Source organism: Pituophis catenifer, unplaced genomic scaffold (assembly GCF_029215685.1).
Source record: "Pituophis catenifer annectens isolate HBS135680 unplaced genomic scaffold, rPitCat1.0.hap2 SCAF_3, whole genome shotgun sequence".
Taxonomy (NCBI): Eukaryota; Metazoa; Chordata; class Lepidosauria; order Squamata; family Colubridae; genus Pituophis; species Pituophis catenifer.
Window position 1 is genome coordinate 195,464,596 of NW_027256883.1, and position 144,179 is coordinate 195,608,774.

At 39.0% G+C, this 144,179-nt stretch overlaps 4 protein-coding genes across 8 annotated transcripts; 2 read left to right on the forward strand and 2 right to left on the reverse strand.

Moving 5' to 3' along the window:
- The first annotated feature begins 12,272 nt into the window (after positions 1-12,272).
- Positions 12,273-58,131, forward strand: BCAS4 (breast carcinoma amplified sequence 4). 3 transcript variants are annotated; one of them, XM_070941756.1, is made up of 6 exons: positions 12,273-12,514; positions 21,879-21,950; positions 26,192-26,293; positions 28,073-28,207; positions 43,625-43,672; positions 57,979-58,131. In XM_070941756.1, exons 1-5 carry the CDS (start codon positions 12,287-12,289, stop codon positions 43,637-43,639), a joined length of 552 nt encoding a protein of 183 aa, XP_070797857.1. In that variant the 5' UTR covers positions 12,273-12,286; the 3' UTR covers positions 43,640-43,672; positions 57,979-58,131. The 3 variants fall into 3 exon arrangements, with proteins under 3 accessions (XP_070797857.1, XP_070797854.1, XP_070797856.1); XM_070941753.1 differs by lacking the exon at positions 43,625-43,672; XM_070941755.1 differs by lacking the exons at positions 21,879-21,950; positions 43,625-43,672.
- A 2,127-nt stretch (positions 58,132-60,258) lies between these two features.
- ADNP (activity dependent neuroprotector homeobox) lies at positions 60,259-107,494 on the reverse strand. 3 transcript variants are annotated; one of them, XM_070941750.1, is made up of 5 exons: positions 107,371-107,494; positions 75,916-76,025; positions 69,046-69,158; positions 66,471-66,563; positions 60,259-64,441 (listed from the first exon to the last, which is right to left on the reverse strand). In XM_070941750.1, exons 2-5 carry the CDS (start codon positions 75,962-75,964, stop codon positions 61,310-61,312), a joined length of 3,387 nt encoding a protein of 1,128 aa, XP_070797851.1. In that variant the 5' UTR covers positions 75,965-76,025; positions 107,371-107,494; the 3' UTR covers positions 60,259-61,309. The 3 variants fall into 3 exon arrangements, with proteins under 3 accessions (XP_070797851.1, XP_070797853.1, XP_070797852.1); XM_070941752.1 differs by lacking the exon at positions 107,371-107,494 and adding an exon at positions 75,573-75,639 and having other exon boundaries at positions 75,916-75,969; XM_070941751.1 differs by lacking the exon at positions 107,371-107,494 and having other exon boundaries at positions 75,916-76,106.
- A 17,430-nt stretch (positions 107,495-124,924) lies between these two features.
- DPM1 (dolichyl-phosphate mannosyltransferase subunit 1, catalytic) lies at positions 124,925-134,402 on the reverse strand. The gene is made up of 9 exons (XM_070941758.1): positions 134,265-134,402; positions 133,094-133,193; positions 132,298-132,331; positions 131,069-131,145; positions 130,350-130,375; positions 129,177-129,272; positions 128,572-128,640; positions 128,207-128,321; positions 124,925-125,712 (listed from the first exon to the last, which is right to left on the reverse strand). Exons 1-9 carry the CDS (start codon positions 134,366-134,368, stop codon positions 125,608-125,610), a joined length of 726 nt encoding a protein of 241 aa, XP_070797859.1. The 5' UTR covers positions 134,369-134,402; the 3' UTR covers positions 124,925-125,607.
- Positions 134,403-134,455: 53 nt separating this feature from the next.
- Positions 134,456-136,804, forward strand: MOCS3 (molybdenum cofactor synthesis 3). The gene has a single exon (XM_070941757.1). The coding sequence runs from the start codon at positions 134,538-134,540 to the stop codon at positions 135,846-135,848; it is 1,311 nt and encodes a 436-aa protein (XP_070797858.1). The 5' UTR covers positions 134,456-134,537; the 3' UTR covers positions 135,849-136,804.
- The last annotated feature ends 7,375 nt before the right edge of the window (positions 136,805-144,179 follow it).

Here is a 144,179-nt window from a genome sequence, read left to right on the forward strand (position 1 = left end):
AAGATACCTCCACACCACTCAAACCTCTAGTTTTCTTGCAGATGTTTCATTACCAAACTACGTAACATCATCAGTGTTAAAAGGGAGTGGGGTCTGTTCTCAGTTTATATGCTAGTGGCTTGCCCTATCACTATTTCTGGGAGTGGTCTTGGTGGTTCCTTGAGTGGACTGTTGTTTACTTGTTTGGTAATGAAACATCTACCAGAAAACCACCAAGCTCACAGAGCGCCAATGACCCCATAAGATTAAGCTTCCTGAACTCTTACTTTCCTTTGAAATTCTTTCAGCTGTTTTGCCATATTTAGTAGGTCCACTGAAGCACTTCAGATTCATTCTCCAGCACAATTCCAGGAAAAATTGTAACTGCTTTAAAGTTTTGCAAGTTCTACACTAATGCATGTTCCCAAACTTCATTTGGAGACTGGTTATTCCAAAGCACCATATAGCTCTAACCTCAGCAATTCCATTATTTAAATAATGAAATATCTCCGCTTATAAACACAAGTTCATTATTTAAATCACTGATACCTGTTTCAAACATGGTTAAAATGAAGAGTTAAAACAAATTAGTTTCAACTCGTGTGGAATAGGAGAGATGGAAAATTGAAATGCTAGAATTGTATAATGTTGAAGATAATAGTTTAGGTCCCAATTTTCATAAACAGCACACACTATAAAACTTTATAATATAATTAGAAAGTTCTGATTTAAGTCCCAGAATAGGTGTAGAGTAAGTGAACTGTCAATATGGTGAAATTTATTTCTTTTAGACTCCGTTATCAGTTTATAAATACTACAGACTGGTCTGTGTGCAGATGAAAGTTGCCATTTTTATTACTGAGAAATGATTGCGTGGAAAGTCCACGGCTGTGATCCACAAATCCAATTAGTCCACAGAATTTTGCCATTTAAATTTCATTCTTGAATATGGGTAAAAACTGATGAATTCATTAATGAAAAAGTATCTGAGGTTCTTATTTTAAAAGTAGGAGTGCAAAAGTATATGAGATCAGAGAAAGCTGAGAGAAAATGAGTTTTGGGAGACAAGATACTTTAAGCTCCTTTAAGCAGGATGAAATTTTGGTAGTTTTATTAGCAATGTTTTTTTTCCTGCTACTGCTAAATGTTTGTTGACTTGACACTGTCCAGTACAGGTCATGGTTACTGACATTATAAAGAAGAAGTAGACTACGTGCCACTGCCAAAATATTGGAACTATGAGGTTCTTCTGGAGAACAGAAATACCATAAATAAAAATAAGGCATTTTGTTTTACAGCATGCCAACATCCCATTCTTTTTTTTAATAAATATATTTTGTTTAAAACAAAAATACAGATAAGCATTGGCAGCCTGACTAATGTCACTGTAGGTCAGTGAGGGTGAACCAATGACATACATGTCAAAGATGACATGCATGTCAAAGGTGACATGCAGTGTTTTGCGTAACACACCAGTGTTCATCTAACACCAAAAAACAACTATTCTCGAAAGTATGTCTTGTTCTTGTGCAATTTTTGGAGGCTGTGAAGGGGTGCATGAGAATGGGGTGCCCTCCCATTACGCCTCTGGATCCTTTGAATGTCATGGAAGAGGACTGCATTCTCACGCAGCCACCGGAGCCTTCGAAAATTGCATGAGAACGGGGCCTGCTTTCAGAGGATTTCAGAGTCTACAAAAGAATATTCTCTGAAGCACTTCAAGAATGAAGGTCTTGTGTGACCCACAGCAGCCTCGGGTATGAAAAGAACGAAAAGAGCAGGTAAGTGTCATCCAGCAGATCCTGAGGAGCACTAGGCCATGGAGCAGGGGCGGGGGGGAGGAATCTTGCTATTGGGAATATGCAATGGCACTAGGACTGAGGTTGGCTAAGGCCCTACTTCAGGTTCAGCTTTGGTGCTGCCACTAAGTGCCACTGTTCAGGATGGCCTAGAAGAGAGATAAATAAATGTTTCTCTTCTGTAGAATGTGTGTGTGTGTTTGACAAGCCAGCAAAATCAGATTAGGAATTTTCAAAATTTTTGACAGGCCCAGTAATTCCCCATTACTGGTGTACTTTGTTCAACATATTGAACACCTTTGAAAAGCTTGACGAGGAAACTGCAAGACAAATCTCTTTCAGGATTTTGCACGGTATATAAGATAACACTGGAGGGGCCTGAAGATACCACAACAGAGAAAATGTAGGTTGTGGAGGGGTGTGTGTGATACATTTCAGAAGATGAAGAAGCACGAAACAGTCAAAATTAAATTCATTTGTAATTCCATTCAGTTATAAATGAAATAAATTCAAATGTAAACTTTTTTCCCTCTAGCACTGCTTTTTTGAGGGGGAGTATCTCCCTGGGTTTATTATTCGGATCACTTAAATCCTTTTACGGGTTGACGCATGTGTTTGATCTTTGAATAAGAAAGTTTTCAGAGGCTTTGAGTAAAAGCACAGCACGGAGGCATGAAAGAGAAAATGTTACTCCAGACGGCCTAGTGTAACTGGGTCAAAACAATTGTATAACTAGAGCTACACCAACACTGTTACCTTGGATGCCTAAAACCATATAGAAACTGCTTTGTGTTTATGTGTTCTGTGATTAAGGTCTAGAACAGGTTCTGTTGGACAAATACTTGTAGGTATCTCTTGTGTAACCATGGGTGTGTACCTTGCTCTCACCGCTTATTTTTTATAGGTTGGCTTTTACCTGCACTGCACCATGCCTTGATTCTTGAGCTGTCTTTTTGTACTCAAACTATTTTCTGCAATCTGAACTCTCCTGTTCTTTGTATTTACTCTGAAAATTCTTCAGGCGTTGAAAAGGGAGGGTACAAGGTGGAGATGAGCAAGAAAAGGAGGAAATTGTCAAACTGAAAACCCCACAATGTGAAATAGGAGCAGGAGTTACGAGGATACAGAATAAAAATGCAAGCAGAAATCACATTCCTTTCCAATTTTACACCAGTTTCAAATTTCCAGTACATGCAGTGTTACTGAATAACATACTATATATATTTTACTTCAGAGTAATAGAATTTTTTCAAGGACAATTACAGTAAGAAATAACTAATCATATATGCCAACATGATAGATTTGAATTCAAAAAACATACTAAAAAAATAACAAGAATTGCTTAAGGGAGGTAGGGAGGAATAGAGGGGATCTACCAAAAAGCCCTTTTTAATAATATTTTTATCTATCATTTTGAAAATGCTTTTCTCTTTTATAATCCTTTATATATGTATTGTGTGTGTATATATATATATATATATATATATATATATATATATATATGTATGCATTCTTTTCCTTTTTCTCTGTTTTTGCTTCATTTTATATATAATATAGTAATATGTTTAAAAATAAACTTCAATAGAGTGCATCATATTTATAATTTTATTAAGGATTTTAATTACAATAGGCAACTTTAATACAAACTGGAGGAAGAGTAGAAAAAAGTGCAAAGGAGACCTTTGTCACAACAAGTTTAAACAATTTTTGTAACTCTCCAATCCCTCTTAATTTACAATCAATGATCTCTTCATCAAATATCCCCCCCTTTTATCTCTAGACAAATCCATGAAAAAGCATCTTCCTGTTCTAATGTCACAGAAAGTCCGTTGCAGATTACCAGAAATAATAACATATTTTAACCTTGATCAAATAAACAAAGTTTGTATTCCTTCCTTATAATATATTATTTTCAAAAGAAAAACATTTCAGATTTATTGAACCCCATTTATATAGAATCTGTTATGTTGTTGGAGGTGCAATGAAATTAATGCTTCATTTAAATATACATTTCTACAGTGTCTAATACAGTATTCATTAATCCAGTTTTGAGAGTCAATATCAGCTGTTCATATTCTTTTATTCCTGTAATATAGACACTCACATTTGACTAAAGGTAAAATACTTATTGGAAAGATAAACATAGGGTGTCAATTATGCAGTGAACTGTAGAATTGATGTTACCTGTACAATTTACAAACCAATAAGTTATCAATTATGATTATAATTAATAATGACTTCCATTCATTGAAATGTTTATTATATGTTTTATGCATCTATCTGTGTCTCTGAATATGTGCCTTGTATGTTTTTGCTTCTTTTTTTTAGCCTTTTCCTCCTTTCTTTATATTTTTTTTTCTTTTTGTATTCAATGAATGCAAAAAGATGTGTAGGAAAAAAGAGAGAATAACGATATTATTCTACTGTCCTGTCCAGCTGGTGATGGCTTTAAAGGGCTTTGAAATGAGAGTTTACCTTTATCTCTTGGATAGATTAAATAGATATTTTCATTTAGCAAAACAAATGAGATGCCCACCGGTAGGGAAAAAGAAGGAATTTATTTGCAAGTGATTAGTGAAAAATGGATCATAGGAACCATTAGAAATGGTACTAGCACCAAATCTCCCCCCTAAATTTTCTAAACAGGCTTCATTTTAGTAGTCTGGGTGTCTTCATACATCACCATTCCTTAAACCTAGAAACATCCCAAGATATGTGTGTGGGAAGGATAATGAGAAAGAGAGTTGCAATGATGATGACAGAAAATATTGTTTGGCCTCAGAAACTAAGCAGGTGTAGACCCGGCTGATACTTGGATAGAAGACGATGATGAAATAACACTAATGACAGGGTGAGTTGATGGAAATACAGTCATTAGAAATTAGACACAACTCAGTGGCGCCTAACTAAGGACCATGACAAAGTAAAGGTTGTGACATAAGACATTGTGCTTATTCTATATGTGTACATGTAGAACTATATGTGTAAAAGAAGAACATGATTACCTAGCAGGAAATGGTTTGAAAATGTAATGTTTTAAGACAGAATTGTCCTTCAGTGTTTCCTATCCCCTCTCAGCTGGAAGGAAGAAACATGACATTCCCAAACTGAGGCTGGAAATAGAAACCAAACAGAACAGAATAAGAGAGTTGGAAGGGAATTTGGAGGTCATCTAGTCTAGTCCAAATCCCTGCAGCAGGAGGAAACCTCATAGCATTTCAAACACGTATCTGTCCAGTCTCTTCTTGAAAGCCTCCATTGAGGGAACATCCACAACTTCTGAAGGCAAACCATTCCACTGGTTGATTGTTCTCACAGTTAGGAAATTTCTCCTTAATTCTAGGTTGCTTCTCTCCTTTATTAGTTTCCATCCAAATATAGATAGCAGCCACATCCCCTGCATTAAAAATTCTTTCTAGTCAACCCATCTGAACCTGGGGCTGGTGAACAGTGTTGCTCTATGACATATGTGGTTTCCATATTCCATATAGCTACAAATAAATTTTATATTTTTAAGTCCAAGATGCCATTTTAAGCAGATCGACAACTAACAGTTCAGTGAAAAAGGAAAAAACGATTGAGACAATATTTTTTCTTTTTTTTTTCTTTTTTTTTTTACAAAAACCTTCCATTTAAATTGCATTTAAATTGTCACTACTTGTGGTGACAGTTTAATAACACAGCACTTAAATGTTTGTAAAGTATTAAACAGTCTGTACTAGATAAATCTGGTGGGAGAACAGAGATAATTTTCCTTGTCATAAAAATGGTGGCAGGGTTGCCATCTAGTGATGGAAAAAGTAATTGCTTGAATAATACATGTGGAGATAGAAGAGAGTATGTTCAATAACCTGTTGGAATTATTAAAAATTCTGTAACTGTAATTGTTCTGTAATTGTTTTGCTTCAGCTGTCACAAGCAAAGACTTTGCAAATGAGCATGTTTCTCTATAAGCAAATGTATTAAAGAATGTAGATGATACAACACTATTGTATATAACACTGAAAATATGGAGACCTGGAAAAAATGATTTGGAAAATCAAGGATGAAAGTGAAAAGTAGGACTGAGTCTTAACATCAGGAAAACAAAGATAATGACAACAGCTGCAGATGGACATAAAATGTTTATTAATCAACAAGGAGGAAATTGAATTTGTTCGAGAATTTATCTTCCTTGGATCCAAAATTGTTCATGATGGCAGTTCTACTCCTGAAGTCAAACATAGGATAACCTTAGGCCACACTGTTAACAGTTAACATGAATAATATCTGGAAAAGCAGACATATTGATATAAATACAAAAAAACAGGCTAGTTAGTGCAATAGTCTCCATACTGATGATCAAAGAATTGATGCCTTTGAAGTGTAAAGCTGGCGTAAATTATTGCACATAACATGGACAGCCAGAGTAACCTAGAGAAAAGTGCTGAAAGAGAGAAGTGCTGAATCATATAAAACCAGACACATCACTAGAAGCCAAAATGACAAGACTACTTCTAATTTACTTTGGCCATGTCATGGATGCAAATTCATTGAAGAAGTCAATGAAAAAAGCTGTTGTGACCAAGGCCCAAGTAGTGATTACCAAACACAATTCAGTCCTCAACAAACTTATTTTATTAAAACAGCTGCGAATTAATTCATTCTCAGCTTAGTCCAAAACAAAATTCTTAATAACCAGTCCATTGGCCTTATCACCAACCTTCAATGTCTTTGGCAACCTGCCAAAGGCTTTTCTTGACAAAACCCCCACAAAGTTCAAGAGACGCTGACAAGAAGCACAGGAATCAATGTTGTTTTTCTACAAAGAACTCAACAGCTCGTTGCTGCTATTTTAAGCCTTGTGGAAGTGGCCAATCATCATCTGGCCTTTGAAGTTGTCCTTTTTTCTTCAGCTGCTCTTGCCTTCTGGCAGCTCTTCGCATGTGTGTACTAGGAACAGGCTCCTCCTGTTCCACTGCCTCTCTGCTGTCCGCCTCTGGAGGCTCCAGAGTCCACACATCACTCCCAGATAGCCCTGGCCCCATCTCTGCCTCCAACGCAGATCCCTTGTCCGGGACTTCCCCTGACTCCAGGACTGGCCCATTGTCCTCCCCAGCCTCCTCACTGTCTGACTCTGCTGCCAGGTCTGCAAGCTGCTAGTAGACCACAACAGCTGTGCTGGACAGGATAGCATTGGAGACCACTTGCCTATAAAGTCGCCAAGAGTCAGACACAACTGAATGGTTAAAACAACAACTAGAGAATAAATCAGGACTTCAATATCAATACTCATATCGAATTTTCAACATTGAAAGTTCAATATTGAAATACACTTCTTGAGCCACCTAAGAAACAATTGAGACCATGGTTAGGTAACCATGTTACCTAACCCACCCTACAGTCTAGAGTTTGGTGCCATGTGATTTCCACCTTTTCCCAAAACAGGAGAATAAGCATAAGCGCACCAGCGTGCCTACTGTCCCTGTCTTAATGTTTTCTTTTATTCGTATCCTTTTCATATATTTATAATTAAATTTACACTTGTATCTGTCATAAAATACATGTTTGACAAAAATAATAAATAAATAAATAATAAAAAATAAAAGATAAAAAAATAAAATTTTTGTGGGTATTTGACTCAAATGAAGAGGTAGAAAAGGTATCAGGGTCTCCTTAAAGAGGGAATGTAGGGAAGTTAATTTATGACAGCATTAAGAAGCTTGTCTAGGCAGTAATTGACAGTGATGATGTGGAGAAGTAAATGCAAGTAATGAAAAAAAATCATTTCCAGGATTACTTTCTGCTTTCTTTTATTTAAATAACCCTATTTAATTTAAAATTATGGAGATGGAGGCCAACCTTTTTATTGATTGCTTATAGTTTGGTCATATAAATAGTCTTCAAATTACAATTGGTTGTTAATGACCATCCAAAGTAATGATGGACCCCCTAAATCTATTTATCATCCACTTTCGTAGTTATGACGTCCCTCCCCCCTCCACATACACACTATTCTCACATAATTGAATTTTGGCCACTTGGCAACCAGCTCACCTTTATGGGTGTTTGCAATGTCCTGTGGTCATCTGACTACAATTTTTGATGATTTATTTTTTGCTGGTTTCTAGCATTTACTTCTGGTTCCTGGCAAAAAACACCCATTGAGCAAAATGAGTTCATTTATAGACTGTGGCATTCACTTAATGACCATCATAAAAATGGCAAAATCAGGTCTGTTCGGTGACCCATTTAACAACTGCAATGACATGGCTGTCATTCTGGGCTCATTAAGTAGAGTGCTTAATATACACTACCTGTACAATACCATTAAGTACAATATCTGTATACAGACAATTATGGACTGAACCAAAAAAACAAATATATAAAGAAATTTGAGTAGGTTTTAAGGGCAAGGTACAGTCAGAATCTGAATGGAACAGTTTATGTGAAATTGTGGGTGTTTCATTGGAGGTTTTTAAAAAGAGACTGGACAGTCACTTGTCTGAAATGGTATAGGGTCTCCTGCTGGAGCAAGGAGCTGGACTACAAGACCCCCAAATTCCCTTCCAGCTCTACTCTGATTGATTGATTCAGGTCCCGAAAGAGAGCGAAATGGAGATGAAAACAGGGGTGGGCTGCTGGGGGTTCGCAGGGGTTCAGGAGAACCTCTAGCTAAGATTCTGTGCAGTTTGGAGAACCCCCAAATCCCACTCCTGGCTGGCCCTGCCCACCCGGCCCCGCCCCACCCAGGATTCCCCACACGGCCCGTTTTGGATGCAGGTAAGTGCAAGGCGCGCGCAGAGGCTTGGGGAGGATGAAAAATGGGCCTACCGGAAGTTCAGGAAGGCCAGAAATGGACCCGTTTCCAGCCTGCAGAGGGCCTCCAGAGCCTGGGGAGGCTGTTTTCACCTCCCAGAGGCTCAAGGAAAGCCTCCAGAGTCCAGGGAGGGCAAAAACGCCCCCCCACACCCCGCTGTGGTGCAAGAGGCCGACTAGGCCATGCCCACCATGGCCATGCCCACCCAGCAAGTGGACAGAGAATCCCTTGCTAAAATTTTTGAAGCCCACTCCTGGATGAGAAGTTTAAAGAAGAAAAACAATTATAGGGCATGATACAGATGTTGTGAAGGCAGAGTTAGTTTGCAAGGAATAGGACAGTATAGTGAATCGATACAAACTAGATTTAGTTAGATTGCCTTTTTCTTTGTTGTTACCTCATTGATTCCCAATTTCTTTGCTTCTTACTTCTTACTCTTTTCTTTGCACAGCAATTACTCTCAAAAGGAATAACATGACAAATATGTAAGCCTATGTGGAGTATTCCACTGAGACAAGAATAACTCTTGCAACATTATAAGAACTGTATTTGTAAAATCTGCTTTGAAAAAATCTTCCTACTCTTTCAGCTCATAGTTTCTACTGTCTTGAAATGACATTTTCAAGTTTGGTAAATCAATTCCTGTTATTACAAATGCTCATCTCTCAAAAGATATGATTAACAAAGGGAAGGAAAGAAGGGAGGGAGGAAGGGAGGGAGGGAGGGAAGGAAAGAAGGAAGGAAGGAAGGAAGGAAGGAAGGAAGGAAGGAAAGAAAGAAAGAAAGAAAGAAAGAAAGAAAGAAAGAAAGAAAGAAAGAAAGAAAGAAAGAAAGAAAGAAAGAAAGATTTCCAATGCTCCCTGCCAGCTTCCCACTAGGAAACTCCATGAGTAGGCTGAGAGGAAGTCAAAAATCTCTCCTGCTCTCACTGCTTTTTTTGCCTACTCATGAACATTCTGGTTCTCTGTTCAGGTAAGAAAATATCTCTGAAACGATGACCCAGCTCCTCAATTGCAATCTTATCACCTCTGAATTAGTTATGGCTTGTTTCTGAATCAGCATTCAAAAATTGTGCTGAACAGTCTGGCTGCAATATGATGCCTTTAACACTTACACAACAGGCAACAGTTGAAGGTGTCCCATCATTCTATGAAGGACAACAGGAAGTAAGTGTTATATTTCTGCTTGCTCTCTCTGTGTGTGTGCGCGCACGCATGCGTTTCATAAATTCAATTTGACTGCTTATAAAGCAAACATGATTGTGCACACATACACACTCACACACAACCCAGTTTGATATAGTGGTTAAGACATAAGGCTAAAAACTGGGAGATTGACTTAGCCTTCCATCCTTCTGAGGTAGGTAAAATGAGGACCCAGTTTGTGGGGGCAATAAGTTGACTTTGTATAAAATAGAACACCACTTAGGGGGGGCCAAAAAGCCCTACTAAGCAGGTATATACAAAAGTATGAAGGCTATTGCTTAATGCATTGTAAGCCGCCTTGAGTCTCCGGAGAAGAGCGGCATATAAATCGAACTAATAAATAAATAAATAAATAGATTCTGAGTTCTAGTCCCATCTTATCCACAAAGTTAGAGACCTTGGACCAGTCACTTTCTCTTAGCCCTGGGAAGGAGACAAGGGCAGAATACTTCTGAAAAAATTTGCCAAGAAACTTGGCAGGGGCTTCTCTGGGCAGTCTCTGAGAATCAAACATGATTGAACGAAAATATATGTGTACGCAGACAGAGATACACAGCAGAGAGAGCCAGGATCAAACTAAATTTGATTTGATTTGTTGTTTTACTGTCTGTTCTGCACTTAGTTGGAACTGCATAATAAAAGTACTGCTATTATGAATCTATAGAGGATGCCTTGGTTTCAATTGCAACCTTTCCAATGTGTTTCTTTAAAACGTCTCACAAGTGAAGGCAAATATACATGTCCCAGGATATATACATGTCCCAGGATAATGTTGCAGGATCCAATCTGGGTCACCAGGACCAGAGGTTTAGTCTTCTGAGCTTTCAGACTCGTGCTGGAACCCATCTTCAGGGAACTTCTCTGTGGGCTTTGGGCTGTTCTGTGTGGTGTTTATATGGTGCCTGGTTGTGTGTGGCTTTTTAGCTGTTGAGAAGTTTTAAACCTTCTTCATAGTCTTTTCCCACAGAGTATCCCAAAGCAATTCAAATTTTAAGAGAATAGTTAAAACTGTTAAAGCAAAACCATTTTGCAACAGGAGAAAGAAAAGAGATTTTGAAAAAAAAAGAAACCCGACACTATTATTAGCCACAAAGCAGCTTGGGTGAAAATTCAGGTTTTCAAATGTCCATGGAGATTCTCAATCATTATGGTTGTCCCAAAGGTGCTTTTTTCAAGAGGCAACTGGACTTTCTGGTTTTTCTTTGAAGACGTTTCACTTCTCATCCAAGAAGCTTCTTCAGCTCTGACTGGATGGTGGGGAATGGAAGAATTTATACTCCTTGCAGACAGCTGGTCATTTGCATTCTTTTAGAAGCCACTTGGAGATGTTATCTGTGTCCTCAGGGTCACCTGAGTGGTGCAAATGGGATTGGAATTGTTGAAAGGACTGTGTTGTAGACTGGAGAAAGATGATGTCCTATCCCTCCCCTCTGTTGAGAAGGGGATGTTCAATTTTGACACAGATGGCCTCTTTGACCCCTCTTTCAAACCAGTGGTCCTCTCTGTCAGACAGATTAACAGAGTTGGAAGGGACCTTGTAGGTCATCTAGTCCAACTCCCCGCTCAAGCAGGAGACCCTATGCCATTTCTGACAAATGGCAGTCCAATTTTTTCTTGAGTCTCAAGTGATGAGGCTCCCACAACTTCCGAAGGCAAGCTGTTCCATTGGTTGATTGTTCTCACTGTCAGAAAGGATGAATCTCTCCTTGGTCAGTTTCCATCCATTATTCCTTGTTTGGCCTTCAGGTGCTTTGGAAAACAGCTTGACCCCTTCCTCTCTGTGGCAGCCCCTCAAATATTGGAAGACTGCTATCATGTCTCCCCTGGTCCTTCTCTTCACTAGACTAGCCATGCCCAGTTCATGTAACCGTTCGTCATATGTTTTAGTCTCCAGTCCAGTGGTGGGTTGCATCCGGTTTACACCGGTTCTATAGAACCGGTAGTAAAACCGGCGGGAGGCTCCGCCACTGAACCTGACGTCATCAAAATGCTTCTGCACATGTGCAGAAGAGCACACGCACGTGCCCCATTGCAAACCGGTAGTAAAGGTAAGTAGAACCCATCCCTGCTCCAGTCCCCTAATCATCCTGGTTACTCTCCTCTGCACTTTTTCTAGAGTCTCAACTTTGCTGTCTTCAAAAGGGTGGCCTTTGCCTTTTAAATGCAGATGCTTGAATCTTGTCCTGATGGGTTTGTCCTCCTATGTTGTGCCATGCGGGTTTTCAGCCAGTTCTCCTCCCGAGTAAACCTTTCCCCCACCCCCGGCTCCCCATGTGATATCCACGTCCTTCCAAGACCCACAGCTTCCGAAAGCGAGCAATTCCGGTCCCTGCTCGCTAGGAGGCGCCCTGACTCCGGCCGCGCGGAAAACCAGGCTCCCAGAAGAGCCGCTGCAAAGCCCGGCGCTGCGCTTTTGCAAAGCTGCGGCAGCTGGAGCGGGAGCGGCGCCGGTTGGCTGTCGGCTGTGCCGCGGCCCCCAGCCCGAGAGAAGGCGCGCGGCTGACATGAGCCAGGCGGCCGCCGAAGGGGGAGCCGCAGCCTCCGGAGGCCGCCCCTCGCCGCCCGCCTCCTCCTCCTCCTCCGCCTTCCCAGCAATCGACGGCTGGGCGGCGGAGCTGATCGCGGACGCCGCCGAGGACGGAGAGCCGCGGCGGAAGGCGGCAGCGGAGGAGAGGGAGGCCGGCGGGGCTCGGCCGCTCGCTTACTGTCTGCCCCCTGAGACCGGGAAGGAGGTACGGTGGGAGGCTGCTGGGGTGGCCATGTAGAGCGGAGCATTGTAAGAGGTGGGGGAGACCCTAGGCATCCTTAGGGGTTTGTGCACCTGGGGGGAATCCTCGGGAAGGGAAGGAGATGCTTGGAGAGGGCCGCTGGATTCCCACGACCTACCGAATCCCAGGTTAGCCTACCGCGTTTTAGTTGAGCGTGTTGTCCGAACTTTAAGCCCCTGTGCCTTATTCCGTGGATTGTGCAAATCCACGACGCTGAGTTCCTTGGGGTTCGTGGGTCGTATGGACGCAGCTCAGAGCCAGGAACTGGCACCGAGGATGTGGAATAATGAGGCAATCTGCAGAGTGGCAGGCAAGGCAGCTAAAGGATGTGAAAGGCATCCTTTACACCCGTGCCACTCTTGTGGGTTTTTGCCTCCTTAGGGGCGTGCCTTCTGCTTTTTCTTGATTTTGTTAAGGGATCACTTTACCTCTGGAAGCAGTTACTCCACAGTGCAATGAAGGCATCCGTATATAACAATATAAATGATCCAATACTTTAAAAAACAAACAAACAGTGATTAACTGTTGGGTGAGAACATTACCTGTTGGTCTTCCTCGATCTTTCATTAGTATTTTGATCCACTGTATCCTTGGGAGTCTTTGAGCTGGAATTGCTTGCATGCTTTTTTTCTTAAGCTGTCTCCAATCTTTTGAGGTCAGTCAGCCTGTAGATTCATATTAAGTATCATAAGTTTCTCTTCTGCTTCAGTTCAATATGTAAATAAAATGGAGAAAGGGGAGACAAGGGCAAAGGTCCCATCAATATTGTGAGGCCACTGCTTGGCCTGTAAATATTTAATTGGGAAATGTAATTTTAGATGGGATTGACTTATTCCCTGGATATTACAAGGTTAGGTTATATCTATATTCCACTTAATGTTCAAACTCTGTTTAAAATATTGATATTAGTATCCAAAGAGTTAAATTACTGAACATCATTTGCATCTGTGGGCTCATTTGGCTGTTAGCAACAACAGGCACAAGGAATAGGCCTTTCTTATAGAGTTCACTTTCTGCCCGGTTTTAGCTAAGGTTGAAAACTTTTTTCCAAGCTCTTTTTAAAGGCTGTTTAGTTTGTTGTGCTAAATTTATTTTTAATGGGCTGACTTTCTGAATATCTGAGCTGTGAATACTGTACTATTAGCATCCAAAAGTATTTTCAGTTGACAGAATTTCTTGATAATGCGAATTGCAAAAATTTGCATTGTTAGCATCCAGTTTTATACGTTAAAAAAAAAAAAACGGAAGAGTGTCATATAAGAGAATAGTGGGTTTAAAAACTTAATACCCAAAGTAAAGAACAGGCCCATTAATAAAGTACTGTACTTGAATTATATTTCTTACCTCTCTCACACACACAAATAGGAATGTCTTATAACATTTCAACGTAGTTAAGGATTTTCAGGGCACATAGTTTTATTGCAGTATATTGGAAGTGATCTCTTTTGAACAAAGCACAACTTTTTTTTATGTTGGTGTCTCTTGGGGAGAGTTGAATAGATTGTTGAGATTTGTATGAATCAGCAGCAAAATGCTGAAATTGGATTATTGAGAGTAATTTTGTAAAGATTTATTGTGTGTGTGCATAGAACAAATATAAGCAAATATATGCAAATTTTCCAGTTTTAAATTTTGTAACATAATAGAGAAAATCTGTGTGGCCACTAACAGTTAACACTAACTTGATGGTAAATAATCCAAGTCAAATGTATATAAGATTTAATTTAATTCAGATTGAATTGAATTTTTAAAGATCTTCAATGTAGTATTTAAAGTAACAGTGTTAATAAAAGGAAAAGTATGAGAAAAAATAATAGACACACATGATTAATGAAATGAAAACAGTACTTTTGCCATACATTTAAGAGTTGTTGTATGTCTATACATATGAAGGTTATCCAGAACAAACGATGTAAGGAACAATAGAGAGAATTTATACTGTTTAACATTTAATACCTGAATTCTGACATTGTTGATATTTTAAAGTATAGTTTTTCCAAGTGTGGTCTGGGCAAATAAATCTTTGCTCTCCAAACTGTTTTAATTCCAACAGGTTAAATTACTATGAACTGTAGGTTCAGCTAAACAAGTGATGGCAGAATCATTTGTTTGATTGTGAATTTTATCCCACTTTAGCCATGAAAGCCAGCTGGGTGACTTTGGGCTAGTCATTCTCTCTCAGCTCAAACCACCTCACAGGGTTATTGTGAGGAAAATGGGAGGAGAGGGTATTAGGTATGTTCACCAGCCTGAGTTATTTATAAAATAATAAAGGTGGGATAAAAAGAATCTAATAAATATATTAATTTTAAGTGATAAAATAGGTGCCTTATTTGCAGGAACCTCATCTTAAAAAAATCCAAACCGTCAGTTTGGCTCACCTGGTCGTGGCCTCATCCATTTTGGGAAGTATGATGGTTGTCATGCTTCACAAAGCCCAATGCAGTGCTTGGAATTTCATGCTGCTGGTTAAATCAAAGTCTTCTGTAGTCTGATACTACCGTAGTAGATGTGAACAGTTTGACTTGGGGCTGGGAAGGCTGAACTGAACAGAGCAACTGAATGAGGTTATTCTACACTTTGCCTCAGTCTACATTTTGTCCCTGTGACTTGGTTCACAAAGCAGACTTATTATTTGCTACTTCATAAATAATAATTTTCCCAGAATAAATTCAATGAACTTCAACTGACACCTCATGAAGAGACTTATTCAGATGTTTAAATGTGTGTGTGTGTTTAGAGTCAATAAATTATCTCCCTCAAGACTGTTAAGAGCAAGATAAATACCTGAATTAGAGCATCAGTTTTCTCCTACTTTGTTTTTTATAATAGCATCAATACTGTTTTATGTGCTCAGATTAGCCCAAGGGAAGAAAATGTCAGGTTTGGTTTTGCTAATCCTTAAGAGTCTATGCTATCTACTGCTGCGTGATGACTGACACTCTTAACTTTTGTCATGTTTGTTTATGATTGTGGAATAATGGCTACTAAACTTCCATGCCTCCGTTAATAAAAACAATCTAGCATAATTGCTTTTTTTTTTTTAATTTGATTTATATGCCGCCCTTCTCCGGAGACTCAGGGCGGCTTACAATGCATTAAGCAATAGCCTTCATACTTTTGTATATTTATACAAAGTCAGCTTATTGCCCCCACAAACTGGGTCCTCATTTCACCTACCTTAGAAAGGATGGAAGGCTGAGTCAACCTTGAGCCTTGGAGAGATTCGAACCAGCAGTAAATTGCAGGCAGCTGTGTTAATAACAGGGTGCGTAGACCACTGTACTATCAAGGCTCTTTTGAACATGTCTGTTATGCCCCATTCAAAGCAAAATACAAGATGTCATAAACTTAACTAGCTTGGGTTGGTTTAGATATTCTATAATTAACTACATGAATTTAGCCACATTTATGCCAAAGTAAACCATCTTTAAATAGGATTTTCCCCTAGTAATTAGGTTAAGTCAGTGGTGAAATCCAAATTTTTTTACTACCGGTTCTGTGGGCGTGGCTTGGTGGGCATGGTGTGGTGTGGTGTGGCGTGGCAGGGGAAGGATACTGCCAAATCTCCATTCCCACCCCACTCCAGGAGAAGGATACTGCAAAATCCCCATTCCCTCCCCACTCCTGGGGGAAGGATATTCCAAAGTCTCCATTCCCACTCCACTCTGGGGCCAGCCAGAGATGGTTGGTTCTCTGAACTGCTCAAAATTTCTGCTATCGGTTCTCCAGAACCTGCTGGATTTCACCCCTGGATTAAGTGGACATGTTTGTGAGGCTACTTTTAAATACAAATTTATAAGGTAGAGGTAAAGGTTCCCCTTGCACATATGTGCTAGTCGTTCCCGACTCCAGGGGGCAGTGCTCATCTCCGTTTCTAAGATGAAGGGCCAGCTTTCTGATGATGATTCCGTGATCGTGTGGCTAAATGCCAAGGGCACACAGAACACTGTTACCTTCCCACCAAGGTGGTCCCTATTTTTCTACTTGCATTTTTACATGCTTCCAAACTGCTAGGTTGGCAGAAACTGGGGCAAGTAATGGGAGCTCACTCTGTTACGTGGCTCTAGGGATTCGAACCACCGAACTGCTGACCTTTCTGATCAACAAACTCACCATCTTAACCACTGAGCCACCGCATCCCCAAATTTATATGAATAGATTTATTGGGCTTGTTGCCTGGGAATGACTTGTTGGTTGTTCAAGATTGTGTAACTTCTCACTTTCCCTTCTAATCTACAATCTAGAGCAGTGGTGTTAAACTCACGGCATCACGTTGTCATGTGACGTATCACGACTTTTTTCCCCTTCGCTAAACCGGGGCTGGGCGTGGCCAGCACGTGATGCATCCAGCCCGTGGGCTGTGACTTTGACACCCCTGATGTAGGGAATTTCTGGTAATATTTAATCAAAGCTAACCAGTTCCAGTACTGCTTAATCAAGTGAAAGAAAAATGAACATATAAAGCTTTAGGCACAAAGTTTATTTCCTGTTTATTTTACAGATGATGGGTGAACCCAAAATGAATATTTCAATTAGGGATGTAAAATAATTTTGCTGTGGGTTACACTGAATTTGTGGGTTCTGGAGAATTTGTGTGTGTTTTTTTTTTTTTTTTTAATTTGATTTATATGCCGCCCTTCTCCGGAGACTCAGGGCGGCTTACAGTGCGTTAAGCAATAGCCTTCATCCTTTTGTATATTTATACAAAGTCAGCTTATTGCCCCCACAAACTGGGTCCTCATTTAACCTACCTTAGAAAGGATGGAAGGCTGAGTCAACCTTGAGCCTTGGAGAGATTCGAACCAGCAGTAAATTGCAGGCAGCTGTGTTAATAACAGGGTGCTTTAAACCACTGTAGTACCAAGGCTCTGCTTCTGCCAGACTTCATAATACCAGTATTTGTTTTTCAGCAAAAATAAGCAGAAAATCTGTATATGAAAAGAAGGTACAGTATATTATGGAAAGTAGTATACAAATAGTAGTAAGTAGTCAAAAATTACACTGAAGAAATGTGTATAGAAGAAGCCTGCACTGGAAAATTGTTAAAGACCAGGTCCTAACCATGGCTTAGGACCTGATTACTTACGGGACCGCCTACTACCACCAATAGCCACCCACCAGCTGGTACACTCTCATAGAGAGGGGCTCCTCCAGGTGCCATCGGCCAAACAATATCAACTGGCGGCCCCCAGGGGGAGAGCCTTCTCTGTGGGGGCACCTACTATCTGGAATGAGCTTCCCCCGGAGATACAGATGATCCCAGATCTGCGCACCGTCGGCCGCGCTCTCAAGACCTTTTTATTCCACCAGGCGGGCCTGGCCTAATCTTTTTCCCCTTTTTCTCTTTTAATACGTAAATTTTAATCTGTTTTTAAATGATTGGGGTGTTTTAAATCTGTCTGGGCCAAATTTGTTTAATTCGGTTTTATTCTGTTTTTTAAATTTTGTATTTATGTATTTTATTGTTTGGCTGTTCACCGCCCTGAGTCCTTCGGGAGTAGGGCGGTATATAAATCAAATAAAGACTAAAGAACAAAAACAAGATAAATTATATTGTCCAAAAATTAATTAGTACTTATATCAGAGAAAGAATATGTTAGGAAATGTTGTGAATGTAAGTAACAATGAATTTTTTCTGGATTTTTTTGAGTTCTGCCATATTAACCTGAATAGCAAAGTAAATGGAATTTTTAGTGATCTCCTTAGTTAGAACATTGAACATAAAACATAGAAGCATAGAGCTGAAAGGACCTCAAAGTTCTTCTAGTCCAACCCTCTGCTCAAGGCAGCAGACCTTATATTATCCCACTCATATGGTTGTCCAGTCTGTTTTTGAAAACCTCCAGTGATGGATGTGCTTGAGTAAGATCTAAGTGAGAATAATCTCCTGAAGAAGTATGTTCTTAATTCCTTCTTGAAAAAAACAGTCTGTGCTCCCCCACCCCCCAGGGTGGATTTGATTTAAATCGAGTTGATTTAAATCACAATTTAAATCATGATTTAAATCACTAGTAAAAAGGCTTGATTTAAATCAACTCGATTTAAATCATAATTTTTAAAGAGCAACTGTCATCTCTGCTACTCCTTTGACCCACTGTTGACTCATGGATAGTCCCAGTGTTGCAGAATATACAGCCTCATGCTACATAACTAAGCTCCATTCCATGCTGAATAAACTAAATTATTTATGTATCTAAAAAAGAAAATTATCTTACGATAGATTTTTACCCCAAAAGTTTTTTATTAAAATAAATTAGATAAAAATCAAAAAAGTCTGATTTAAATCAAAAAATCCGATTTAAATAAAAAAAATATGATCTTTTTGGTTTTTTTAAAAAAAATCATTGATTTTTATCCACCCTGCCCCCCCAAGTTTATTATCAATGTAACAAACTATTAATAAATATAATCAATAAACTGCAAACTTAATACATTTGTGCCTGTTACAGTAACTGTTTAATTTGAATTCATGTCACACGGGGTGAGGACAAATGTCAGTTTTGAATTCCAAATTTGCAACTGACCCAAATTACATAATATGGATCATTTGCTTGATAGTGTCCTTAACAATGAGCAATATTTTCTGCCTTTAGTTTTTCTTGTTTGGTGTAAATTAGTTCCTCATGGTGGCATGGCAATAATCAGTTTCATTTTAACAGAAGAAAGTGATAATTGAAATCCCATGGAGTTGAAAATGAAATGCTGGCTTAGCATTTACATTTCTGCAATAACATTTCTGAACATATTTTAGAATGCTCTTTTCTATCAGAAAGGCATTGCCAAATATTATAGCACTATATTGGGCTACCTGGAAACATAATTTTATTTCTGGTTTTAGGAAAACACTGCAGAATTTAAGGGTCTTCCTTGAAGAAGTAGTGTTTCAATCCATTTTCTCGAACACTGCCATTCAGAAGGCCTATCGCTTCAGAGATTAGTAGAGATAATGCCCAAATATGTTTATGTAGTATATTCTGTAAATTTAGCCCACTGTCTATCTGAAATCTCAGTAGGAGTATCAATTTAAATGTTTTTAAAATAAACAAGATGAATTATTGAAAAGACTTTGCTCATGTCTTTATGTATGTCCTTCTTTGTGTTTTGAACCAATACAGAAATATCAAAAGACAATTCTTGACTAATAGATATTGAGCTACATCATAGATTTGTCTCAATCCTTCACAGACTCATAATTTAAATTCTAAAAGGAGTTTATTTAAATGTCACAGATTTTTGCAAGGCTGTTATTGACAAGAACTTAAGGCGTATATTTATGCCATTTGTTATCATGTTCATTTTCTAAATTGTATGCAGTTATAAGCACAATATAATAGCTTGGCGGTTGCAGGGCTACCAATAGGCAATGGGTGTGGGTGAACAATTGTCATATGTAAAGTGTTCCTAAACATCCTGCCTGCCTGTGGAAAGGCCACCAGAGGAAATAAGGAGAATATGATGTAATGTTTATGTAAGGCCTGTTCCTTGAAATATTAGAAGAGATGATTTCAAGTGATAGTCTGTGACCTAAAAAGTGAAATATAACTCTGATAATAGGGATTATTTAAGGCTTTTAAAGGTGGTGTTGAACTTTACAGAAATTCAGATAGATAGATAGATAGATAGATAGATAGATAGATAGATAGATAGATAGATAGATAGGAATATGTATGTATGTGTGTGTGTGTATGTATGTAAAAATGAATATGTCCTGAAATACAGAAGAAAGCAAAAATATTTAATTTTGTAATCTTAACTTTTAATAGAGTAGAAATACTATAACAGAGGTAGTCCTTGACTTACTTTATGGTGATTAGCAACTGTTTGAGGTTATGAAGGAACAAAAAAAAGTTCAAGTTCTGACAGCCACCCAGCATCCACCCGAAGTCACATCGTATTTTGAGGGTACTTGGCAACCATCCCATATTTATGGCTGTTTGCTGTGTCCCACTGTCCCATAACCATAATATATGATTTTTTTGCCACAAGTTGGCATGTATTTCCAGTTTCTGCAGACAGTGGGTTCACTTGACTATGGCATTCAATTAATGACAGCAGATTCCCTTAGATTGCTGCAAAAAGATGTCATAAAATCAGGTCAGTCAGAGGATGACCCTCTTAATGACTGGCACGTCTTATGACCGCAATGGCAGCCTTGCTTCCGGTCATAATTCAAGGTTTACCTGTAGTGATCAAGTAGGGGAAGAAAACAGTTTTAGAACAAATAGTGATGATGGCATAGGAATCAGGAATCCATCATGAGTGTTTCCACTCATAATTCTCACCAAGATTTTCTAAAACATGGTTTGTTGGATAAATGATAGTGATCTGGCTTGTACATAAGCCATAATGGATGATACCACACATCGTGTTAAGCTTAAAATACACGAACTGTTTTAAAGGCGCTGTTTGCTTTAAAAAAAGATAACACTTGATAGAGTACCTAGTTATACTAGGAGTATCTATTTTAATTCACTTCAGATACGTCGTATTTTCACCTTTTAATAATGCTTCAACAATCATTTTGAATAATCTTTCTTAACCTCATCCAAAATTGAAAGGCACCAGGTTGCAGAAGATCACCAAAAGATAATAGATTCTATTTTATTTCAAGTAGAATTCTCACCATCAGATTTAAAGAAAATGTTTCTGTTCTATAAACATTCCAAATTTATTCTAGGCCGAAGGAAAGTAGTTTGAAATTTGCAGCAGTTAGCTTTTTCTGTCACTTTCCTTTCCAAAACATGAAGTAATTGGAAAAGTATGTGAAATTACTGCAGATTATGTTACATGTTTCTTTGAAATGGTATTATGAGAGAAAGGACAATTGTTAAAAATTTAACCATGTATTATTTCAGATTCGCTCAAAGACCAACAACAACAACAATTTATTATTACAGTCTTAGACCAGAGACGCTCAAAGACCATTTTATTCAAATTCCAATAATCACTGTAAATTGGGGAAGTTGTTTCAAACAGATTCTTAGATGGTGAACTCCATCACCTTAAATGGGCTTTCACCAACAAAATGCTTTCTGCAAAGAGACTGGGTTGCTGTGATGTTGGAAAGGATCCAAGCAAGAAAAATTTTGCATGCTTGTCATCGAGAAAAAACATGGAGAATCAAGTTTGTCAAGCATGGCATTTTTTTTAAAAAAAAATGCATTCTGTATGTAGGTTCACATAATTTAATCTGAAATAGAAAAAAATTGTGTTCAACTGTCAGAATTTAATTTTGTTAAATAAGTCAAGTCATTCAAATTTTGGGATGCAGAGGATGTTCTCACTTTGCAGGGGCAGTAATTTTAAATTATCTCTTTATTTTCAGATGAAAGCAGTAGAAGAATGTATAGAAGAGATGTTAATAAGGCTGGATGAGTTCTGTGGTATGACTGATATGGTATGTTTAGCTTCTGAAGACCTTGGAGAATCTAAATACTTCCTCTTTATGTTATCTCCTCTGGAGGCCATCTTGAGAGTGATTTAGAAACAGCAGCTCAGCTGCAGTGAGCTGTGTGGGAAGAGGGAGCTACAGGACTTTCTCTCTTCTCTCACACACACTCCAGCGAGCGAGCCCGCACACACATACACATGCTCACATTCTTCCTGAGGCAGCCATCTTGATAACAACCTTCTCTGAAATGGCTTTTATTACTGAGAACAGTGATGGTTAAGCCACAAGGTGGCACCATGGTGCACAAATACTTACGGGCCTAGACAAGTGCTCTTTACTTGTAAATTTTATGTGCACCATTCTTACCTGCATGCATAGATACAATAAGGAGCTCTGCTCACAGATGTCTCCTTGTGGATGCTTGAATACCATATGAAAGGTTCCCCGTATTAGTTCTAGAGAGAATTTTTGCATACACTACCCAAGATTTCCCCTCTATGTTTCAGTGGAGAAGATAACCTAATGCCATGAAGTTGATCGTTGTCCAAAGGTCATCTTGGAAAGTGGCTGTGGACTTTTTACTTAGGACCAAAAAAAACCCGCCAAAATTCTCAAGAGGCCCACTGATCTTGTGTCATGAAAATTGACTACAGTACTTTGCAACTGGTGATTTTAAATGAAGGTAGAGTCCTGTTCATATCACCTGTGCAAATAACAGCATAACTTCACCTGGTGGTTCTCTGCAGTGTCTTTAATCAGTGCTTTGCATTGCAATGATTTGTGGTGCCCTTTTTAATCATTGCATTCTAATTCATGATAAGTAAGGTGTGACACACATCAGCTTAGTTTACAAACAATAATGCTTAAAAGGCTGATGTAACACTAACAGAGTTGGAAGGGACCTTGGAGGTCATCTAGTCCACCCCCTGCTCACGCAGAAGACCTGTACTAGGGATTCGAACCGCCACACTGCTGACCTTTCTGATTGACAAACCTCAGTGAGTTAGCCACTTGAGCCACCTAATCCCATTCCAAAGAGCATGATATATTTATCAAGTATGTAGTACATTGTCAAAGGGTAACTTGCCTAAGTATATATAAATTGTTTTCATAAGTATTCAGATTCTGCCGTTTCAGATTTCTCTCCTCCAGTTGTAATCAACAAAATATTTAAGGTTACTTTCCTGGGAATTATCGATTTCAAGGACATATGTTTCTGCATAGATAATGGTAGAATTACAGTATGTCTGTTAGTGTCTCGCCGTGTAACTTTGTCATCTTCTTGTTGTTTTCTTTGCTTGTATCCAAGAAACAGGCAATTACTTTTATTATGTTTTTATTGATTTTAAAAATTTTACAGTCTGCAGTTCAATATATTGTAGTACATTAGAATAATAATGGTTAAACAGAACAAAAGCGTGAAATACAGCTTTTTTCAGCAATACTGAAAAAAGAAATATTAAAAGCTTAGAACTCAGAAATAATATGATTTCCTGATGAGTCTTCTCTGCATGGACAATGTCTTTGAGACTTTACCTATATTACGTTTTTTGAATAAGTTACATTTTGTTCTAATGAGATTTTTTGACTGGTTAACAATCCAAAATCATTTCAATAGATTCAATAAATATTCAGATTTCCCAGAAAACTTTTTATCTAGCCTCTTCTAGAAAAAGAGGATCAACTAATTTCATTTGATCCTCATTAATTGGAAGATTTAAAAGATAAAGTAGAGCCAGTGAGAGCTTTGAACAGGGTAACAAATAATGTTCATGACTTGAAAGAACAGGAGTTAATAAATTCAAAACAAAAGTATAATTCAATGGCAGGAGAAGCTCATGGGAAAATTCCTCCAACATGTAATGTTATAAACATAATTTCAAACAATTCCAATGGTGGAAAGAAGTAGAAGGTATCAGAAGAAGCCACCGAATCTACAATACAGAAAAAAAAATAGCAACATAACAAAAAAATGGTTTAATATGTTATTACATTACTATAGTTATCATTACCTTATCCTGCCTTTTTAATTTTTTGAGTAAATTCAAGGAAGCAAGCACTACTCCTGCCTCTTATTCTCCCCACACCAACTCTTCCTTGTGGTAATTTACTTTTTATTATTTATTACATTTCTACACTACCCATTTCACCTAAGTGATTCTGGGTGGTTTGCAGAGGAATTACAGAAGAATTGAGTTTGGAAATCATCTATTGGCTGCTACATTTTCTTTTGCATAGATCTACGAAAAGATTGCAATTTTCCACAAGAAACTATAGTGAGTCCACATGTTGTATGTGGTTTGACCTTTAATGTGGCACCAAGGGGATTTCTGCAAGGACTTAACCTGTGTTTTTTTTTTTAAAGGATCCTATTTCGGCAAAGGTGTGCATAAAAAAGAAAAGTATTTGCTGCACATTTCTTTCCTTACAAAATTCCTTTCTCTAGGAGAGGGAAAACTAAGCATAATTGATAGTTAATATTGAATGAAAATTTCCCAGGAAAAGCCAGGGCTGTAGGCTGGATTGACACATTGATTTAGCATTCTGAGAGAAGACAGTGGTAAACTATTTACCTATTGTTGACCAAAACCCAATATTGAGATGTCTGTGAAGTCACCAGAAATTGGGCTTTATCTAAAGATGCTGTACCTTTTATGGTAAGATGATGTAGACTCTGGATTGGAAGGACAGCAGTTCTTTAGCTTCAGAAAACTTCACATTTTTGTTACATGCATTGTGTTTACTTTGTTTAGCATGTTTACAACAATCAGCTTTTTCTATTGATTCTCCTGTACCCAAATACTAATTATGTTTGTTGTGTGGACAGTTTCTGATTGTATGTTTCCAGAACATACTAATTATTATTTGTTCAATGTACATATTGCTGTCCTCTGCCCCCAAAAAGGGTGCATTACTTTCCTGAACCAATTTTGTTTTTGTTTTATTGTCAAAGAAGAATGACTGCTCCTATAATACTGTAGGGTTTCCCTTCATCCTTCTTCAGGTGATAAATATCCCTTTCCTTTCCTTTCCTTTCCTTTCCTTTCCTTTCCTTTCCTTTCCTTTCCTTTCCTTTCCTTTCCTTTCCTTTCCTTTCCTTTCCTTTCCTTTCCTTTCCTTTCCTTTCCTTTCCTTTCCTTTCCTTTCCCTTTCCTTCCCTTCCCTTCCCTTCCCTTCCCTTCCCTTCCCTTCCTTTGCCCCCTCTATCCTACCTTACCCTACCTTGTCATTTGTCACAAATGATGTCCTGCTTGAGCAGGAGGGTTAGATTAGAAGACCACCAAAGTCCCTTTCAATCCTATTAGTCTATGTTCTATGAGTCCCTATCAACCTTTGTTTGCTGCAGTGCCAGGGTGTCTCAGAATTGTGCACACAATACTATAGAATTATATTGCTCAGCTGGCAATACTGTAGGTATCATAACTGCCTATCGCTGGATTTAATGCAAGTCTGGAAAAGCAAAACAGTAAATAATGGGTACAACTCTTCCCACCAGTCACTCCTAAATAGAATAGAGCAACCTGGAAGCTGATCTGTGTTGTCCTGAAAAAAAAAAAAAGGGGGGGGGGGGAAGAAAAATCCAAAGTAGAAGCATTGCTTCTGAACATCCTTTGTGATTTCAATCTGGGTTTGGTCTTTTTTTTAGCGTTCTTCAACTACAATAATAACAGAGCAGAGTGTAGAGGAAGAGCACAGAAAGGAATCTAACCCAGAAGATGTAGCCAGAATCCTGGAGCCAGACCCACCCCAGTCCTGCTCCGGTTGTACAGTTGTAGGATGCATTGTCAGCTAATTAGTGATAGGCAGAAGAGGGTGGATAGCAAAGCCAGAATAGATATCAAAGAATTGGTTTTCTCATAACATGCTGCACACAAAAAATCAGAATGGCACTATTGGCAGGGAATCAACAGATGTAATGGAAGCATGCTAAGAATCAGCTGTGGACGGAGAAAATGTATATATTCTTGCAACCTTAAGCTAAAATATGAAACATTTTGTGGCTTACATAGTATGGAGACCTAATAGCTGGTAAAGGAACAAGCTATCAGTGTAGCATAATGGAAGGTAGCTACAGAACATAAAATTCCTAGGAAGGAATTTACTGGTATGTTCATCTATACTGAATTTTCTAAAGGAAAATGTTTGGCACCATATAATACATAAAATGATATTGCTTACAGTATACTAAATATGTTTTTGTATTTATTGACAATGCTTTGTGATAGTGTCTCTTTTCCCTCATGCAGATTAGGAGTGATACATCCATTCTCTTGGAAGAGATGATTCCACTTATTAAGGCCAAAGTTTCAGAAATGAACAATGTCTACACAAAAGTGGATAAACTAGAGGTTTGTTGCTTACATTATAAAGTAAAGTTGGAACAGAAACCTATGTTTTCAAGTAGGTTCTGTTCTGTTGAAGTATTTAAAAAGATTGTTACCATTAAGGATCATCAAACTGTTATCAGAAAACAGGTGAAAAAAAAGTGGTGGATAGATTTTTTAAAATTAGAATTCACTAAAAGCACATGTAAATAATGTAACGTATACCAATCAGAACAATTTTGGATAAATGACACTGTGCATCAGATTACACAACACTACACAGACATGGGAAGAAATTAGGTATGAATTAAAAAAAGGAAATGTAGCTAACTCCAGTTTCAGTATTTACTATATCTCTTTGTAGCTTTTTACCCTTGTAAACCATTTTTGGTTCCACCACATCTTACTACTGTCTTGTGCCTTTTAATGTACTCACATCTTCCTTTTTGAGGATCCCGGCTCAATTCAATGGGACTTTCTCAGTATCCCATTTTCTATCAGGCACTCACTATTCACATGTTTGTTTTATAATTCAGTCCTCATTTATTGTCCCAAAGGTGCTTTTTCAAGAGGCAACTGGACTTTCTGCGTTTTCTTTGAAGACATTTCGCTTCTTATCCAAGAAGCTTCTTCAGCTAAAGAAGCTTCTTGGATGAGAAGCGAAACGTCTTCAAAGAAAAACCAGAAAGTCCAGTTGCCTCTTGAAAAAGCACCTTTGGAACAACCATGACCTGGATGTCTGAGAATCTCCATAGACATTCCTCATTTATTCTTTCTATATGTTCAAGACACATCAATGTATGAATTTCTCTTGAACATTTTCTCTTTAAGTACTAATATAATATTTGTTTCTATTCTACTCTTAGAAGTCACTGTAATTCCCATACAGGTAATCCTTGACTTATGACCACAACTGAGTCCAAATTTCTGTTGTTAAATGAGACATATGTTAAGTGAGCTTTGCCCCATTTTACAACTTTTCACAGCCACAGTTCTTAAGTGAATCACTGCAGTTGATAAGTTAGTATCTCAGTTGTTAAGTGAATCTGGCTTCCCCATTGACTTTGCTTGTCAAAAGATTGCAAAAGATGATCAAGTGACCTTGTAACATAGCAACAGTCATAAATATGAACCAGTTGTCAAGCATCTGAATTTTGATCACATGATCATGAGGATGCTGCAAAGGTCATACGTGTGAAAAACAGTCATAAGTCACATTTTTCAGTATCATCGTAACTTTGGTCATGAACTAATTATAGCTGAATTATAAAGCCATGTTGCAAATTTTATATAAGATGTCAATATTTTTTTTCACTATGATTTTATATTTTGTTTTCAGATAGAAGGAAATAATGATAAATTTTATTTAAAAAATACTTTAAAAAAATTACTCTCCTCACTTTCTCTTTTATATGTATCCAATATACTAAGTGAATCTGTTTAGACCTGAAAATTATTAGTTGGTAACAAAGGAAAATGACCCAAAGTCTGTCCTTCATAAATGTGGATTTCTCTTTTTTTTAAAAAAAATCATATTTAAGATATACCTACCTTGAGAAAAAGAGAATAGTACAAACTATAGTTTACCTCATGAATTATTCTTTTTTTAAAAGTTACTAACAGCAAACAAGAGAGATCAATATTGCTTCAGTCAATTTAGTACATCAGACATAATTTCAGTACGATCATTGATCACTCACACACACAGACAAATATTCCAGTTGCTGAAAAGTAACTTTGGAAAATCTTTTCAAAATTAAGACCAATTCTTTTGATGACTTAATCTCTGTTTCTGTCTCTTAGGCATTTGTGAAAATGGCTGGCCATCATGTTTCTTTCCTAGAAGAACAAATTCTCCAAGCAGAGAAGACCCATGCTGGATGTCCTTCTTCTATTCAAAAGCTGCTTGGGTCACTAGATTTCCCTTTATTTAAAAAAGTAAGTATGAAAAAAGTTCAGTGGGAAAAAGCCCCTTTGAACAATACTTCCTCTGCCATTTTTCTAAAAAGGATTCCTTTTCAGCTATAGACAATTATTTTCTTTTGGGGGAGGGGCATTTCACAGATTATTCAAAACCTCAGAATTTCTGGGCCTCAAAATACCCAGCCATGAAATCCTCTGACAGTTTCTTTGAACAAGTTCAGTTCAGCTGCATATGCACTACAGAGAAAGCTTATCTATTCCTTAAATCACCATTCCGATTTAAGTTCACAGCAGTTCTGAAGGAGGATCTTGGATTATCCTGATTGTTTTCAACCTGGAAAACAAAATCTTTTGAAGGCTTAAGTAAACACACTGTGTGAATGTGGGTATTTATGTGTTGGATGTATATCCTGGCCTTCCACTGGGAGCATAAGACAGCATAAACTGTAGTGCGCCTTCATTTATTTCATCAGAACAAGGCTGTGGTCTGTGAACAACTGTCTGGCTCTCCCACAACCTTCATGTGATGGTGAATTTAAATCCTGGTCCTAATTCAGTACTTTTTCCATTACACTATATATATCATCCTACTCTGTATCCTATCCAGGGGTGGGTTCTACTTACCTTTACTACCGGTTCACAACAGGAGCATGCGCGCATGCACAAAAGCTTCTGCGCATGTGCAGATCGTCAATTATGACATCTGGGTGGGTGGGCGGAGCCTCCTGCCGCTTTTACTACCGGTTCTATAGAACCGGACAGAACCGGGAGCAACCCACCACTGATCCTATCCTATTTGACTGGGCAAATATTTCAGTGAGCAAGGAGACAGGCAGTGAGGAGGGAACCCTGTGTATTGTTTGTTATTTAAATTATTTGAATTCTATCTTTTAGATAAAGTCTTCAAATGAGAAAAAAAGCATTAAAAACTTAATAGATTACTCAAGTGTCCCAAAATCTGTCAAATAACGCAGTGGACAAAGCTCAAAAACAATATTAGACGAACAGGAGAACAAGGTGTGTCAGTGGTTCTTAACCTGTGGTCTGTGCACCCATGGGGGGGGCGGGGGGGTTCTACTTTTACTACTGGTTCGCAACGGGATCGCGCGCATGCGCCTTGCTTCTGCGCATGCGCAGATCGCTGATGACAACATCCGGGGCAGTGGACGGGGCCTCCCACCGGTTTTACTACCGGTTCTTGCGAACCGGTCCAAACTGGGGGCAACCAACCATTGGGGGGAGCATGCAATGTCATCACAGGGGGTCCACGAAGGCTTGAAGAAATGTTATGATTTAAATCTTAAGTCTTGGGGGTCCGTGGCAGGGGTGAAATGCTACCGGTTCGCACTGGTTCGAACGCACTGGTAGTAATAAAAGCTACCAGTTCAGGCAAACCAGTAGTTTAAAAAATGGTGGTGCGCACTGTGCATGTGCGCGTGCAGCATGCATTTGGTTTTACCGCACATGCACGCACAGCGAACCAATGGCAAACCTCGAAGGATTTCACCACTGGTCCGTGGCCATGGTCCATGACCACAAAAGGGGGTCCATAGTGGAAAAAAAGATTGAGAACCATTGGGATATATGCTTTCCTGGCTCCCAAAAGAAAGGAAATGCATGAGGTGAACGTATTTAGAGGTGAGTCCCATGTTTGGGATGCCTTCCAGAAGAGACTTTATTTCTGGTAGGCATCTGTTTTGTATCTGAAATACTGTGAAGAGCCTCCTTAGATTTTGCTTATCAGCCAGATTTGTATGGAGAAGTTGATCTTTAAATCCTGCAATTCAAACTCTTTAGTATTTTAAAGTTCAAAACCAACCTCTTGGCTTGTTAATCAGAATAAACCAGCTACTAGCACTGGATTAATATGTTCTCAACAGTCACTGTTGCTTAATACTTTTTTATAGAGAAAAATCTCAGATATAATGAATTGCAATGATCTGGTTTGAATTTTACCAGGGTATAGATATAGATATTGCTGGATTAGATCTATGACTGAATAAATTTCTGTTTAATTGCTTCTATAAGCAAATTTGATTTGCTTGCCTTTTTAAAACAAATGGAACTTCTTGGTGTAGAAAAGCTTGAATATAAATCTCTTGTAGCAATTATATATGAAAGGTATTTTCCCACAATTGTAGCAGTTCTTAAAGACATGAACGTATGTGTTTTTTTCCTATTTGAATTTTAAAACACATTGTCTGACAAGCAAAATATTTCAGAATTAAAACGCTAGAAATTAAAACTTTCTGGAGTGCCATTCTTGTAATGTCACTGTTGGTATATGAACATTTAAAAGTGTCTTACAGTTTTAGTTTTATTATACGACTTATATTCAAACAACAATTTCATATACTTTGAGAACAATACCTAACAATAGAAGTTGAAAATAGAGTTGCATCTAAAAAATAAAAATAAAATCCCTGTCCTAGGATGTTGTAATGCAAAACTTACTTAACCACTGTCTTGCTTAGCAATATAAATTTTGGGCTCAGTTGTGGTTCGCAAGTTGAGGACTACCTGTATTTAGAAATCCCAAAATATTTTAACCTGCCTGTTTTTGACTACTTTTTCAATTGTATATTCTCGCCAATTTTTTATTACTGGCTATTGATAATTTTTACCGATGTTCCCAGTGAATCACTTCGGTAAATGTATTATGTTGCTGTTTTAATCATTTTGTGCGATCTTCCTGCACAAGCTGATGTATGATCAACTTTGGATGGATAATTATTATTTAATTATTTAATAAATTATTTTCCTGTGCGCTGCTACCACTATCCAGGAATAGGAATGGGTTAATGCTTCAGCCTTTGGCAAACAACTGAGTGTTAAAATTATAAAAAAAAAAACAAAGGACTTCCCTTTCCCCTCTGCCTAGCCACACCCCCACTCCCATGATACCCCAGTCTTCGCTCAGTTGCTTGGCAAACGCTGACGTGTTTCTCAGGAGCTCCTGGATTTTTTAAGGTATTTGTCTCCTGCTTTTCCTCTTTCTTTCCCTGCCATTCAGGGACGCATAGGACTTTACTTTATTTTTGATTATCTCTTTCCCCGGTGTTGTTTTTGGTTTCTGCCTTCCTTTTTCTTTTTATTCCTCATTTTTCTATCGCCGCTTGAAGCGGCAGCGCTGATCAGCTGGGCGTCGGGATCGGAAACCCGAGCCGCCCACACAGCGCTTCCCCCTCGCTCTCCGCGGCGGCGCCACTTTCAAAAGTGCTTCAAACCCCGGATTCTGTAACAGCGGCCGCGTGGGGCGAAGAGGAGAGCGATCGGCTCGGATTCACGCCGATCGCTCCGGAGAGCAGCGAGCAGCCGCGGTTCGCCCGGCTTGCCCTGCCAGCCGCCGCCACGCTACAGGAACTCTCACGGGCCAACGAGGGACCCGCGGCAAGCGGAATCAAGGCACGGCAGCTGGCTGGACCCTCGGGCCTCCAGCATAAGCCCGTCGCCTCCAACAGGCACCAGCCCCGCACCACGTGGCGCCCGCCATCTTGAAGCCACGCGGGCCGCCATCTTGTGGCCAAAATTTGCATCGCCGCTGAGAAGCCCAGCCCAGCAATCTCCTAAGAGCGGTGCCTGTTGCCATAAGGGTTAGCTGGTGAGACCTCCGGGCTCTCAGCTACCCTTATTCCTCCTTGCGGGGCGGATTGATTGGAGCACCTTCAGAGCAGCGCTCCATCACAAGGCAAGAGAGGAAAGGGGGTGGCCCGGTGCCCTTCAGTCATCATGTCTGACTCCCCCTTCTCATCAGACCCTGATCTGGAGCTGAGCCCACCTCGCAAGGGGGCCAAATCATCCAAAAAGAGTACTCGGAAACGGGCTGAGGCGTCCAACCACAGGTCAGAATCAGGGACGGGGCTGACCTTCCAAGACAAGGATGCCCAAAGACGCCACCAGGCGCTCGAGAGACAGTGCGCCAAGGCTCAAAAAGCGCTGGCTATGTCTCCTAACAGGGGGCTAAGACCACCAAGCACTGCTCCGCCCACACCTAGGGAGTCAGACTCAGCGAGGGCCACCTGGACGGACTTAATACAGACCCCGGTGACCCCGGTAATGACAGAGAAGGGGCCCCAGAGGGACGGAACTCCAGCTCCTGCCCGGAGTGAGACAACACCTATCTCACCTGCAGCCTCATCACGCAGCCCAGCACCGGGCGCTGAAACACGGGGGGCCCCACCACCACATATGGACTTTCAAGCCATGTTCTCCACAGCCCTCTCATCATTTTTAGCCGCCAGCTGGCAGCAGGCGATGCCTCCAGCACAGGCCCAGGGGTCTCATCATCATCGGGTTCAAAATAAATCATCTGCCCACCCAGCACGCGAGTCCTCTTCCGACGAATCAGACCAAGCAGATGACGCCCCAGAGGATATCGAGTTCTCTGAGGATGAAGGCCTAAACCCAGACACCCCCGCTTTCACCGGGCTTTTCCGACCGGCACTGTTTCGGTCACTCCTGCACAAGGCACGCCTTACGACTAACCTGGGGGTGCCAGGGGATGTGAACCCAGCTCCACCTCCTGCTGCGGGGCCCCACGATGCCCTCTTCAAGTCATCCAAACAGGAAAAGGACAGCATCCCCTGTCCACAGCTGTTCTCTGATGTCATCCAAAACGCCTGGGGGCAACCGGCTTCTCAGACTACTCCGAGCAGCCTGGACAAGAAACTCTACTGCTCAGCCCCGGAGCTAGAGGATCTGTTACTTCTTCCGACGGTGGACCAGCCGGTCGCAGCGCTCTCATCCCCATCACCAGTTTCCACTGAGGCACTGGACGGGCTCAAAGCGGAGGAGAAGAGGACGGAGTGGGCATTTCGTAAAACACACCAGGCAGTGGCCTGGGCGATTAGAACAGCCACAGCCACCTCCTTTTTCAATAGAGCGGCCCTCATCTGGTTACGCCAGATGCAAGAAAGGCTTCCTCCAGAAGACACCAGGCTGCAACAGGATATCAGCAAGATCATTGCGGCCACAGAGTACGCCTCCGATGCCTCCCTGAACTCGGCGAAGTTCGCGTCAAGAGCCCTAGCGTCTACCGTCACGACTAGGAGACTATTCTGGCTCAGGCCCTGGAAAGCGGACCTTAAAGCTAAATGGAAGCTGGCCTCAGCTCCCTACAAAGCACCGAATCTTTTTGGAGCGGCCCTGGATCCTGTCCTCGTGGAAGACAAGGACAAGAGGAAGGTACTGCCGTCGGCTTACCGCCGCCAGGAGCGGAGGTACTCCCCGTACCCAGTCCAACAGCCCTTTCGGCCTGGCCCAGGGCCCAGGGGGTCCTTCCCGCACCGCTCCAATTACATGGGAGGCGACAGATCACACGACAGACAGCAGTTCCGAGACCGGGGCAGGAACCAACAGTCCAGAAGACCTTTCCGGGGGGCAGGCTTCAAACCCGCTAGAAGGGGGAAGTGACTCCAAGACCGAGGGGCCCATAGGGGGAAGACTACATCTCTTTCACCAACAATGGGCCCGGTCGACGTCGGACTCGTGGGTAAGGCGCACCATCTCATTGGGATTATCAATAGAATTTGCAGGGCTGCCGCCGCAGCGCTTCGTGCGGTGCCCGGTCCCACAGTCCTCCGAGCTACAAGCGCTAATGTCCCAAGAATTAAAGCATCTGCGAGAGATCAGAGCCATAGAGACTGTACCACCAGCCCACCAAGGCTCCGGGTTCTACTCAAGCCTGTTCTTAGTCCCCAAGAACTCGGGGGGATGGAGGGCCATTCTGAACCTAAAGAAGCTGAACCTGTCTGTGCTCTATCACAGGTTCAAAATGCACTCGCTCCAGTCTATCCTAACGGGGGTGAGACGGGGGGACCTTCTCCAGTCTGTCGACCTTCGAGAAGCCTACCTGCATGTCCCTATTCACCCGGACCACAGACAGTACCTGAGGTTCGAATACGGAGGCCAACACTTTCAGTACCGGGCCATGCCCTTCGGACTATCGTCGGCTCCCCGAACCTTCACCAAACTGGTGGCGGTAGTGGCAGCCAGGCTTCGAACCATCCCAGTCCGAATTCTCTGTTACTTAGACGACATCTTGATACTCTCATCGAGCCACGACCAAGCGGCCAGGGACTCACGCCTAGTACTCGAGGCCTTTCGAAACCACGGCTTCACAATCAACCTCGAGAAGAGTCACCTGCAACCGTCCACGAGGATCCTCCACCTAGGTGCAGTAATAGACTCCTCCAAGGGCCAGGTCTTCCTATCCCCGGACAGGGTCCAGAGTCTCCAGCATCTGGCCCTTCAGATTCTGTCAGGAAGGAAGGCCTCCCTTCTGCAACTATCGTGCCTACTGGGGAAGATGGTCTCCTGTTTCAGCATAGTTCCGTGGGCACGCAAACACTCGAGGGCCCTCCAGTGGTTTCTCCTCCCCTTCCAACGCTCGGGGAGGTCCAACTCCAAACGCAAGGTTCACCTCCCCCCCAAGGTGCGTCTTTCTCTCAGATGGTGGACATCCACCTCAATCCTCAAGGGCTCAGAGTTCCTAGAACCAGACAGACTGGTCCTCACCACGGACGCAAGTCTTCGGGGGTGGGGAGCTCACCTGCTCAACGGGGTGGCACAAGGTCAGTGGTCCACGAGCGAACAACACAACAGCATCAACCTGCTGGAGCTCCGGGCGATCAGATTAGCCCTGCGCCACTTTCAGGCCACAGTTCAGGACAGGCACGTACTGGTCCGGACAGACAACATCTCGGCCAAAGCGCACGTGAACAGAGAGGGAGGCACGAGATCTCGCAGCCTGATGCTAGAATCCGAGGCCCTATTCCAGTGGGCGGAGAGGCATCTACGCTCGATCAAGGCAGACCACATTTCAGGGTCAGCCAATGCGAGAGCAGATTGGCTAAGCCGAACAACGATAGACCAGGCGGAATGGCAGCTCCACCCCCGCCTCTTCAGGAAGCTCGCCTCCAAGTTCGGAAGACCAGTGGTGGACCTGTTCGCGTCGCCAACCAACGCACAACTCCCTCGGTTTGTGACACGTTACCCGACACCACAAGCAGAGGACCACGACGCCCTCCTCTGCAAGTGGCCGACAGGCCTCCTGTATGCCTTCCCTCCGGTCCCGTTGATCCCTCGCCTGGTTCGAAAGTTACTGGCGGAGAAGGCCGACCTGCTCCTGGTGGCTCCCAACTGGCCTCGAAGACCGTGGTTCGCAGACCTGGTGGCTCTGTCGGTAGAGCAACCGTGGGTGATCCCACCTCATCAGCTCGTACTATCCCAGGGCGAGGTCAACCACCCAGATCCTCAGTGGCTCCAATTAGCCGTCTGGCACTTGAGCGGGTCATCTTAAAGAAGGATAATCTGCCTGATAGTGTTGTCAGCACTATTCAGGCGGCCAGACGCCCGTCAACAACTCGTATCTACGAGACTTCCTGGAGGGCCTTCTGCAGCTGGTGTGCCGGACTCCACGTGGATCCCACTACAGCGACAATTCAAGACATTCTATTGTTCCTGCAGTCAGGGTTAGACAAGGGGCTGGCCCCAGCGACCCTAAGGCGTCAGACCGCAGCCCTATCGACAGTCGTCTCCTGCGCACCATATCGGTCTCTATCACACCATCCACGTATCAGGGAGTTCCTTCACGGGGCAACTAACTTACACCCGCCAACGGTACACCGTTACCCATCTTGGGATCTGTCCCTTGTCTTACAGGCCCTGACAGGTCCTCCTTTCGAACCGCTAGGCGTAGCCACTCTAAAACACCTGACTCTCAAGGTGACTTTCCTCCTAGCGATCACCTCAGCAAGGCGAGTTTCAGAACTAGCAGCACTGTCCGTGCGTAAAGACCTCTGCATTTTCAAAACTTCCTCGGTGGTCCTCAGGCTGGACCCGACCTTCATCCCAAAAGTGAACTCCTGGTTCCACCGAGCCCAGGAACTCATTCTGCCGGACTTCTGCCCGTCACCAAAGGACCACAGGGAGAAACGCTGGCACACCCTTGACGTCCGTCGGGCGATTCAGACGTACATACAAAGAACGGCGTCCTTCCGTCGCACAGAAGCCCTCCTGGTCTCCTTCAACCCGGCCTCCATGGGCCAGAAGATCTCGGCTCCCACGGTCAGCAGATGGATCAGGGCCTGCATCGAGCTAGCTTACAACTTGAATTCCAGGCCACTACCGGGCAACATTCTCCCCCACTCAACTAGGAGCGCGGCCACATCGGCAGCCTGGGCTACCCAGGCCTCAGTGGCCGATATCTGCAGAGCAGCAACCTGGTCTTCCGTGTCACCTTTCGTCCGGCACTACAAGATCGACACTTATGACTCAGCCGAGGCGGCGTTCGGCCGCCGGGTGCTCCAACGGGTCGCGTCTGGAGCAGACTCTACGGGCAGTCAGCCCCCCACCCAGGGGATTTAAGCTTGGGTATATCCCATTCCTGGATAGTGGTAGCAGCGCACAGGAAAATGGACGTTGTCTTACCTGAACGTCCCTTTTCTGGGCGCTGCGTACACTATCCAGTCCCGCCCATACATTTGGGCTTCCTGCCCGGTGAAGTTTTTTTCCCGTTTTACAGTTTGAACATGTTGAACTTATTGTTAATAAAGTTATGGTTATTACTTCATAATGATCTTGTCACTGGTTGTTTTTTCGCCACACCTTCGCTCAGACTGGGGTATCATGGGAGTGGGGGTGTGGCTAGGCAGAGGGGAAAGGGAAGTCCTTTGTTTTTTTTTTTATAATTTTAACACTCAGTTGTTTGCCAAAGGCTGAAGCATTAACCCATTCCTATTCCTGGATAGTGTACGCAGCGCCCAGAAAAGGGACGTTCAGGTAAGACAACGTCCATTTTCAATTATTTTATTATTATTATTGCCATCGCTATAGTGCGGTTTAAATCAGTGTAAGAAAAAATATTCTGGGGAAAAAAAATTGGCAATGAATGAGCTCCCTTCCTAAATATATTGGAACAGACTTGCATGGATTGGAAAACTTTACTTCATCCCTGTGTCCTGATCTGGTTTGTGAGCTGAGTTTCACTTTCCTGTCCGTCCGTCCCCCCCCCCTCCTCCAAGCAAGACTCTGTTTGGGCCTCTGTTAATCTCTTTCTTCATTTTTGTGGTTGAGCGATACAGCTACTTTAGGTCAAATCGGATTATTCATGCTTTTGGATACCATTTTTAAAATAGTATATGCTGTCTTCCGGGAAAAATAAGCAGGACTCTGTTAATTTTTTAAAATATCACAATTTAACTATTTTTTTAGTCTGGGGGAATTTTGAGGGGGTAAATATGTGAATGGGAAAGTCTGTGTGTGGGTACAAAGGAAGTAACAAAGTTACAAAAGAATGAAAACAAGATAAATGAGCATGCAAAGATATATAAAAAAAATCTCTAAATAATTGTTTTATCATATTGGTCTGTTCCTTGAGATGGAGTTTGAGATATATTTTTAAAAAGTAATTATACAATAAAAGAAAGAAAGCACTGAGAAGCTTTTGGAATTATTTAAATATTGATGTAGCTTTTTCCAGTGAGTAAATCTCAAAATCTGCCTTGGAATATTGTAGACTTTAAGGTGTCTTAAAGTTGCCAAGGTTGGGAAGCATTGGGGTGACTGTAATATTGCATGAAGAAGGACATAACTAGTTAGGACAACTTGTAGAGGAGAAAGGATTGTGTTGATAAATGCAAAATCCTAGCAGGGTATAAAGGAATACCCGGCACACTGATCAGCCAGCAGAGTAGCCGCACTGCTGGAGTTTGGAGGCCATTGGGGACCAGTTTTTCAGCTTGAAGATAGCAATGAATTTATTATTTTTGAAAATGGCTAGCCACATGTCGTGCAGACCTGATTTAGAGGCACTAGAATATATACAGTAGGCTGGGCCTGTCTTTAGCTCCGTTTGCTGTTACCTATTTCTGTAACTTTCTTATTTTTATTTATTAATTGTATATGCCACTATCTTGCTTTCCAGTGCAACTCCAGAGGTTTACAATGCAATAGAAATAGAAATATAAACACAATTTATAAATATTACAAATTTAAAATTTAACTTTAAATTATAAACTTAAAGAGTTAAATGCAGACTGAAAACCAGGGGGTCCTTGGTGCTCTCTGAGGTTGGTGTTTTTCTTACAGATGGTTCATTACCAAATCGGGTAACATTGTCAGCACAGAAGATATTACCTAATTTGGTAATGAAATGTCTGTAAGAAAACAGCCAACTTCAAAGACCACCAAGGACCCCACAGTTCAACCCTGAGCTACAACTATTCTCTTCTCTCAGTGAAAACCAGGGCCTCGGGTGGTATGGAGGTACCTTCTCTGTCACTGAACAACCATCTCCAGTCTAGAGTGCCTTCATTAGTGCTCTAAGCCAACTGGCAGAGCCAGGTTTTAAGACTGTTCCGGAAGGCCAGAAGGGTGGAGGCAGATTTTACCTCTAGCAGCAAGCTGTTCCAAAGGGTGGGGGCTATGGCAGAAAAGGCTCTTTTCCTAGATTAGTAATGGCGAACCTTTTCAGCACAGAAAAGGGAGTGCATGAGTGAGGCACCAAGTGCCGAAAAGGGAGCACTTCGCGCATGCTCATCAGGGTCACAACCAGGAAGAGGAGGGGGGCATGCACATGCTGGATAAGGTAGTTCCAGCAAGCAAGTCTTCTGGTTACTGCCGTGCATGCGCACTCACCAATCAGTTGGCAGGCACGCATGCTCATGCTGGAAAACAGAAAACCAGCTCTTCCAGTTTCCGGCACTGCTGCACAAAGCCCAGCTGATTGTTGCGTGCATGTGCACGCGTGTGCCAAAAACCCGGAAGAGGCGACCTGGCTCCGTGTGCCACTTTGGGCACGCGTGCCATAGGTTCACCATCACGGTCCTAGATCCTTCCACTAAAATTCCTTGACTGACAGAGTCCATAGCAGGTCACTTCTTTCAGAACGAGTGGGGCAAGCCAATCCATTCGGTCAAGATGGGTCTTCAGATATTCTGGACCCATGCCATAAAGGGCTTCGAAGGCAATAATTAACACCTTGAATTGGACTCTGAAGCAGATTTGCAAGACTATGGCAGATGAGAAGAATGGCAAGAATGGAAGGAGGTGAAGACTTAACAAGGTTTTCTTGAAGAGAAATTCATTTCATGTTCATTTCTCTCTCTTCACCTCCCCCCTCCCTTTTAGGCACCTGGGAGTTTTTGCTAGGTTTGCATTGTTAAGTGAATTATTCTGATTTATGCTTCCAGTGCTAATCCACAAATCTGGTTTACATTTGTTTTGTTTTTCCTTTGCATTTTGCAATACAAGCCTTAGCTCCAAAAAAACAAAAAAAAAGTATGAGGGTGGCTAGCCTGCAAACAAAAACTGTGGTTTCAGGTGACAGCACTGTTTAATGTTAAAGGCATACAAAACGTGTATTTTGTCTGTTACAAAGGTCAAACTTTCTGGTGTGTTTCTTGTGTGAAGGAGATTCATTGCAGAATGTTTATGTAGGAATGCCTGTGCATTTGACAAAGCAGACTGATCTGTCTGTTCCCACAACATGCCAAGCTCAGGATAGATGTTCACCTCCCCCAAAGCCAAAACACCAAATAATTTTGGCTATTTTTGTCCTTCCTGGCAATTCTGCTTGAAACGGCTTCTTGGAACAATGCCAGAGATCCTGAAGTAAATTAGAGAACCATACTCTAAGAGAATTATATGGTAATTTGGAAAAATTATATGACAACTCTGTTCCCTTCCCCTTTTCTTTCCCCACCCTCAGCCTTCACTTAGCCTTGTGGAAACCTTGACTGCAGTTGGAAAATTATCACTTGTTATTTTGCACAAACTGTGTGCAGGCTACAAGATTCAGAATATGGGTTATAGTTGACATTTTGGCTCTATGCAGGAATGCCTAGTTGGTAGAATATTGTTCCTTCCTTCATTTTCCCACTACTAGTAGCTTGTAGAGTCATCCCACAATCATTATGTCAAAAAACAGTAACAGGCTTTACGTCATTTTAGCAACCTTAGGGACTCTCTTAGTTATGAGTGGAGAAAATAGTCAATATAATATTATAGTCAATATAAATATAGTATTTATTATTATAAATACAATATAGTATTTATTATTTAAACAGAATTTTAAAAACCATTACTTGTTGGAGAAGCTATAAGTTTTATGGAGAGCCAAACAAAAAACCCACTTTCTGGCTTAGGTTTATGAATTAACTAGATTACCAACTGTCGTCTGAGGTCACTTTATGAGACCTTTGTGCCAGTTCTAAAATAGAATTTCTGCAGCCCCATAATACAGGATCTGCTGTATTGGAGCACTTAGAGAATTCTTTTCTGGATGTGCTGCATTATCTTGAAACTGGTTAAAAAAAAAGTTTGTTTTGGAAAAAAAGAAGACTTTGTAGAGCTTATAAATGATGTATTTCCCTATTTAGAGGAACCACAACTTTACCATACCATCTGTTTATCAAATGCAACAAATGGATAAAATACATGTGCCATTCATAAAACCAGAATCTTAATGGGGGAAAAGGAAAACATAAAATGTTTTAGTCTGTTCCTGAAGCAGAGCAAAGAAGGAAGTTATCTGCACTTCAGGGACTCAGGAATAACACAAGATAAATGCCACCCTCCTGTATTGGATGTTTTTCCAAGGGATCATGTGCAATAAATCCTCTGAAGATAATTGGAGTTCTCAGTTCACTATATGAGGAAAATTCCTTTAGGTAAATTGAACCAAATGTATTTAAAGCAGGAGTGAAATCCAGCAGGTTCTGACAGGCTCTGGAGAACCGATAGCGGAAATTTTGAGTAGTTTGGAGAACCAGCAAATACCACCTCTGGTTGGCCCCAGAGTGGGGTGGGAATGGAGATTTTGCAATATCCTTCCCCCTGGAGTGGGATGGGAATGGAGATTTTGCAGTATCCTTCCCCTGCCACACCCACCACACCATGCCCACCAAGCCACGCCCAGAACTGGTAGTAAAAAAAAATTGGATTTCACCATTGATTTAAAGGTATATATGTCAAAATGAGCACTTTGAACAAACCTTTTAATTTTACTGACAAGCAACAGAAGAATCAATAAAGGTTCTAAGCAAGCTAAACCAGCAAATCTGGAGACTGGCACAGTGGACAACTGATTGGAAATAGTCAATCTACATTCCAATACCAAAAAAAGGAGACTTAATAGAGTGTGCAAATTATCGCACAATATTTTTAGTTTCACATGCTAACAAAATAAATACTAAGGATCATCCAATGTAAATTAGAGCTATACCTGGATAAAGAGAAGGCAGATTTCCAAACCAGCTTTAGAAAAGGCTGATGAACGTTAGACATCATAGCTGATGTCCACTGGATAATTGAGAAAGCCAAAGAATGCCAAAAATGTGTGTTTCGTTGATTACAGAAATGTTGTCAATTTGTGTTGAGCACATCAAGCTATAGAATGTGCTCAGAAAAATGGAAATGTCATTGTTCTGATGAGAAAGTTATGTACAGATCAGGAACTTACAGCACAGTCATAACATGGTAAAACAAACTGGCGCCAAGTTAGCAAAGTAGTGTAACAAGGCTGTATCCTCTTCTCTTATTTATTCAGTCTATATACTGCATGCCTATTAAAAGTAGCTGGATTGGAATTAAATGAACAGGGTTTTAAAACTGCTAAAAGAAACATCAGTAACTGATGACACTGTTCTGAAAGCTGAGGATCTACAAGCCTTGGTAACACCAATTAAGAAGAAAATGAAGGAAATCATTATCGACAACATAAATGACATCAGGGGATAAAGATAAAGAAGTGATAGATAGTTTCTGCATACTAGGATCAACTATCAATAATAAAGGAACAAAAGTGAAAAAATATGCTACAAATGAATACTCGGTAGAGGAGCCATGTAAAGCTTGGAAAAGATATTCAGAGGCAGTGATGTCTCTATACCTACAAAGATCAGAATCATGCAAGCAATGGTATTCCCTGTGGTGCGCTATGAAAGCAAAAGTTGGACTTTGAAGAAGCAGAATAGAAGGAGCATTGAATGCTTTTGAACTTTGCTGTTGGAGAAGAATCTTGAGAATATGGACAACCAAGAAAACAAACTGAAAGATCATCAAACAAACGGAGTTCTCACTCAAAGCGCAAATGACCAAATGCAAGTTATCCTACATCATTATGCAAAGACCCAGCTTTCTGGAAAAGGGTCTAAAGTGGAAGGAAAGCCAAGAGGACAATGACCAGCAACAATATGGATGAATTGTTACAGTGATAGTGAGTGCACTTTTGGGAGTTCTGAAAGACCAGGTATGGAACAGGTTGTCATTGAGAAAGTTTATCTATGTGAACTCCAAGAATTGAAAATGACTTCATGGTACATACAGTAAGCCTGCAGTGGCATATTCCTTTGGATTCCCTTCGAATATGAGGAATGTACAAGTTGTGTTGTTGCCTTCCTGCAACCCAAGGAATTAGAGCTGAGCTTTTACATTTTAGATTTAGGGAAAGTAGAGGTTTTTATGGAAAAGAGATTAGAAGTAAAAGAACAATCAGATCAATGCTTACATTTTTTTTTACAAGTGTTATTACCCATCAGATTATGCATTTTCTTAATTTACTGGGCATCAGGGATATTTCATGCTAAATCATTTAATTCTTTAACCACTTTCAAAAGTACACAGTGTGATGCATTGTGGAGAGAAATACATTCTACTATTTAAGGCCAAACCCAAATGGTAGGATGGAGACCTGAAATTGTGCATCTTCTGTTCTTCCGTGTTTTATGAAAAGTAGTTGTTGAGCAGAAATCAGTTCTCTTATACTATATTACTGAAAATTATTTCCATGATGTTGGCAGTCATCTAAATGGATAAAGATACGTATGCCCAGAACTGAATATCCAGGGCTATTCTGCCTTTGAATCTAGAAAATCCATTTATATTTAACAATATAATAAACTTCATTGTTCAGGGGAACAAAGTGGAGGAATTTGGGGTGGATTTAATTATTTAAAGAGAACTCAGGTGAAGTTGTGGCAAAGCAGGTGGGACACCCCCACCCCCCCTTTTTTTTGCACCTATTAGTTATCCCAGGATTATAAACATCTAGAGCATTGATTTCATTGAGGGCCGTGTCAGCGTTGTGATTGACCTTGGGGGGAGGGGGTTGGGAGGGGACGGGGGGGGCATGGCCAGCTCAATGTCTCGAGTACTCTGCCAGCAAAAACGGGCTCCCAAGCTCCATTTTCAGCTATAATGGGCCTCCTGCAACCATCTGCCAATGAAAACAGAGTTCTGGAGGGCCGCACACAGAACCTCCCGAGCTCCATTTCTGGTGGCAGAGGCACCATGGGCTGGTCCTTTGCTGTTTCCAGGGTGTCCCCGCGGGCCAGATCTAAGCACCCCGCGGGCCTTGAGTTTGACACCCTTGATCTAGAGCCATATGATAGTGAAAGGAAAAAAAATCTATTTTTTTCATCCCTTCCCTAGTTCCCTGTCTCATGAAGATATTGAGCATTTCTACAAAATATCAGAAAGGTATGTATTCAAAAAGTGATTCTAATTCAGAGTAATATTGTTCAGCTTGGTTGCAAAACTGTTATTATTCTGCTGTTGCCCTCAGGGACAACTCCATTCTGAAAATCACATCACTGCTGATGTGCTCCGGAATGAAATGACGTTTTGACTGGCAATTTATAGCTGTGATCAAAAAGTGGTCCAGTTAGAGAACTGCTAATATGCCTTGGGATGAAATTAATTAAAGGAGAGGGGAGTCCAAAGTACTTATTCAAGAAGAGAGACTTGTGGCATTTTTGCAGGATTCATTACTCTGCCCTGACTATAAACATCCTGCTGGGCATAGGTAATACTGACTCTGCATGAGGTATGAAACAAAATTAGTTTGTACTGCGATACAGCAATATCCCTGCTCAGAAGATGCCTGTTGAATCTTGATGTATATGGCATGAAGTTGAACATGGGATGATAATATGCTGAATCAGACCATTGCTTTGCACCTTGCTCAATTTTGCATTTACGTTCATTAGAAGTAACTCCCCAAAATCTTAGAATGAATGATTGCCCTGAAATTAGAGGAACAAAATCCAGAATTTTTTACAAACAAAATGCAATATTTCTTTATTCAAATTTATTAGCTGCCCAGTCCCAATGGACATGCTGTACTATTGTTGTATAATCAACAATAATTTTTCAAAATATGTCTACCTCCAAATTCAGGACTTTAAAAAATACAATGCCTTTACATCTGTTACCCAATTTGGATCTTAAAATGTGTTTAAACCTTTAAGAATGTATGTATATAATATTAGTTTTACTATGTTGTCGGTTGCACATGTATTTTAGTTTATATAAATGTCTGGACTGTTTGTTTACACTTTTTAAAAAAGTTTCAAATCAGTTGGTTGAACTCCTAATGTTAATGCACTATAACATTATTATTATTAATTAATAATTAATAAAAAGCTGAAATCTGTCAGAAATATATTTTCTTGCTTCATTAATGAAATCTGATTTAAACTTATCAAGACAGAGATGGAAAAGAAATAGACACTAAAAAGATAAAATTGCTGTGAGAATAACCCCCAAGCTCTGTGTAAATATCAAGAGGCTAAGTTAATAAATATAGTTGGGCTGGTTAACCAAACACACTTCTGATGTTCACATAACACATTATTTTATGGTTTAAGTTATGGCTTGGTTCACATAACATGCTGACCAAATCCATTATAGCCTAGGGAGTTGCCCATCCATATCATTACTATTGTTTTATATTATGAAAGTCCAGAAGGTATTATGCTAACACATCTGTGGGAGCTTGTTTGATAATTCAAGGAGATTGCACTGCTTTTTATTTGCACTGTATTTTCTAGAGCGCTATCTTTCTGCTTAGAGCTTTATAAAGTAATAGAATCAAGAATTAATTTTGTTTACTTATTAAATTTAGAAACTGCCCATTTTATTAAATGATAATAAATTAATGATAAAAGGAAAACCTTCCCCACTGTCTGTTCAGATTTAGTAGCCATATTTTTAAAAGAAAGAGAAAGAATATGCTTAAGTTGGATTGGATCAAGCTGAGAGGCAATTTGATCCTTTCCATAGTAGTAGTTTAGTTACCTTAAACCAAAAATAAAAAACAAACTGCTATTTAATTCTAATTTCTAAATTACTCTTTGGAGTAATTAAGTTTGTGAATGCACTTGATAATACAGATAGTCCTTGACTTATAAACATTTGCTTAGTGACTGTTTAAAATTACAACAGCACTTATTTTTCACACTTACGACCAGCATCTTCATGGTCATGTGATCAAAATTGAAATGCTTGACAACTGGCATGTATTTATGACTGTTGCTGTGTCTCGGGATCATGTGATCACCTTTTGTGACCTGACAAGCAAAGTCAATGGGGGAAGCCAGATTCACTTAACAACCATGTCACTAATTTAACAACTACAATGATTCACTTAAAATCCATGGCAAGAAGGGTCATAAAATGGGCCAAAACTCAATGAACAACTCTCTTGCTTCATAACGGAAACATTGGGCTTAATAGTGGTTGTAAGTCAAGGATTATTTGTAGTCCAAGAAAGTCTGGGGTCATGGGGGGTGAGGTAGGAGTAGGGGTAAAGGTAGGGTATGAGTGTAGGGTAAGTTTTTGCTGGGGAAGATGGCATTTTTTATAGCAGCTCCCAGTTTTGCTTGTGAGGTAATGGTGATTGTAGCAAAGATGCTGTTCTCCATCATAGCCTGCAGGAGTCCAAATGTTGAACTGATCTGTAAACTCCTTGCTCTCCCCTTAGCATGCTGCCCTTCCCCCATCTTCCTCCACAGACCTTCTCCTCAAGGCAAATTTCCGGCTGACGGAGGATCAAATATGCCTAATCACTTTTCTTCCTTCTTCTCTCTGTCCAAGGCATTTCCCAGAGTTGTTCTTACAAAATAAGCAAAATAAACTAACAAGGCACTTCCCTTCCCTCCATTCGGGTTCAGCTTTCCAGTGATGGTGCCTGTCTCCTTTGCTTTTTTCATCTTTGCATATAAAAACGCACAGTAGCTCCCCATTAACTAAAAGTGTGTGTGTGTACTTGTGTCTGTCTGTCTGTCTGTCTGTTTTACAATTCTAATTTATTTCCTGAGGTGAAAATGCAACATGAGCAGATGGCAAGTCTTAGCAGACAAAATATAGCCAGAGCCTTTCGATGCTGATTTTAAGGATGATGTAAATTTCTTTCATGAACTTGCAACTAGTTAAATACTGCTTACGAGTTAATTGATTTGTTGCACTTCAAACGCTTGTTACACTTAGGGGTTCAGCCATTCATGACCCCCTGAGGAATAATCAAGAACTGGATATTCTACTCATGTTAGTGTTAGTGTCAAATTGGTAAAAATATAAAAGCATGTACAAAACAGATTCGTTTTGATTCCATTGGTGGCACTATTTTTCTGTGGAGTGTTTATAGCGTTTATAGTTTATTAGTAATGACTCTGCTCTGTATTAGTATCTTATTATTATCTCATATTAGTAAAAGCCAGTTATTTAACTATGGCTATAAAAGCAATGCTTTTAATAACAAATCAATGAGCTGCTCCAGTCTATTATGCAATATTCATCTAATTATTTTATTTATTATATTTTTTATTCAATGCCAAGTTTTTTTGTAACGTGCAGATTATTATGATTATGTTTGTAACTTGCTTTTGGGCCTAAATAAAATTGATATTGTTTTCCTGTACATTTGCATTGCACATTTAGAGTAATTATTCTTAAAAATTAGAATTTGATTTTACAAAGAAATTTCTCTACCCCTAAAAAAACAGCAGCATAAATTAATACAGGACTGAATCAGGGTTGTATTTTGCACTTGTAATTGATATTCATGCCCATAACTTGTACAATAAAACTAAGGTACTTTTCTTTCCCCTAAATCTGGTAATGATTTGCAAGCCTAATGCTTTTGGGAAAGGTAATACAGTAAGATGATTGTATTTTGTGTCTGTGGGGAGGGGGAAAGTTTGGCTTTCACAAAAAATTCCATATATTCTTGGCATATCAAATTAGTACAAACAAAAACTGTAGAGGTCTGTACAGCATTTACAATGCCCTAAGCTGTTGTAAGATTTGTAGGTATTTGGAATAAGTTCTTAGCAGATGCAATTTGAATATTATTATCATAATTATTTTCCTGATGCTCTCTTCTTAGTAGTTTTTTTCCCTCCATGTACATTAAGGCAGACTTTATTACAGTATGTTGTGAGAAAATTCTTGCAAAAATAATCTGTTGAGGGCTGCATTGTCCACTGATAGTGAGCAGGAGTCAAAATAAGGAGTAGTGATAACACATTTTCTTTCTCATCACATATCTATTCGAGACAGGATAGGTCAGTGATGGCTAACCTTTTTGTTGTTGCGTGCCGAAAGTGTGCATGTGTGCACGCAACAGCTCGCCCACTTGCCTACACCCATAATGCACTGCATGTGCGGCTCCCCCCACGCCCCTCCCTCCCGCACATGTGCATGCAACCCCCACCCCCACCCCGTTTTGGGCCTAGCAGGCCTTCCTGCAGCCTCCTGGGACCAAAAATGGGCCACGAGGGGCGCACCACCCCTGCCACGACCCATTTTGGGCCTAGCAGGCCTCCCTGCAGCCTCCTCGGACCAAAAATGGGCCCCAAGGGACGCGCCACACCCCTCCTCCCACAACCCGTTTTGGGCCTAACAGGCCTCCCTGCAGCCTCCTGGGACCAAAAACAGGCCAGCCCAGGAGGCTTCAGGGTGGCCTGCTAGGCCCAAAATGGGCCGCAAGGGTGTGTGTGTGTGTGTGTGTGTGTGTGTGTGTGTGTGTGTGTGTGTGCATCGCACCCCCTTGCTCTCCCCGCATGTGCACGCATCTCCTGTGCATGCGTGGCAGAGACCCAAAACTCAGCTGACTGGCAGTAGGTGGACACGCATGCGGGGTGGAGCTGAACTGGGCGACAGCTGGCGTGTCTGCAGAGAGGGCTCCACATGCCACCTGTGGCACGTGTGCCATAGGTTCACCATCATGGGGGTAGGTTGTTTATGCCAGCTGTATGAATTTCTTGCTTGCAATGAGCTCTGGAAATTAAAGGTTCTCATACGAGAAGCCTAATAATTATTTATTTATTCAATTTATATCGCTGTCCACCTCACAGCTATGATTTTGTTTATACAATTTATAATCACTGATAGCTAATCAGAAAAAGGGGGATCCTTGATGGTCTCTCAGCTTGGTTGTTTTCTTGCAGACATTTCATTACCCAAACCAGCACTTAATGATGTTACCTAGTTTGGGTAATGAAACATTTGCAAGAAAACAACAAAGCTCAGAGAGCACCAAGGATCCCTCATTTCAATCCTGAGCTACAAATATTCTCCTTTATTGGAGTCTGAAAAGATTTTTTTTCTCTAGCCAGAGGCTGCCTATGAGTTTCAGAACTTGGGAGAAAATTAATCTGAATTATTAGCCACTCCAAGGCAAATCAGTAGGTCAGGGAATCATGGCATGTACTTTGTTTGCATAGCAGTACTGTTAATTATACATAACACAGCTTTTTTCCAAAGAAATCTAATCCAGTCATATAAATGAATCCTATTTGAGATTCTCAGTCATTAATCAAGCATATTATCGATCTTTGTGACATTTTGATCACTGCCTCAAAACTGTCAAGCTTTTGTATTCCTTGTTTTAAATCCAGTAAGTATTTTTTAATTCAAGCATCAAATGTATCTTGTTTCTGCCTTGTAATGTTGTTAGGTTTTCAGCTCAGTTTGATTTGGGATTTGCTGGCCTTCCAAAAGCATGCCTTGTGATCCTTACTTAACATTTTTTCTTACTTATTCCAGTGTCTAATCAATGTTTTCATGATATATACTTTTCTTAAAGCATCTTGCTTGCTAAGTTAGATCGATTTGCCCTTAAAATTTAGTTCCATATAATGATGTGGTATACTCTGTAAACTAGCTGCTATTCTGGTGTCCTGCCAGACACTGCATCCTATATTAGAGGGGGTAACTTTAAGGGTAAAGACTTATGTTCAAAACAAAAATTAAAATTATTTTGAGAAACCACTATCAGAGTCACACTTGCAAGCCAAACTGTTATATGATCTTCTAAAAATATTTTTATATACATTGCAAGAACGTCAGAATCATTGTCTTTATTTGGTCTCCCCATTATTGCTAAGTATCATATGATTTAACCACACTTGGATTTATAATTCCAGGAAGTTTCAATACCGTGTTTCCCCAAAAATAAGACCCTGTCTTATATTTTTTTGAACCCCAAAATAAGCGCTTTTTTTTTTTTTTAATTTGATTTATATGCCGCCCTTCTCCGGAGACTCAGGGCGGCTTACAATGCGCTAAGCAATAGCCTTCATTCTTTTATATATTTATACAAAGTCAGCTTATTGCCCCCACAAACTGGGTCCTCAATTTACCTACCTTAGAAAGGATGGAAGGCTGAGTCAACCTTGAGCCTTGGCGAGATTCGAACCTGCAGTAAGTGCAGGCATCTGGTCTTAATAACCAGCTTAATGACAGGGTGCCTTAGACCACTGTACTACCAAGGCTCTTGGCCTTATTTTCAGGGATGTCTTATTATTTTGGGGCGCATGAAGCAAGACGGGGCTCCTCTTGCTCTCTTACCCAATTTCCAGCTCTGTCTCCCTAACCTTCACCAGAGAAAATGGTGGGGACCGGCTACGCATGCATTTAAATATTTTCGGGGAGGGTTATTTTCGGGGAGGGCTTATTTTAGCACATGAGCTCAAAAGCCCGATTGGGTTTATTATCAGGGGATGTCTTATTTTAGGGGAAACAGGGTAGTTCTGACATGAAAATGGCTTTGTAAAAATGTATGAGTAAAAAGGGATTGGATAAATTCAGGGAGATTCAGTGTTCCCTCTGGCATGTCTCTAAATCAGGGTCTCCAACCTTGGCAACTTTAAGACATGTGGACTTCAACTCCCAGCAAAGCTGGCTGGGGAACTCTGGGAGTTGAAGTCCACATGTCTTAAAGTTGCCAAGGTTGGAGACCCCTGCTCTAAATATTAGTTTCAGGAGAACAGTGGTATGAGAGAGTGAGGTTTATAGCTTCAGATTGTGGCCATCTCAGAGCAGTTTCTCAGTCTTGGCATGAGAAGATGGATGGACTTCAACATTAGAATGTCCCAGCTAGCATACTGTAGAAGACAAAATAACAAGAGATTACAAGGCAGATGAACTATAACAAATTTCATTCCAAATTGTTCAGCCAACCCCAGTGATAAACATAGTGGCTTGATCTGAAAGGCTTAGAAGTCTGTTTATTAGAAAGAATAACTACTATTTATTTTTCATAATCTAGTTAGCCAGCACAATAGGAATCAGTTACTAACCAAGACATGAAATCAAAGTTGTGTGTTTGAATTTAAGGCTATATTTCTTAAAGTCCACGTATCTTCAAGGCACCGTGGTTGAGAAACATTGGTTTAATGAAACCTTGAAGACTTAAAGGGAAGCAGAGACAATCAGGTGCTAGCCTATATAAATGCCATTGCTCTCTGCTGCCTAAGAAATGAAGCCATTTAAAAAAATTATCTTTGCATAAGTGTTGGATTCCATGCAGTTGGAGGGTTAATACATATTTTAGGAAGTAGATGATGATCCTGGCTGATGATGATCCTGGCAACAAAAGCAGTGTAATGTCAAGTGATTCCATTTCCAGGTTGTGTTGCCACTAAATATGAATATGGATCATTTTTGGATATTTTTATTTTATTTAGTTTGTCAAACATGTACGAGATAATAGGTATAAGTATAAACGTGGACATGAGCACATGAAATGAGTACAAATAAATGGGGACAGTAGGACAGGGACAGTAGGCACGCTGGTGCGCTTATGCATGCCCCCTTACAGACCTCTTAGGAATGGGGTGAGATCCACAGTAGACAGTTTAAGGTTAAAGCTATGGGGGTTTGAGGAAGTAACAACGGAGTCAGGTAGAGCATTCCAGGCATGACTACTTTATTGCTGAAGTAGTATTTTCTGCAATCGAGTTTGTAGCAGTTTACCTTGAGTTTGTATCTATTGTTTGCCCATGTATTATTGTGGTTGAAGCTGAACTGGTCATTGACAGGACTTTGTAGCAGACAATTTTGTATACTAAGCTTAGGTCAGATTGTAGGCGGCGTAGTTCAAGGTTGTCCAAGCCCAAAATTTCAGGCCTGGTGGCATAAAGGATTCTATTGTGAGCAGAGGAGAGGAATACTCCTCTCAGTGAAATACCTCTGGACCTGTTCAATCAGAGGTGGGTTTCAGCAGGTTCTGATCAGTTCTGGAGAACCAGCAGCGAACATTTTGAGTAGTTCAGAGAACCGGTAGTAAAAATTCTGACTGGCCCCGCCCACATCTATTCTCTGCCTCCCAACTCCCAGCTGATCGGGAGGAAATGGGGATTTTGCAGTAACCTTCCCCTGGATTGGGGATGGAATGGAGATTTTACAGTATCTTTCCCCTGGAGTGGGGTGGGAATGGAGATTTTACACTATCCTTCCCTTGCCACACCCACCAAGCCATGCCACGCTTACAGAACCGGTAGTAAAAAAATTTGAAACCTACCACTGCGCTCAAATGTATTAATGATGATATACAGTGTGGATTCCAGGCAGAGGAGCTGTATTCAAGGATTGGTCTGGCAAAGGTTTTGTATGCCCTAGTTAGCAGTACAGTGTTACCGGAGAAAAAACTTCGCAAAGTTAGGTTAACAACTCTTAATGCCTTTTTGGCAATGCTGTTACAGTGAGCTCTGTGGCTTAGATATGTGTGTAGGAGTAACAGAGTAACAAAGCTTTCCTAGTCTGCCTGGAAAAGGCTAGCTAGGATTATTATTGTTATTTTGGGGGCAGTTGCTGTGACCAGCAGTTGCTATTACAGTTCTTCAGGTAGTTACTAGCAGGAAGAGCTCAGCCTGCAGAAGTCGCCATGATTTCTGTGGTTTCCGTTCTGAGTGCCCTTCCCCCTCAGTTGCAGTGCCAATTCCACACAGAGAGAGAAAGAGAGAGAGAGAGAGAATGAGAGTCTTCCTGTAGCTGTACACCAACTATTTTTATTTGCTTCTAACCAGCAAAGCTGTCCCAGTGTTGAATGGGGTTGGGGATTTGTTCTGCACTCTTTTATCACTTCCTCCAAAAAGTTTGATGGCTAGTTGCATCTGATGAAGAAAACTGCAGTTCAGGAAAACTCATGCTTTGTAATAAAATTGGCTAGTTAGAAAAGGTACTGCCAGACTCCTGATTTTTGGTCATCAAGGTGGAAGAATCACTTATTGCTTCAGAAGCATGAACCAGATTTGGATGTCTCAAATACCTTTTAAATGTTTTTTATTGAAGCAGCCACATTGTTGTTGTTTTTTAAATTGCTATATAGTTTTCAGCCAACAACCTCACATCTTATTTGGTGTTCCAGCTGCACATTCTATGTAGAAGCAAGAGCCAACTTCTCCTTGTACAAAATCCAGAGTGATAGTAGACATAGTAAGGTTGTCAGGTTAATCACAAATATAGATTTAAAAAAATGAGTCGAGTTTATCATCATATAGGTTTACAACAGCAATCTAGTTCTATGTTTTGTAATGTAATTAAAAAATCAGAGAATATGGTAATAGTATCTTTTGGCCCAGGTGATTTGAGCTTCTTCTGTTTTTTTTAGATTCAAATTTAGCTTTGGGTAGTAGAGAAGAGAGATGTATCATGTGTGCCTCTTGGCAGTATATGGCTCCTAGAAAACCCTAGAATCTTGAAAAAGTTGGAATCAAATTGTGATTTTAATTGGATAGAGGAGAAATTAATAAATACATGACAAGAGACTACTCTTACTAGCTGTTCATATTTCAATTGCCATTCATATAAAACGAAAGCATACTTTGTTTTTGTCCTGGTCACATTAACTGTTTTTGGGAGAATGCCTCCTGGCACATTACTCAGAAACCATCTGCAGCCCAGCATAGAAAAAACTGCACATCCATGCCAAAAGTGATATGCAATAACATTTTGAAGGATGCTTCTTAATGGATACGATAACTGGGATTGTATGATCCAACCATTGTTAGGGTTCTCCGTGGCTCCATATTTCTTTGCATGGCATTTTTTTTCTATCAGTGAAAGTGATGGAGGTTCCTATTGCCTGCTGCTCTCTAAAAAAATATTTGCAGTAATCATTAGGGAAATCCTCATTCCTTAGCAAATGTTAAACATGCTTTCTGTTAGGAAATCTGCTTATCAGTTCTTTTTGCATCTTTTTTTGTACCTATGAATTGGGTTTTGTGAATGCGTATTTAACATTAAAATAAATTCTCTTGCTAAAGTTTTATTTGTGTTTTGTGTTAAGTATTGCCAAGAGAGGGAGTAAGCATGAATTTGAGAGGAGATTTTTCACTTCCCATCCTTAGCTGAAATATCTGGTGTCCTAGACCTACATGCTTAGAAAGCCTGCTCTCATCTACTATCCCTAGCAGATATAAAACTGGTAGTTATTGTTCATTGTATCTGCTATCTGTAAAATGTTATTGGGCCTAGCATGATCAGTGTACATTGTTCAGTAGAGGGCTCACTGCCTGTTTCATATTGTGCTATCTGATTTTAAATCATAGTGCATTAGGCTGTTCAGATATTTTGAGTATTAAGGCTGTTGTTACTGTAGCTGATTACAAGAGGTTGCTTCTAAGTAGATCAGGATTGTCCATGCTAGTTAATAGCTCCCTCGTTACTTAGTTGGAAATCTTGTGCCAAGTTAACTTCTTCTATTTAAGTTGCTTTCAGGAGTTTGAGTATACAAATGCAATGTATTAGAGTAATTTAGCGCCAAGACTGAGCAAAAGCATGTGAATGTATTTCTCTTTTCTTAGCCAGTATTGCTTATCTCTCAGAAAAGGAGAAAGGGTCAGCTGTCTTCGGAAGCAAAAGGCTTAATCCTTAAGACTGCCTATTGATTCTTGCAATATTCCAGTGGGCAGTCTGGTCTCGTAAGGGGAAGTAAAGCATGTGAAGGTAGAGGGTGCTTTCTTTTGGGGGGGGGGAAGGTGTTCTTATCTTGTATTTTTAGTATTTTAACTTGGGCAGTCATTTATCTTTTGTCAATGAAGAAAGAAAGGAGCTAGCTGCTATCTCAGAAGTGGGAGCGTTGACATTCTTCTCTAAAAAGAATTGCAGAAGTCCTAGGGCTGTGATGGTGAACCTATGGCACATGCGCCAGAGGTGGCACACAGCGCCCTCTCTGATGGCACACGAGCCGTCTCCCCAGTTCAGCTCTGCTGCGCATGCATGCACACCTCCCGCTGGCCAGCTAGTCTTCAGGTCTCTGCCATGCATGCGGGGGAGAGCGTACTTGCATGCACGGGGGGCAGGGCACATGCACAGGGCCTGCGTATGCATTCCATTTTGGGGGTTTCGCACATGCGCTTTGGGCATTCAGTCCAGAAAAAGTTAGCCATCATTGTCCTAGGTGGTTTCCAGCCACTTTGTTTTGGTGTGTAGTTACTTGAGCTGCACACAGCAACACAACAGGATATTCCTTTACTCAACCAGGAGGCAGATGGCCCCTCTTCCACACACCATCTGGGGCACATTCTTCACCACACTTAGTAGGCCTCAGAATTTTTCCACACCATCAGCCTGGTGCCAGAGATGAAAGTATGAGAGCCTACCATCCACCCTGTAGCTGCTTATTGTTTCATTGACAGGGAGAGTAAATGCTGAGTGTAGAAAAAGCCAGGAGTAAGGAATGCTTCAGGAGTATTCGCATAGAGCACCACTTGTCAATTGTCACCTACGAGAACTTGCTTCTGCTGCTGCTACTTTATGGTTGCTGAGGAGATGCAGGTTGAAAACTTGAGAGGTGGAATGCTCCTGCATAGCTCCTTGGCAACAGCTTAAAACAGTATCAGTCTGCAGGGAAGTATCATGCAGTGTCATTCCTAGCGCAGGTTGAAGAGGTGAAGGAAGATGCACTGCAGTGCTGCTTCAGTTGCAAAAGAACTACTTAAGTAAAGCATTGGGATTTTGGAACTATTTTGATAAGTACCCAATGTTTTCTATTTTGTTTCTGCTGCCCGGTTCTTCCCACAAGGAAGAACCTCATTTACCTACGTAAATGAAGACAGGAAAGCCCCTTGGAGCAGTATTTCTCAACCTTGTCAACTTTCTAAGATATTTGGACTTCAACTCCCGCTAGCTGGGGAATTCTGGGAATTGAAGTCCACACATCCTAAAACTTGCCAATGTTGAGAAACTGCCTTAGAGGCATAGATTTCTTATTTTCAGAGACACTGCTTCCATTTCATGTTGACAGACGATAGCAGTAGGTTGCTGCTCTCTTTCCCTACTTCTTGTCAAGGTTCCAAGTAGTAACTCCATAGAAAGCAGAACTCCGAGGCAAGCAAGTTCCTCAAAGAACAATTTTGTTGGAGATACCACATTGGCACAAACTGGTGAAAGTTCCCCCTCTCCCCAAACTATCAGTCACATTGTCCAATCAAGGTGCTGGCTGGTCGCACGGTGACCGGACTCCTCCTCCCCCCAGCTACCTGTTGGAATGTCCTTGGTTCCCACAGGAAAGTATTTTGTTTTGGCTACAAACCCCCATCTAACTATGTTCCCCTTCCCTATCCCTTCATCGCACTGTGGCAACCCTGAGGCCTCCAAAATGGGCCCAGTCAGGTTCGCTTCAGAGTTGACACTTATGACATCTCCAGAAACTTCTAGTTCTATGTGTTCAATATGACTAAATAGGCTCATTCTTCAGTAAATCTTCCATAACAAAATGCAAATGTTATGGTTGATCCATAAAGACTCTCTGTGAGTTAGCAGAATTTCTGAAACCCTTTTCCAATATTGAGGCAGACTGAAACAGTGACCTATTTTATTCATTGAAAAGCCCATGCTAATCTAGTTGAGCAGTATGGAGATGCTTTGGTTGCATGCTCCAACTTCTAAGTGAGAGCAGCAGGCATCTGCATGATCTACAATGCAGAAGTAGCCCATCAACATTTTTAATGTTAAGTTCTATTTAATAACCCACAGAGGTACTTTAGAGGGAGAGAATAGCAAAATGCCAAGTTTTGCCTATTTGATACCTCACAAAAATACAAGGCAGCCTGCTTTCTCAAGTGACTTGTTCTTTCAGAGTAAATCAGCAAAATATAGATGCTTTAAGGGCACAGAAGCAAAGCATTAAGAATGGATTGGGTATCACATGAGTGGTATTCCTACCTTTGTACATAAATACACATCTTCCATTTGTCATTCAGATCTTTTACATGTTACAGGAGCGGCAGTTGAGGATTTTCCCTTTTGACATCTTGGTCTGTCAGTATAACTTCATTGTATCAAATTAAAGATGGGATTTTTTTAAAAAATGCATTAAATGTAGTTTCCCAATGTTTTATTGAAAGCATAACTGGAATCATGAAACCTGTGCATTGAACCTAAAGCAGAATATAAGTAGTCCTCAACTTATGACCACAATTGAGCCCAACATTTCTGTTACTAAGGGAGATAGATGTTAAGTGAAATTTGCCCCATTTTACAACCTTGTGACAGTTAAGCGAATCATTGCAATAGTTAGTGACATAGTTAAGTGAATATGACTTCCCCATTAACTTTGCCAGAAAGTTGCAAAAGGGGTGAAAAAGTCATGTCACTTTTTTCAGTGGCATTGTAACTTCAAACAGTTACTAAACAAACTGTTATAAATTGAGGCCTACCTATAAGGTCAAGAATAAGATTTACGCTGGCTGTTATGTCTCCCAAAAGGTCCACGTGTTGAGCGTTTGGAAATGGTTACTGACAAAAGCAATAAATGATGGCAGCAATTATGCTTTAGGAAGATATTTTTGATTATAGAATTTATATAATCCCTCTAGGTCTTACTCATATACATAACAGAGATTAAAAAATCACTGTATAAAGTACTGCTTTTGACACTACACCTGTTGTACTCTGTATAACCATTCCATTTATTCTGTAATGAATTTGCTTGGGTAAATGTGACTGAATATGTCCAGAAATCTATCACATAAGTCACAAATGAGCACAAAGCAAGTGAACTTTACAACAAAATTAAATTTCTGTGCAGGTTCAACTCATCCGATTTCTGGGGTCTAAGACAGAGCTGGGGGAAAAACATGAGGCGATGAACTTTTCACACAGGCATCTGGCACATCATCTCTCTATTGATTAATGAGTCCCTTTACTTCTGTACTGTGCATCAAAAGCTTTGTTTTACACAATTCTCAAGAGCTAATTTTGATCCTTTTTTGGCATTCAGAACCTCTGTATTGCAATCTGCAGTGGAGAAAAGCAAGGATTTTAAACTTAACTTGTTAGAAATAATGAAGAAATCTTTGCCACATAAACAAAACTTAAAATAAAAGGGTCAGCATTGTCTTTGCCCCAAACTACAGTAATAATGAATATGGGGTTTTCTCCCCTTGCATTTTTGGAGAGGGGATTGGTTCAATTTGAAGTTTGTTGGTTCAGTTAAATACGGCCTTAATTTATAACCTTCATTCAGGAAAAGCTCAGTGGAAGTCAAAAGCAAAAAATAGTTTCATTTAAATGTCCTAATACAATTGAATGTGTAACTTCTGAATACAATTTATCTTCACTTGAAATATTTTTAAATACCCTTACTTCCATTTAGGTATTCAAAAACCAATTTTATGTGTGTGTATACACACACACACAGATAAGTTGTTAAAAGCAATTTAATTAAATATTTTAATTCTGTGGTGTCCAACTTAACTTTTTTGTTTTTGTTTCAGACATGTACTCCAGATGCACAGCAGAGTTATAACCTGCCTGAACTTTATAGAACGGAAGATTATTTTCCTATCAAATGTATTGGTAGCAAGTATCAGAGCCATTAGTTTTGTATTTATGCTTATTGCATTATAGTCAAATAAACTATTTGGGTATTCTCCTTCCCACCTTATTTTACATTTGAATTAGGGCAGAATTATCATGGGAAAGATGCACCATTAATATAGTGTGCAGTATGAAAACCAGTTTGGTGTACTAGTTAAGGCAATATATTGTCTAGAAACCAGGAATTCTAATTATGCCTTATGCACAAAATCAGATGGGTAAAATTTGGTCTCTCAGACCTAGGAAGAAGGCAGTGACCAGCTATTTCTGAAAAATGTTGTCCAGAACACCACAAGGACTTCTCCAGGCAGTTACCAGGAATCAACACGGATTTGAAGACAAAACAAAATACAATGAAAATTGTCTATTTACACTTCTCCTTACGATGTCTGCAACTAGAATATATGCAATTGTTATGAACTATTAACTCCAAAATGGTTTGACTTTTGGTCATAGCCCTAAGGACATAACTGTTAGTTGTGTTTAAATTAAAATGTTTCATTGTTTGAAGCTGGACAAACAGGAATTCTAAGGTCACTGCAGTCTATTTAAATCTGCAAGAATTATCAGCAATCTGGTGCTCAGGCATATCAAAAAATATATTTGCTGGAAACAAAATGACTTGGGAATATTTGTGCATAAAGAGAGGAACTATAAATGAAAGGTAGCAGGACCTGCTAAAGGGTAGGCAAGCAATCTAATAGCAAGTAACTATTCAGAAGATGAGGAAATCCTTGTTCAAATCAGAACAGTGGATAGAAAACGAACACAATTTAAACATAACCTAGAGCTGAACTCAACTCCTGGTAACTACAAGGTTGTCTCACTTCCCCATGTATTCTTAGAAAGAAAAATATGGGAGGCTATAAAAGTAAAATCTCCTTCAAGCCAATCTTTAATATACCTTGGAATTTCATGGACAAGCTATGTTGTTTTCTAAGCAACTATACATACATGATTTGCCTTTATCTTCTGCCAATGCTTTCTTTTCAAATTTCTAATCTGTGTTAGAAAACTTCTGCAGCTCTGGAATTCTGCTTAAGCCTTTGTGGGGGAGGGGGGGGGGAGACATTTGAGTAAGTGTTGCTCTATAACCATGGGTGAATAGGTGCAGCTTAACGTGTTTTATAAAGGGCCAGAGCCATCGTGACAGATATTTGGGTAATTATCTGTAACATACTTTCAACATGCCAAACATAAATAGCAGATTGTCAACTTGGATGACAATTGAATTGGATTTTGTGGTCATTTGATATCCAATTTATAATCTCCCAGAAACTGTAAAGTGCAGGTTGCTACTTTACCATTGATGTGTAATTTTTTTTCTGCAATAATTCAAATTGTAAAGTTATAGCATTTGTGGAATTTTTAAGTTTTAACATATTTTTCGTAAGTTATTTTTTTAACTAAAAATTAATGTAAATATTGTCAAGTTTACCCCAGTACAGATTTAGCAATTTTTTTCCTCTGCTAGAACATACAATAAATACATACTTGACTCCAGCAGACTGCATCACAATGCAATAAAGCTAGGCATTTAGATATAAGCAAAATCTTATGAAAAAGGAAAAACGTTTTAAGAACTTAACAAATTATTTTTAAAAACCTTATAAAAATGATCTACAATTAATTCTGCTACAGTAGAAACCTGATTACGGCAAAAATACACATTGACAATACTGTTAAAACTTGTTGATTTGCCCCAACTCCCCACCCTTCAATATTATACATTGATTCTGTGTGAAAACTCAAATAGTGTATCTGTAAACAATGCGTATGAGACACAATTCAATCCATTCATTGATTTACTACAAGGAGCAAATCTTAAGGACTGTCAATTTACAAAAAAAATGACAGTACTTTTAAATATTTCAATAGGAATGTTAAGCACATCTTTAAACTGCCATTGAAAACAACAATGTTAAAATGTTTGGATGTATTATGCTGCATCTGCAAACCCATATACAGTACTGTAATTTTAATACATCTGTTTGGTTCAGTAGATTATTAACACTAGCTTGCACATAGATAGCTTATGTTTGTTAATACAGAACTTCGGTAGATAACTTAATTTTCTCAAGGCATAAACTCTAGCATCTGAATTTTGTTTTCTTTCAACAAAAGCCATCACATTGACTTGGGAAACAGGTAATTCAGAATTTGTAATAAAGCAAATATTTACATTAAGCACAATACAGCAATTTATTTAGATGTTTAAATGAATACAAAGGGGAAATAAAGATCACAAAATTATCCATACTACAACAATGTGTTATATATTAGATGGTATAAATGAATAACACCATGAGGTGTTAACTAAAGATAAAACTAAATATCCAAAAAAATGCAGCACTCATTTCCGTATGCTGCTTTTAACACAGTACAGTTTTATACAGATCTAAAAGGTGTCAAAATTAGTAGCTGCAAACTTGTTTCTTGCATGTGATTTTAGCTTAAAAGATTTCAGAAAATGTCTCTGAAATACATAGTCATCAGTTGTAATGTCAAGGATATTCAAGAACAAGAAAATTCTATAATACAATAAGAGTCCAGATATATTTTATGTTGCTGGCCTCTTTGAGATTGTACAAGGTTATGTGCAAAAACTAAGTCTGTCAAAATTCATACTATAGCAGTTTCAAGCTTTTTGCTAGGTAAACTAGATACAGCATTTATTACACAGCAGGGCAACACTAAAAAAAAGGGAAAAGAACCAAATCTATGATGGATACACAAGAACAATAGCATAAGCATCACTTGAGTAGGTCTAAAAGACTGTACAAATATACATTTCAACTATTCAGAATGATACATGAAAAAACAATTTTCCCAGAGTCTACTATACACATTGAACTGGTAGCTCTTATGTTGGCCCTATAACTACCATGTGGAAAAGGTAATGTTTAAAAAGACATACAGCTGAACATATACAGTGAAATAAATGTTGAAAATGCCGATAAAATAAACCTTTTCTTCAGTGAACTGGGAGCCACCAGCATATCAGTTTTCACATTAAGTTACTGTGCTCATCACAGCACATACTCTCAAGTGAGATTTGCCAACAGCATACTTTGAAATAAGTACTAGAAATTGTGACTTTGTAGCCACTAGCCAGATGACCTTGCACTCAAAAGGCAGTACCAATTATAATGAACATTAGCATTCATTGTAAATGAAAGTAGACGGTTGTCAAGTGGGAGATACTGAGGCCATGGAGTTGACCAACTTTTATGCTTGCTGGCTACTCAGCTCTACCCCCGTTAGGCTGCTATGCATTGATTCTGTAACCCCATCAGTCACGTTGTCAAACTGGTCTCCATCCTCACTGTCAATTGTGCTATTTTGCCACTCCATCTGTGGGTTTGACAACTTCTCATTAATTTCTGTTGCATTTTTCCATTGTGACTGGTCCTTAGACCAAAACTCACCTACTTTTCCATAGGAACTATTCTTCCATTTCGAATGGTCTCCATCACTCTCAGAGACAACACATTTAGTTTCTGCACCTGGTTTACTATTAGCATCTTCACTTTGGGATGATTCATCAGTCCAAGTTTCGGGCTTCACTTCAGATATATTATCTTCAAAGTCAGATGCCTGTTGAGAACCAGGTCCACTTTCAGAGGCTGATGCTGCATCTTTCCATTCAATAACATCATCCTGATCTTCTTGGTCACCTTCACTGTCTGAGCCATTAGCCACTTGCTTTCCTGGTTCCACTGCAGAGCAACTCTCCTGGATTTTTGAATCGCCTCCATTCTCTTTTTGGTCTGTTTTTTCTGGAGGCTCCAACACGGCTTCCAAGGGGGCCTCTTTAGATATGTTTTCATCTGTTTTTTCATTTATACTAATTATAGATGCTTTGTGATCAGAAACAACTTCTACAAAAGGACTATTGCTTTCATTGAACTCATCTTCTATATTTTCGTAACTGTCTGAAGAACTTTCATTATCTTTACCTAAGTTTATTTTTTTATCAACTGTTTTACTAGCATTGACTCTAGAATTCTCTTCATCATGGTTTTCAAACAGCCATTCATCATCAAAATCCATTTCATGTTTCACTTTATTTAATTCTTTCATGTTGAATCCTAGTAAAACACCCATTTTAAACTTTTCACAATCTCTAACACATTTCTTCCTTTTGTTACTAAAGTGTGAAGCAATATCAGATTTCCATAGCCAAAGACTGGCTGCTAACTTTTCAATTTCTCTTCGACCGGGATACGGTTGTTTATTGAAATACTTGGTGAGAAATGTTTTTCGGGCTTCATACGAATCGTCTTCATGACCTTTGGGATCCAAAGCAAGTACTACAGGTTCTTCAGGCTTTTCCTCAAAAACTGAAGGCGAATCATCATCATCTATTTTTCTTTTCTTCAAGAGAGAAAATTCCATGTGTTCATAAGTACGTTTCACAGGTCCTGTACCTGGAGACTGATTTATCCGAGAGGGAATATTAGATTTGTCTTGACCATTTTGTGTCTTCCCCACACCTCTACAGTGGACAAGGTGCAGAGTTATAGTTGAGGCAGTCATGTTACTAGTGTACACTCCAAGGCAATGAATACATTTATATGTGAGCTTTTTCTCTACTGGATGAACTGTTTGAATAACTTGGTGTCTCTCCCTTAAGTGATGCGCCAGTGCATCAGAGATGGGTCCTTTGAGGATGGAAAAACACAAAGGGCAAAGAGTTTTTCCCACATCTTTCTTGTATGGAACTGCTGCTTGAGGCGAACTTTTGACAGGTAAATCTGTCTTTTCTTGAATTTTTGGCTGTGGTTTTTGAGGAACTGGAGGAGTATTTTGAGCGTGATAAGCAACAGATTCAGCAGGGGCATCTCTCAAATTGTAGGTAGTTACAAGTAAGTGTATATTGGTGTGACTACCCTGCTGTAATGTCAAATCAAAGGTTAAAGTGGAATCTGTTTTAGGTCCCATTTCTTCATCGATATGAACCATTCGCATGTGAGCAGCCATCTTTTCAACATCATTAAAAGTCGAGCGACAGTAGGGACAGGACAGGCCATGAATTAACATGTGATTAAGCAATGTATCAGTGGGCAAGTAGCGATTACAGTATAAACATTTGCTAGTAAAATTGTGTATTTTCATTATGTAGTTAGCAACCGCAGGCACCTTTTCAGCTTTGTGTTCTTTCTCAAAATGAACACTGTACACATTTTCTGGAAACAGCTCATTGCAGATTGTACAAATTTTCCATTTCTGCGTTGATGAAGTATTAACAGAAGAAGAAGCTGCAGCCGTAGCATTTGCTCCAAGGGGTTTGGGTGTGGACTGGGCTAATCCTCTGGATGCTGCCTGAGACTGAGCTAATGGTGTTGATTTCAATGCACCGGATGAAAGTGCAGACGAGTTGGCAGCTTGAAGAGAGTACCTTGCAGAGGTCTGTGGTCTTGGTTCTCCTCCAAGAGGGTACGGCCTCCCATTTCCACTCGGAGGATACTGTTTCAGGGATTGCTGGGATAGAGACACTGGGGAGCTACCAGTTAAATTTAGCCGTCCTGTATGACTAACGTAACTTGGCGGTACAGATTTCACTCCATAGTTATTCTGCTGTAAGTGAACACTGGACATCATATTAACTCCTGAATTCAATGTAGGCTTTGGTATATTTAGTCGATTTATCATTTGCTGCGATGGAAGAGAACGAACATTTCCAGGAGACAGGGGTCCCAATCTCTGAGGAAGTCCCATAGGCTTTTTATCCTGGGGTTTTGGAGCAATCAACATCAAAGGTTTGGATCTTGGGACTACCACATTAGTGTGCCCTATCATTGCTGTCACCTGATATCCTATACGCTCATGGTCTTCAATAACATGCTGTACTAAAGCTTCATATGATTTCGGCATAAAAAGGCATCGTTTGCAGTGAATCATACTCTCTTCTCGGGAACCAGAACTCAAGGATACAGCTCCATTGAGTGATTTTTCACTTGCTTTTGCTATATAAGGTGCAGCAACATGCTGAAAATGTTCCCTGTAAATGTGCTTTCTAACTATTTCGTAGAGAGGATCTCGGTAAGTGCACTTCTTACAGTAATAAACAGCTTGTTCTATACTGTCAGCCTGCTTAGGTTTAAGGCTATCATGCTTGTTTTTATCTTTAAAAGTGCTGATGCCTCCACTTGGTGTGTTGGCATTGGGAGCATGAAATATTTTAATGTGCGTTTCCAAAGTCTTTTTGTCTGCATTGAAAGTACAGTAGGGGCAATTGAGAAGAATCCTGTTTTCGAAGTCTTCGCTATGAACATTCCGGAAATGACTTTTGTAAGCAGAAAAGAACTTTGAGGAAAATGGACATGCACTGCAGCAAAATGGTTTTGTCCGATAGTCCTTTTAAAAAAGAAAAAGAAAAAAGTTAGTATCATAAAAATTTCATTTAATATACTTTAAATAACTCCTGCTAAGCATTATTAAATCAGTAGAGTCATCATCCATTTAGAAGTTTTTCCTTATACTGGCAAAATCAGGCTAGGATAATGGTTTGATATTATATGCCTCCCAGTCTTTTGGGATTAGGGCAGATAATAATTACTGTGAGATAAACAAATAAATAATTCACAGTTCTTCATAGCTTCTCATGATATTGCTGAAACAATGTAGCGGACATTATCATTTTTTAAAAAATGAATTCACAGTTCTAGCACTTCATGGAATTACACATCAAAACATATATATAAAAAGCATTTTTAGAAGTTTGGTTCTCTATCCATTAGCAATTCTTTTTTAGTATAATACACAGAGTAAACGGTTATATTTAAGCAAAAGGAGTCTCTTGACAAGCTTATTGACTGCTCAGAAACCGACCAAATTTTGGCTTAACAAGTCCATAACTCAAGGTCTGAACATGTTATGTTTTACTTAGGTTTATGTATATCAGTTCTAAAATCTACTGAATGAAGGAACAATTTACTATACATATATTAATTATATGCATATATTTCAAACTTTAACATGTAAAATATAAAGCATGTGCTTTATATTTTATAATTGAAATAGACTTCAAAATGTTTCAAAACAGTTCTAAGTTCATGATGTTCCAAAAAGGCAAGCAAGTAAACAATCTTCAACCCTCTTATATTGTCCTATATACTCATCAGTTTATTTTATTGACACTGATAATTAAGTTCATTTTTTAAAAATTTAGTATTCATCCTGATAAGTCTACAAAGAAACATATTTATATTTGATTATGTTTGAAGAGAGGTAACAGATTGCTTAGGTAACGAGGTAACTAGATTATCTTAACCATACAAGATCAAGCTACTATTTAACAGAAATCAACAAATCATAGTTCTCCAGAAGAGGCAAGACACATACAAATTCATGATACAAGATAATAGTCTTCAGTGGGAATGCAAACAAATATCAGATTACAAATGGATAAAAGCTTTCAAATCATAGCATTTTTGTATATACACTCAGACTGATCAACTAGCTACCCGCAGGGATACGACTGATCCTGGACCTCTGGACCTTCCGCCGGGCTCTGAAGACTTTTTTATTTCAGCAAGCCGGGCTGGGTTAAAAAATTTTAATTGGTGAATTTTATGGGTAAGGGGTTTTAAATTGGGGGTAGCCAAAGATAAATTTAATTTTGTTATATAGTATTTTAATGTTTATATTGTATGTTTTTTAATTTTGGCTGTTCACCGCCCCGAGTCCTTCGGGAGAGGGGGCGGTATAAAAATTTAAAAAATAAATAAAATAAATAGGACAATTCAAACATTAAAACTTTAAATCATTGTTTGCAGTAACTATAGTTTAGAATGCCAAACTATTGTTTCAGTTTTCATTTTCGGCAGTCAAAACAGGACTAAAGCACTGTTATTAACATCTGCTGCTTGCAATTACTGCAAGTTCGAATCTCACCAGGCTCAAGGTTGACTCAGCCTTCCATCCTTTCAAAGGTAGGTGAAATGAGGACCCAGATTGTGGGGGCAATAAGCTGACTTTGTATAAATATACAAAAGTATGAAGGCTATTGCTTAACACATTGTAAGCCGCCCTGAGTCTCTGGAGAAGGGCAGCATATAAATTAAAGCAAAAAAAAAAAAAAAAAAATCATTTAGAACCACCAGAACCAATTTTTGTTGTGTGTTCAGACTTTCGCATTTTCAGTTGTTTCTATGAAAGGACAACTTCTGGATGGAAAGCAAAGGCTGTAACTACAGTTTGTTAATGCATTCTCAGTTCTTCCACAAAGCAGATTCAAATTATTGAACACTGAGTTTCATGGACTCAAGTTATGGAAGTATAAATTATCTTTAGATTGTAAAGCAACAAACATTCACTGTAAGTTTTTTCTAAAAAAAATTTAATGGATTCAGATCAGGTATCTTTCACCCATTAATGTACTAACCTGACTTTTTGTAAGCGAAGGGTCCCACAATCCAACATCTTCCCATGTAGTGTTTTTCAAATAGAAGTCATTGGGTTCAAACTGCTTAAAATCCTGCAAAGATGGGGAAAATGGCAAAAACCATAAATATAAATAACATACTATTAATATTTGATTGGTTATTAATTTCGTATCTAAGTTCATAATCCAAAAACAAAATAGGGCTCAGGGTCCAAATCGAAGAGAATACAAGATAATGAACTAATTTCATTAAAGAAACGCAGGATTCAATCTTCAATGAAAGAACCACACTTAAAAATCCTTCTGAAATGAATCTTGATTTACTTCAGTTGGTTTATTGCTTCCCCTTTCCAGTAGCCTCTGGAAACTATCCAGGCATGAAAGTTCTTTAACGATAGTCCTTGATTTACAGCCAAAATTAGGATCTAAACTTCTGTAGCTAAGTGATGCGGTTGTTAGGTGAGTTGCACCAGATTTTATGACTTTTGTTGCAGCGATTAAACTAATTGCATAGTCATTAATCTGGCCCCATTGACTTTGCTTGTTGGAAGCAAAGGTTGAAGATGACAATCACAGAACCCCAGGATGCTGCAACTGTCATAAATACATGCTGATATTACCAAGAGCTCTATTTGATCATGTTACTGCAGGATCTCTGCAACAGTCGTAACTGAGTCACTTTGTGCAGTGCTGCCTTAACTTCAATCCGTTGTTCAATTAATAAATCGAGGACTACTGTATTTGCAAAAACAGATTATTTTCTGTACTACAAGATCCTTTATTTTGTTACAACATTAATATCTGAGTTTTTTTTCTCATACCAGAAAGGGAAAACACATTTCTAAATCTAGGCTAAGTAGCAATTGTACAGAAATGCTGTACAGGTAGTCCTCAATTTACAACAGTTCATTTAGTGACCGTTCAAAGTTACAACAGCACTGAAAAAAGTTACTTATGACCGTTTTTCATACCTACTACCTTTGTAGCATCCCTATGATCAAAATTCAGATGCTTGGCCATTTATGACCACACTTATGACTGTTGTTGTGTCTCAAGGTCATGTGATCACCTTTTGCAATCTTTTGACAAGCAAAATCAATGGGGAAGTCAGATTCACTTAACAATCATATTACTGAATTATCAACTTCAATGATTCACTTAACACTTGTGGCAAGAAAGGTCATAAAATAGGGCATAACTCACTTAACAAATGTCTCATTTAACAACAAAAATTTGGGGCTCAATTGTGGTCATAAGTCGAGAACTACCTGTAGTACTAAACCCAAAGGAGTAAAGGGATATGAGCAGGAAAGGTGCTTGTGCTACTCTTTTGGAGCATGCATAGCAGAATAAAGCTTCCATATTGAACAGAGAAAGCTAAGCACCTCCAACATTTGTTTTTCCATTTTGCAACTGAGAAATCCCTGTATCTTGTCTGCATAAAACTAACGAAGCAGAAGAAAAAGTGACTAATATACAGTATATCAAGTGAAAATAATCAGAGGAATGTTTCACATGAAGTTCATTTTCTGTCCAATATACAATCCGCATTAGACTACTATCTCTTTTATATGCTCAGTTTTGGAAAGATATATCCCTTGAAGCTTTTGCTCTGTCATCAATCATACCGCACTCCTGAAACTTGTATAAATACATATTGTCCATATTTATATTTCATTTACTTAAATCTCTGTTGTTAGTTTTATGGAAAAAATCCATTCAGTCATGTAATTGTAATCTTCAACTTATTAGCGTAAATGCAAGGAAAGCATGATTCACATACTTTTGAAAAAGAGAATTCTACAGAGCCACACGCTAGTAGGCAACAAATGGATTTTCAACGCAAGCACAGATGATGTTTAAGGTACGCTCTGACAAGAATAGTGTACACTGCTCTTTTATTATAGTGGTTAATAACTGTCTAAAATGTATACAATATTTACCAAAGATAGTCTGAATTAAGAATATAACACCAAATATTTATATTAAAACTTTGTAGGCCTATTCACATTTATCCCCCCAAAAATTTGAAAGTCCCAAAGGTGCTTTTTTTCCAAGAGGCAACTGGACTTTCTTGTTTTTCTTTCAAGATGTTTCGCTTCTCATCCAAGAAGCTTCTTCATTATGAGTGAATTATTACAGTTGTTAAGCACCCAAATTCTGATCATGTAACTGTAGGGATGGTCTGACTGTGAGGTCCATTATAAGTCACTTTTTTTCAGTGGCACTACAACTTCAAACAGTCACTAAACAAATGATTGTAAGTTGAGGACTACCTGCAAATGACTCTGCATGTCTTTTTAATCAGGAAAAGGAACAGAGGACTCCAAGTTCCTGTTCAATCATAGCATCAAGAAACATCCCTCACAGCCACTCAGAATGCTATAGGTTTTGGTTAGCAATTAAGGTCAAGTAAAAATTATAAATCCTAGTTCAGTGAAATAATGGTGGTGAGGGCTACAATCATTCAGATTCTAACAATAACCTCTCTTCTAAAAAACATCCCCCTACTTTTCAACTGACTATATTACCAACATTAGAGTTTAACTAATCCTCCGTACAAAATCATACTTACTTCTATATGTTCTTTACAGTATTCCAAACCGATGTCGCTTAATATCTTTTTCACAGTTTTCCGGGCTTTTCTTAAACTGCCAAGATTGTTGACAGGAAGCTGGAACATAGTTTCTAAGAGAAGGAAAATGAGAAACTAATTTAATAAAAATGTTTTATTCAAAGTAGTTTAACTCAAAGTAACAAGAAACATTTTATATCACTTTTGATCGTTTATTTATTTTTTATTATACATGTTGCATTCTTCTGGTTTCTAGGTAGTTTCACAAATCAAAAGAAAACAGGTTGCTATTACATTTTGCTTTGTAAATATAAACCTGGAGGCCGATTGCCTTTAAATATAAAAACATGAATACAAAAACAGAGATTATGATGCCTAGATTTGATCTGATATACTTCTGCAATGGGAATGGTCTTTCACACAGAATTTCATAAATCATAAGCCAAACTCATAACGACAGTGGTATTTTACACTTAATTAAAGTATTTACAATGAATATCGGTGATCATTAAATGCTAAGTTAAATTTAAAAACTGAGAACTGTATAATTTACCAAACTTTATCCCAATAGGTTTCTATCTCCTCTACGAAAGCAGAATGCTACCCTGACCTGGTTTAAGAGACCAGTATAGAAATAAAATACATTAGATAAATATTGCTATTGGGAGACACTCAAAAGTGCATGCAACACCCCTAGGTTTCTTCAGAGGAAAATATCAAAGAAAGTCTCCACTGGATATCTATCTTGAGAACACCTTAGAATCATTAAACAACAATACTCTCCTTTTTTAGAAGATATACCTAAGAAATTCTAACTGAGCAGCAACTACTAAAACTTTCAAAATTGAAATCAACTGCAGATTCTTCAGGTCCTATCTTGTCTATGTAATTCACAAATAAATAAATAAATAAAATCATGATTACAAGTTTCAAAGATTCTGCATTTTAACTTCATGTTCTTAATTTATAACTGAAATTTAAAAATCACTCTAAAATGTCTATACCCTCAGACATAGCAACTGCACTATTCTTTTACCATGTTACCCAATTTTACTATTAGAACATGTGATTCTTAATAACTGGTCATATTTCATATCATTCTCTATATAGTCAACACATGGCAGTTTCTAAACATAATATTTGAATTGTAAGCTGCCCAGAGTCATTTCCTGTGATGGGCAGGTATAGGAATTGAATGTATAGGTAAATAAATAAATAATAAATATAAAAATACAGATGAAGCAGAAAAAAAATTGACTGCAAAAGTAAAGAGGGATCTTGGAGTCCTAGTGGATAATCACTTAAATATGAGCTTAAATATGTGCTGCAACTGCCAAAAAAGCCAACACAGTTCTAGGCTGCATTAACAGAATCAAGATCACAACAAGTGTTAATACCATTTTATAATGCCTTGATAAGACCATACTGAATCCAGTTTTGGTCGCCACGATATAAAAAAGATGTTGAGACTCTATAAAGAGTGCAGAGAAGAGCAACAAAGATGATCAGGGGACTGGAGGCTAAAACATATAAAGAATGGTTGCTGGAATTGGGTGTGTGTGGTTTAATGAAGAGAAGGACTAGGGGTGACATGATAGCAGTGTTCCAATATCTCAGGGTTTGCCACAAAGAAGAGGGAGTCAAGCTATTCTCCAAAGCAGCGGTCACCAACCTTAACAAACTGAAGTATTTATTCACAAATCACAGAAAAATAATTTCTTAATCTCTATGATACTGAATTGACCTAACCTAATGTCCAACAATTTTTAATACAGGAATTGTATTAAATAATTCAAGTACAAATCTGACAAACAACATAGCATTCTGAGAGAAAACTGAAAATACATTAAGAATTTTTCACTATGCAAAGAACACGGATTCTTATGATGTACATAATATCGTTCATGCTGCCGTGAAGTCCGACTTTCATAGTTAAGTTACGCACTTAACTGACTGTGAAACAGGCAGCTGCAGTTAGTAACAAAAGCTTCACTTTGTAAAAAAAATAGGCAGAACATCAAGAACAGTAACACAAATGATCTGCAAGGGACGGATTTTTCAAAGTATGTTTGGCCAACAGATTGGGGTAGTCTACAAATCTAATAAAGAAATAAATAACTAAATGCAGAGCATTCATGTATAAGCAGTACAAGCTCTAATAAAGCTGAATCTCAGTCAAAAATGACAAATGTAATTTTAGGTTCCATCAAAAGAAGTCTCATTTATCAACCACAGGAAATGATTTCCCATCTTGAATACTGTAATCACTAACTTTGAAGCAATATTCTGACAAAATTGAAACTGATTTAGACAATACAGGTAGTCCTCAATTTATAACTGGTTTGCTTAGTGACCTAAGTTATGATGGACCTCCCTAAAAAAGTATTTGACTCAAGTTCCGAAGTTCTAATGGCCACTCCCCCGTGGTCACATGACTGCATTTTGTCAACTGACCCACATTTACGGGGGTTTGCAGTCACATGACTGCAATTTATGCCGGGTTTTTGTCACAAACCAGCATTTACTTTTGGTTTTCAGAAAACTGGCCAATAACGAAATGATAGAGAACCACTGGTTAGCTTAAAAACTGTGGTAATTTACCATAAGGGTTGTAAAATTGGGTTGGTCACATGGATAATAATTCAGAACTTCAGTATTAACCATCAGCTTTATGAGCATCAGGACGTAGGACAATATATAACAAAGCACCCTAATCTTCTTGATACATAGTATGCATAATTATCCATGGCACCAACAGAATGAGTTGAAATTAAGACCTGTGTGATTAGTGATGCTTATGTTAGAAATATAACAGTCACTATGCTTAATAATTAAATGGTTTATCTATGAGAAACATGCTGGCTTTCACAAATTTAAATAGTCAAAATACCGTGCTTCCCGGAAAATAAGGCCCGACATATTTTTTTGCCACCAAAAAAGGCACCAGGTCTTATTTTCAGGGGGAGGGTCATCCACTGACTCACTTCACTTGCGCACGTCGCTCCCCGCCTCTTTTTCGCTATCAGAGATCTTCAGGAACATCTTCGTCCGACAAAGCCAGCAAGGTTTTCCTGAAGGCCTCTGTAGCCGATAACAGAGCTCCGGATCAAAACCGGAGCTCTGTTATCGGCTACAGAGGCCTTCAGGAAAGCCAGCTTGCCGGCTGCAGAAGAAATGGGCTGAGGTGTGCGAGGCCTGGCTGCAACTGTCTGAAGGTAAGTTGTAGGGCAGCTCCACACGCCCCCATCCCCACTCTAGGTTAATTTTTACTTGTGCAACCTGGAGTGGGCGGGGTCTTAAGTAGGGCTTATTTTGGGGTGGGTAGGGCTTATATTGGGTGCACGTGTAAAAATCAAGCTAGGACTTACTTTCTGAATAGGGCGTATTTTTGGGGAAACATGGTATAACATAAAAATATACCTGAAGAGCAATTATGGAAAGTCTCAGAAGCATTAAAATGTTCATGCCCTCACCAGTTCCCTTTTTATTCCCTCCTACAACTTGATATTATTATTTTGTTATTGAAATGAACACCGTTTCCATGAAAATAAGCCCTATCCTGAAAATAAGTCCTAGCATATTTTGTACATGTGCACCTAATATAACCCCCACCTCCAAAATAAGCCCTACTTAAGAGCCTGCGCAGCCAGCCACACACCCATTTCGTCTGGTTGCTCTCAGTGCTGTGACCCCAAAACAAGGCGGAGGGGGAGTGGAGCTGTCCAACCCGTCCTACAGTGGCTTACCTCAGTGCCCCTGCAGCCAGGCCATCCACGCCTCAACACTTGCCTCGTGGTGGCAGCACCAGCAGCCATGTGCAGCAGAAGCCCACATGGCTGCCCACTTCTTCTGCTTGCTTATGGCTGCAATGGAGCAGGAGGCCGAACAGTGTGCTGGTGCCATGGCTGCAAGGCGAGTTGTTGGGGCATGGATGGCCTGGCTGCAGGGGCCCTGAAGTAAGCCAGTGCACAGCACAGGGGGCAGATCCACCCACCTCACGTCGTGGCTTCAGCTGTGGCTGCGCGGAGTCTCCTGGATGGGGCTGCTGAATCTGCCACCGCCACAAGGCAAGGCAAGTGTCAGGGCGTGAGTGGCCTGGCTGACATAAGCCAGTGTGGGGCATGTGGGCAGCTCCACCTCCTGCCTCGCGGCGATGGCATTGGCACACCATATGGCCTCCTGCCCTGCCACAAGCAAGCAGAAGTGGGCCTCACATACATGGGGGGGGGACAAGACACCCCCAAAAATAAACCCTAGTGCATATTTTGGGGCCCAAAAGAAAATAAGACCCAGTCTTATTTTGGGGAAAACACTGTACTACCATCTAATGTAAACTAAAATAAAGTAAAATACTAACATAAATGACATTTTTTATTTAAATAAGTCTATAAGTAAATAAATGTAAATGAAATAAATGCCTCAAAAAGTTATTGGAACCATTTTTCTTTAAAGTACCGTATAGTGCTTTTCTGCTTAAAACCCTAAACACTTTAATGTATTAACCTTTATTAGTCTTATTACCTCCCAATATTTTACGTAATACATTTTAATGTAACTTTACAGTTTAACAATATCCTCAGTGGTTAATAATAATATAAAACGTTAGTATCAACCATCAACATTCATCTGATTACTAGACCTGTAATTATACTCAGCATAATCGACTTAATAACAATGAGGTTCATCCAAAATGATGCAAAACCACAATGACTTATTTACATCTACTATGAAAAGCCAGAAGATTTTAATTCACTTCTTTTAATTAACAATTAAATACAAATATTTAGGTAGTAATTTGATACTAAAATATAAACTGTACAAAATTATGTAATAAAAAACTCTCTCTCTCTCTCTCTCTCTCTCTCTCTCTCTCTCTCTATATATATATATATATATATATATATATATATATATATATATAATATATTAATATATATATTAACCGATGTGATTTAGAGAACCAGTTCAAAGCTTCAGAAATAACCCGATCCAGAAATTTCTGGATTGGGACTCCCTGCGCACGGTTACTCATGTCCTCGTCACTTCCCGACTGGACTACTGCAATGCTCTCTACATGGGGCTCCCCTTGAAGAGCATCCGGAGGCTCCAGCTGGTCCAAAATGCAGCCATGCGGATGATTATGGGAGCGGCGGGGTGCTCCCATGTAACTCCTCAACTGCACGAGCTGCATTGGCTCCCAGTGGTCTTCCGGGTTCGATTTAAGGTGTTGATTAACATCTTTAAAGCGCTCCATGGCTTAGGACCGGGGGTACTTACGGGACCGCCTTCTGCTACCGATAGGCTCCCACCGGCCAGTACGCTCCCACAGGCGGGGCTCCTTGGGGTGCCATCGGTCAGACAATGTCGACTGGCGACCCCCTGGGGGAGAGCCTTCTCAGTGGGGTCTCCTGACCTCTGGAACGAGCTGCCCAAAGAGGTACAGAGGATCCTGGACTTGCGCACCTTCCACTGAGCCCTGAAGACTTTGTTATTCCATCAAGCCGGGCTAGCCTAATTTTAACGGTTTTAAATTTTAAATTGGATTTTAATGGGATGTTTTTAATTATGGGCCAAAGTATTTAATCTGGTTTTAAATTGTTTTTAATTTTTATATGTTATGTATTTGATCTTGGCTGTTCACTGCCCTGAGTCCTTCGGGAGAAGGGCGGTATATAAATAAAATAAATAAATAAAACAAACAAACAAACCCACTCTGGTACAGATCATTCTGAAAATATTTCAGAGGCATAAATCAGTACAAATCTACAGTGACAGTGTATATCTTAGTATATATTTCAGATGACTAAATTGTGGATTTCTTTTATTAACTTTTTCTTTTTCATGAACCAGATACCTATCTATTTTCTAGGAATGTTTTTTTCATTACAGAATTTTATTTTTTCTGAAAACTTTTTCCAGCTGTACGTTTCTCTCATTCTTTAATGAAATATAACTAGGACTCAACTGCTCCATGCATTATTATCCTAATAATAGAGTGAGAAGGCCTGCCTCTCCACATCATCTCTTTTGACTAGAATGAATTGATTTCTCCAAGACCATAGCACATAAATATTTTGAATACTGCTCCAAATACAGAAAAACCTCATTTACCAACCATTCATTTCAAAGTGTGATACTGAAAAAAATAACCTTATGGCCATTTATGACCCTTGCAACATCTCTGAGTTATGTGAATATCACTGCAGTCAGTATGTGTTTCTCTCCCCTCCCCCCCTCCCCCGGGTGTTGCAAGCAATTTCTGTAGGCAGTCTTTCCTTTGCCATACTCTTCCCATTGCTGGCATGATTATATTGCTCTCAATGTGCAGAACAACAAAAAACCTTATTCTCTTGAAATCCAATTTCTCTGCTCTGCAAAGGGGTGGAAAGATCAGGCAAAGGAGGGTGTAATTAAATCTAATACACTGTATCCCTAAACAAAAAAATAGTTAAAACTACAAAGCCTCAAATGATTATGGCAGAAAAATTAAAGATGACAAAATGGGAGGAGGAGGTATCACTGTTTACCTTTGTAATGTTGACCACTTTTTCCCTTTAAAAGGGACAGCAAAGGGGATTTTTCTTTTTCACATTTCTGTAAGAAATATTTCAATGGCTCAGTGACCAGTTAATACTGGAAGTGGAGACAGGGATACTGTGAGTAAAATCAATATGTAATTATACTACAAAGATGTTCATTTGATAATGTGCAAAATGTACCAGGTTTCAGTTCATGGATCACAGACTCAAACAATACTCACAATTTTCTTTTGGAAATCCTCCTCCTGGATCACCGATCTCTACCTTATCAAGTATCTATCTCAATAAGAACCTGAATTCAGACCCAGATGTATAAAGAATCAGAACCTACCCCTTTGTAGCTGTTGAAGGCAATGAATTCCTGGAGCCTTTCTATTCATGCAACTTCCTCTTCTGTAGTTTCTTAATCTTATGACTTCTGGTAGGAAGTAGCATTAATGCCTGCAGGAATGAATCAGAATGAAACATTGGTCTGCTATCAAAAGGACTGTGCATAATAATATTGCTTTTGTTAGCAAAAAAGAGAATGATCCAACAGAACGTGGAAACACTAAAAATAAGGTCCATTTTACCGAACGAAAAACTCAGCAGACATATTTTGAAATGAATTATTTTCATTATAGATAAAAAAGCTTAAACAACAGCTAATATGAAGGGGAGAAAACCAAATTATTGGGAAATAATTGGGTAACATTACATTATCACTGTATTTTATTAAGTTATGTTTAATCAGAATTATGAAAATAAAATTTTAAAGTTTTCACTCAAAACGTTGGTCATTTAATTTGGAATATTCTTATCAACAGCAGCTAAAGTAAACAACGTTATGGTAGAATTTTAACAAAGAAAAAAGAAAATATAGAAACAAAAATAAAATAATTGGGTCAGTTGAATTAGATAATAGATAAGTAGAATGGAATAAGAAAGGATGGAAAGAAAGAATAGGGATGAGCAGTATTTTGTGACTGTTACTAAATTTTGCAAACGTTAACATTAAGCAAATAAAATAATTGTGGCAATAGCCTGTGAACAAGTCAACACAAGTGATTAGGTAGATCCAAGAGCATATCTATTTTTTGCATTTGTGTCACTTCTTTATGTATGGTCTGTAGCACAATGTAGTACAACTGGCTTATATTTACGTACCACTTATAGAAAAACCACAGAAAATAATATGAAGTTGAAGTATTATTCTTGAGACAGCAAAATGTTACATAAAGACAAGCTAACTTTTATAAAGTTTCCTAGATCCAAAAATATACAACAAGCAGACAAATATTTTCTCTCAAAACTCTGCTTCACACCTCTCTGCAGCACATAAAAAAACAAGCTCCAGTAACATGATTAGTTTTGATTCATTAAAACAAAACTATATTCACTATCCCTTTCAGGAAAAATGGCAATTTTTCTTTAAGCCATCTGTACTCCCTATGCTCACTGACAGAACATGTATTTTATGAAAAGTTGTACTTTAACCTAGACATCCCTAATTATAGAATCTCTGGTGGTGGTGCCTGGGATAATAAAGAGTCGCTGCCAATCAAAAGGAACAATACTGAACAAGTTTGGAGAAGACAAAGTGTGAATTTCAATCTATGATTTTTTGGCCTCTACATCCCTTTCTCTGAAATCCAGCACAAAATAACAGAATATTGGTACTACAATTTCTTACACCTTCCCAATTGCATAGATGCTAAACCTTCAAAGAATTGAATGTAGACTATTCAACCTCTGCCATAGAATCCACCTTCGCGGCCTTCAAGTAGTAATAAAAATTGAGGACAGCCATTAAGTACAAAATATTTACCATTCTTGACAAATGCACCAGTATGTATCATAATACAAAAAAACCCTTATGGACATTTACTATATGTTTTGTTCATTGATATCGTTTTTTGAAGAAAAAATAATATATTGTATGTATTTTAAAACTACTTTGAATAATTGAAGTGTTTAAACAAATGTTATTTTTACAAAAATGGAAGATGACATCATAGCAGAGCATCATATATTTGGTTTTGTTTTAATTTGTTTTTTAAAATAATTTTTACTTGTGAGTCACCCACAGTCACGTGGCTATATAAATTGAATAAAATACATAAAATGCGATTGTGTGCAAAAATAAAAAATGTTCCTTCAAACTGCAGAAAGTGCCCAAATTCAAAGATGAAATATAAGCTATCTGAAACTTGTGTATAGCTAGTTTTAGTTTCAATGAAGGTGTCTTTAGCCATTAATTCAGTTTCTTAAATTTTATGGGATGCGTTATGAAACACTAGCTGAATATCCGTGCACCGCTACGAAACTATGTGATTGGGCTTGATAAATCAACACCTACAGCTTGAAAATTAATGAGTAGTTATGATCTGCCTTCTCCTCTCCCCTTCTATCCCTCAGCCTTGCTGCACAGAGGCCTCTCCTATCCTATCCCCTTCTCTCTCAGGCCTGCCCCACAGAAAGGACGTTGGTCTTACCTGACACATCTCTTCTCAGTGCACTGCAGAAGCCTACCCTATCCTCTACTCTCCCTCAAGTTTGCCCCACAGAAGCCTCCCCTATCCTATCCCCTTCTCTCCCTCAGCCTTGCCCCACACAGAAGCCTCTCCTATCCTATCCCACTGGCTGCTATTAAAGTAAAACAAACTGAAACTCCTCTCCTCTACTTGTGTTTTGTATTTGGAACAGATTTCTTTTCAGGTTGGGAGGGAGAGAACTCCTCAGCATGAGAGCATGTTAATCATAATATAGGAAATACTAATACTCTGATGGTCATTTCGAAAAATCATTTCTTATTCTTAGTGAGCACCTAGAAGCCAAGAGAACATATGTGGCAAATTTCAAGTTTGTAGGCTTCACAGTTCTGGATATTTTGTGATGATGCGTGAGTGGTATTTCACTTTTATATATATAGATTCCAATTGCTTAAGAGTTTGAAAACACTCAATACATAAGGTACAGGGTGGATTTGATTTAAATCAAGTCAATTTAAATTTGATTTAAATCACTAGTAAAAAGACTTGATTTAAATCAACTCGATTTAAATCATAATTTTTAAAGAGCAATTGTCATCTGTGTTCCGCAGCGGCTCCTCCTCTGATCCTGTTGACTCACCGACAGTCCCATTATTGCAGAATATACAGCCTCATGCTACATACCATATTTTTCGGAGTATAAGACACTCCGGGGTATAAGATGCATCTTAGTTTTTGGGGAGGAAAATAAGAAAAAAAAATCTGCCTCTGCCTACCAGCATCCATCGTTATCCATCTGGCTAGTGTCCTTAGCAAACAGCCTGGTCAACTTCAGCACATTAGCCTGATTCAGCACGAGCAGCTGATTGGCAGGTGGATCAGCCTCCCGGAATACCCCCAATCAGTTGTTCCCAGAGGTGAACTTTAGCAACAGGTTCACTGGTTGTGAGCGCATGGGCCTCGTTGGGGCAGATACACAGCTTCAAAAATGCAGGGTGCACCAGTAAGTACAGCAGGTGAAGCGTGGAACCGGTCCAACAAGGCAGCAGCTGTTCCGGGTTGCCATGTTGGCCTCTGCACCTTGCTTTTTCACCCTCCTAAAGCTCCATTTGAGAGGACGCGCAGATGCTGAAGGGTGGGGGCAGGCAGGTGGGCAGGGCTACAATCGGTGTTATAAGACGCACCCAAATTTTCACCCTCTTTTGGAGGAGAATAAAGTGTGTTTTATACTCTGAAAAATACGGTGCTGAATAAACTAAATGATTAATTATCTTAAATAGAAAACTATCTTTAGATAGTTTTTTACTCCAAAAGCATTTTATTAAAATAAATTTGATAAAAAGAAATCCAATTTAAATTTTAAAAAATCTGATTTTTTTTTCAATCATTGATTTTTATCCAGGTATCCTTACCAATACCTGGTAACATATGAAATAGTACATAATACATCAGGTAGCCCTCAATTTTGCCCCATTTTATTACTTTTTTTTTTTTGGCCATGTGTTAAACGAATTATTATAGTCGTTAAATGAATTATGCAGCTGTTAAGAAAATCTGGCTTCCCCCATTGACTTTGCTTGAAGAATGCTGGCTGGCAAGGTTACAAATGGTGATCACATGACCCCAGGACAGTGCAATTGTCATGCATGACAGCTGCCAAGAACCTGAATTTTAATCACATGACCAAGGAGATGCTACAATGGTCAGTAAATATGAAAAATAAGTCCTTTTTCAGTGCCGTTGTAACTTTGAAGTTTGAACAGTTGAAAACAAATAGTTGTAAATCGAGGACCACTGTAATCCAAAGGGCCACTATCAGTGCTCAAGCAGGCATATTTTGGCCAAGATATTGATATTGCATGCAGTCTAACATATTTATTTGATTATTTATGCCTCACTTTCTCACTCAGTGATTATTTAAGGCAGAGCAACAAATTAAATTGATACTGAAATTGGTATAAAAATTAATTAACAATTAAGGGTCTAACAAAATAGATGTCTATTTTCTAAGAGCTTGCAGACTGTTGAGAAAATACCATTAATGAAGGAGTGTATTCTATACACATGAGAAAATACAGATGCTCTTCTCCTATATGCCAGGCAGACAGGAACAGAAGCCTTAAAAGGACCTCCTGAAGATTTTAATGGCCTATCAGGTTGGCAATGGGGAGATCTCAGGACTTACTATTTAGGACCTTTATACTTTGTAATTAAGATTCCTGTGTCTTACATCAGTTAGTTGCCTAGATGTTACATTTAGCACTACATGTAATGTTCACATGGTCTTCAAGCATAAAGGGTATTCCAATAATCAATGTGGGCATCAATACATGGATAACTATAGTGAAATCTGACTAGTTCGGTAAGAATTGTAGCTGATACAGTGGCCATAATTAAATGAAGATGCTTGTTGCCATAGCAAGCTTACTGCAAATCCTCCATGGCAAAGCATCAAAGAGCACTCCCAGCCTGCTTTGGGAGAGTACAATTCAACTCAAAAGAGGATGAACTGTTCACCACTGTGTTCTAATTTCCTTACTTAACAATAACATCACTATTCTACCTTGATTTAATTTTAAATTAAAGATCTTTGTTCTACTACATCCAGTCCATTATTGAATTTAGGCAACGTTCAAGAGCAGCAATCTCTTCCTCAATATTCTGTGATTAAGAAGCAATATTCTACTCAAAATCGCCAACATTCCAGCAGTTTTCATGTAGATCCTGAATAGCATGAGAAAATTCTGGGGAACATCACATAAAAATACAAACCTGTAAAACAATGGCAAAGTCTAAATCCACAAGGAAATCCAAAAGGTGGGCTACTTAATATTATATTGTTTTTACAGCCACCCACACACACACACATATTCATGATTGTACACATGGCTGATGTACAGAAAGTGGTTGAAAGGCTCAGGAAAATATAAGGGCCACAGTCCACTCTTTCTAGTTCTACAGACAAAGATCATCTATTAAGATAATTGACACCGTTTCAGTAACATTATCTTGCATAAAATCATAGTTGAAATGCATCTAGAAAATCAGCATAATTTAGATGTATTTGGAGGCTACCATTGAGAATGGCCAAAATTAGAGATTTTCTTGCTTACGTTGTCTGTGTCAAGTGAGGTTTTAATATGGCAGGAAGTGCAAGGGTTAAGTAATTAAGTAGTAGCCCTCCATTCTCTAGCCATAAAGAATCCAAAGTAACAAGAAAGCCCAGACCTGACTTAACAACAGAGTTGAGGATGGAGCCGATTAACTCTGCCCACAAATAATGCAATGCTATCCTGCTCTGTGGATGCATTGGAGATGATGACGCATTCTTTGCTGCTTCTGAGTTCAGATGAGCATATCTCCCTTGCTAGTTATTAGTTCAGTGTTCACTCTCCAGCTGTTTTTCATTCCTCGCTCACTATCTCTTAAATAATTAACAAGCAGTCCAAATATTTTTCCTCATCTCCTTTCCTCTCTTAATATCCGTAAAAACACAGAAAATATAAAAGTCACACATTCTTAGCTAAAAGCTTCTCTACAAGTCCTAAACTCAGGCAGTTAGTGTACACCTGGGTAGATAGCCTTTCAAGGCATACAGTCAAACTGCTTGATTATGCAAGGAAGCTGTTTTCCACAGGTATAGGGCAGACAACCAGCCAGCCAGAAGGTCTAGCATTCTTTCCCTCTCTTGTCATTTATCTAGGCCAAGTAACAGCAAACATCTTCATTCTCGCCCTCCAATAAAGGACATTCAGCATTCCCTTAAACTTATGTAAGACAGAAGCACCAGAAGGCAGACATAATAAAGCTTTAGCATTTAGCAAAATGGCTGGCAAGGGGGGGGGGAGTATTTTTTTTTTAAAAAAAGAGGGAAATGGTTTTAGACTGGGGAGATTGAGTAGAAAGAAAATGGTGTCTGAATGTACAGTGCTGTAGCAGATAGTGTGTCATACTAAAGGTAAAAACTGAATGGACACTAAAAAGGTGCTACAAACACATAACATACTTCAGGATCTTCCTTCAGTAGTATGCTGGCCTCTACTTTCTATTATCAAATGGAAATTGTTAATAGATGCTGCTTTTGCTATGTTGTTGTTTTTTTCTTTGTAGCATTTTTGTTATTTATTACTATGGGGCTGTACTGGGGCCCCCCTTTTTCCCACTCACGTAAGCCACCTCATGGTTCTCTAAGGCAGCAGTATCCTCCATCATTTGTTTCTCCTGCTGTATTGGAGACTTTCTGGTCCCCTGCTGGGGAGGTGCCAGGGCATCTGCCACTGAAAAGTGCGCCAAACGTCGGCTCTGTTTGAATGAGCCGGAACATGGCAGGGGCGCTGGGCGGAACAAAGACGCCAGCCACGTTGCTCTATTGGCTATGCCAATTGGAGTTTAGTCATTGCAGCAGCTGTGCCGATCAAACGGGAAACCAGCCGAATCGTTGCAGCAGCTGTGCTGATCAAACAGGAAGCCAGCTGAGTCATTGGGGTAGCTATCGCTGCAGCAGCAGTATCGCTCGCTCGCAAATCGTTCTGTTCATCGAAAAACGGTTGATTGCTCCGGCGGCTGTATTGCTCGCCCGAGAACCTTGTCGTTGCTGAAAAACCACTGAGAATCCAAAGAATTTAACTCTGCCTTTTTGCTCTGAGGAGCTCTTCTTAAAACGTGTCTCTCTTGGGCTCAGACTGAGTCAAAACTGGGACACAGTCAAGAGAGGCGTGGGTGCAAAGTTTAAAAGGATTCAGGTGGAGTTAACCCATTCTTTGGATTCTCTGCTCAGCACACTGGAGAATTGACCAATTAAATCTGCTAAGAATCTATCCTCAAAATTGGAAAGCAGAGAAAATACCTTTGGAAAATGAGGTGATAAAAAAAATTATGGATTGTGCAGAAATGAATAGCTTGACTTTAATGATTAAAGATAGGGAAGAGATAGAGTATTATAGAATATGGAACTGTTTCTATTATTGGCTGGAAAAGAGATATAAAAGATAAAAGCTTTATGATTATATTTAAAAATTTGATAGGCAGAATTTTGTCTTAGTAAGGAGATATTAAAATGGTTTGTATAAAGATCAAAATAGAGGAAAGTTCCTTTTTTGGAAGAAGAACGACCGAAGATAACACCAAGATGTCACAGGGAGGAGGCAACAGATGTACTAAATGTTTGTTTGTTTTTATACAAAATAATAAAAAGCTATATTAAAAAAAAATTAAATCTGATAAGAATCTATGACCCTCCAGGCTGATGAACTGCAATTTCCATCAGCCAAGATTGGGGACACACCCAGTTAGAACTAGCATCAGTGGAAATTAAGATTACTGGGAAAGTCAATGGCAGCTTATCCATCTTAAATGTATTTGTATTTCACTAACTATTGTATCAGAATGAGACATACAAGCTGAACAACATCCTCTATGAAGCACCACAACCCAGCCATATTATAGCTGGCAATAATGAACATCTTATTTTTAGGAACTATTAATAATTTAAAGAGAAAAAAGGTTTAAAAACGTAAAGTTTTTGCTATAGCATACAGGTGCACACATTTTTTTGTAAAAAAAATAATAATAACCCACATGTGGATTATATATTTGGGCGATTACTTATGAGGACGACAAGAGAAAAGTGTGTGTTCAAAATAGAAAATGGCTGTATCCAGAGTAAAAGACTAATTTTCTTAAACCTCAACTTTTTAAAAAAATACATTTAGGTCCTCCCAGCCACCCTCCTCTCCCACCTTATTGATTCTGAAAACTATTTAAGTCAAACTTTTACTTACTTACCGAACATTGGCAGCAACTGAGGACTGAGGAGAGATCTCATGGCTGCTCAAAAAGCCTTGAGGGCCCTCATGTGGCCCCTGGGCCACAGATTGTGCACCCATGCTATAGCAGAACGAATATAAAAAAAATGGGAATCAAAGTTCATTCATAAGCTTCAATTAAAAAAGCCCTTGCATGAACTGGTGATGAGTGATTTATGCTGATTTATGCCATATCACATACCATATCACATATTACTTAGGAATAGGTATTCTACAAACATAAGTGGCTGAAAGAAGAAAAAGTTCTGTTTTGAATGATGTTCTTCCTGCTTTTTTCTGACAAAGCAAATGGGCTAATTCAGACCTAATATTCCTAGTTAAGTGAACTACAAAATAATAAATAGCTAATATACAAATCAACTTTATTTCATAGTGTAAGATATAAAAAGAAGGATAAATTGGATCTAATTATTTTAATCTGTAATGTTGAAAACCAAGTATTCCAATTTAAACAATTAATTGAACCAGGCTGTTTTATCTGGTTTTGAATTTTAAGCTTTGCCAGGTCCTTTAAGTTTCAAAACTGATGCACAGTATTTTACTGGATCTCAGCAATTACTGATTGGTTAAAGAATTGCAATACCCTCTTATTTATAGTATGAACAAAATTTCTTTATACCTGAATCAATTGATATAGCCCAAGCAACACACAAACGTTACTGCAGAAGAAAAATGTGTTAGTCAACCATCAAAATCCATTTAGCTTTTAACTCAGAAACTAAACATAAACTTACACTTTCAAACATAAATTTAAAATTTTCAATTATCAAATGACAGATAGTATCCCAAACAACAATTTAAACAGTGTAGCATGAAAACTGTTTTCTGCATCACCTCTGAATAGGTTTACTAATGAAGCAGTGCTCTAAAAGTGAAAAATAGAGTATTGATCTTTTTTTTTCAATAAAGCATAAGAACTAATGGAAACTAATGCAATAGTTTCACAAAGATTAAAATTTCCCTTACAAAAATTGTCATACCTCATCTACATGGACCCAAGTCCAGTGAGCCCCCAATAATAAGAGCTATAAACCCCAAGGGCTAATTAGATTTGCAACAGTATGTGTAGAACAAATTCTGTAACAAATCATATTTACTATGTTATTATATAAATGGTTTCAAAGTTCATGAGATGTTTTATTTTTGCAAACAGAGCTTTGAATTTAAGAGTTTAACTTTTAAGATACTAGCTCATATTCTACTACTGCAAATAAAAAATTAACTAAGGATATTAAGAAAAACTATCTCTACTTCATTTATTCATGTTTCAAGGGCCACCATATGGCTGTGGCAACTATTTAAATTAAGTGTACCAAACTTTAGCCCTTCTGGGAAGAAGCCAGAAATAGGGCTGGTCTGGAAAACTTATCACTCCAGCCACTTAATTATGGTGGCTGCCGGCAAGCCAGCACTCACTTTTCTGCGGATGTTCCTGAAGATTCCTTTGTAGCGGTGCTGATCAGATCGGTTAGCCTGCTAACTGGTTGCAGCAGCTATCAGTTAGACTGGGTCGCCATCTGATCTCCCCCCCATGAGGCTTCTCTTCTTTCTCGCTCCGAGGGAAAATTTTCTTTTTAAATCCAAGCCGTGTGGCTGCGGCATTCCTCAAACGCTCCCTCTTACTTATTCTTAACGCTTTCTTCCTGCCTGAGAATCCAAAGTAACCTCAGTTGTTAAAGAAACTATCACATCTCTCTGGATGCAAGACTGAATCAAATCTGGGAGTCAGCCAGGAGAAGCGTGGCAGAAAGCTCAACAGATTCAGTCTCCAAAAGGAAGAAAGCAAGGTATTACCCACACTTTGGATTCTAAAGGCAGTACATTGGAGAATGTATAGAGCAGTGATGGCTAACTTGTTGCCGTTGCATGCCAAAAGCGGGGGGAGCATGGGCACGTGCCCACACCCATAAATCAATGCACCCTACCCCCCACGCATGTGCACATGACCCCCCCACTCCCCCCGTTTTTGGCATGCAATAGCACAGTAGGCCTGGTAGGCTCCAGAAGCTTTCTTGGAGCTTGGGGAGGGCAAAAACAGCCTTCCCCACCCTCCAGAGGCCGGAAATGGCCTGTTTCCCGACTTCCGGTGGGACTGGAAGTCCCGTTTTTCGCTCTCCCCAGGCTCCAGAGGCTTTCTTGGAGCCTGGGGAAGGCAAAAATTATCTTCCCCCCCCCGGAGGTCCTCCGGAGGCCAGAAACAGCCCGTTTCTCAACTTCCGGTGGGCCCAGGAGGCCCAAAAATCAGCTGGCGCGCATGTGCACTGGAGCTGAGCTAGAGCAACACTCGCATGCCCAGATATGGCTCCACGTGCTACCTGTGGCACATGTGCCATAGATTCGCCATCACGAGTATAGAGTTTTATGTTAATTGTATTAATTGTTCTGAGATAATGACTATCTGTATTTCCTGCTGGCACAAACCTGCTAAGTTTGTGAGTAACAGAATACGAAAAACTGAATTACAAACTAGGCGAGCAGGTTAAGAAGAATTTATCAAAGCAAGTGTTTTTCCTTATGCTATTTCGTGTTTATCTGAAATTTTATTAACAACGTTCTATAGAAAAGTAGTATAAATTCAGTTCAATAATGCAAAATACTTTTTTAAAAAGTATCGGGAAACACTTAAGTATTATAAGCATGTAAAAAACAAATAGGAATGGGATATAAATTGCAAAAATAAAGTGACAAATGTAACGAATCTATAATATTATAAAATGATATAGAACACGGGTGTCAACTTGTTGATGTCACGTGATGTTTTTTGATGTCACATTATGTTTTTTGCCTTCACTGAGCGTGGGTGGGCGTGGCCTGCATGTGATGCATCTGGCCTGCAAGCTGCCAGTTTCACACCCCGATATAGAACTTATTTAATGGAACAGAAAACATTTGAAAAGTAATCTTTTTGTTTCAATGTTTATATAATCAAATCATTAAGACTCTTGTGGTGCTAAGAAAACTTATTATATAATAAATAAATAAATACACACACACACACACACATATATAAATACTTACATCTAATTCTTAAGAATATATGGATATAGGGGTAGTAAGGGGCGGGGGGGAAGCAGATATCCTGACCCTTTGGGCTTTCAGGAAGTTGGTTAAGACCTGGTTATTTCCCAGGCTCTTGGCCCACAAAAGAGAGAACTTCATTTTCAGGAGTTACATCAATTTCTCATTTAGCTACTCAATCAGAGGTTATTTGCAAATAGGACTACAATGAAAAAAAATCATTTTCTGACCTAAATGCATTTACAACCAAATTTTGCATGCCCGGATGTCGTAGCTATACAAGAGAACTAGTAGCAACCAGTAATCTTTGTAGCATTTCTTTCTCTTAGTCACATGTTCATCTTGTGACCATTCGGGTTAATGATCTGGTCATAAGATTACCGAGAAGTGGTTATATAACAAATTTTAGCTGGGTTTATTGTCTATTCCCATGTAATGATATGTATTACTTTTGCATTATTTTCCTTTCTTTTCTATGTTGCTCAATGACACACTTAGTCCATACAGAAAACCACAAAGTGCAGAAAATTCTATTAACAATATTAATATCTAAAATTGCAGACCAGCTGCCTGCAATTACTGCAGGGTTCGAATCTCGCCAAGGCTCAAGGTTGACTCAGCCTTCCATCCTTTCTAAGGTAGGTAAATTGAGACCCAGTTTGTGGGGGCAATAAGCTGAGTTTGTATAAAATATACAAAAGGATGAAGGCTATTGCTGAGCACATTGTAAGCCGCCCTGAGTCTTCGGAGAAGGGCGGCATATAAATCAAATTTAAAAAAATAAAATAAAAATAAAAATAAATATTTGCTAGTAGTACACCAATATGCTCTCACAATTGTTATGCAATAATTATACTAAAATAGTTATTCAGATATTCAGAAATCAATGGGAAAGGATTTCAATTTCCAGATACTCTGCTAATTTCAGAATAGTGATAAATGAAGTTTTAAATATTTTGCCACGAAATGGTTAATTATAACTTAACTAAAAACCAGTTCAACTGCATACAATTGAACTCATCTATCCCACTAAGTGCCAAATTTGGGCTAAAATATTTAGCAATGATTCCATAATATAGTTGACATTATAGATATTATTTCTTTTCTCCTTTGATCATTAAGTGAAGTGCTGTGGTCATTAAACCAAACATGTGACTGCGGCATACAATTTTACTTCCACAAGTTGTGAAGCACATATACCAGTGTTGGCGAACCTTTTCGCACATGCACACGCTGGAAACCGGAACAGCAGCTGCTCACTGCATTCAGTAACAGATGTGTCCAGAGTCTAGTAGTATCCTGCAACACTGGCCAGCAGCAAGCACAAGATGTATAAGGATGTAAAGAGAACTGTCTTCATACATCCAAACAGCTGAATCAGGCATCAGATAACAGCCAAATTCACAAATCCAACAGTAGATCAAGCAGGAGATTAAGCATGAAAGCAAGACAAAGGGCAAGGCTAGCCCAGCATGGTCCATCTGTTCTCCAGCCTGCTGAGCAGGCCAGTTCCTCAGAAAACACCCCCCAAATGTCATAAAGTACAGGAAATCCTTGACTTATAACAGTTCGTTTAGTGGTCATTCAAAGTTACAACGGTACTGAAAATTGTGACTTTTGACTGATTTTCAGTTACAATCTCTGCAGCATCTATGATCATGTGATTAAAATTCAGGTACTTGGCAACTGGTTCAGATTTATGATTTATGCGTTGAGATTCCAACCGCTCCCTAAACATTCCAAAGGGGGTTCAGGGTCCAGGAGAGTATGTTTTTTCTTATTACAGTTACATCTTCTCCAGATCCAGACCACTGTTAACAAACTGGAGCTAAACAGAAAGGAGGGGGCGTGACTAAACAAATTACAACTCAGTCTCTGGCCAATCAGACAAGGTTGTCATCCATTGCTTGGACTCTCACGCAGCGCACATAGAACGAATGTTCAGGTGAGTACAACGTTCCTTCTCCTGTGGGCTGCTTAGATAATCCAAGCAATGGGATATGCCCAAGCTAAGTATCCCTAGGGCGGGGAGTAGAAACATTCAGGGTCCTGCTGACTGGAAGAACCTGCTGCAAGACCCGTCTCCCAAAGGCCACCTCTGCTGAGGCAAACATGTAGAGTTTGTAGTTTTTGATGAAGGGAGAGGGCGATGCCCAATTGGCTGCCCTACAGATCTCTAGTATAGAGGCCTGAGTGGCCCAAGCCGCCATTGTGGCTGCACTTCTTGTAGAATGGGCCGTAATACAGCCCGGAATAGGGAGAGCCTGATGTTTGTAAGCCAGAGAAATACAGGCCTTGAGCCATCGATCAATGGTGAATGGAGTCACCTTCGTGCCCAGAGACCTTCACGTGCATTTTGACTGTGACATTGTCCGTCAGTAACAGCACGTGGTGCCCTGATAGTTGATCTTGGAAATGACAGAGCACCAGATGAGCAGCTCTCAGTTCCAGCCAGTTGATGTCTTTGAGGAGGTCATTTGGAGACCATCGACCCTGGGTCACTCGAGATTGTAGATGAGTGCCCCATCCGAAAAGGCTGGCATCTGTGGTCAGGGTTAGGTGGGGGTGCTCTTTGAAGGAACACCCCTGCTCCATGGCTGCCGATGTCCACCAATCCAAGGATCTGATTACCTTGAAGGAAACTCTGATCCATTTGGGGGAGTTGCTGAGGCCCGCCCGTTGACTTGGTAATAGAAATCATTGAAGAGGTTGGGAGTGCAACCTCGCCCAAGGCACAATCTGTAGGCAGGAAATCATTTTGCCTAACAATTGGGAAAGAAGCATCAATGGTACCCTTATGAGGGTTCTGACTTGCCTTATGGGGGTGCAGATGCTGGAGCGACGCTTCTGGGAGAGGAAGACGAGGCTGATCTGAGTGTCAATCCTTGCTCCCAAATGGGCCAGGTTGGTGGGGGTCATGTGACTCTTCTCCCAATTCACGGTAAATTCATCGGTTCAAACCATCCCGTGATCTTGGATGGTTTGAACCGTGATCTGGAGATCTAGACCCGTCTGCTGAGGGGAGGAGGACAGGACCAAAATGTCATCTAGATAACATAACGGTTTGGCCCATAAAATAACATTATGGGCCAAACTTATTTAATTATATTAAATCTATTTTAACTTTTGTGTACAAATGTTTTACTTTGGCTGTTCACCGCCCTGAGTCCGAAAGGAGAAGGGCGGGATAGAAATCTGATAAAATAAAATAAATGAATAAATAACAAATGGGTTTTGTCCACAAGTGAGCAGCCACCAGGTCCAGAAGTTTTGTGAATACTCCGGGGGCGGACGATAGTCCGAAGGGCGGAGCTTTGTATTGGTAATGAAATCCTGTGTAGGAGAACCTAAGGAATCTCCTGTGGGACGGTCTGATGGGCACATGCAGCTAAGCCTCTCGTAGATCTATTGATGTCAAGAGATCTCCCTGTCTGATGCAACCCAGAACTATGTGCAGGGATTGCATTTTGAAGCGCTTGTACTTGATGTGTGCATTCAGCTTCTTCAGATCTAGGATGGCTCTGCTTCCACCTGATTTCTTTTACACCAGAAAGAGTATCAAATAGAAGCTGAACCCCTGATGTTGAAGAGGTACCAGTTCTATGGCCTGAATGACCAGCAGGTGCTGGATTTCGGCTTCCCTCAGAGACCTCTTGGTAGCGTCCCGTGACACCGAGCATTGGATAAACCGTCGAGGGGGTTCAGAACTGAACTCTAGGGTAAGGCCGAGAGTTATTGTTTGCAGTGCCCAGGCGTCGGTGGTTGTGTGCCGCCAGCAGTTTGCAAACCTGCCAAGGCCTATGGGGCTCTTGTCTGGATAGTTACTTGGTCCAATGGTAAGGTCGGTAGTCAGCTCTCCGAAAGGGGCGTCTGGTCTGTGGCTGTCTGGAGCAATCCCAAAAGGAATGTGTCCTGAGGCCTGTCCATTGTTGGTAGAAAGGTAAACCAGGCTCTGAAACCCCGAGTCAGATGCTCGAAAGGACTGCCTGCGATATAGAAAATCGGTTTGTCTATCTGCTCGCCTGTAGATGTGGGGAAGAATCTTCCTCTTACCAAGACAGGGTCGAGGGCTTCCCTGAAGAGAGCGCCTCCCTTGAATGGAGCCACTGCTAGTCACCATTTTATTTTCATGTCAGCCTGCCAGTGCCTCAACCATAAGAGGCATCTGGAGGTGATATTGGTCGCTAAGGCTCGCGAAGCAAATTTAAGCTTTGCATCTGCGGAATATTCTGCAGCAGCAATCAGCTTATTTATGTCCTGATGCAAGCGGATGTCATCAGGAGATGCCCAGGACTGCATTTGACAAAGCCAGATTAAGGATGTCTTAGAGAAAAAGGACGCCGCTGTGGCGGAACGAATGGCCCAGGCGGCTGCTTGGTGGGTCTTACAAGCAGCAAGCTCCGCCCTTTGGTCCTCAGTTTTTAGTCCTTCAGCTGAATCGGAAGGCAGGATGTTAGATGTGGCCAAGTTGGCCATTGGAACAACAACGGATGAAAGTTTGAGGAGGTCCTCAAGTTCTTGTTCCACCATGTACATTTTCTGATCCATACCACTAGGGGCAGAGAAGAATCCGGGCTGATTCCACTGTCATTGTATGACGTCAACAAAGAGCTTAGGCGATGGAACAGCTTCTTGCTCTATGACTGGCTCAGTAAAAAGAAGAGCCATGGGAGCTTGAGGGTCTGAAGATCCCTCAGGTTGCTCAATAAGTGCCTCCATATTGGCTGTCGATTTTGCTTTATACAATAATGTTTTAAATAGGTCATGATGGAACAGACCTGTGGCAGCTGGCTTGTCTTTCATCCTCGGAAAGATTATAATCTGTAACATCCTCTTCTTCGCCCATAAGCGACATGTCAATATGTTGCGAAGGTGAAGGGCAGTGAAGATCCAGAATGTACTCCCTGTCAAAATGACCCATTGGAATGGCCCTTATATTCAGATCTGCCGCTGTCAAAGGGGCTAAGAAACCCCTTTGGGTAAGGGCAGCATCAATGCCCTTAGTGATAGTTTGGGCAATTATATCGCACAGGTCTTGTGACAGTGCAGTGCCTTGGCCTTCCTCTGGATGGTGCCCCGCCACGGTAGGAGTGAAAGTGGTAGAAGCACAAGAAGTCCTATCGTGATGAGATGGTCCTGGCTCTGGATTGGTTACCCCTAAGGAAGTATCCATGCTCGCTGCCTGAAGCTCCTGCCTGGTAGTAGTCAGAAGACCAGCCAAACTGTTCTGGATGGGGTTCCAGGGTCAAATTATCCTTATCTAAAGGATCAGTTGCTTCTCTGCTGCAGACAGGGATGGAAGATTCCTTGCCAGCCTCCGCCCTTTTTTGGGCCTTATCAAATTGTTTTACTAAGGCACGTTTTCACCTCATGGTATCCTTATCAGATGCAGATGAAGTAGAGGCTTGTACAGAGGGCTGGGATCTAGTGGAGGGTCCCTTAGACCTTGATTTTCCCTTTTTTGTAACTGGAGCCTCCAAGGCTTGATGCCTGAGGGAGGAAGAGGCAGAGGTGTGAGAAGAAGAGCAACTGTGAGACACCATTTTGAAATCACAAGGTGGCTAGATCAGCAGAAAAAAACTCTTTTGAAAACCTCTGATAATTACAGCCAACTATTTTTCAAATTACCTCCCTGGTAATTAAACACCAGTATGGAGGGAGTTAGGGTTGTAGCCACACCAAGCTGACACCACGGCTTGAAAGCAGGAATAAAATAGGCTGCGGTGGGGGGGGGGGGAGGAATCCAAAATGGTGCGAAGCCTACACCAAGGCCTCTCAGCGCTGATTACCACAGGTAGAATCCGACACCATAGATCCGTGCCCAAGCCCAAGAGTGCAGAGCCGACACCATGGCTCTCCACACGCTAATCAACTCACAGAAAGTGTCTCTGGAGCGATCAAGAAGAAGCCAACAGCTCCACGTGCCCTGCAGGCCTTCTGAAATGATTTTCGCTGCCGCTGATCCCCACTGCTCAGCTGATGAGCGTGCAGCTGGGCGCGGTGCCAAAACCTGCTTTTAAAGTGACTAGGAAGGTTTCCTAATAATTACTTTCTCCTAAACTCTGCTTAAAGAAGTCCAAGCAATGGAGCGCAAATAACAGAAGTCTCTCTAGGCCCGTGATGGCAAACCTATGGCACGCATGCCACAGGTGGCACGCAGAGCCATATCGGTGGCCACACAATCTAAGCTCTGGTGCACAAGCGCACACCAGTCAGCTGATTTTCGGGCCTTCTGGGCCCACTGGAAGTTGGCAAACAGGCTGTTTCCAACCTCCGGAGGGCCTCTGTGGGGGGGGAGGGGAAGGCAGTTTTTGCCCTCCCCAGGCTCCTAGAAAGGCTCTGGAACCTGGGGAGGGCGAAAAACAGGCCTACCTGGCCCACTGTGCCATCACATGCCAAAAGCGGGGGAAGCACGGGGGGGTCACGCACACATGCTTGGGGGCGGAGCGCATAGAATTAGGGGTGTGGCCACGTGTACGCCCAACACCTCCCCCAGCTCCCCTCCTTTTGGCACGTGATGGCAAAAAGGTTAGCCATCACTGCTCTAGGCTGACTGAGTTAACAAGCTGGAGCTAAACAGGAAGGAGGAGGCATGACTAAACAAATTACAACTCAGTCTCTGGCCAATCAGACAAGGTTATCACCCATTGCTTGGACTCTCTAAGCAACACACAGGAGAAGCCAGATTTACTTAACAACTGGGTTACTAACTTATCAATTGCAGCGATTCACTTAACAAGTAGGGCAAGAAACATTATTTATCTAGTGCAAAAAGATGGCATACTATGAGGAAAGTTTTAACCTGTCAGATTCTATTTAGCTTTTGATATATTTGTCAGTTAAAAATGAAATGGAATAAAAATATTAAACTGAAGTAGTTTCAGACATTTAAAGATTCCCTTTACATCCTAAAGAGAGATTTCCTTTTATAATAAATTTTTAGTTTTAAAGTATATTAAATCAGGTTGCCACCAAATTTAAAAGTGGAATTGAATCAAGTGCTTCTTGAATTTTCAATTCAAGTAAAATCAGAGGTTATTCTCACAGGCCTACTGGAATATTAGTCGAGCCTGCAACATCTGATGCAAGGTCTTCATTTCCATCTAAAATATTTTTCGCCACAATGATTCTTTCTAACTTATTTTAAAGACATTGACATTATTCTGTGAAAACGTTTTATAAGGAAATTGAGATTTGTTTTAAAGAAAAGAATAAAAGTATGTAGAACTTGACATTCACAAATATGATGGAAATCAAGCTGAGGAACATTTCAATTGTGTTTCCAAATAGTTGCAATTACATCAGGGTTAGCCTGGCAACTTTTCTAAAAATACTTCAGTAAAGCACAATCAATATTCCAAGCTTGAAACATCTAGGTTTTTTTCAACAGTCACCTCCAAGTATTATTTAAACAGATTTTAAAATCCGTTCAGTTACTACAGAAATTCTTATTTTCTTCATATATGGGGGAAGGGCAACTCACTGTACTACCAAGAGCCTTGGTAGTACAGTGGTCTAAGGCACCCTGTTATTAAGCTGGTTATTAAGACCAGATGCCTGCAATTACTGCAGGTTCGAATCTCGCCAAGGCTCAAGGTTGACTCAGCCTTCCATCCTTTCTAAGGTAGGTAAATTGAGGACCCAGTTGTGGGGGCAATAAGATGACTTTGTATAAATATACAAAAGAATGAAGGCTATTGCTGAGCACATTGTAAGCTGCCCTGAGTCTCCAGAGAAGGGCGGCATATAAATCAAATTAAAAAAAAAAAAGAAGCACTAGGGGCTCCAAGATCTTTTTAAATAAGCACCAGACCCCCTGGAGATTATTCTGCAGAAATTCAGCAGCAAATCACCAAATCACATACTACTACACTACTATGCAAAACCAAATTAAACTGCATCTATCCATCCATCATTACAATGCCACTGTATTATGGTCCTGAGTCTAGCAACTGTAGTCTTCAACCAATGAAAATGAATTAACTTCATAAAGCACTCCCCCCCCCCCACACACAAATCCTTACATCATGTGGCAAGATCCCTTTTCCCTGAGGTCTAATTACAGAATCAGCATTTGTGCTCAGTTTGAAACTTACAGGAATAGATTTTCACTTGCTCAATAGGACTATCCTTCATCCTCTAAAAGGATGCAAATGATCAGTTGTCTGCAAGGAATATAAATCCATTCCCCACTATCCTGTCAGAGTTGAAGAAACTTCTTGGATGAGAAGCAAAAGATCTTCAAAGAAAAAACAAGAAAGTCCAGTTGCCTCCTGAAAAAGCACCTTTGGGATCTTCATCAACCAACTTGATGGAAAATTTACTGGCCATTTCTGCTAAGTGATAATTTCACTGAAGAATAACACAAATATGGGGATAGGCAAAATACTCCATGTGTGACTATTCCATGCTTGTTTCAGATAATACCTGAATGAAACACGTTATGGATGTTTTAATTCATATAGGGAATGAATGAAATAGGGCCGTATTGTTCTGCATAGGCTAAAATGTAGCTATTCTGGGCAGAAGTAATTTGATGTAAGAATTAAAAAGGGGGGGGGAGACAAACACACTGGTAGTAACCATGGGGAAAGAGGGGAAAATATTGGGAAGGTTAGGTAGATAGTTGATGAGATCGGACGTTGGCTTACCTGAACGTCTCTTCTCAGTGCACTACGGGAGAAATTCTATGCTGGAAAGCTGAATCCTTATTGCTGAGACCATTAGAATAATATTTAGGCACACAGGCCAATATATTGACAGCAACTGAAGGAAAGTGAGGAGAGGAATGGGAAGTCAGGAAGACTGGCAAAATGCTAGGAACTGCTGAAGGGAGAGGAGGAGGAGTCTCTAGAAGCCTCTCGGAGCCTCTCTATGAGTCTCTGGAGGCTGGGGACAGGAAAAAATGTCACTTCCTGTCCCACCAGGAGTTGGGAAATGGGTTCTTTCAGCCTCCGTAGGGCCTTCAAGGGAGTGGGAAAGGCTGTTTTCGCCCTTCCCAGATGTATAGAGAGGATCTGGAACCAAGTAAGAAAGAAAAACGGGCCTTCCCCACCCCCCCAGAAGCAGGAAACAGTCTGTTTCCCTACTTCTAGTGGGCCCAGAAGGCCCGAAGATCAGCTGGCCGGCATGCGCATGCGCCCCAGAGCTGAGCTGGCGTGCCCACTAATATGGCTCTACGTGCCACCTGTGGCACACGTGCCATAGGTTCACCATCACGGGCCTAGGGACACCCAGATGGGGGCTGCTTTCATATGCCTGGCAAGAACTAGAGCAAAGGACGAGAGCTCACCCCGCCTCATGGTAGCACACCGGTCCTGAATGCGGGCTTGCTAACTTCCAACCCAGGTCCTAACCATGCAAACCACTGTGCTCCTTTGCATATCTTTGTAGACCACAACACATAACTTCCAACAAAATTATGATTTTTTTTACATAACTACAAATTTCTAAAAATATTAACCACTTGAGCATTAACAAGTTTTTAATTATTTGAGGCATAAAGCATAGATACTTGATATCTCAAACTAGTGGTGGTTCAGAATTTTAGATTGACTGAGGATATTTTATACAAAATGCCCCTCAAATTCGTAACAATTACGATAATTTGAGATCAAGGAGAAAAGTTCTGAACAAAGCAAAGTGTTAAATAAAAATACAATTATGGTTAAAGGATTCTTATACTTAATTTTAAGTAATTATTGCATCAAATAGAAACCACAGTAGAAATAGATAACTGGAAAACAAGTAGTCCATACTGACAAAACAGGGGAAAATATACAAGTTCATCCATATTGATGATTTATTGTGTTTTGAACGTTTACTATGGTATTAAAAGGTAGGCTGTCAATCCTCTAAAGGCATCCATTACTGCCCTGTATTTTAGGCAAAACAGTAAAGTACAATTTCTAATTTCTCAATATGTAAAATGTTCGGTAGGTTGTCATCAAGCAGTGAATTTCTGCTCATCTTTAACATATAGCAAGTCTTCAAATCCCACACAATGAAGTATACCTGTATAACCATGAAATTCTATGATGGATTAATAGCATACTGCCTCTAGTTATTTTGGGAAAACAGCCAATTGGAAGAGGTTATTCAGGAATTACAAATAAAAATACACGGATAACAGATAAGGATCACTCAACCACCATGTGTCTATCCCACACTATATAGGTCTGTAAATAATCAATAGGTAATACAGGAGATCAAAGGTGGAAAGAACAAGGTTCAATCACACAACCCTATCTCCCCTCTTCTCATTCCCCATTCAAGATGAAAAAAATTGACCACACAAGGCTCAATGAGCAGAAACAAAAGAAAGGTCTATACAAATGGCCCCAGGATACATACAAAGACATCCAGAATGCAATATAGGCAGATGCTTGCCTTTTAATAGATATAACAGATACAACACTAGAAACAAGACTGATGATTACACTGCTAATCTTGGTTATGCCAAGCTTTTCATGGCAATCTGCATTAGTTCCTCCATAGAACTGTTTATTTCTACATAAAGAATTGTATCAACAGTACTGTAAACCAAAACTTCATGATGTAGATTATCCCTGGGGCAAAAGATGAAATAGCATTGGTCACAGATCCCTTCCTCCTATAACCCGAAACTTGAAAAAAAACTTTAATTTGGCTCTGGGAAGTCCTCTAGGAAAGCAATGATAGGGATGGGGAGACAAAGCAACACTCTACTCTTTAGATTTATGATCTAAAAGCAAATAAAAATGAATACAAAGAGAACTGATAATATTAATTTACAATCTTCATTACACAAATTTAGTTAGAACTTTCTTGGCCCTTCCCGAATTGAGATAATTCTCTGTCTACATACAGCAAATCTCTGTGAGGTGTATCAGGTAAAGTACACCAGATGATGTCAAAACCATGAGTACAGTAGAACCTTTAATGCAATTTTAAAAAAGTAAGTATCTTTACTTATACAAACTGTCCAATTTACAATGCACCATTTTTTTTAAAAAAAAAGTGAAATTAAACAAGTAGGTAAGTATCCAGAGCACTCTTCACATATTGTAACTCAATTATACTGCAGGAGATTGCTTTTATAACTATTCAAGATTACATGGGTGTTGTTCTAAAAACGGAACAAACCAAAATATTCTTTTATCAATAAAAAACCTTATACTTTGAGAATTGTTCATTATTTTTTTTCACCAACAAGGTCACAACAAAAATACATCAGGTAAAATAGATTCAAATTAACTTGGCAGTTCCACGAGAAGTAGTTCAGATCCTCAAATAGATGAATCCACAGTTGTTCATAGAAAGTGCTCAGGCAAGATACATTATTAGAAAGAAAATCAAGAGAAATAGATTGACCTGGATTTCATAAACAATGTAAAATTTTTAATTTTTAATATTTTTAGTATTTTATATACTTAAATGTTTAAATTTGTTTTAAATAGATTGGGGTTTTAATCTGTCTGGGCCAAAACTATTTAATTTGATTTTATTTCTGCTTTTAAATTTTGTATGTATGTATTTTATTGTTGACTGTGCACCGCCCTGAGTCCTTCGGGAATAGGGCGGTATATAAATCAAATAAAAGTAAAGTAAAGTAAAGTAAAGTAAAGTAAAGTAAAGTAAAGTAAAGTAAAGTAAAGTAAAGTAAAAGAAACTCAAACTCAAATCTTAATGATACATATACTTATTCATGTCGTTTCCTTCATAGCAATATTCAAATGGTGTACCATGTTATAACCAGGGTGGATAAAAATCAATGATTTTTTTAAAAAAATCAAAAAAATCAGATTTTTTTATTTAAATCGGATTTTTTTTTATTTTTATCGAATTTATTTTAATAAAAAACTTTTGGGGTAAAAATCGTTGTTCTTTAAAAATTATGATTTAAATCGAGTTGATTTAAATCAAGCCTTTTTACTAGTGATTTAAATCATGATTTAAATTGTGATTTAAATCAACTCGATTTAAATCAAATCCACCCTGGTTATAACTATTTCTGTTGGTTTCCTATCTATTTCCTTTTACCATAAAGCCACCCAACTTTTGTACATAAATCTGCACAGGAGGCTATTTCAAAAGAAGTGACAAAAAAAATCAGTCCAGGCTCAAATACGACTATGGTAGAGTACATTTAGCAGATAGACATGTTGCCCAAAATTGCCATTATTTTTGAATTCATTAATTCTGTTCTGCAACATTTAAGTATTTGATCATCCAGGACAAAAACCAAACAAACTGAATCTCCATAGACAAACTGAAACTAGAAACTGCAGTTATCCTTGCCACAATGCTATCATGCACATTTTTTCAGTCCCAATTTTTAATCAGAAAACGAACACCAAATAATAATCTACTTGTGTTCATTTTTAGGTGTAAGCTTCAACAATTTAGTTTGAGGAGTGAAACAATAACTTGCATCTTTACTTATATAAAACTATTTAGAATGTAAAATATAGTATTCCTTATATAGTATTCCTATATGAGCTTTTACTGAAAATTACTAAGAGTCGATGCTTTTAGACTTTATCTCCAGATAAAAGCTTACACATTCTAAACTATGAATAAACGTTTATCAGTTTGATCATGTTTGTAACTTGGTCATTATCATTCATTGTATCTCCCAGAATTACTAAGTGGTAGCTCATTAAGTTTAGGCAATATTCTTTGAGGCAACTTAAATGCACTGATTTTTAGATTTATTTGAAGAAATTATAGTTTGAATACTTTAATTTCTAAAACTGTTGGAAGTTTTCATTAATGATCAGGAAATCTTTCTATTAAAAACAGTAGCAAAACATATGAACAAAGGTTTGTTCTCACTAAGGGCTTAACTGATGTGCATGTGAATAAACCTCCCCACCCTTGTTCAGATAATGTATATATTAATATTTGGGTGTTTTTTTCACCTCAAGTTAGTTGCAATTGCTGATGTATCATATGGTCATCAAAAGTGCTTCCTATTTCATAGGAAGCTTGTAGAAAGACATTAAGATAAAAACCATATTCTTTTAACATAAGCGCTCCCATTTGTTCTGGAGCCCAGCAAACTGCTCTTTCTTCCCGACTCACATATTCTTCACTCATGGCAAGTTCTGGAATTTTCCACTAGCAGCTAAAATGCCATCTAGTGGACATGTAGTCAACATCTTAAAATAAAAGGAATTAACCATTTCCTTATAGTTACAGAAATGTGACTTATAATGCAGTATTCATGCTTGCAAAATTTATAAAAACACAATTTACTCAATGATAAAAACATGGAAAATGTTAAAGACTTTTCAAAATCTAATCAAGTTTTGGATTAATAGAATATAATTTTCATTCATGTAAGCAATCTTTTTTGTCTATATATACAAGTGTGTGTTTGTGTGTGCAAGCAATCAGAAAGTGCCACTATGAAGACTAATACCTATCAACCATGGTTGTACATATATTGATCCCAAACAGATAGATTCCATAAATAACTATAACTTGTAGACCAATTTAAATAAATCTGATACCTGAATCATATGTAAAGAGCAAAGAATTTTTGATTTGTCAACTACTGAAAATTGCCTAAAATGTAAGATTTTACATTCTACAAAAAGACCAATTGAAGAAAGTGGTTTCATAGAATATTGATTGGTGGAAAGAACTCCACTGTAGGAAATGTATAGATTATAATGCAATGAGCCTATAATGTGTTTTTGACAACTGCAAATAAAGCTGAGTTATCTTAGACAAATCATTATCACACTTACTCTTCCAACTTTCTTATAATGATACTAATGGAATAGTTTGTATTATGATTTGCTCATTATGTAATTTACTGTAATGCATGAATCCAAATTTAGCATTATATGCAAATCTAGCCAACAAAATAGCTAGATTTGTTGGTTTGGGCAATTGTGATTGCCGTTACTTACATGGAATGATTTGAGCATTTACAAGATACAACAAATCAATAGTTTTATAGAGTTCTTAAAACTGTCAACCTGGAAAGCCATTTAGAACTGAAGAACAAAACATTAATCTCAAAAAATAAGAAACTTGTGGCACAAACCATAAGCATTCTGGCAAGCAACCTAAAGTTGTTACGTGAACAGGAAAAAGGACATTTTTAATCACCTTTAACTCTAATAAAGTTTGTATAGAATTGTAATGCAAAATATAATTGGACGTACTTATATAATATGCTGAATTATAAACCATGGTTTGCAAACTAAAATATCTTGGTTAAACAAAATCCAAGCAAACCAAACAGAAAGGAGTTCAATGTTTTGTGTGATCATCCCCTTACTCCAAAGTTTTAAATATATGCTTAATTCTGCTATTCAAATAATTTCAAATAATTTATCTTTGATTGGACTTACCCTAAATACTGATGCTGCAGTTCTTTTCTATTCACAGTAATTTTCATTGTGTACTTCATTCAAAAATAATAAAACCAAATATACTGAAGATCAATTTTCCCATTATAGTCACTCACTCATTTAAGAAGGTTGATACTTTATTAAATTTTAAAGTATAGTTTATATTACGTATATATATGTTTTATAGCCACTAGAATGAATGAAGCTTTTCAAAACAATAGGTTCAGTTTAAAACTGACAAGTTTAAAACTGACATAATTCAAACCAGCATGGAATTAAGGGAATAAAGATATATTAATCTAACACATTCAGCTATAAAAATTGTACTAGAAATTATCTAATGAAATATAGTAGCAATCTTAAAGCTACTAATCTCAAGATTCAATGTAATTAAAGCTAAAGCTTGATGGAGAGAAATACATTCAGAAAAATTAAGAAGCAAAAGGTATACATTCTTCAAATATAATTTTCTGCAATCAATTTTTTTTGCCAACTTGGACACCATGATTTATCAGTTTCCCTACCAATTCACAAACAGAATTACTGTTTAATATTCCAGTGAGGAATAATCCTCAAAGTTTAACCATTTTTCAAGTCTGAACATAATAGGGAAAGTTGTGGTTTGACTGAGTCAAATTCTGGGCATGCTCAGTAGGAGAAGGCGGGATCAAGGATCTGATTGACTCAGTCTCCAAAGCGGAAGAGAAGTCTACAACCCACTTGATTGGATTAGCCTTCCAATACACTGGAGAATAAAAAGATACAACACTTAGTAATAGTCAAGGTTGCTAATAAGCTATCAATTAATACTAGGAAACAAATAAAAACAATATAAATTGAAAGATGCAAGCAACATGGTTATAGCAAGTAGAAATCAAGCTCATAGGGCATTTCTATTCCAATTAAATCCAAAAGAATGATCATCATAAACCTCATCCCTATAATGAGCAGACAATTGCATGCTCCCAACTTAAGCAATTTTCTATTAAGCATCCAGGAGAACACACACAGGCTGAGCTCATGACCAGATCAGACAAAGTTTTTTGTTAATACTTATGCTCTATGATGACAACAGTAAAGAAACATTAGATTAGTATTTAAACAGCTTAAATAGTTAAAATGAAGATACAGACCATTAAACAGATTCTATAAAGGCATATAAACTGATGAGTTTTAGTATCAACTATCATTTCTCATGTACAAGCATGTTATTTTCTGTATGCAGATAAATACCAATAAATTTAACAATACTAATGAATGCATCCATACATACAGATTCTTTGATTTTTATTCAACTCTTTGGAATGAAGGGATGTGCTGCGTTCAGACAAAAATTGGCAACCAAACAGTTTAATGTGATGGTCAGACGGTATAGAAATATAATAAATAAATAAATAAAATAAATTTTAGCCAGCCAAGAGTATGAATACAGTTATTTAATAAATTTTGCTACAGACTGACATATTAATATAAATAGGACATATTGGAATGTGAGAATCAATCCTCAACTGAGCACATGACATCTAAATCTACTGAAGAAAAATAAAGATCGTAATCAATGTATTTAAACATCAAAAACTGATTCATTATAAGTTTACCCTATCCTGTTAATAAAACTGGGAAAGCAGCCACCGATTGCTTTTAACATCACATTTCTTGTTTTACATACATTAGGTGGGAATTATATTGAACCCTGAATTCTACAGTATGCTTACATTCTCTTAAATATATGTAATGCCATCCATGAAATATACATAAACATTTCAATCAGCTATATAGGTAGTCTTGACTTACAACAGTTCATTTAGTGGCTGTTCAGTTAAAATGGCACTGAAAAAAGTGGCTTATGACTGTTTTTCACAATTACAACCATTGCAGCATCCCCATGGTCACATAATCAACATTCAGACACTTGGCAACCGGCTCATATTTATGATAATTGCATGTCCCGGGATCATGTGATCACCTTTTGACAAGCAACGTCAATGAGAAAGCTTAACAACCATGTTACTAACTTAAGAACTGCAGCAATTCATTTAACAAGTTTGGCAAGAAAAGTTATTAAATGGGGTAAAATTCACTTAAAACTCACTTAGCAACAAAATTTTTGGGCTCAATTATAGTCATAAGTCGAGGACTACTTGTAATGTACTTGTTTTGAAAAATGAACCAAACGCTTACAATGAAAGTGGAGCATATAACATTTATTTTGGCTTTTTGTTCACGAAGCCAGAGAATCACTAATACAAAACAGAGGAGAACCAGACAGATATTTTCAACTTCTGATATTGTCCAGCTTGCCAGAAACTCCAACTATGATGCCCTTGTAGCACGGTAGACTGGGTAACTATTTATATAGCTCCACTATAATATTTACTACTATTTCTATTTCCATCTGTCTAAGTTAATTGCAGCATAATTTGGTGCTTTATTCAAACTTGATTTAGAGTCTGAATCTCTAACATGAATGAGATAGAAATACATCTCTGATTACCACTACCAGTGACAATTTTTCAGAATTTAGCTTCGCTTAACCAAGCTGCAAGCTGATTCACTGCTGATTGATCATGCTCATTACATTTCTCCTGAAATGAAACATGGTAGTGTAATGCCTAAACCAAGAACTCTTGTTTTCTTCCCCTAACCAACCAGAGCTGGAAAGCAAAAACAAATCATTGCTATCAATTCTTGACTTGTGAAGCCGGGAACAACCACAATTATTAGTGCAGTCATCTTGCTAAACAATTCATAGAAGGAATTTCCAAGGTTTCTTTTTAATCACTTTGTTTTGGCTGCATTGCAGTCAGAATAATGGAGCAGTGGTATACCAGCACATGGTTAAATTTTGCTCCAGAACTCTGGTTCAGTATGACAATGGAATGTGTTTAGTCTATCTACACAAATCTGAAAAATAAGAGTTCATCAGGCTATTTGTCCATCTAACTGATGTCCTTTCCAACATGCAGGGCTTTTTAGGCAGAAATATTTCTAGAATTAGTACAGGAAATCCTTCAGTTGAAAAATTGAAGAATTGAATATACCACCCTCAAATGCAAAGCATGTAATCAGTTCTGAGCTCTCCTTGTTCATGGGATGATAAGACTCTGTTATCATTGAGGTAACAAAAACTTACCTCAACTCATATAAATATACAACAACTTTTGTTTCTGTTCCTAATGTTTCTCTGAGAAATATATTCTATATGCCTACCTTTCCCAATAATTACAAATTCCGGGAATTTGTATTTCATTCCGGAAATAAGAACTCTGCCAGACAATTTCTCCTTTGCAATGTCTTTGTTAGTTTATAGTATTTGTTTTTAACAAACAATCTTATTATAACAAATATTGAAAATTCCTCTACAACTTTCTTGATATAATGATTTTCACATTGTTTGCTGAAACACATGTATGCTTGCAAACCTTATTTACTCAAAATACACATATGCATATGTTGTAGTAAAAATACTTTACTAGCTGGACAGGTATCTCTCACACATAACTAATACAGCAATATCTTTCAGATGATTTGGTCTTATATAGATGTTAAACATTGTATTTTTAATGCAGCTCTGTAATCTTCCATATTTATAGTTGGATTCAAGATATATGCCTGAATCAATGGCCTGATTCAAACATTTTGGTAAGCTACATAATTTACTTTCTTCTAAGGCTGTGGTCTGAACAGGCCTGTATAAACTCTTATGCACAAACTGTATTACTGTTAGTTCTAAAACTGTGGCTAAAACAATTAGTTTACCAAGGTACTCTACAATCTCCCTCAAAATGACACAAACCAGTGATACTCAGAAAGGCAACATGAACCTTTGAACCCAAGATTCTATGATTTATTTAAGATACTTTGCTTATAAGTTGTTGATTGGTTGCAATGCAACTATTTGCTATTTCCTATGAAACCATTATTTTTGGTCTTTTTTTAAAAAAAATGAGTAAAATAACTGCACATTTCACAATTTTCATTTTAGCAATTAAATGATTATAGTCATGTACTTAAATGACCACTTCTGTTCAGATGGAGGAAGTGGTGGTTGAGCTCCTGAAGGAAGAGACAGTTTTATAAGAATTGCTTCCATATGTAACACATGAGTTTTCCATTTTACATATTCGCTCTACTAAATATTGACACTTAGAGAAAATTGCGTCACAAAACATATTTTAAACTTTTTAGTATTTTCTATAAATACAAGTCTCTATCAGATAGTAATCACAAAAAATCCCAGTAACCAACTAAGCTACCCAGTTATCTAAGCAGCATGTAGTTGTCAAACAAAATCACTGTCTATTGAAAAGCACAATGATAGAAACCCTTAATTATCCCTATTGTCATGATGAGGCTCAACCATACAAGTGATATGTTTATCTCCAGTAACAAATTTAAGTGCAATCTCTTCCTCATCATGTTTTACAAAAGAGACAAGCACTCTGTGTGCATTGAACCTTACATTCTTCCACCTGAATTAATGCCTATGATTTAGGGAACCCAGTATAGCTCCATTTTCTAAACTAGTATCAGATAGCTTTAGTGATACACTGAAGATCAGCTTCACTGAATTTCAGCAAAATCTTCAGACAGGTAATGTGGATCAAGGATGACACAGATTTTAGGTACCACATCAGGATGATACCTTTGGTCATGAGTTTCCAAGAGAGGGCCAGATTTTTTTAAAATCATTGCTCTTGCTCACTAAACCTTTTTTGCCTATGCTGCTGTCAGCTCGTAAGAGCAACTCGGCCTGCAGCGATAGGCCCATTTTCCCAGGCCTATAGAAGGCGCTGTGTAGCAACTCCTATCTGTGCATCTGGGGCCCCTCCCCCCCTCTGCAGCAGCCTTACCCAATGTGGAGAATGCGCCCCCTACTGACTCGCTACACTCATTTCTTCATTCCACCGTCTTGGCTGCAGTGCATTTTGGGTGGGGGCTGGTATTTTTTTGCCTTCGATGGTCATAAACCCAAGCAACCGCAGCTTTAACATGAAGCCACACGCTCATTAGGTATATGCCTATGCAAAACTGAACTGAGCTGCAGGAAAAAAACAAAAACAAAAAGACAACACAACAGATATACAAAGACATAACTAAGAATAGACAAGACATCCTAGGAGGAAAAGACCTTTTTTTCCCCCGCGATAGAAGGAGAAGCAATCCTCTCCACCCCCCACCCCCTCTTCTTTGTTTGAAAAATAGGTTAAATACAACTATTTGCCCGGAATGGATGCAGCAAAGAGTTGCAGAGGTGTAGAAGGGTGCCTGTTTCTCTCGGAGACCTGGATACTCTGACTGAGTCACGAATCCCGCCTTTTCCAACACCACCCGATACCTCTAAGCTATGGAAAGGGGGGGGGAGGTGGCGTACAGGAGGAGGCTGCTCTCCATTGATTGCACCGCAGCCTGTTCCACATTTCCACCGCCAACTCTGCAGTCATAACGGGGCTTTCCTCCCTCGCTGACACCCTCCCTTCCCCCCCACTCCCGCCGCACATGCTAGGAGAGGAAGAAAAAAAGGGGGGAGCCTCAAGCATGTCGAAGAGGATGGCAGCATTCGCAATCCGCCCCCCCCCCCACCATCTCCCGCCCGGCCACCACCACCACCACCACCTCCAACGATTCCCTCCTTCTTCCACGACGCAGACCGTGCAATCACAGCCACACTCGAGGGCGCAACATCTCTGGGCCACCTCCCTGCAAAAGGAACGGAAGGAGGGAGGAAAAAAAAAAGAGAGAGAGATGCAACGGAGGCACAGGCGGCATTGAGCCGGAACGCGGTCAGAGCTGCTTTTTTCTTTTCCTTTTTCTTTAAAAAAAAAAGGGGGGGCGACCCGGGGTGGGTGCGGGGGGGGGGGCTTTGAGGTGAAGGGAAAGGAGGCAAGAAAACCGGCAAGGAGACCGACCGCCTCTGGCGCCGGGAGAGCCGGCCTCGGACGCCAGGAGGGAAGGACGGGAGAGACGCTTTTCTTTTTTAACACCATGTGTGAAGAAGGGTCCGGGAGCAGCCACCGGGCCCGGCAAGGGGAAAGACGGCGGTGGCGGCAACGAGGAGACAGAAGAGCGGAAGGAAGGAAGGAAAAGGGTTGCGCTGGGCTCCCGCGCGCGCTCAGGCACCTACCTAGCTGCGTTTCGCGCTCCCTCCTCCTCCTCCTCCTCAGCGGCGAGCGCTCCCTCCCCCGGCGGCGGCGGCGGCGGCGCTGCTGGCTTGCGGCTCCCGGCTGGAGGCTGTCGGCAGGGCTGGGCGGGCGGGCGCGGGGAGCGGAGCCGGCGGTGCGGGGGAGACAAAGGGGCCTGGATGGCGGGAGGGGGGGGGCAGGTTGCGAGCGGCAAGGCGGGGGGCTCGGCCTGCGCTGGGACGGAGGGGGGACGCGGCGGCTCCGCGGGGCTGAGGTACCGGGCCGAGGGGTGTCGAGCGCCGGGCCGCGGGGAAGGGGAGGGGGGGGCTCCCTAGGCGCCCTGCAGACAATACAGCCGGGTCCCTCCTGCCCAGAACCTGCCCTGGCCAAGATGGCGGCCGAGAAAGAGCGGAAGTGACGCGGGGTCCTCATTAGCATATGGGACTCATTGTCCGGCCGGAGAGGAGGGGGACGGGCCCCCCGGGGTGAAGGGGAAAAAAGGGGTGACTGAACCCCAAGAATGGAACTTGGTTTCCCGTCATCCCTCCTCCTCTTATCCTGTCCTGACAGGAAGCGGGATCTTTAAAAAAGAAAAGAGAGAGAGAGAGATGGAGGGGAACGGGTTACATAACCCTGTCGGAATAGGGGGATTCTCGCGAGAAGGGGAACCGGCGGCGGGATCTACTCCGGCTCCGCTAGGAGGCGCCGCGCCCTGCGGCTGGGGCCGGAGAGAAGAGCGCGGAGCGGTTATCCCTCCGCCGCCCCAGCCGGGACTACAACTTTCCCTGAGGGGAGGAGAAGGGGTCACTGGGGAAGGGGGAACTGGAGGGAGGGGGGAGAGAGAATGAGTCTTCTCCACGTGACCCGGCATGGAGCACACCACGTGACCCAAGCTTCACCTGAGTGAGCATCATAACACCTCGTGCCGTTAAGCTGATGATCACACGGCTTGCACTCGTGCCTGGAGTGAGTGGCATCTGCAGGGCAGGTCAAGGCAAGCATCCCTGTGCCCCAGCCTTGGCCAAGAGACGTCTCTGGACCTCCAGAAGGGCATTCTTCCATTGGGCATTACCAGTGGGCTTGCCTGGTTTTGGACCCATCTCTGTTGTGCCATGGATGGACCAGTTGCAAGTTTGGAGCCGTGGCGCCCTGAGCAATGTTAAGTCAAGGGAATGCAAAAACATGTGATTTTTAAGGCAGGGCTGCAGAAATGCCTTGAGCGCTCCACTGTGTTGTGCTTAGGATGTGAAAGTAGGTAACTGCTGGAGCCCAACGGTCCTTACATATGTCCATCAAACGGAATTGGAGACTTTTTTTAACAGTGGCTTTCCATTCCATTTAGTGATTCCTCAAGAGGGCTGGATTACACATTTCACAAGCCCTGAAAAATGCTCAGAGGCAGGAGCCTACTCCAATATGCATTTAATTAGTGTAATAAAATGTTTAATAGTTAAAGCTGAATAGAATTAACTTAGCGTATTTCTTGTCTCACTTTTTAATCATCTGAGCTTGGAAGGAAGCTGAAACTTTCTCCAGTTTTTAAGCAATCGGGTCACAGGCCCTGAACACTGCTAGTTGTGACCAATGGATAATGCAGGCAGGACTTCCAGAAGTGTTAAGTGTCAATACCCATACTTTCCAATTAGGATGGACAACTCAAGTTGTGAAAGTTATAGTTCATCCTATCTGGATGGTATCAAGTTGGAGGAAAATTTCCACAGTGGAATTTTTTGTTACAAAGTTGAGCTGTCCCAATGGACAATGGTAGAAAGTTCAGCATGACTCTAATATAGTTGGATAAATAATTACTATATGAGTAGTTGTTTGCAGATGCTAATAGATTATGTCTTTATCTATTACAAACTACCAACCATATACAAGTAGTCATCGATTTAAGACCACAATAGAGCCCAAATTTCTGTTGCTAAGTCAGACAGTTAAGTGAGTTTTGCCTCATTTTATGACCTTTTCTGCCACAGTTGTTAAGTGAACCACTGCAGTTGTTAAATTAGTGACAAGGTTGTTAAGTGAATCTGGCTTCCCCATTAACTTTGTCAGAAGATCACAAAAGGTGATCATATGGCCCCAGGACACTGCAACTGTCATAAATATGAACTCCAAATTTTGATCATGTGACCAGTAGTAAGTGTGAAAAACTGTTATAAGTTACTTTTTCCAGTGCCATTGTAAGTTCAAACAGTCACTAAACGAATAGTTATAAGTTGAGGACTATCTGTATAGCAATGGCATAGTCTGGTCATCGGGTCTTATAACTAACTAAACATGTGACTTCACTGTGTATGCAAATATCCTGCAGCACACACAAAATACAAATCAAACTAGAATTGCTAAAATACATGTATCTGGCCACAGCATTAGAGTAGAGCCAACTGCAGAAGTTTTCATTCTGTTTATCAGCATTATAATAATCAGGTTTAGTTTTGTATCCGTCTACTTATATATCTGAAAGTAAGTTTATAAATACTTCATCTCATCCCAACAAAATATAATATTCTAGTTAGGAATATTAAGAAACACATATGCAATGAAAGCCATGTACACGTAGTCTTCGATTCACAACAATTTATTTAATAATCATTCAACGTTATAATGGCACTGAAAAAAACGACTTATGACCATTTTTCACACGACCATTGCAGCATCCCCATAGTCATGTGATCAAAATTCAGATGCTTGGCAACTGCCATGTATTTATGATGGTTGTGAGGTCTCAGGGTCATGTGGTCACTTTTTGTGACTTTCTGACAAGCAAAGTGAATGGGGAAGCCATAATCCTAATTTAAAAACTGCAGTGATTTACTTAACAACTGTGGCAAGAAAGGGCATAAAATGGAGCAAAACTCACTTAACTGTCTTGCTTAGCAGTAGAAATTTTGGGTTCGGTTGTGGTTGCAAGTCAAGGACTATCTATAAAGTTATAAATGTTATTAATGGCTAAGTCCTCTATTCCCTGAATTACACCCAAAGCATGCTTGGCATCCAATAATCCAGGGCATTGGGGCCACGGTTTTAATTTTATTCAGCTTCCTATCTAGTACATTCTTATACATTTAATTTAGTTAAATGTAATAATTATTAATAATAATTTAGAAAATTTAAAACAGTTGTTTGTGGCAGAGCCAATGGGAAATCACAAATGGCGGCCACTTGACATCATACCTAACACCATCTGGGTTTTGCCTAACAATAATACAGCATGGTCACATGATGTCATGCTTTACAACCATATTACTTAGTGACATGGTTCCCAATCCCAGTTATCGAAGTTTAGTTACTGTAGCATTAAAAGTTAAAACATATTCATTGCTGTGATTTTGGGTAGCCTGGTCTTTACTGATTGAATGAATGAGTTAAAAATATGCAATGGACCTCTATTGAGAGGGCACATTACCCCCTGCGAAACCTTCACAGCATGGATGCCTCCCTCAACATGAAATATCCTAATAATAATGGATATTTTACTAGTAATAGTAATTTTGAACTAATAATCTAATTATATATTGCATTTCAATTGTTCAGAGTGCTTCATTAATGTTAACTATTCCAAAAGCCCTGAATTTTATGATTGTACAATTATTTAGGATTTTGACATGGAACAATCAGCCTAAAGTCATGTTCGAATTATTAATATGACTTTAGGCTGATTGTTACGTGCCAAGAATGCATCTGTTGTTTTTGGCTATTTCCGTAATATTTGGAATCTTTCAAAATATCAAGAAATACAGATTTACTATGCACAGACCATGGCCTGTGGAATTATTGTACAATACTGGAAAGATAAATTGACATTTGATTTGTGGTAATGGATTGTTGATACACATTGTCAACATTTGAGTGACTTGTTTTTTTCAACAGAGATGAAGAGGATTCTGAAGCAATTTGACCAATGTTTTTGTTCATGTTACATATTTCCAGATATTTTCCCCTATCTTTTCCCCTTACTTTAAATGTTACATGATGTTAATGTTAATTACTTGTGTATAATTTGATTGCAAGATTAAAATTATTACATTCAAAAGAACCATTTACGTTACTCCTATCTAATTCCAGCTTTATCTTAGAGAGATGAAATAGCTGACATGCAGAGATACAATGAATGGTCTAAAGCCTCCTGTTGTGTTTGTGGCTGATATTTTAAGTAGAAAACCTGTTGTATGCACTGCATAAAGTGCAGTGTGAGTATGAATATGTATGACACTATCTTAAAGATCCTAAGCTGCAGATGGCACAAACTCAAGTGACAACAATGTTTAAATGAATCATCACCTTCTGAAGTACAATTTTCATTTTGAATAGACCAGCTGAAAATTCACACAAATTTGAGTATGGTTCAAATACTGTCAAGTATGTATTCTCTTTAATCCAGGATGTTGTAAACGGTAAAATAACAGTAACTTATTCATTTAAAATGTTTCATGGTGCATATCTTCAGGCAGCATACGCTTATTGTCATAAGAAGAGTTATTGATAATATTACTGCTGTTCGACAGAGATACGGGTAGTCCTTGACTTATGACCACAATACAGACCAGAATTTTATCATCCTTTTTGCCATGGTTGTTAAGTGAATCAAACCCAGCTTCCCCCATGGATTTTTCTTGTCAGAAGCTGGCTGGGAAGGTTACACATGATCTGTTGACATTATAAATACATGCGCGTTGCAAAGTGTGTCCAACTTTTGATCATGTGACTCTGAGGATGTTGTGACAGTCGTAAATGCAAGAGCCAGTCCTAATTCATTTTTTTCAGTGCTGGTGTAACTTTGAACAATTGCTAAACAACTGGTTGCAAGTCTAAGACCACCATTGGCATTGGCATCCTTCAGTCTCAAGAGACTATGCTCTGGAAAGAGGTCCTAAAACAGCATCTAGTGTGACTAAAAAGGCCAATGCAAAAGTGGCAATCCCTTCCACACTGAGGGCAGATACATTCTGTTCGCTGCCCAGCCCCCAGATTTTGCTGGTTCTGGGACTGCCTCTTCGCCTGCCAAACAAGTATTTCTTCGAATTGGAGAAGGCCATGCTGCGTCTTTAAGCCTCCAAGCTGAATGATCGGAGGTCAAGGTTTCCCAGTTGTTAATGTCCATTCCCAGGGCTTTTAGGTCCTTGCAGATAGCTCTTGCAGATAAGACTACCAATGTACTAAAAAAAATAATCTCTCAGCTATCCTGCTTCCAAGTTGCTTAGAGTTTGTATATTAGAACATTCTGCATTACAAAATTCAAATTATAAACTGGTGCTGTTTCAACAATTTCAATAGGCTAGTGGCTAGCCAGAGTATCAAGCTGTGTTTCAAATGGCTTGATCTACCAGTTGTATGTGAAGATGCCCTTCATGGGAACATTTGTGTTTTTGTTTGTTTGTTTTTTTGTTTTAATTTAATTTATATGCCGACCTTCTCCGGAGACTCAGGGCGGCTTACAATGCATTAAGCAATTTGTGTACTTTAAATAAAAAACAGAGTTTATGCATATGCATTCTCTCTCAGATAGGCAGACAGACAGACAGATATTTTCTCCAGTGAATGAATGAAAAGAGACTATCTGGATTAGGAGGACTGAAATACTTTATGTTCCTCCATTGAAATAAAAGTGCATTCCTTCATATATGCTAACTGCATGGAGCAAATACTTGGATGCCACTGGAGTAGGGTCTGTTTCAAATGTGGTATCAGCTGTGTCCCCTCCATAATCATGTGCAATATAAAACAGACATTGGGAATCGCAAGGTGCAGTATTGAAGATTGTTATTTATTTCATTAATACTTAAATTTATATTAATTTATATCACATGATAAAAACAGTAATTTCAATCATCACATAATAAATACCATGAAAAAATCTACCTATCAGTAAAAACCATTTTAAAATTAGATAACCTATAGACCACTTCCCATAAATTACACAGTGTCCGGTGCTCCAAAGCATAAGGGATGGTTTTAATATTAACAGAGAGAGGCTGTCTGAGGAGTGGTGGTTGTTGGCCCTCACGCATCTCACAACCCAAGAAGGGGGATATCTGTTGCATACTCTTTTGGCTATTTCATACTAGATGTGTGTGTTCTACAAGCCAATGGTTTCAAAAGTAACTAGAACTTGAGTCACAACAGACTTTATAAGGAATAAAGCAACCTGATTTGACCAGCCAATGCGGTTCTTGAAGGAAGATTGTTCTGATCTGACCCAGAACATGGCTTGAGTAGACAGGTGGAGAGTAAATGTTAAGACACTTTCCAGATCAATCACATTTCAATGGATTAACAAAAATATGAAAATTTCTAACTATTTCCATCTGCTTGGTCTTGCAATGTACAGAGGCTTTTGCTACATCTCCCCTAAGTTATATAATTAATGTAAATTGCCTGAGAAGATGCTTTGATGGAAATGTTCCAGCTTTGCTATGTAAATTTCCCTGGTACAAGTTTGCAAAAGCAAACTTCTCAGATGCAATTTATTGTTCAAAATAAAATTATCGCTGTTTGTATGTGATTTTTTTTTTTTTTGTCAGTGTATCCCTCTGTGCACAAGGAAGATTTTTGATTTGGGGAAGGTAAGACAAATGCTAATATATAGGCATATATTATTTTATTTTATTCCGCTTCGCTTTATTGCTCTTTGCAGATATTGCAATTTGTTTACAAGATTGTCCACCAGCAAAAAAACAAAACAAAAAAAAAACCCTACAATTCACTGAAGGCTCAGAAGATGATTAGCATTTTTTAGCAATAAAATATTTTTAATTAAGGTATGTAGCTTATTTTTTTTCAGACATGCTATTGCACACTGACAGTATAATATAAACAAGTTTTATATGCACTGGGAAACAAAAAAAAATGTGTGACTCAGTTTTTGCAATATTCACTTTGTTGTCGTGGTCAGGAACTGAACCCATGACATCTCAAAAGTATGCCTGTATTATTTTGTTTGCTACTTCTCTCCTATGCCCCCTGCTGGTATTTCAAAGGGTCTTGAAGAACTGGCTCTTCACCCGTGCTTGGCAAAAGTGGTAAAGCCCCCTTGAGTTTATGTGGACGTCTCTTTCATTACTGATTTTTCTCCTTTGGTCGATTTTGCCATCTTTTACTCATTGTAAAGGTAAAGCTTTCCCCTGTCCAGTCATGTCTGACTCTAGGTAAAGGTAAAGGTTCCCTCGCGCATATGTGCTAGTCGTTCCCAACTCTAGGGGGCAGTGGTCATCTCCGTTTCAAAGCCGAAGAGCCAGCGCTGTCTGAAGACTTCTTCATGGTCATGTGGATGGCATGACTAAATGCCAAAGGCACACAGAACGCTATTACCTTCTTACCAAAGGTGGTCTCTATTTTTCTACTTGCATTTTTTACATGCTTTCGAACTGCTAGATTGGCAGAAGCTGGGACAAGTAATGGGAGCTCACCCCATTACGCAGGACTAGGGATTCGGACCGCTGAGCTGCCGACCTTTCAATCGACAAGCTCAGCATCTTAGCCACTGAGCCACTGCATCCCCTTTGTCTGATTCTAGGGGGCTCCATTTTTTAGCTGAGAGAGCCAGCATTGTCTGAAGACACTTTCCGTGATCCTGAGGCCAGCATGATTTATACACCAAGGTGCACCGTTACCTTTTCACCAAAGTGGTAGCCATTTTTTTACTTGCATTTGCATGCTTTTGAACTGGTTTTCAGGAGCTGAGACAAGTAACAGGTGCGGGATACCAAAATTACCTTCAAGAAGTTAAGATCTGTCAGAGATTGGCTTTTTTGAAGGACACAACTTCTTTTGTTTTCGGTAAGATGCAATTCTTTTATTACGATGGGTATCCTCTTCCTCTGCTTTCAAAAAGAATTTCAGAATGTATCTTTTTTAATGTTTTTATTATTAGGTATTCTTTTATTTTCAGATTATGCTATTGTTTTATGTTTTGATGGGTTTTTTGAACAAGTTATCGGGCAAAATGTTTCCGTTCAAATAACTCTGAACATCATGGAAGTATTTCAAGCACAAAACAGTGTTTTGAAATGTCCATTTCACAATTGGAACCAGGTCTATTAAATTCAAATTGAGGTATTTTGATTTTATGCCATTTGAATTGAAATACTTTGAAGGGCCCAAGTTTTAACTGGGTTGTTTTTGTGTGTGGGGGGGTTGTTGTTGTTTTCATTGTATTCTTCTTTAAATTATCTGACTTGAGCACTATGGTGGAAACTTTAAACAGAAATCCAATCTGCTAATTATAATTACAGTCCAAGTATTATCTCCATTAGGAGAAACATCACTATTCTCAATGTCTATTGCTAATATAAACAAAGAGGAACATATTGTTATAATCTGGTTCATCTTTCTTAGTGCTTTGGATGTCCTTTCTAGAAACAAATTTCTGCAGTAATTAAGACTATTGGTCTGCTGCCTCGTAGCAAGCTGAATATTTTCTTTCTCAATTTGTAGAATTCATGGTTACCATCACTTCCTAAGTGGGTTTTTTCTATGCCATTTGATGGCATTTTTAGTGTGTTAGTGTACCCTCCACCCTTCAAAAATTTATATTTATTTTAGTATTGTAATTAATAATTATAAACTATTGTATTGTTAAAATAAGTCCTACGTAATTTAAATATGTAACTCAATGGTGGGGGTCAAATTTTTTTACTACCGGTTCTGTGGGTGTGGCTTGGTGGGCATGGCATGGCTTGGTGGGGGTGGCTTGGTGGGCATGGCAGGGGAAGGATACTGTAAAATCTCCATTCCCACCCCACTCCAGGGGAAGGATACTGCAAAATCCCCATTTCCTCCCAATCAGCTGGGACTCGGGAGGTAGAGAATAGATGGGTGGGGCCAGTCAGAGGTGGTATTTATCGGTTCTCTGAATTACTCAGAATTTCCGCTACCAGTTCTCCAGAACTGGTTAGAACCTGCTGAAACCCACCTCTGATGTAACTACTATAAATTATATCATATTGATCTCAAAGGTCTTTTGGAGCAATACATTACTCAAAGGTAACGTGAGAATATGTTACTTCTGGTGGGGACTAATGGTGATCTAATCATTTTGAAGGAGTGTATACTGTATTGCAGTGGAGATTGGCACCCAGAGAGCCACTGCTGGATGCCAAAATCCCTTCAAATAAAGGAGTGAGTGTGAAATAACCCACTTATTCTCTGGATAGTCACTCCATGTAAGTAAATTCCAGGAACAGAACTTTTCACAATTATTATAGGAAAAGAGAGCTGGGAGGCATAAGATTCTATCCACATTCATAGCTGCAATACAACCTATAAGTACAAGATCTGCCAAGCCTCATTTCTTAGCTACATTTGGAAATAATTATTCTACAGTCTGAGAGCAATTTTGTTTTTACTACAGAGATAAGTACTCCTCTTGGTGGGTCTTGTTTTTTCTGGATTACACAATTAAAAGATTTAAAGACTTAGAGTATACAGACTACTTGTCAAAAAGCTTAACAAGGAGTGATACAAGAAAGCTTAAAACAGATAAAGGGGAATGTTTTTTTTTTTTTTAATGATTAATTTTTCAGTGAAACTGCATGGAAAAACTAACTGAATTAGGCAACTCAGACCTGGGTGTTTTTTATTTTTTTATTTATTTATTTATTTATTTATTTATTTATTTATTTATTTATTTATTTATTTATTAAAGACAGTAGATATTTGGTGGAATTTACAAAACAAAAGATAAAGGCAACTTGAGTAGACTAAGTTTTTAATTGTAACCATGGAAATGCAAATGTGACATGTGCCATCACCAAAATCCCCTGAAAAAAAAGAGAAGAAACTTGTGTGTGTGGAGGGGTAATTTTTCCCCTTGCTTAACCCTTTCACTTTTGGAATCTAGCATAATGATAAGGCTGTGCAACTGGAAGGCAGAAGAGGGTCCTTAGAACAGCCTGCAGAGAAATCAATTTCATTAGATTTAAAGTACTTCAGAAAATTTTGATCAATTTGACACCAAACTGCCTGTTGCACTTGAAACTAAATTTACAGCTCCCCCCCCACACAAAAAAAGACTAGATAAGATGGAAAATACTCTATATCTAAATGTATATCTAAGGTAGGTAGGTAGGTAAGTAGGTAGGTAGGTGGATAGGTAATGATAGATAGATAGATAGATAGATAGATAGATAGATAGATAGATAGATAGATAGATGGATAGAGGCAGGCAGATAAAAAGTTATAAAATGTTGATGACAAGATGAAAATTTTGGAGAATAAAAACAGAAACTCTAGATAAAGAATTGGAGAGAGAAACCTGGATAATTTAGCTCTATTGAAATTTAGAGAGAGAGAAATTGTCTGAAATTTAGAGCTATTCCAGATAACTTGTATGAAAGCATTAGAGAAAGAATTATATAAGCTTTGATGGGCGTGGAGGGGGAGAGGGGAGGGAGGGAGGGATTGGGAAGATGAAGATACAGAGGTAGAGTCTGATAAAATTTGGGGACTAAATCCAAGATTTTCAGGAACATAAAATGTTCCAAGGGATGTATGTCTTGGTGCATTTTGTGAGGAAAAAGACAAGGAATAAGGTTCTGTGACAGCATTTCAGTACAAGATTAAAGATTGATAATATAGATAGAATTATCCTAAAATAAATGCTCTCTATAAAAGAAAAATAAATACTTCTTTTAGACTGAAAGATTAAAGCAGGAATTATTATTTTTTTTTGCTGCTTTTAAGCAGCTGAGAATTTGACTGAATTCTGTTCAGAAGGTGAGATAATTTTTCAAAAAAATTAAAGGAAGAGTTGGAAGAGGTCCAAATAACATTCACAGAAGAGGCTATACAAAAACCACAACAGTTGTAAATGGGTTTTGAAAGAGATGATACTGAATTAAGTGTCACAGGTATGGACGTTTCTAAGTTTTATCTTGACTATGGACTACAAATGTTCAATATGGAATATAAATAGAGCCAATGCTCCCCAAAAAAGGGGAAAAAATCATTACTTAAAAAAATTAAAAGAAAACATAATGTCCATGAGAGACTCATACTAGGAAAAATAATATGTAATATTTGATTTATAAAAATTAGGGTGAAGAATTTATTTCATCAAGCACTAAAAAAAGCAACTGGAGTTGTCCTGTATATTAACCCCCAACTACAACCAGAACATGTATGGAGTCATGGACACAATACATAATTTGGAATTGAAGCTGAATTTCATGAGGTTAAGAATCTAATACTAGGAATTTATGCGGACAAAATATCATTTTATAAATGACTTATGTATAGCTTAATAAGTCTTTCTTATGAACATTGATCTTTGATGCAGGATTGGAATGCAATGATCTCCCCAAAACTAGTTTGAATGTCAGAGAAAAATATTAAAGTTTCTCAGGTAAGTTATCAAAATGGTTTTTTTTAATCTGATGGACCATGTGGATGAACAGAGACAGACAAATGGTAATTCTAGAGAACACACCTACTTTTCAGAAAGACATAGATCCTTCTCAAGAATAGATATGATTTAGATTTCATCTCTACTTTCTCCAAAGACTTTCTGATCATGAATTTGTGACTTTGATTTATAAAAGGAAATCCCTGTCTTTTAGATATTAAACAAGATGTTGTTACAGAAGAAAACAATATTAAAGGATGATAAAAAGAAATTAACAGATTTTTAAAAAACAAATCTAAAGGCACTGATTTTATTAGTTATTTCACACAACATAATACTGAATTTAAAAAATCCAAGAGAAAATAATGTATTTTGTATGAGATTAAAAGAACTAAAGAAATCATCAGAAAAGCATTTCTCAACAAATTAAACTTTTACAGGAACCGCTATCAATGTTAATGGCTATCAGCAGAAATGGAAATAAAAATGAATTATGCAAACAAAAAAAATTGAATTCACAAGCAAACCAAGGAAATGGTTATTGTATAAATTAAGATAAAATTATATTGAAATGTCAAAGAGGAAGCACTATTAACAGATAATGTGGTTAAACAAAAAACATTTCATTAGTATTATTTATATAAAGGGCATTGTATTTCTTTGGAAAACATAGACAATTACTTTTACAAAAAACAAAATTTACCAAAGATTACAGAGAAGCAAAGAAAGATTATGAATTAATTAATAACAATAAGGGAAGTTTCTGAAGCTATAAAAAAGATCAAATCAAAAAGTACGAGGACTAGATGGATTATTAGTGTCTTATTGCAAATATTTGAGAATGAACTTTTACAACTTCTGCAAAATATGATAACTCCATTTTACTGGAAGGAAAAATTGCAGAGACTTATAAATAGCAGCAATATATAGAAACCAATAAGATCTGACTTTAATAAGAAATTATCGATCAATATTATCATTGAATAAGTTGTTCACAGCAATCCTAGTCAATAGACAGAAAATAATCTTGCAAGAATTTATTCATGAAGATCAATGTGTGTGTTATTTTTAATTTAAAAGACAGTTTAGAGAATCATATGGTTTTTTAGTCCAATACCTGCCCAAAGCAGCAATCCTCAGAACATCTCAAATGATTGTCCAATCTTTTCTTGAAAACTTCCAGTGATGGAGGACCCACAGCTACAGGAAGTAAGTTGTTTCATTGTTTAATAATTCTGTCAGGAAATTCCTCATTTCCAGGTTGTATCTCTCTCTGATGAACTTCTACAGGTGCTCATATTATCTTCAAATGCTGTGGAGATTAAATCTTCCCTGTGGCAACCCTTCAAGTATTGGAAGACTGCCATCATGTTTCAATCTTCTTTTAATAAAGCTTAACATACCTAGTTCCTTTAGGCATTCTTCATAGTATTTAGCCTTCAGATCAGGAGTGGGTTCTACTTACCTTTACTACTGATTCGCAACCGGGCTGCGTGCATGTGCTCTTCTGCGCATGCACAGAAGCATTTTGATGACGTTGGGGTTGGTGGGCGGAGCCTCCTGCCAGTTTTACTACCGGTTCTATAGAACCGGTGCGAACTAAGCAAATCAAGCTGCATCGGTCTTTTTTTTAGATGCAGAGAAAGCTTTTGATAATCTAATACGAACTTTTCTAATTAAAGCTTTAGAAGATATGAACTTCGAAGAAAAACTTTATAAAATGAGTAAAGTTGATCTACATGTCACAGAAGGCACAAATTATGGTTAATGGAGAAACTATATAAAGGAACAAGGCAGGGCTACCCACTGTCTCTTGTTTATTTTGGTTTTGAATAGAGACAATACAAGATGACAGGATAGGTTCTCCAGATTTGGCAACTTTAAGACTTGTGGACTTCAACTCCCAGAATTCCTCTGCCAGATGTGCTTGCTGGGGAATTCTGGGAGTTAAAGTCCACAAATCTTAAAGTTGCCAAGTTTGGAGACCCCAGGGATAGTGGGAATAAAAATTTAAGAAGAAACATCCAGTTTCTGAGAGCTTTTGCAGATGATTTGATGCTGGTTTTGGAAGATCCCTTAAAAGAAATTGAATTATTAAATAGGAAAATTAAAAGAATTTGGTGCATTAGCTGATTTCAAAATTAACAAACAGAAGACAAAAACATTACCAAGAAATATGTAGATCCAGATCAAATAGAAATGATGAATAAAATAGGCTTTAAAACCCAGAAGGTAAAATACTTGGGTATTAACAAATATGAAATGCTAGTTTAAACTAAGTCACCTGAAGATATGAAGTTAAAAAGATGTGTGAAAATGGTCAATATTGAAGAGAATTTCTGTGTTTAAGAAGAATATTTGTCTAGAATGCTATTTTTTGTTTCAGAAAATATTCCTTTTAACAACTGATGTACCACTTAAACAATGGCAGAAAGATACATACATTTGTGTGGCAGAGGAAAAGCATTAGTTAAATATCAGGTGCTGCAAGATGCAAAGGAAAGAGGAGAGTTGGGTCTGATCTGAAATTATACTTTGCAGCTAACTTCAGTTTGGATGAAAGTAGATGATGGTGTGAAAAAGAAATTTATTGGAATTAGAACAACACGATTTGAGATTTGGGTAGCAAGGATGCTTATGGTACAACAAAGCTAAGGTTAATGTAGATTTTAAAATATTTTTTTAGGCATGCCATATTGACAATATAGCAATAGCAATAGCACTTAGACTTATATACCGCTTCACAGTGCTTTTACAGCCCTCTCTAAGCAGTTTACAGAGTCAGCATATTGCCCCCAACAATCTGGCTCCTCATTTTACCCACTTCGGAAGGATGGAAGGCTGAGTCAAGCTTCAGCCAGTGGGACTTGAACTGCCAAACTGCTGGCAATCAGCAGTCAGCAGAAGTAGCCTGCAGTACTGCACTCTAACCACTGCGCCACCATAGCTCAATATGAAATAGTTGTAAACTCAGTTTGTGTTTGAAAATACCTGTGTGGCTCTCGGCACAAGAAACATTTCAAAGATGAGAAATTATAAATAAATACAAATGGTTAACCTATTTTCACTTTAGAACTTTGTCAGGGAGAATGTAAAATAAAAACAAGAAAACGAGTGGCAGGATATACTTTCTATGTTGCAGTTCTGTTGACTCTACTGGACCAGCATTATAGGAAATAAAGGCTTCTATCAAATCTTACTACCAAACAGCGGTATTTCTTACATTATTTAAACAATAGAAACATACACCAATTAGTATCAATTATGTAATAAAATTGAAATTATATTAGTGCAGTTACTTTTGCACAATACCATAACAAGCAATAATTTCCTCACATAACAACAGCAGCAACCGGAGAATTCTCAGAAGTTATTTCACTGTAAATATTTTGAACAGGTGCAGCCAGTGAGTTCACATAGCATGCAAAGCCAGTTCCAAGCAAATAATATTACTGCTGAGCATAATTCATGAATCACATTAGAGCTGAAATTGTTTTATCCATGGCTGAATCCCATGTCATTCCATTAACATTCAAATAATTGAATTCTGCAAAAGATGCCAAATTAATATTTGAAAAGGCTGACGCATGGATTATCTTGCCTTAATTCTAGGAAAGCGTAGAAGATACCTGGAAGGTGATAGGCAGATGTGCACTGTTCTCCACCCACTCACCCACCCACCCCAAAAGCATCCATACATGCTTTTAAAACCCTACCCAGTAAATATTAGCGGCAAAAATTACATATTTTTAGCAGCGTATTTTTCTATTTTTAAAAGTAGGCAATAGCAAAAAGCTTGACTTTTTTTTTTTTTTTAAACAACCTTCCTGGAGCCAAAAAAAAAGTGCCCATCATTTGAGTTCTACCTTTTCTAAAGTTTTTGTTTCTTAGTTAAAAAATAAAATGCAGCTTCCAGTCAAAGAATAGAGCCTGGTGGCGCAGCAGACTAAAGCACTGTTATTAACATCAGCTGCCTGCAATTACTGCAAGTTCAAATCTCACCAGGCTCAAGGTTGACTCAGCCTTCCATCCTTTCAAAGGTAGGTAAAATGAGGACCCGGATTGTGGGGGCAATAAGTGACTTTGTATAAAATATATACAAAAGTATGAAGGCTATTGCTTAACGCATTGTAAGCCGCCCTGAGTCTCTGGAGAAGTGCGGCATATAAATCAAAAAATTTTTTTTAAAAAAAATCAAGTGCCCACCATTAAAGGCAGTTTACGCATTTCTTAAAAGACCTGAAATATTTATTGTGTATTTATTAGATCTCCTAATAAGTAGTGATACACAAATGTCTGAACTAAAGTTGCCTCCTGTACCCTTATAGTCAGTATTCCATTAATAAGTAGTCCACATTTAGTGACTGCCTCAGACAACAACCATTTGCAGTTATGACAGGGATGAAAAAGTAACTTTATAACCAATAGCAATAGCACTTAGACGTAATAGTTGTGGATTGCTCCCAGTTCTGTCCGGTTCTTGTGAAAGTGGACGTCATAATGGGCGATCTGCGCATGTGCAGAACGCACACTCCTGTTGCGACTGGTAGTAAAGGTAAGTAGAACCCACACCTGGATTTATATACTGCTTTACAGCCCTCTCTAAGCAGTTTAGAGTCAGCCTATTGCCCCCAACAATCTGGGTTCTCATTTTACTAACCTTGGAAGGATAGAGGGCTGAATCAACCCAATTCTTCACTTATAATTTTTGCAGGTCTGTAAAGCAGAGAAGCTGAAGTAAGATCGTATCAAGTTACCAGTCCCAATGGCAGACGCTAAAAAACAACTTCCTGTACAGAATACTGACAATCTATTGAAGAAGTCACTCTTAATAAGCTTGATAAAGGCCAGGCAATGTCCATATGCAAGACCCTTGATACTAGTGTACATATTTTGAGTTGCTGGATACTGTCTAACTTTCCCTAATAGAAGTGCCAGCAGAAATGGCCAAAAATAGTTGGATCCAACTCACCTACAACTGTAGATAAAATAGATGAGATCACTATGTTACTCTTGACTTATGATGGACAATGATTTCTATTAACTGTTGTCTTTGCTATGTAAAGGTAAAGCTGACCTCAAGTTGACTTTGACTGCTTGCGATTCTGCAGATAGAACCGTAATTTTCTGCTAACAAAGAAGTGTTTTTTTCAAGAGATTTTTCTACACTCCTACACCTTTCGTGTTCCAGAGTAGATTCCCATCCAACTATTAACCAGATCTGGCCCTGCTTAGCTTCAAGCAAAATGCTGCCATCTGGTGACACTATTGCTGCCATGCATGACATGAATTTGGTCTTGACACCAATATTAGGCATAATGGTTTATCATAGAAAGATACAGGAGACAAAAACATGTCTTTCATAATTAATTTATTCAGAATTAATGTTATCAAATAAATTACCTATATTTTACAAAAGGGAAAAACTGGCATAAACAGCACAAGGAAATTTGAGAACGTAAAGACAACCAGGACTAAATGGAAAAGGGAGTCAGTTCAACCTGAGATAAAAGCAGAAGTTTAAAGAACATAATTTACTTCTATGAGAAAGTTACCATTTAAAATTCAAACTTTCTGAACAAGACAATTTAGTTTATCATAGTAAGTATCTGAACCATTTGAAATAGTATGAAAACTATTATACACACACATGAATCAGTCTCCTAGTAATGAGCATTTAGAAAGATATGGCCTCAAAATATAGTTCCAATTAGATAACATATTTTATAATTATCTGTACATATACGTACATACATTTGAAATATTTTTAAAGATCACATTACAGGAATAAAGTTTTATCACAAGCAATTTTATCATGACTTGTCATGATTTCATTGATGATCCTAACTTCTAGCAAAGAGAGGTATTTCCTTCTTTGCACTATGCATAATTTTATAGATTTAGATTGTCCATTTCATTTTGTAAAATAAAAAAATCCCACTATTCTCTCTTTTTTGCATATGAAAGATGTGGTACTTCAATCATTTTAGGTACTTCTTTTACTTGTTTTTCCCTCCAGTTTTTACAGAATGAGTAGAATATTTTTTAAAAAATTAAAACTAATGACTGAAAACCCCTTCCCCCAAAACTGGTATTTGTAATAAGGATTTATATTTTATTTATTCATTTGAATTGCAAATAGTGCCTAAGCACAAAACTATATTCCATAATAATTACAACTAAAGATTGGAATGTAAATTTTTATCCCCCCCCCCCCCCGTCTGCAGTTGGAATGTGTTAATATCATTTTCTGAATGTAGTGTATGCAAATGTACAGTCAGAAAGGTATCATTGTACTAGTCCTATTCATTGCTTCATGACCTGCAATATGTAAATGTATCTTTCCAGAAATCCATATATTATTATTTCCAGATAATTACCTGTAGTTCATTTAAAATGCAAACACTTTATAAAAATTAAAAGTGGTGAAGAAAGTTAAAACTTTAGCTTTTACATTCTCAGATACCAAGTACAGGTACCCCCCAATTTATGACCAAAGTTGGGATTAGAACTCCTGCTGCTAAGTGAGGCAGTTGTTAGAGTGTTATTCCCAATTTGGTCCTTACGTGAATCATGTGGTTGTTAAAACAAATCTGGCTTCCCCATTAATGTTGCTTGTCAGAAGTCAGTTGGGCAGATCCAAAGTCGATCATGTGACCCCAGGCTGGTACTGTCATAAATACATGCCAATTATCAAGTATCCAAATTTTGAACATGTGACTGCTCTGACATCATAAGTGTGACATAAGTAACTTTTTCAGCGCTGTGATAACCTCAAATAGAAGAGACCTTTAAATTTTGTTCTCTAAAGCCATAGTGAATTTCTGTCACAGTCCAATATAAAGTATTCAGTCAAACTATAGAAATACTGGCACAGTACTGAATCTCTTTATTATGTAGTGGCAAATAGAGTCAACAATCCTTTCAGAAAGGAAACTATTTCATTGCCTCCTAGCTTAGATTCTCCGTAGACTCGATCCACAAATGATATAGGAACCTATTAAATGAAAAAATAATGAAATTATTTCAGTTATAAGAACCAATAAAAAGATAAACAGGAACACTTCACCACAAGATTCAGTATTTATCTACCAACATGTAACGGAATGTGATTTGATGCAGAGTATGAAGTGATAGTTGTCTCACATTTAAATATGCTCAGGGAACATTTTTTACAAAATCATTCTTGCAAAACAGCCTACCCAGAGCCTGAATATGAAGATGGCATGCACTAGAGGTCTCAAAAGAAACACCATATTCGGGACTTTCTTTCTCTCTCCGATTATGATCTTTCAAACACTGCCAACAACTCTTCGTTTACTCAAGTTGCAAATCATTTAATTTTGATAGTTGTTTCGCTATAATCTGTACTGCTTGTTTTAGTGCTATTTTATGATGTGGTATAATTCTAATCTTTTAAATAAATTAGACAAAATAACCAGGTTCCTTTTAAATCTACTAAAGTATCTGTATCTTCCTTATGTTGAAATGAAATCCATTATTGTTGCTACAATACAGAATATTAACCTTTGCACTTTTTAAAGGTACTCAGTATATATATTACTGAATACAGTATCCATGTGCATAATAGAACAAAGATATACATTTTAGTGTTATGGCGGCTAGTGTATCTATCTTAAAGAAGTATAGATTCCCAATTTAGTGGTAAATTCATATAACCTTCTGAAAATTACTCTTTTTCTGATTTTTGCAGAACAAGGTCGTATAATGTCTCAAAGGGCCAAAAGGAACTGTAAAACATTCTTACTCTCAAGAGATATTGACTTGCATTGCTTTCTTTTTATAGCAAATATCTGAAGTAATGCTTTTGTGAAATTACACATGGTTTCAATTCACTAACTGTTCATTAAATATAGACAACACAGTTTTTGTAATATTTTAAACTACAGCTTATTTTTAGTATAGCAAAACAAGAATGGTAACATTTCAGCATGATATATGTTAAAATTCTCCAAAGCACAAATTTAGGCTTTGGAATTCACAGGAAAATCCAATTAGGAATTTTCAGTAAGTATACTCCACTAGAAATCAACTGGCAAACAGAAACGGAGAAAAAATTCCTACACCCAAATTTTTCTGCCAAATATATATTATATTTCTCTGCATATTTCTTTTTGGCAGTGGAAATTCCGATGAAGACTGCTTTGTAAATCTTGTTGACATACAGCAGACATTGGCATAAATTCATGAACAAACATGGCTAAAGGATTCAAGAATTCCAGGGGCATATCTCAAATTGGAATGAAAGGTATAGATTTTTTACACTAAATAGGATACCCAGACATTGCTAATTTAAGATAATCTACAACTAGCAAAGTAATCTACAATATGTAATGCAGATGAAGCCCCAGGATACTAAACATCTTGATGGACTTCAGCCAGCTGGGCAGAAGTAAATAAGGAACTGTGTTTCACTGCTAGTTATGGGGCAAATCAGAGAACCAAAAACTCCTTCTCAGAACAATTTTTTACCCTTTCCCAAACTGGTAAAAAATCTGGCTGTTTTAAAAAGTAAGCTTTATTGTATTTGCACTCTACATTGCTAAGTCTAACAAATGCAAAAATGATATACGAATTTTTAATAAATAAAAAATAGTTTCTCTATAGAAGCAGTACCAACTTTTGTGACCTGAAACTTGTGTGAAATTTAACAAGTGTTAAAATCTTAGACAAAGATTTATTAGGCGCAATACTAGGCCCTTGGTAATTAAAATATGGGCCCTTAGAAATTATGCTACTTTTAATTTACCATGGCAAAGACATGAATAACTTTCACCTTCACTAGGTGACTAGTAATGAAGCCATCAGACCACATTTACCCTGATGCCGGAATATTAGGGAGGATGTATTACAACTAACTGTAGTAAGCTATGGCTGGGAAGGTGGCATGAGCCACGGTGGTGCAGTGGTGAGAGTGCAGTACTGCAGGCTACTTCTGCTGCCTGCCGGCTGCCTGCAATTTGGCAGTTCGAATCTCATCAGGCTCAAGGTTGACTCAACCTTCCATCCTTCCGAGGTGGGTAAAATGAAGACCCAAATTGTTGGGGGCAATATGCTACTCTGTAAACCACTTAAAGACGGCTGTAAAGCACTGTGAAGTGGTATATAAGTCTAAGTGCTATTAAGCTTCTTTGAATTTAAGTGGATACCTTTCTCATCCCCTGCATCTTTAAATGATAGAAGAAATGTTCACATTGTAACAGCACCTCTTATTTGCTCCTATTTGTCATTGACAGTCAGATTCATCATCTGATTAACTTTGTGATGCTATGGCCAATTAGCAGTTGTGTTTAAAGTACTGGGTAAATCAGTAATTAAGATTTTAGTGTAAGCTACTCAGGCTATATGATTTTATCTGAATCCTCAGTGTTTTTACTTGTCAATCAATTCACTCTAATAGCCAGAAGATAAACTTTGAGCACAAAAATGTAAATGTAATATGTTCTTTATGCTTTAGATTTTTAGCATACCTCTCCAATAGAATAACCCAATTGTCTGGCCCGGACAATCATTTCCATTTGGAAAACGTATCCTTTTGAAACACATTTCTCCATCAGTTTTTGTAGAACCTCTTTTCTATATAACCTGAAATTTAGCACACATAAAATGAAAATGTTTACAATAGCTGAGTTATAGGTACACACATTTTCAAGTAATAACTAAGTAGTAAAAAAAGAATAAATAATAGCAATAACCTATATGCAGGTGCCTCCCAGATGTTATCTAACAGTTTTGCAAGTTCAGTAGATCTCTTTTATCAATCTCAGATGGTCCATTATCCTGAAGCATTCTTGCTCATCATGAATTGTTACGTGCCATTTGGAAACTAGCTTACCTGAAGCTTCCTGTTAAGTCTGATGCACCTGGCCGTAAAAGAACTTGAGTTAAAAAGTTGGCACCTCGGCTGCAAAGAAAGAAACAATGTTTTAATATGCAAATCAGAATTTTAAAACAAACAATTAACCCATGTTTTAAAGATGTTTCATTAAAGGATCAGAGTAATTTACATTAACAAAATATTTTTAAGCACAACTTTGTGGGATCCCTGAAATATAAGGCCCAATGCTAGTTCAATGTTTTGTTTCTTCCAAAATCATTATTTCCTGCAATTAGTATATTAGTATTTTGAGATAAGATGTCTCCAATCTGGATATAATATTGAGCTGAGTTTTCAAGAATGTTTTAAGAACGTGGTGTTCAGTTTCAGAATATCTCATGTGGAGAATATGTTTATGAAATAAAATTAGATAAAAAGATATGTAAGATGTGTAGCTGGGCTGGATAGAAATAAGAATTTTTTTTTCAGTGTTCTCAGAATTAAAGAAATCTTTTTAGAATCTGAGTCTGGCAACTCTCTCAGAAACAATTCAGAGAAAAAAAATGGACAGTTTCATGAGGTGCTTTTTGCTAGTGATACAGGGCTATAGATGAAACACTGACCTGATCAATTTTCGTTTTAGATCCCATCCATGCACACCTCCATTTCCTTTATATCGAGTCCCAGACACAATATCAAAATTTCCTTCTTTCTGTTTTCTACAGAAATAATAAATGGTGAGAGAAAAGAAAGTGTTTTTTTTTTCTGAATTACAAATTCACATATTTAGTATAGCAGTAATCCAGAAACAGATAAATACACCAATGATATTAAAATTGTTAATGTGCAATACAAAAATAAAACAAACTAAAAATTAATACTTTTTCATCTTCAAAGTATGGTTAGAGCTAGAGAATAAAACTATGACATACTTTGAGCAATCCAGATATTTGATAAGCAATTTAAATGAGCACAAAGTAAATAAATAGCAGAAATCTACAAGCAAATACACAGAATATTAGGGAATTATGTTTGTAAATAATGTTATTTTTATTATGACCTATTTATCAAACTAGCTCAGGTATGGTATGCCACCTCATACTCCATAATTAAGAGATTACAGTAGTGTGTAGATTGAGATATTACACATTGACACATTTTTCCTTTGACTATTTCATCAGCTGTGGTGGCCTGTGGTAGCCAAAAATCCAAAGGAATGGCAGCACCTTTTCTGAGGAACCATTTTATTGAAAGGCCAAAGTTTTGATGAACTATAATTCACTTCATCAGATGTATGGCATAGTTAAATTGATGTAGGATTTGAAAAAGGATATGCAGTAGGTGAGGAGAGAACAAGCAGTTACACACATGTAGATTACATGTGAATCACTTTACAAGAACCTTGCCAATTATATAACACATTAAAGTGACATGAACATAGTAAACTATAACAACAAATAAGAAACAGAAGAAACAATGTATTTTCAAAATTCCTAGTATTCCAACTGGTCTAAAGTGTCTGTGAATCTTCCTTACATTTTTGAAACAAATGACTTATTCTCAAAACTCTCTCATGAAAAAGTTCAGCCAAAATTTCTGAATGGGAAATAATACATTATATTATGTTGAAAAGCTATGCAACACAACTGCATTATCTTCTACAGTGCAGTTTTGTAACAGCATAGTGTATATTTCCTCTGGTATTCAATCTTATTGTCCATCCCTACCAAAAATAAACACCACAAAGGAGTAATAAACTATAAGGCCTGTCTTTAAATATTAAAAATGCTACTCACTTGATAAACTCTGGAATGAATTTGGGCTGCAAGGAGGAAAAAAAAAAGAAAAGTATGAGGAAAAGCAATAAAAACAAAAATAATTAATAAAATAAATGAATTTTTTAGAACATAATAAAAACTGCCAATACGTAATAAATGCTAGGATTGAGGAAAAACAATCAGAAAAAAATAGAAAATACTGGGATTTGCAGATTGTAGTTGAACACCTATGGAACAAGAAATCCCTTGTTATTAATTGTGATTGGAGTCCTCAAAGTAATACCTACCTAAACAACTTCCTTGATATCTGGAAATACTAAATTTTCTAGGCCTAAACACCCTAATTTTGAAAACAAAAACAGAAACAACTGCTTGGATCTCCCTATATTCTTAGATGCCACTTTAATCATTCTTGGGAATTTTAAGTTTCCACCTGTCTTAGATGGTGACTCTAACTGTAGATTACCCATGCATAATAATAATTTATTAAATTTATATGCCACCTAATTCCCAGCGATTCTGAATAGTTTACAATTCTAAAACATTTAAAAACAAATAAAAATAAAGAAAATAAACCCATAGTGAACAAAAAGGAAGAAAGAGCCATCAGTTGTCCTTTCCAAAGGCTTGAGGAAAGAGCCAGATCTTTAAAGCACTTCAAAATACAGAAGGGTAGATAATCAAGGCGAATGAAATAAAGAAAATGTTTAAGAAGAAAAAACAGAGAGCAAACTTACATGGTGTGAGAGATCAGCATCCATAATAATAATGAAGTTTCCTGTGGCATGTTTCATTCCATGAATGTAAGCAGTTCCTGATATAAACAATATAAAAGCCATGACTCCCCTCTCTTTTAACAATCATGTACATGCAGGGTGGATAAAAATCAATGATTTTTTTAAAAAAATAAAAAAAAAACAGATTTGTTTGATTTAAATCAATTTTTTTGATTTAAATCGGATTTTTTTTTATTTTTATCAAATTTATTTTAATAAAAAACTTGGGGTAAAAATCTATCGTAAGATAGTTTTCTATTTAAAATACATAAATAATTTAGTTTATTCAGCATGAAATGGAGCTTAGTTATGTAGCATGAGGCTGTATATTCTGCAACACTGGGACTATCGATGAGTCAACAATGGGTCAAAGGAGTAGCAGAGATGACAGTTGCTCTTTAAAAATTATGATTTAAATCGAGTTGATTTAAATCAAGCCTTTTTACTAGTGATTTAAATCATGATTTAAATCAACTCGATTTAAATCAAATCCACCCTGTGTACATGAATAAAAATGTTTCTGACGTCAAATAATCTCATTTCTATGTATCAAATATGATAGTTTCTTCGCATCCCATACAATCTGAAAAGAGCTGGGTCCCATTGATTAAACAGCTTGGTAGGGGCCTTGTCTATCTTGGGCATCTGCCGTCTGGAACATCCTCCCATCAGATTCATATAGTTCCAATCCTAGTCCAGTAAGAACAAATGGTAGACCTCTTGTGGAAAATTTTGTTTTTGTGTATAGACTTTTTTAAATGAAACATTCTGTCTTTATTTTTGTTGTAAGCCAGCCAGCTCTTACAAAGGGGGGGGGGGGGGAGGTGGAGAGCTATGAACACAATAAAAATATATATTAAAAAATTCCACTATGTAAGAATCCCATTATGCCTATCTTCTGTTTATATATCTACAAAATTAACACTTGCTACTTTTCATGTGACTGTTAATTTCTTACATGACACAGTCATTAATTCTGAGTAGCAACATAACTAATTTTGTACGTTGCCAAATGAGTGTGTATACTGTCCGCTTTTCTGGTTCTCAAAAAACAATGCAATTAGCAGCAAAATTAGATTCTGATTTAAATTCAGTTTTGAAAAATAAAAATATAATTGACTGAAGTTAATGTACGGTGGTCTCAATAAATTGATACAATATTGTTAATCATCTCATTACTGACTACTTACCCAATCCAAGTTTCTTTGCTCTGGGTCTCAACAGCTGTAAAGTATAAGTACACACACAAAAGATGAACCATACTAAGCTCTGACTAACGATCATGTACTTCCAATAAAATTTCATTATTGCTCTTTTGCTCTTCTTCAAACAGAACAACTATATTCATAAGGTAAAATTTTGACATTGCATAAATGGATTTTAGTCTGTATTTCCCTCACATTGCTGTAATTTACCTAGACTAAACCTAGTATTTCCCCACATATTTTATGTGATTCCCTGAATTTAGAATGTATAAGAAATACTTTTACCTTAACCTTATAATAATAATAATCTCTCTGTATTTAAATATAGGTGGATTTATATGTAGGACTAGTTGTCTTCCCCTCCCAGTTCCTGCAAGTGAAGTACTTATTCCAAAGGAGTGTCCCAATAATAACCATGACATACGGAATCAATAAGTAATCTTCAATTTATGACCATAATTGAGTTAGAATTATGATCATTAAGTAGTGCTGGTCATTAAGCAGGTTATCCTGTGACTGCCTGATTTTACAACATTTTTGTGGCAGCGAACACAGTGAATATAATGGTCATTAAGTGAACAGTACACTAGTTAAGCAAACCCATTGCCTACCAGGGATGTTTTGTTTTTTTTACCAGAAACTGGAGGTAATTGAGGGATGACAAGCTATTTTCAATTAGCTAAATGATTTCAAAGTGAATTCCATTTCTCTATGCTAACAATTTGAAACACTTTGATAATAATAGTATGGCAGCTAAGACAGGGGGAAAAAAGTAACTTACAATTTTGTCTGATCCATAAATCTTTATTAACTGGTCAGCAACTTCCTGCGTCCCATCTGGGCTTCCATCATCTATAATTACAATTTCGAACTCATTCCCACTGAAAAAAGAATTATTTGGTAAAGTCAGGTCCAAAACGGAGCCAATTTCTAAAGGTGGAAAGGGAGAAGAATCTCCAATGGTTTCCCATTAAAAGCAAAGTATAGTCATTAATCCTATTACATTTATTTGGAAAGTCACATTTACCGTAACATATTGTTTAATACCATGTTTTTCTTGGCAACAGTGTAATGACAACAGTACTGGGCTTGGACTCAAGGCCCTCGGCTCCAAGCCCCCCCCCCAAAAAAAACCCCCAACAGCTCCCAGGAAGACCTAAGGTCAGATACAAAGGCCTCGCAGGGGCTGCTGTTCGGATGAGGCCGGGCGCCTTCCGCATTCAGCTGGCAGAGAAACGGAGGGAGAGTTGCAGTCAATCAATCCAGCCCAAGTCAGGAAAACCGCCAGGAAATATCAATCCAATCGAATTCTTTATTGGCCACGTGTGATTGGACACACAAGGAATTTGTCTTAGGTGTATAATATGCTCTCAGCGTACATAAGGAGAATAAAATACATTCACTGAGAATAAAAAGATACAAGACTTAGTGATAGTCAAGGTTATTAATCAGCTATCAAATCATACTAGGAAACAAATAAAAACAATATAATTGAAAGACAAGCAACATGGGTATAGCTATTAGAAAGAGAAGATTAATAATAATAGTAATGCAGACTTAGTGAATAGTTTGACAGTGTTGAGGGAATTGTTTGTTCAGCAGAGTGAAGGCGTTTTGGAAAAAAACTGTCCTTGTGTCTAGTTGTTTTGTTGTGCGATGCTCTATAGCAGAGGTCTCAAACTTGGCAGCTTTAAGACTTGTGGACTTCAACTCCCAGAATTCTCCAGCCAGCTATGCTGGTTGAAGAATTCTGGGAGTTGAAGTCCACAAGTCTTAAAGCTGCCAAGTTTGAAGACCTCTGCTCTATAGGGTCTTGTTGAGGGCAAAAGTTGAAACGATTTATGTCCAGGATGCGAGAGATCGGTAGATATTTTCACAGCCCTCGAGGAGCTGGGAAAACACTTAGCAAAGGCTACCCCCTCCCCCAGGCCGCCACTCCCGCCGTTAGTCACCTCTCCTCGAAGCTCTTCACCAGCAGCCAGACCACCAGGGGAAGATTCTCGCGCTCGTTGTAGGTGGGCAGCAGCACCGAGTACTTGCGGGCCGCGGTCGCCATGACGGAGCGCGCGCACGCGCTTCAACCCGCCCACCGCGCCTGCGCGTAACTGCAGCGGCCAGTGGGCGGGGAAGAGTGGGGGGAAAGGAGCGTGTCCCCGGCGCGTGTCTCTCGGAGTCGGAAGCGGAAGGAACGCTCGGGGTCTGTCTGCCGCTTGAAAGCTGCGGCGATGGAAGCCGAGAAGGCCGCTCGGCTTTCCCGCGAGGAAGACTCGGCGGATGACGGAGGCGACTTGAAGGATCCTTCCGCTCCCCGGGCGGGGCTGAGCCGGCTGGATATCCAGCGTTACTCGCGTCAATTGGTGCTGCCGGAGCTGGGCGTGCGGGGGCAGCTGCGGCTTTCCTCGTGCGGGGTGCTGGTGGTGGGCTGCGGAGGGCTGGGCTGCCCGCTGGCGCAGTACCTGGCCGCTGCGGGCGTGGGGCGCCTGGGGCTGGTGGACCACGACGTGGTGGAGCTGAACAACCTGCACAGGCAGGTGCTGCACCGGGAGAGCCGCCTGGGCCGTTCCAAAGCACACTCGGCGGCCGCCGCGCTGAAAGAGCTGAATTCCGCCGGGCGGTACGAGCCTTACGAGCTGGCGCTCAGCCCCGCCACCGCCTTGGATCTGATCCGGACTTACGACATAGTGGCCGACTGCTCCGACAACGTGCCCACTCGCTATCTGGTCAACGACGCCTGTGTGCTGGCTGGCAAGCCCTTGGTGTCGGCCAGCGCCTTGCGCTTGGAAGGCCAGTTGGCTGTGTACAACTTCCAGGGGGGACCCTGCTATCGGTGCCTCTTCCCCAAGCCCCCTCCTCCTGAGACGGTCACCAACTGCGCCGACGGTGGGGTCTTAGGCGTGGTGCCCGGCATCCTCGGCTCCCTCCAGGCTTTGGAGGTGCTCAAGATTGCGTCGGGGATGGGATCCTCCTTCAGTCGGTCGATGCTGCTCTTCGATGCCCTTGAAGGACGGTTTCGCCACATCAAGCTCAGGCCCAGGGATCCCAAATGCGCTGTGTGTGGGGACCGGCCTTCCCTGACGACCCTGCAGGATTATGAAACTTTCTGTGGGTCTTCGGCCACCGATAAGTGTCAGACGTTGCGCTTATTGTCCAGCGAAGAGAGGATTTCTGTAGAGGAATACAAGAAGATTCTAGACAACCAGGTGGCTCATGTACTGGTGGATGTACGTCCCCAAGTAGAAGTGGAGATTTGTGGCTTGCCCAGATCCTTCCAGGTGCCTTTAAATAAACTAGAAAGAAAAGGTGAAGAATGTTTGAAGTCTTTGTACCGGAAGATACACGAAGAAAAACAGAGGACTGATGGCACTGTGGCTTTTCCAGTTTATGTTGTCTGTAAATTAGGAAATGACTCCCAGAAAGCTGTGAGAATATTGCAGGAACTGCTTTGTGATGAATTGGGATTAATTTCAGTTAAGGATATCAAAGGAGGACTCATGGCATGGGCTGACAAAATTGACCAAGATTTTCCTCAGTATTAGTGTTTTTTAATAGCAATAATAATGAAAATTCATTGGTTTTGCTTGGTTTTTGAAAAGGGATTTATTTTTATAACAAGGTAATATGTTTATATCTTATATCTTCATTTGGTTATCTGTGGAAATTTCATTTAGTTCTTTAAATAAATACTTTTTTCAAAGTATTCCTCAGAGTCCTAGGTTCCACAAGAATTTAAGAGATTAAGAGGGAAAAAATGGTTGATTTGGATATAGCCAGGGTCATCTATTGAAGAAAAGGCAGGACTTGTACTGCAAAAATGCAGTACAGCTGCTATTTTATTGCAATGAGTTCCAGGAAAATTTTTAAAATATGTTCTATGGCCTGAAAAAGTTTAGAATTCTTGCTTCAAATAAGTCACCCAAAGCAAGTTACATATTTGGGGTGGGAGAGAAAATAATCCTCTCTGTAAAGAGAAAGGCATATGAAAGAGGAAAAAAAAGTTGTGGATTGGTTCTTCAAGTTCTTAAATAATGAACAAATGAATGCAATACATAACTAAAGGGAAAGCTGGATGGAATGATTGTTTTACATTTCATTTCCCTCTTGTAGCTTGACCAGTAATTATATTGTGCTATAATAAAACCATACAAAAGATAAATTTGTATAAATGCATTTTCCAATATTCCCAGGACCAAATACTGCTGATGTAATTGTATCCTTCCTTGAATTCCTGTTGAATCCAAAGGTACCCTTCTGTGTCTTTTAATATTGTCACTTTATATTATAAAATTATACCATAACTTTCATTAGCACATTAGGTTATAGTCCTTGAGTACTTCCTTTTTTAATTTTTTTTTTAAAAAACTGCATTGACACTTGTCAAATGTTTGTGGAAAAATAATCATTTTGTGGAGGGGAAAGGGAACATTATTCTCTGTTGTCCTGAGCTTGTTGGAAAAAAGGTGGTGGATAAAACTGATACGTGGTTTTAAAAAAAGTGAACGTCACCAAAAATCGATTTTTTTTTATTTTTATCAAGTTTATTTTAATAAAATGCTTTTGGAGTAAAAATCAATCTAAGGATAGTTTTCTATTTAAGATACATTAATAATTTAGTTTATTCAGCATGAAATGGAGCTTTGTTATGTAGCATGATGCTGTATATTCTGCAATATTGGAATTGTCAGTGAGTCAACCGCAAGTCAGAGGAGGAGCTGCTGCAGGACAGAGATGACAGTTGCTCTCTAAAAATTTTGCTTTAAATTGACTTGATTTAAATCAAATCCACCCTGGTCTTTGCTCCCAAAATGTTCACCAATAGTCACATATCTCATTCACAATGCACCACAAAATAAAAGTAAAGACAGCAGAGGGCCTTGTCCCATTCTCTCTGCTTTTCTAACCCTCTTTATTACAGATTAGTTGCAATTTTATTCACAAAATGTCTTGCATGTAGCTGCTAGATAGCTACATCTATTTTTGGGCAGGAAGGTTATATTCTAATTTAAAATTCTTGATCTCATGATTGTAATTTAAAATATTAATGATTGCAGCTACCAACTGAAGCCTGGTTGAATCCAGGAATTGAAACAATACTTTAAATCCTAGAAAGCTAAAGTAAATCTTTTACTATAAAATTGCTTTGCTTTATTTTCTGTTAGACGACTTTGAAAAGCATGAAAAGAATTTAACTTTTTATTTGATGGTCAATGCAAAACTACACTGAAGGTTGGGGTATTTCACTGTAAACTCTATAAAGAACTGAGGAACTATTGATGGAGAATGACCGTTATTCAGATGTTCAACAGATGCATTCAAGGAGATTGGGATTCTGCTGTTGGTCCCATTCTAGCTACCTACATACCGGTAAATGCTGCAAAAATTTTTTACAACAGTGCTTCCAAATTACCGGTAGTCATGTATGATTCATCCATGTGATTAAGAGAACCTGTGTTTTCAAAAGTTCTGAATGTAGGAGTAGAACATTTGCATATGCACAGTCTTCATGCAAAAAGTATGTGTTGTGACCCCGACTCCCAAGCCTGTCCTAACAGAGGAGGAGGACTCAGAAGGTAATGGGGAGGAACTGACAAGGTCTCCCTCTTCAGGACCCTCCTTTCTGGCAATGCCCCAGGTTCCATCCGAAGGCCAGGAGGAACAGCCTGGGATGTGTCAGGAGGAAGGCATATCGGAGCACCAATTGATAGGGAGCGAGGATGATGAATCCTGGCTTGATCTTAGGCAGCGTCGGAGGGAGAAGTGTGCACAGCAACGGAAGGGGTGTGGGAGGGCCAGAGATTGAGCTGAGTCACGGAGCCACACCTCCCCAGGAATAAAAGTGAGTGGGATTGCTCTTCAGGTTTTGTGACAGACAAAGTTAAACCCTGAAAGTCACATCGTGATCTCTGAAATTTGGCTTGGATATATTTTGGACTGAACATTGACTAAACTCTTGTCTCATGGATAATTTGTTGCTCCTGGAATGGACTGAAGATAAGTCCTCTTCTGCTTTATGGGAATGAAAATGGTCTTGGCAGGCATTTGGCAGTTTGCTGCCAAAACCTTGGTCTGCCAGGAATTCTAATCTGTTTACCTAGTAAAATATTGGCAGGCGTGCTTGGTATTATGTTTGCCTATGTGAGGAAGGGGGACAGAACAGTATAGTAGAAAGACAGAATCAGGAGCACTGGAAAAATCTCTGGTACATTTTGAGCAAGGCAGAATGTCAAAATACAGCTGACATCACTTATTTAGTTTGAATGGCTTGAATGGCTAATTTTATAGTCATTTTAAGAAGTCTTTAAGGAGTTACTAAGAAAGCTAAAATTATTCAACATAGTGTGAGACATAAGAGAGCTAGCAAAAGAAACAGAAAGTGGTTTGTACATTTGAAAAAACAGTAACAATTCTTATCTTTTTTCCTGAGAATATCCTAAGAAAACAATGGATGGATCATCGAACAAAACAATTCAAAGTTCTCACTGAAGACACAAATGACCAGGTTTAAACTATCCTTACTCTTGATACATTATCCAGGGATGTCAAACTGGCAGCTCGCGGGCTGGATGCATCACACAAGCCACGCCCACCCCAGCTCTGCGAAGGGAAAAACGTCACGATAAATCACGTGATGGCAGCATGATGCCATGAGTTTAACACCCGTGCATTCTACAAAGGCCTACCTCTCTGGAGAAAGCTCTAGTGCCTGAAAAGTGTGGAAGAAAAGATAAATAGAGGATAACCAGCAGCAAGGTGGAAATATTGTTAACAGCAGCAATGAAATTACCAGCCTAGGGATAGATCATGGAGAAAATCTGTGGGATTGCTGAGAAATAACAATGACTCAATGGCAGATAATCAATCTTAACGAACTTCCAATTACTGCAGCTTCTTAAAATAAGTCTTAGAAAGTATTCTGTGATATCCTTGGGTCTTTGCTCCCAACACTCAGCATACTTCACATTCCTATGAATCTATTTCAGTTCTGAATAGTAACGAATCTCCAATTACCGTGACACTTTTCTTTGTTCTTAAAAGATGATACCTACTTTGGCTTGGAGCTTTATGTATCATTTGTCTTTTCTCCCATTCTGCAGCGTCTCGCTCACAGTATGCTGCATCTGCAGGACTGCAGGACGTTTCTGAATTCTAGTGCAGAATTTCTTCTGGACGTTACTGTCATCCACTGGGTTTATTGTTCTCTTTAATTCTCTCCCGTTAGAGAGAGATGCTTCAATTGGCAATTTCTGTTGCAAATCTAATGTCATATATTTCTTTTGAAAAATAGTAAATTCACTTTATATCTGGGTTTGGTAAATACCCCTGTGTGGAATGAAAATACAAGAACGATCATTGAGCTTTGCCTAAGATTGTATTACAAGATGGCCAATTGCACTTCCCAGTGATTTTTATGGAGCTATTGGCATCCATAATTGCTGATATCAAGTCAGTATCAGCATATGATCAGGCTTAAGTGATAAAATGAGAGTTTCAAAGGGAACGTTTACCCTATCCTGAATAGCCACATTTCTCCAACTTCTGTTTGATTAGCTGGCTATATAATCTCTGGAGCTCAACAGTCTTTCTGATTTATAAGTATCACTGCCCAAGCTAAGCATGTGATCTGGCACTCCCTCTAAACCAGAGGTGTCAAACTCAAGACCCTCAGGCCGGATCTGGCCCACTGGGTGCTTAGATCTGGCCCATGGGGCTGCCCTGGAAACAGTGAAGGACTGGCCCATGGTGTGTCTGCCAGTGAAAACAGAGCTCGGGAGGGCTGTGTGAGGCCCTCCCGAGCTCTGTTTTCACTGGCAGAGGGTTGCAGAAGGCCGTCGCAGCCAAAAACGGAGCTTGCGAGGGCCACACACAGTCCTCCCGAGCTTCATTTTCATTGGAAGAGGGTTGCAGGAGACTGTCACAGTCGAAAATGGAGCTCAGAAGCCCCTTTTCACTGGCAGAGTACTCAGGCTACCACAGGTGCCCCTGACACAAGTGATATTGAGTGGACCACACCCAACCTGGCAACTCCAACCCTGGTCCCCCAAGGTCAAACACAACCCTGATGAGGCTCTCAATGAAATCAAGTTTGACACCCCTGCTCTAAACAGCCTGAAATATTTGCCTACTTTCTCAGGCTTTTAGCAACCAAACCTTACAGTCTTGCAAGATTTCATGAAATTAAAATTATCTTACAATATTCAGGTATTTTATTAAGAATGTTTTGATTTTAATTTAATTGGGCTCCTCAAGTACCATACAGATAACAGGTGGCTTATAGCAGTGGTAAAATGTAAAATTAGTTACTACCAGTTCTGTGGGTGTGGCTTGGCGGCGGCGGCGGGGGGGGGGTAATGTGACTTGGTGGGCGTGGCCAACTTTTAGTTTTTTACTTTTAAAAGCATTTTTCCTACAACCTTAAGAGGTTGCAGAAAAAAAAATGCTTTTAAAAGTCTCTGACGATCCCAGCTGAGCCGCGTGATCATCAGAGGCTTTTTTTTTATTTTTAAAAACATTTTTTTGGCCGAAGAGGTTGTAGAAAAAATGCTTTTAAATGTAAAAAAAAAGCCTCTGATGATCGCGCGGCTCAGCTGGGCATGTGGGGGGGGGCAGGGATTTTTGCTACCGGTTCTCTGAACCACCCGCTGCCATCGCTAGCGGATCAGGCGATCCGGTCCAAACCAGGAGCATTTCACCCCTGGCTTATAGGGATTTAAGGAAGTCACTGAATTAATTTATTTATCAAATTAATGCAGTTGAAAAGCATTTCCCCTTCAACCTTTTTCTTTCAAGTGGAAAGGAAAAAGATCCTTGTCTGATGAAAATACTAGTATGACTTTTGTATAAACAGGTTGTTGAATTGTGGTGTATATAGATTTTTAAAAGATCAAAGTTTTGATTCACCAAGTCAAATCAGATTTTGCTGTTTGCCCTTAGATGAACACAGAGAAAAATGTAGATATTTTTTCTTCCCTGTTTTATGATGTTACAAAAAGTTACATTCACTGGCTCTATATTCACTGGTTCTATAATATCTTGGCATGTGTCATTTCTGGCTTAGATGTTGTCTGGATTGCCAGTTTCTTAATTGAAAAAGCAAAATAAACAACTCAATAGGGGAAGGAATTTATTATAAAAAAGACAGCCAAACATACTTTCTTCTAGTGTGGCAGGTCATATTGTTTTGTTTTTCCACAGGATGCTAAAATAAAATCAATTTTTATTTATGGCTGGTGAAGATTCGTTTTAAATCAAATTTTGGCACACTAAGGTTCAAAATAGATATATCAGTAATATTTTTACTTGTGGACTTCATAAAGCTGTAGCATTTCATTATGGAAATTCATTTACCATGTCAATCTTAACAATGCAGTGATGATCAGCTGATAAATATCCAGGCAATTTATACTGAAAGGTAGCAAAGTAGTGGGTTTGCTTGTAATTAGAACAGTCTACCTAAGCAAGAGTGAATACATAGAGAAACAGAATCTTTTAAATAGATTTATGGATACTGACTACCCATTTTGCAAGATTTTACAACTTTTATAACCTGCAATCTTTAGCTGCAGAAGAAATTGAGATAGTACAAAAATACTCTTAAAGGGACTGTAGATGGCACTGTAAGATACACAGTAAAGAAGTTAATGAAGCTCCAATAGCTGAAAAATAATAGAAGGGGAAAATGCCTACAAGACTGAAATTTCAGGAAGCTGTGCAAGCTTCGTGCTATGTCATGTAATATCTTGTAAGTCTTTAAGAATCTCCCTTTAAAGACAATAAGATAAAGGTAAAGGTTCCCCACACACATATGTGCTAATTGTTCCCGACTCTAGAGGGTGGCACTCATCTCCGTTTCAAAGCCGAAGAGCCAGCGCTGTCCGAAGACGTCTCCATGGTCAAGTGGCCGGCATGATGAAACGCCAAAGGCGCATGGAATGCTGTTACCTTCCCACCAAAGGTGGTCCCTATTTTTCTACTTGCATTTTTTACGTGCTTTTGAACTGCTAGGTTGGCAGAAGCTGGGACAAGTAACGGGAGCTCACCCCATTACGCAGCACTACAGATTCGAACTGCTGAACTGCCAACCTTTCGATCGACAAGCTCAGCATCTTAGCCCCTCAGCCACCGTGTCCCTTAGAGACAATAGTGCTAAGCTAATTATTTATTTTATTACATGTCATTCACATTTAAGGAAGATGTTAATTTAGGTTCTCAATAATTTTATGATAGAGTTAGAGATTCCCAAGTCATCTCTTTCATTGGCATCCTTCAGTCTCAAGAGACTATGGTATCGTGCTCTGGAAAGAGGTCCTAAAACAGCATCTAGTGTGACAATTCAACCAATTCGAGAGTGGCAATCCCTTCCACACTGAGGGCAGTAGATTCCCATGTCATGTAGTGCGAGAGTTTTATGACAGATTGAGAATTTAAAATTGTCCCTCCATTTCTACCCTAACATTGAAACATTATATTCTTGACTTTCTCTGTGTTATGCTAAGTAAGTATCTACAGAAGCCTCTAGACCACAGGTGTCAAACTCACAACTGTCACGTAATGTTTCGCGATTCCCATTCGTGGAGCTAGGATGGGCTTGGCCTGTGCATGATGAATCCAGCCTGTGGGCCACTAGTGTGACACCCCTGCTCTAGTCCCCACTCAAGCCAGGAGATAAAGCAACATTCCATTACTTGTCTCTCAAATTTCTTGCATTTTCTGTATCAGAGAATTATAGCTACATGATTTTTATAATTGTATTGCATAATCCCATTATTAATAGGATTAGTAATATAATATTAATATATAATTAATCCTATCCTATTAATATATCAGGTTGATAATACATCTCCCAGACATTTTGAAGGGCATCTCTAAAAGGGATGATGCTTTAATGAATACTGCTATGGAATCAGGCTGTTGCTTCATAGGGGTCAATTATTTCTTACCGTAACTTTGCATTCATTCTCTGTGCTAATAGTTGTGGATGAAACTACATTTGGACATGCTGACACAATCTGTTATGCAAAAAATAAACCAAAGACATTATGGGTTCTGCAGGTTGTCTAGCTTGGCTTTTGGTTACCTTCACTGTTGCCTTCTTTGTGTGGCATTGACTTGTCCACTACATGTTCTTTGCAAAAAAAACCCCAAAAACAAATGGCAACAGCTGCCCATTACTGAAGAGTTAAGGGAAGAGGGACACACAGACAGTGTGCCCCTTAAGTCTTATGTCCCTTATGTGGTAGATTTGCCTCCCATCTAAGGTCAGAGCAGAACGACTCTAGTGGCTTTTTGAAAGCTAATAAAACAGTCTCCTTGAAATCATATGGAGGAGCACAATGCTTTCTCTGAATTACAATACGTTCCACTGGGTGAAGGATGTAGTATTAGGTATTCCAATGATTGAACAATACCAGGCTTTATTTGCACTTTCCTTATCAGGAGCAAACCCCGATTATGTAAAATAAGCAAAAGTGCATAGAAATTTGAATAATTTAAATAATTTTACAGAGCATAAGAGTCACCTTTTCCACTTTCTTTATATTTCAATCTTCCAACTACAGATATCTCTTTGTAAGTTGCCCTTTTGTTTGCTATGGGTCAACTTTCTTTAGTATTGCTATTTATTTGAAAGAGTTTCTCTGTAAAAGACCTTCAAATATTTCAATCTTGTGAATGTGGTATCTGTTAAGTTGGGTGAATGAGGACGCAGCAAGCCAGAGTAGTTCGTGACAACAGCTCTTTATTGCATGGTGAGACTCCAGCAACTAAACCTGGGAGCCATCTCCCTTTATATACCTTACAACAGTAGTGGTCAGCCAATCAGCTGAGGGTCAGTTATTTCGAACTTCCCGCCAAACAAACCTATTTACATAACA

Bases quoted from the DNA above. Each gene is read 5' to 3' on its own strand.
- BCAS4 (XM_070941753.1), top strand. From the start codon at position 12,287: ATGAGCCAGGCGGCCGCCGAAGGGGGAGCCGCAGCCTCCGGAGGCCGC. The intron at 21,951-26,191 runs GTATGTTTAGCT...TCCCTCATGCAG, and splicing joins TCTGTGGTATGACTGATATG to ATTAGGAGTGATACATCCAT. The intron at 26,294-28,072 runs GTTTGTTGCTTA...TCTGTCTCTTAG, and splicing joins CAAAAGTGGATAAACTAGAG to GCATTTGTGAAAATGGCTGG.
- ADNP (XM_070941750.1), bottom strand. From the start codon at position 75,964: ATGAATAGAAAGGCTCCAGGAATTCATTGCCTTCAACAGCTACAAAGG. The intron at 66,564-69,045 runs GTAAGTATGATT...CCATCTTTGCAG, and splicing joins ACTGTAAAGAACATATAGAA to GATTTTAAGCAGTTTGAACC. The intron at 64,442-66,470 runs GTTAGTACATTA...CTTTTTTAAAAG, and splicing joins CTTCGCTTACAAAAAGTCAG to GACTATCGGACAAAACCATT.
- DPM1 (XM_070941758.1), bottom strand. From the start codon at position 134,368: ATGGCGACCGCGGCCCGCAAGTACTCGGTGCTGCTGCCCACCTACAAC. The intron at 129,273-130,349 runs GTGAGTAGCATT...TTATTTCTGTAG, and splicing joins TTCATTCCAGAGTTTATCAA to AAAACAGAAAGAAGGAAATT. The intron at 128,322-128,571 runs GTAAGCTAGTTT...GCTAAATTTCAG, and splicing joins GACTTAACAGGAAGCTTCAG to GTTATATAGAAAAGAGGTTC.
- MOCS3 (XM_070941757.1), top strand. From the start codon at position 134,538: ATGGAAGCCGAGAAGGCCGCTCGGCTTTCCCGCGAGGAAGACTCGGCG.